Here is a 144,179-nt window from a genome sequence, read left to right as displayed (position 1 = left end):
ATAATATTTATCATATTTTATGTTCAAAAGGGCAAATTGATAGACAATATATATAAGAAAATTTTAGTTAAAATACTTGATTTATTAACATATAAATAATTATTTTACTATTTTATTATCATTTTTATTGATGTTGTATTATTAAAAAATCTATTATTATTATTATTATTATTATTATTATTATCCTTGGGTCTATCAAGTCAGACTCGATTAGCCAAATTATTAATCAAGATGGTTCTAAATTTATGTTTTTGTCCCGATTAATAATCAGTTTAGAATTGAAACAACCAGTCTCGACTTAGACCCAACCCCTTGACAGAACTACATGCATGAAATTATGTATTTTGTGAGGGGGGAATGAATTAATAGGATGATCACGATAGGTTTTTTTTTTTTGTATGGTATTTTAGTATGAAATATTTGTGTGTGTGTGTATATTTATATTTATATACTTATACTATTTATAAAAGTGCAAATGATGAGGTATTGGCTTTTGGAGATTTTCTTTACTGAAATACCTTTCATCTTAAACTTAGTTCATCTCCATTGAAAGGGTAGAAAATATAATTAAAAGAATACCATTAAGTACATTCAATTACCTCTCATTAAGCCTCACATTTAAGTCATTAAATAAATCACATTCTCTCTCATTGAATCCAACATTTATACTTTTGTTTATCATCATTAAATTTCACTAATAAATCCATACACAATAATTATTAATAGAAGGAAATTGTATATTTCTAAAATAAGCCTAGAAATGAAATCATATTTTCCATCTAGGTCGTGGATGAGTACTTCAACCATTTGGGCCAAATGGATAATTTCATGATGTCATAAATAAATAATACAAATTAAGAAATATAAAAAATTTTGAAAAAAATTGGACATGTTTCTATTATTATATATTTGTCATATTAAAAAATAACTATGATTAAATAGACAAAATTTTATTAATGATGGACATCAAATATACAACATAAAACTGATGGGAAATTAAACTATCTTCCTATCTAAGGGGTGGATTAGTGGTTCAACCTTTCAAGTCAAATAGGTTAACCCATGATGTATAATTAAAAATAATTTTTTTAAAATAGAATAGTACAAAAAATATGAAACAATTTTGGGCACATCTACAATATTATATATTAATAATATAAACAAAAATAAGTATGATAAATAGTAATTATTTTATCAATGATATAAATGAAATGCAAAATTTAAAACCACTTTGAAAATGAAACCATTTCCATATCTAGATGGTAGGTAAGTCAATGATCTAACATTTTAGATCCAATGGGTCAATCAATGATGTCATAACTAAGTTACGAATATTAGATACATACATACATACATATACATACATACATATATATAATTCTGTTGTTATATATTCACCATATTAAACAAAAATAAATGTGAAAATAAGAATTACTTTTATTGATGATGAAAATGGAATACATGATTTAAAATCAATCGAAAAAGCAAAATGGTTTTTTATTCCAAGTGGTGAGTTAGTGGTTAAACTATCCATGGCAAATGGATGTTATTGTTAAATAATAAAATACATAAAATTCTAGAAAAATTTAGAAATTTGTCGATAACTTTGGGCACATTCTAAAATATTATATATTCATCATATAAAAAAGTGTGATTAATGAGAATTATTTTCATTAATGATAGAAATGAGATAAAAGTTAGGATAAAAAATAAAGAACATTAATATCTAACACATGACCCGACTAATCATGTCAAATGGTTCAATAATTGAATTAGCTAGGTCTTTGTATGCAAGTGGTCTGGTAGAGATGCAAATAGATTAGATCATATTTAATTTAGGGTATATTCAAATCTGATTTGATACAAGGATTCGACCAGATCTCATAAATATTGCTTTAAATTCGAATCCGATCAAGATGTCAGATATTTGAATTTGATACGATATGGTTTAATTTTTTAAAAAGTAACAAGTTATTAAAAGAAAATGAAAAATATAACAATTGAAATAAAAAACAAAAAATATTAGTATTTTTCAACTATTTCCATCATATAAAAAGTTTACAAAAATGCAATATAAATAACATATTTATAAATAAATAATAAATAACATATATATTATATAAATAATATATATATACTATATATAAATAATTTATTTGACCACAATATTAAAAACCAATATTTAAACAATATTGGAATTGCATTTCCTCTTGGTAAATAAGTAATTTTTATTATCTCATAAATTAAATAATAAATAATACAAATATAGATTTTTTTATAAAATAAAAAAAATGGACATACATTAATATTATATATATTCCTCGTACTAAACAAAAAGATGTTTAATAATGAGAATTATTATTAGTAAAGATAGAAATGGCTAAAATGCCAAGAAAAAAATGAATTAATGTCTTAATCATAGTCCACTATCCTGGTTAAATAGGTTAACAGTTCAACCAATAAGGTCCTTTGGTTATTGATTATTATCATCATCACCATTTGATACTGTCACGTGCAAAAAATAAATGTGAAAATAAGATTTACTTTTATTAATGATGAAAATGTAATATATGATTTAAAATTAACCGTGAAAAGAAAAAATGGTTTCTCCATCCAAGTGATGGGTTAGTGGTTCAACTATCCATGTCTAATGGATCAACACATGCATGATATTATTATTAAATAATAAAATATATAAAATTTTAGAAAATGTAGAAATTTGTAGATAATTTTGGGTACATTCTATAATATTATATATTCATCATATAAAAAGTGTGATTAATGAGATTTATTTTCATTAATGATAGAAATGGAATAAAAATTAGGATAAAAAATAAAAGCATTAATGTCTAACACATGACCCCACTAACCATGTCAAATGGTTCAATGATTTAATTAACTAGGTCATTGTAGGCAAGTGGTTTGGTAGAGATGCAAACAAATCAAATCGGATTTGAAGCAGGGTATATTCGAAAGTGATTTGATCCGAAGATCTGGTCGGGTCTCATAAATATTGATTTGAACCTAAATCCGATCAAGATGTTGGATATCCAAATATGATACAATCCGATTTCATTTAAAAATAATAAATTATTAAAAGAAAAAGAAAATATAATTGATGTTGCACGATCTGGTCACCCCTAGCTGGCTGAAACCTAGCTCCTAGCTGTGACAGACAACACCTAAGATGGAGAGGAACGTGAAGGATTCCCAGGGAGCTCTCCCGATGGGAACACTCTGATGGCTAAGTTAGAATTCTGAGGAAAACTCAAGGAAAGCACAAAGAGAGTTAAGAGTGCTGAAAGTGCTAGCTTCAATACCTTTTCTTCACGTGGGTTGGGGTCCCTCTTATACTGGAGCTCAGTCACATCAGGTGTAATCGCCACTGCCCTAGCCGTTACTGCCAGGGCTGAGATAGTGGGTGCAGGTTGCTGCTGTAGGGTACGGACCCGTTAGGCGTGCCATGCTTTTTAGAGATGGTAGGCACAACGTCGCTTGGTGAGAGCCGTGGGCGCTGCCACCAGATCCAACAGGTATGGATGTCAAGTGGATCTTTCCTGCAGGTTGTTGAGCTACTTTGCACCAAACCACCTGGGGCTGAGTTACCTTGCATCGAGGTGCCGAGGTACCTTGAGGTGCTCACACTGGAGGCGAACTTTAAGCAAGTAAGAATAGGAGTTTCGACGGTGCTGTCCCGAGGTGTTTCTCCCTCGGGATACTTAGCCAAAAGTCGGGGCGCTCCCTTCTTAGGAAGGAAGAGCTTGGAACCTCTTAGGAGGAGCTCGGGGCACTCCAGGCTAGCTCGGGTCCCTTTGCATGGAAGGAGCTCAGGGCTCTCCACCCTTAGGGCTTGGGGTGAGCTGGGCCTTGCTTCTTGGCGAATTGTTACACCCGTTGAGTCGTTCGGCCAGGCTTCGGCAAGCTTGCTACGCCAAGTTGTGGCTAAGCTATCATGCTGAGTTGCCACTTATGCCAAGTCATGTCCACGTGTCCCCATGCTACAAGATCGAGCCAAATCACCCTACATCAATTGCCCCCCACTCCCCGTGCTGGGAGTTCTGACCCAGTGCGGGGAGTCTACAGTCTGTCGGGTGGATTTGGCTCGAGGTTTAGGCCTTCTTGTCTGCCAGCTCATCGGTTGGACCAATTTTTTGCTCAGCTTGACTAGTAGCCCGGGTCGCGTACGGTCTACGCGCGGATTTCACCCGACTTATGAACTTTGCGGATGCCAAAAAATGTGCCAAACCAATTTCGCCTCGGGGGTCGCACAACTGGTTTTCATGAGGACTGCCAAATCATTTAAATCTCAACCGTTGATGCCCGTGTACAACGGCTATAAATAGTAGGGGTCCTGGCCATTTTTCCTTCGCCACAAATCCTCAGCCTTAGTCTTGAGCTCGCGTCCAAAGCCTCCAGCTCGGGTCAGTTCTTCCCAGTTCAGCCATCTTCCTTTGGTGAGTCACCCTAGCTTCTTTTCCTTCAATTTCATTATGTCTAGTTTCGATAGCCAATTAGATGAGCCCAAGGTGGGTACCTCGGCTCAGGGTGATCCTGCTGGAGTCCAATCTCTTGAGGCACAGGAGGCCTCGGGTAACTTGGCGTCCACCTCTCATTGAGGTCGGGTGTCGGACAGGTTCGGACCCTCCACCATGACCCTGGAGAGGCTCTGCTACCTCATCCGGCAGTACAACTTGCCCAGGGAGTACACTTACAGTCTACTTGCGGGTAACTTCCCATGGGAACACGACCCTGACGAGGTCGTGATCTTACAGAGAAGCTCATAGTCGGGCTCTGTCTTCCTTTCCATCCACTTATTGTGGAGATGTTGAATTACTTCAACGTGACAATAGACCAACTCCACCCGAATTCGGTCTGTAACGTGGTCGGGACCATCTCCCTTTGCTACGAGTACGTCCTCCCCCTGAACCTAGACATATTCTGTTCCATTCTCATCATAAAGAAGAACGCTTCATGTGTTCTCCCCGAGCACAGGAGGGCCTATTACTTGTCCCCTCACCTAGGCTTCAAGTTGCTGCACAAGCTTCTGAGCAAGATCCCGGCTTGGAAGCAGGACTACTTCATAGTCCGGAACCCCGCGGCGTGGCCTTTCCCCACTCAATGGAGGGCAGGTATCCAAGACCCCAGCATCATCGTTGACAAGAAGACAAGGGAGACGCTCCAGTCATGGGCTGAGGTCGGGTTTAGTTACAAGGATTACATCTCCGAGAGCAAACTCATTCAGGCCGGCTTGAGCCCGAGTAGGTAGTCTTAGTACCTTAGTCACTTGGCTTGCACCTTCTCCATTTTCTTTTAGTCGAGCTCTGTTGCAGGTCCCATGGAAGCAGATAAGCTCTTCAACCCTATGAAGGTGAGGAAGAAGCGGGCTGCTAAGAGAGCTCGCGTTGAGTCACCGCCGGCCCCCACTCCCGAGTCCAAGCTTCCGCCGACTCCCTCTTCTGAGCCCGAACTCCCTGATGCTCCTCCAATCATTGACTTGGAGGAGTCCGTACCACCTCGGGAGCCTGAGACCTCAACTAAGCCTGCTACGAAGGCAGCAGTTGAGCCTAAGATCGTCACTAAGTCTGCCGATGTAGCAGCTGAGGCCTCTGTCGAGCCCATCCGTACAACCAAGATGGCGGTTTCCAGCTCGGGGAGCCCAAATAGAGCCCGAAGTATCTTGGTTCCCCAGTGCAGCCTTCGGAAGAGCAAGGGGGCTGTTTATGCCGAGGAAGTCTCGGCCTAGGCCGAGCTCACCCCTTCTCAGCTCGGAGCCTGAGCTGCTACCCACACCATGGTGGTAAATTTTCTCCCTTCTCTCTTTTTATATATATACATCTCTTCGGTGCTAACCAACTTTCTTTGTCAGGCGAACTCCGTCGTGCACACCCTGACTCTTCAGTCCGAGAGTAACCTGAAGCAGGATCTAAACACCGAGGAATCGTCCTGCGCAGCCCATGCCGATTTGTGGGCAGCTCGCGGCCAAATCCAATAGCTAGAGAGCGACACCGTGGCCCAGAAGAACGTCATCATGGCATTGATGGCGGGGAAGGACGTGTTGAGGGGTGGATGCCCTCAAAGCAGAGTTGGCACGTGAGAAGGGCATGCTGAGGGGCGAGCTGGATGCCCTCAGGGCAGAGGTAGAAAGCCTTAAGGAGAACAAAAGGCCCTTCTGCACGAGGTGGAGTTCCTCAAGGCTGGTGTCGAGGAGAAGACCGAGATCTTTACTCAAGCCATAGAGGAGACAAAGATCAAGGTTGTCGCGGAGTACATCCAATCGAACAAGTTCGATGTCATTTTGGGGGAGGCCTACTGTAAGAGGTTCAAGCTCAATAGGTGGTTGATAAGGCATACATACCCCGAGCTTGACATGAGCACCATCACCACCTCACGAATCACGGATGAGATAGCCCGTCAAGCCACAAAAGATCCGGATTCCGAGGAGGAGGACGGTGACGAAGAAGCAGACGTCACCGATCAGCCAGAAGCTTCTGAGGAGGTCCTGCACGGAGATGACGAGCCACCAAAGTAATTGTTTTTTGTACTCCGAGCCTATGAGCTCAGTTTTAGTTTTGTTTTCCTTTATCCCCCTTTTTTGTCAAGCTCATTGTATAGAACTTATTTGTTAATGAAATCAACTTTTTCTTTGCCAAGTGTTGTTACTTGCTGAAGAATCTATTTTGTCCGAGCTATCGTAGTAAAGTGTACAAAGTACGGTTTCCTAACCATTGCCGCCCCAAGCTCTCCTAGTACCTCGTGGGGGTGGATCTTGTGACATACACTGAGGTGATTGACATATAAGGAATATGCCCGAACTGTCTTCTGGTTGTACACCGAGGTGAGCTAAGCATCGCGGAATCTATCGGTCTGCTTACACCCTTGACACATTATGTATTGTGGTGCAGAGTTCTTTGGTCAGCTCGGTATTTTAACCCCTTGGCCGGGGGGGAGTGGCTTCAGCCACCCTCGGAGTTCGTTCGTGTCATGGAGGTGGCTAGGTTATTACGTCGGAGTATGTTTATTCGGAATTTTGGAGTTCGCCCATGGCATAGAAGAGACTAGGTCTTATCGCGCCGAGGTCTTTGTTAGTTCGGAATTTTGGCCCTTAGGCCTTGAGAGTGACACGTGGTCTACTTAGTTATCTATACGTAATACTGCCTTAGGTTGACAATATTCTATGCCCGAGGTATTTGTTTCCCTTCCAGGGTTTCGAACTCATATGTTCTTTCCTCGAATACTCATTTTACTCGGTAGGGTCCTAGTTCGGACCAAGCTGGTTGATCTTGATGCTCGATCTTCTGAATTTAATTCCATGAAGAGTACGATGCTCTAAATTATCATGAAGGAGAGAGGATAGAGCCTCAATGCACATTATAAATAAATATGGAGACAATGGACAACCTTGATGGAATCCTTTCGATGGCCTGAATGTTTGCCCCGAAGTGCCATTGACCAGCACTGCCAAGCTAGGAGTGGAGATGCAAGCTAAGATAAGAGAGCGGAAACTATCCCGGAAACCCAATGACTGCAAAGCCTTCAGGAGGAAGGATCATTCAATCCTATCATAGGCCTTAGAGAGGTCCACCTTTAGCATTTTTGCCCTTCTGTTTCTTCATTGTATGGACAACCTCATGTGTTATTATGGTATTATCAATTATTTTCCTCCTAGCAGTGAAAGCACTTTGAAAAGGAGATATGATCCGAGGCAGAATCTTTGGCTCCATTGGTCCATCACACGAGCTCCATTTTGATTTCAATTCGATGGAGTTCTGGGTTTCGAGGGAAGGTCTAGCTATTGTTCAGGTGCAGGGAGGAACTATCAGAGTCTTTGTTGATGAGGAAGGGATTCGTGATCGTGAAGTCTTCCTCCGAAGGTGCCTGGTTCTTCGATTTGCAGGTGGCAATCCTTCCTATGAAGAGGTCGAAAGTTAGCGTTTCTTCATTGGCGAAATCTGCAGAAACCAATGATAAGAAGACTAGAAGGGAATAAGTGGCTTCTAGTATTTGCATCAAAGGAAGAAGCGTGTGGAACACTTCACTCTCGCCTGTCCATCCTCAACGGCATTTCCTGTTCACTGTCGCGTTGGTCCTAGTTCGGTTGTTCGGAAAGACATAGGTCTGGTTATGATAAGTGGTGGATCAAGATCTTTGGCGTCCCACTTTCAACCTGGTGTCCCGCAGTGTTCGAGGAGGTGGAAATGCAATTGGAGGTTTCATCTCTACAATGGTTGGGACATGAACACGGGGACCCCTGTTTCGTGTCCACACCCACCATCTGGTTTCAACCCATCATCTTCCTTAGTAAAAGGAAGAGTAGAGGGGCTATTCCTGGTTGTGGTGGTGTTGATCTCCCTGGGCTTAGACAACCTTCTACTTGGATTTCAGTGAAACGTCGAAGAAGATGGAGGAAGAAGAAAAAACCAGGGCAGCCACCTGTACAGGTGGATGAAGGAGAGGCAGCTTGTCTCTCAAAGTCCCAGCTCTCTGTGGAGGAAGGGTTTCGGTGGGATGGTCTTCCAATGGTGGTGGGAATGGTGGCACACAGAGTACCGACGGGAGCCTCCGTCTCGGGGCTCTCGAGTACAACAGAAGCCCCTGTTTGCAGATCGATCAAATAAGCGGGAACTTCAAATTTCAAACCTATTTTTCCGCTAGGAGTCATTGGAATCTTTAGGCTCGGAGCTTGCTCGTTTCGGGTTTGGATCGTCTGTTGCGTCATGCGTGTAAATCCAATTACTTTCATTGTTATGAACTTATGAAGTCTAGTGCCATGGATCTCAATGGTGCCTTATGCTATGTTTAGTGAATAAGAGGTTTAGAAAAGAAGTATTTGTTGTACAAGTACTTTTTAGAAGAGTTTCTTTTAATAGGTTCTCAAGATTATTTGTTGATCCACTTGCCAATCATTTATTGTGTTTTTTAAGCACTTATTGGGGTGGGGATGTTTGGTGACATTTTTTCCTCACAAGTGTTTATATTGGTTTAAATGATACTTTTAATTTTCACTCCACACATACTTATAAATAATGTTTTCCATATCACTATTGATGTGCGATCCGGGAACTCCTAGTTGTGATTGACGGAACCTGAGACGAAGAGGAACGTGAAGAGTTCTCGGATAGCTCTTTTGGTGGGAACACTTTGATGCTTAAGTTAGAATTCTGAGAAAACTTGAGGAAATGTAGAGAAAAAACTAAGAGTGTTGATTGCGCTAGCTTCAATACCTTTGCTTCGCGAGGGTTGGGGTTCTCTTATACTGGAGTTCTGTTAAATCTGACTTAACCGCATCTGTCGTAGCCGTTACTGCCAGAGCCGATGTGGTGGATGTGGGCACCCGTTGCAGGGTACGGACCTGTCAAGCATGCCACATCTGGTAGAAGTGGCAGGAACGACGCCGCTTAACAAGAGACGTGGGCACGACCTCCGGATTTGGCAGGTACTATTGTTAGGCGAATCTTTTCTATAGGTTGCCAAGCTACTTTGCACCGAGCTGCCATGGTCCGAGCTACCCTACATCGGGGTGTCGCGGTAGCCGAGGTGCGAGTGCTCGAATTGAGCCTTAGGAAAATATGGGTAGGAGCATTGATGGGATTATCTTAAAGTGTCCCCACTTCAGGGTACTTCTTGTAGACTGGGGTGTTCCCTTTTCAGTTAGGAAGAGTTCGGGGCCCACCAGATGTAGTTCGGGTCTCGGGAGGAGCTCGGTAGTCCTCCTCCCTTAGGGAGAATTCTGAATGTACTAGATCTTTTTGCTCGGCGAGCTACTACGTCCACCGAGCTACGTTGATGGGCTCTGGCGAGTTCAATACACTGAGTTATGGCCAGGTTGCCATGCTGACTTGTCATTTATGCCAGGTTTTACCCACGTGTCCCCATGCTACGAGGTTGGGCCAAATCACCCTATCAATTATAATATACATTTCAATGAAAAATTGCCACATCACTATACCATGACACATGAGAACTCACATAGGCCCACACATGAAGTGCCACATGGATAATAATAAATGCCCAAATGAATTTTGGATTTCTCATATGAACACAAAAATCAAATAAGAGAAATAATCATCCAAAAAACCTAAAAAAAAAAAAAACAAACATGGAGGGGAGGAGTTTAGGTGAACTCACCTTCTAGTCACTGGTGGTTGGACGATGGGATATCACCATTGAAGTCGCCCAAACACAGATTTGCAACCAGAGAGAAAAAGAGAGTTTCAAACTTCAGAAAAACACAAAAGATAGCCTCAAATTGATGGAATATTATATAAAAATAAAGATAAGAGCAAACGATAGGTACGACAACCGTTTTTTGCTCATCGTCAAATGGAGAATGATAACCTCATGTAAGGGTAATTTTGTCATTACAAAAGTAGGGACAAATTCATCCCATTTGGATGAAGAAACACTTCTTCAAAAAGTGTTGAAAAAAAGAAGCCACATCCAGGTCATTTTTTAAGTACTTCTTGTTTTCCTAATTTTTCACCAAACACTTAAAAGTACTTAAAATCCACTTTTAATGTGTAATCCCATATCTTAAAAGAAGTACTTGTTGAAAGAAGAAGTATTTTTTAAAAGTGAAATCAAACAGGCCTCAATTTCCTTAATAATTTGGTAGAGGTTTGAGTATTTGACCAAATCAAAGGTACTTCATCTTGCCAAGGGAAGAGTCACGTATCACCTGCTCCTCCTCAAATGGCGGGTTCGTTGACAACCCGAGCATTGAGCTTCCTATCAAGAAACCAAGCTTGGCAACAAGCCAAGGCGAGCCCGGTCAGGATTTAGTTTTGGCGAGTGAGCTTCCTATCGAGAGGCCTGAAGAGGAAAGGAAAGTTCAGATGATCAGGTGGACAAAGCAATTCGATTTGGAAATTTGCTTGGGGTTTCCGGGTTAATTTTGGCTGTTGGGGCCCAATTTCTAGGCTGGGCACGTTTATGCTTTGGTTTTTAGTTAAAATAAATTATGATGTAATTATTAATTTATCCATTCTTGTGGTAATGTAACATTTCCAGAAATTCTCTCAACAGCACCAACAGCTAAAGTTTTTCCGGGGTTTCCTACCCGGCTGATCAGGATATGATCGTGCGCGAGTGGTTTAAAGCTAGGTGCTCCACTAAGGCAAGGAGTTGTTTTGGAACTTAGATACAGAGTCCGAATTTTGTTGGTCAGATCACTCTTACGATCCTTCGGCAGTTCCTGTTGGGAGCAGAAAGTCCAAGCGTTTAAAGGACTGCCACGATGTGAAGCTGGCTGATCCCCCTCCCCGATAGTATGTATTTCAGGTCTTTTTTAAGTCGCTTGTTTTTTGCTGTTTGGTAATGTTGGGTGAGAGCTGGTGGCACTCGCATTACCAGTGGGTGCGATGCTTTGTAGTGTGCGAGCTCAGTTTAGCGTTAATTCAGTTTCATCATTGGATTGGGTTAGGCAGGGTCGGTTTGGGGTTGACCTCAACTCGAACCACCCGGGCCAAAGTTGTACATCCAAATTGAGATAAATGTAAATCTCAAGCACAAAGGTAACTCATCAATCCACCATTGACAATTTGAAAAGAAGAATGTTGCGCTGATTTGTAACCATCAACGTTTATATTGCAAGGAAACTGCTTTTGGTATTCGACTCTGCTGGATACTGGTGCTGGGCTTTCGTTTTCTGAAAGAGCCTAGGACAACGTGTATATGCAACTCTTGGACTCCTCCCCCATACAGATACGGTGGGTTACCACTTACCAAACTACCAAAGAGTTGCATAAGTCGTTGCTTACCACCATTCCTCAAGGGCAAATCTTCTATAGTAAAAAACCGTTACTCGGCCCTGCAAAGTAAGCAAATGGGTAAAAGGAGTAGAAGCAAGGATGCATCTGACATTAATGGAAATGACAAGGTCATTTAATAAAACAAAATAGGATTGTAGAATAAATAGAAGCAGCAGCTCATGAATACAGCCCTGCAATCTGACAACAATCTGGAGCTTCTCCCCTCTCCTTCCCACCTTTCTCCCCTCCCTCCGAAATCTGAATACCAAAAACTCTCTCCAAATATATATATATATATATATATATATATATATATATATTATATATATATATTTAAGAAAAGTTCACGAGCCCCTCTCAGATTTTCTGAATATTAAAAAAAAAAAGTCGTCCACACCCCTAAAATATATTAAAAAAGGAAGGCACACCCAAACAAAAACATAAAAACAAATCTGAGAAATCAATTCAAGTTGTGGCTGAGATCCCACCTCCCAAAAACTCCTACACAGCGACAGCCAAACCAGACCGAAGCATAAAGGCAAAAGCTATGAATTCTCTCTCATTTCCTCTTCAGGCTTCCCAGTAATGACCCATCGGTAAGCCGACTAGTCTTCTAGTTCTCCATCAAGCTTAATTTAGTTGCACCGCATCCCATATATGTATATATATATATATATATATATATATATATATATATATATATATATATATATATATGTTAGTGTGATACAGTGGGTACGTTTTATTTCTCATATTAATTGCAAATCTGGAATGCTTGCCGTGTCACCTTTGAGAAGCTCCAACGATGAGAGACAAGGAGAGATGGAGAGTTTTCCGGTCGGGATCTATGACTTCTCGGACGCCTTTTCTGGTGTGGATTTGCTTGAAGGTATAGATTTCGATGATCTTTTCGTCGGCACCGAGGATGGAGACTTGTTGCCTGATTTGGAGATGGACCCAGAATTGCTGGCCGAGTTTTCGGTCAGTGGCAGTGGGGGTGAGGAATCATCGGAGATGAATGCATCAGTATCAGTTGGGAAAGTCGAGGAACAGAATAGTAGAAGTGAAGAAGCAAGAGACAAGAGTTCGACTTCGAGTTTGGTCTCGAGTTCAAGTCGAACAGAACAAAATCAAGAAACTGTAAGAAAGAGAGAGGAACCGGTTGCTGTGAATCCATCGCCAAAAGAAGCTGATAAAGGCCATAAACCACCGACGCAAGCTAAAGGCTCCCAAGGGAAGCGCAAAGTGAAGGTATAGTAATGGGCCTGTGTCAATAAGGTGGTAGGCTGTTGTTGCTTCACATGAACCAGCGATTAGGTGTAACCGTTACTATCAAGGACTTAAAGTTCATGTATACAGATTTACAGTTTCATTTAGGAAGACAATCTCTCTCTCTCTCTCTCTCTCTCTCTCTCTCTCTCTCTCTGTGAAACATTTATGAACTGTCCGTCACATGGTTCATGGGATGGAAAGAGATAATGGAAGTCATGGGTAGATCTGAGTCATCTCAAAGAGTGGAATGGCTCCTAGAGTTTGTGCAGCACAGCCCTCCGGGGCATGCTAGCTTTTAGTTGCAGAGTAGAGAAGAGTGGAGAAGAGAGGATTGAGATTCCTTTTCTGATTTTTATTACTACCATCGTGATTATTATTAGTATTGTTTTCTGAGTTTGTTTTGTTGAATTGGGTGTAGGTGGATTGGACTCCAGAGCTGCACAGGCGGTTCGTTCAAGCAGTGGAGCAGCTAGGAGTGGATAAGGCAGTCCCTTCCAGGATTTTAGAGCTTATGGGAATCGATTGTCTCACTCGCCACAACATTGCTAGTCACCTTCAAGTACATATCTCCCAAAGTTCTTGAAACAATGAAACTACTTCCCTTCTTTTCTTTTCTTATTTGAAAATAGAGGTGATTTGGATTTTGTGAGATTGTATCATTCTGTTTTTTCTTTTTCTTTTTATTCTTTTTTTTCTTGGGAGGGTGTGAGAAGAAAGGTGAATCTTGAAACTTAGTATATGACTGAAGCCACGCGTGAGGAGTATAGTATTTTTACTATGTAAAGAGATTCTAAATCTGGAATCTCTTCTTGAATTTTTTTTTCTTTTTTTTTTTTTTTTTTTTTTTTTGGGTACAATCTCTATCTACTTGAGCTTTATGATATGAAGCCGAAACTAATTAAGAACTGTGGAGTGGTTTGTGAAGTTAATGAGAAATATATTAAGGGATAGAATTGTGGGATTTTGCAGAAATATCGGTCACATCGGAAACACTTGCTAGCACGGGAGGCGGAGGCGGTAAGCTGGAACCAAAGACGGCAAATATATGGTGGTGCCGGAGGTGGAGCAAAGAGAGAGCTGAACCCTTGGCTTGCACCCACCATTGGCTTTCTTCCTCCTACTCCCATACAGCCTTTCCGGCCTTTGCATGTCTGGGGACATCCAACCGTTGATCAGTCCTTAATGCACATGTGGCCCAAACATCTCGTTCCTTCAGCCTCTCCGCCACCGCCTCCTTGGATGCAACCACCTCTTCCTCCACCGCCGGATCCTTATTGGCACCCCAACCACCAAAGGGTACTCTCTCTCACTCTCTCTCTCTAGATCTCTCTTCTCTTCTCTTCTCTTGGTTTCCTTTTTGTAGATTACTGATCTTTTCTTTTTCTTTTGATTTCCTCTAGGTTCCAACTGCTCTTGCACCAGGGACTCCTTGCTTCCCACATCCACTACCTACAACGGTAACTACTCGCTCGGTCGCTCCGCCCTTGCTTTATTAGAGTAACTGAGTTTTGGACTACGACTGTACAGTTTGTACAGTAGTCTGTTTTTTTAATTTTGTCAGATCGAATAATCTATCATGGGTATGTAAATTCATAAGCTTATTTAGTGAATGAAAATGAATGCAGAGGTTCCCAACTCCACCTGTCCGAAGCATCCCTCCCCAGGGAGGCATTGGCGTCGTCCCTAGTGGCCAATCAGAGTCCTATCCTCCATTTGATCACTTTCATCCGGTAAGAACAATATTGATCGATCCCCTCTTAATTTGATCAAGTAGTTGCAGAAAAGAGAACTGAATAATCCAGAGCCAGTTTCTCGTTTTATTCAGGGTTTGAAGGGTAGTTCAGTTACCACCTTTTAACATTCTTGTTAGGTCGCTTTTCTGTGAAATAAATTGGTTTTGATGGTTTTGGGGAGAGAGAGAAGCATGCATGCATGTATTAAGGGTTTCCATGAAAATGTAACATCTAAACAATTTGTCTTTGTGATGGTAATTATAGTCAAAGGAGAGCATAGATGCAGCTATTGGAGATGTTCTATCAAAACCATGGCAGCCGCTTCCTCTTGGGCTAAAGCCTCCATCTTTTGAGAGTGTGTTGGTGGAACTACAACGTCAAGGAGTTCCCAAAGTACCACCCAATTGTGCTTGATGATCTCATGGTGTTTTTGGCCCAAACCCAAATTCGACGACATGTCTTATTTGTAGATGTAGCTTCCTGATGAAATTAGAGCCTTTTTCTTTTTCATTCTCTATTCTTCACTAAATCTTGGAGCACCGTTTAATTTCCTTGTTCATGTCAATATTGTGCAAGAACTGATTTTCCATTAACATGATTGTGGATGCATGAACTGAATAAGCCAATATTTTTGTAATGGTTTTATATGATTTTATAATAACGGTGAGCTGATCTTTTGCCCTACAGATCACAAGGTGTAATCCATGGAATATACGCATGTTAATTTACTCTCTCTCTCTCTCTCCCTAGGCTTGTTGCAACTTAAAATGGAGAGCAAATTTTTGTCTGAAATATTTGAGCTACATATATCTTCACTCTTTGTATGATGAAAACTTTCAACTTAAAATAAAGCCTATTGCTACAGAAAGGGTGGAAAGAAAAGCTGAAATACTTTAGGCTTTGTTTGTTTTGTAGTACAATTACATTTGCACTAATACAAATGCTAAGAAAATTGCAAATTTTACTTCTTTTTTTTTTTTTATCTGGTTCGTGTTTCATTTTACTTCGCCTGCACTGCAACTAAACAAAACAAAGTAAAACACTAAAACCTATAAGAAATAAAACTAAAATCCGGACTTAACTAATTTGCATTCCCATACTTTTACGGTAATTGAAGTGAAAATACATTGCAAACAAACAAGGCCTTAGTCCAAAAGCTTTCACATTCATTTTAAGTAAAAAAAAAAAAAAAAGAAAAGGTTAAAAAACAGCTTATGTAAATAAATGTTTTACATGAAATGAAAAGTAGAGAAATAATAATTTCACATCTGTAACTATTCTATTTATGTTCAGTTCTAGCCAATTAGATCTTGGTGCTTATGTCTCTACAGTTCTATATATGATATCCTACTAGGATACATAGATTTTATGGATTTTTTAAACTTCAGGTATCTATTTGTTTATTATATAGGGCCTTTTTGCCACTTGTCACATAATCAGAGGATCAGGACAGTTATCCGATGGGTCCCACCACTGCTCCAATGTAGACGGTGAAAATGTGCGACTGCCCTCATGTTTCAAGCTGATTTTTAAGCCAACTAATCTAAGTATGATCCATTCAATGGTCGATCCATAGCCTCAAGATAAAGGAATGAGTCGAATCGAAGCTATAGATCTTTTATAAAATTTTGTTGCACATTCAAAGTATATATATGGCGGTTGATTATTTGATTAAATTAGCCTTGAATGCTTATATGACTACTTAATTAAAATTCAAAACTAGCTTCTAATGAATGCACCAAATTAAGAATACTCCGTTTGGTTGAATATAAAATGAAGTTCAACATTTTCAACAAAAAAAAAAAAAAAGTATTCTACTTTATGATGTTTGATTGCACCTAAAAGATATAATTCTGGAAAATGTTTTTTAAAAGTAAACAGTAGTTATGACAAAATTACACTCAATTATAGTTTATTTCCATAAACTATACAATTGGCTTTGTTTTGAGTATTTTTATTATAGTTTATTTTAAATAATGTTTTTTATTGAAATATGTTTAATTAATACTGTTAACTAATAAATACTATATTTATTAAAATACTGTTAATTATTAAAAATACCGTAGTTATGACAATCTCAAAAATATTGCTACTTTAATTTTTGTTATTTTCTTACCTAAAACAAATTTATGACAATTTTTGGTAATTAAATATAATTTTCTGATATTCATTGTTTAAATTATTAATGTTAAAATGTAATTACTGTTAAATATAAAATAACCATTATTTGAAAAAATAATCACGGTTAATTATATTATTTTTAATTAGATTACTGTTAATTATATTATTATTAATTAATTACTGTTAATTATAAAATAACCATTATTTTATAAAAATAATTACTGTTAATTAGATTATTATTAACTATTGTTACAGTTTAAAAAAGTAATTATTATTAGTTATAAAATAATCATTGTTTTATAATAATTAGTATATAAAAGAGAATGTACCATATCAGTATGTCTCTTTTATATTTTAATTTTATAATTGAATAAAATAATTCAAGTGATATTGATACTGTATTCGAACATATTTACTACAATGCCCATATTTCACGCCGGGCCGGACATAGTCTTTAAGGCGTTCATCTAGATCTAGCAAAGAAAACGGTCACGACATATTATGCTTTATGTCCAGTACGGCCACGGCTTCGGGCTTCCCAAGAAAGTCCCTCTACAAGTCTACAACTACAATATGTAATATATTATATATACGTGGGAATGGGATCCGTTTGGGTGGAGTGGAGACACGGAGAGATGGGACCGCTAAGTTCGCTGGAGCATGAGCATCTCTGAGTCTCTGACAGCGACGAAGACATTTGGCCGTGTACCGGTTGCTGCGAAAATTTGTTCCTCAGAGATGCTGCCTACAGGTCTGGCTACTGCGGTCGTGTACTGGACGCTACTGATTTTTTACAGGTGTACTACTACTGTCTGGAATTCACATTTCCTCTCCACAAATGCACCCCCAAAACATTCCACAGCATACCTCAACCGTGTATTGAGAATATCTCCCGATGACAAGCACGAGAGATGTTCTCAATGCACGCTGAGATGTATATGTGGAGCGTCTTTGAGGCGCATCAGTGGGGGCAGATGTGAACTCGTCCGTTTGATCATAATTTTCGTATTTTCTGAATAATTTTATTTTCTTAATTACTAAAACACCCTTCCCACTTTCCTATGTATGCTACTCTTAGCACCACTTGGGGTTGGAATTGGGCCCGTTGGGTTGGGGAGGCCTGTGAATGGGTCGGGTCGTTTCTCAACATATCGTGCATGTTTTTTGCAAATTGACAATTTTAGACATTTCGTCAAGCCATCATATTTACACCGTAAGAAAATACGTAGGATATTCCTTTTTTTCTGGTATTCTACGTAGGATATTCGGGGAGGGCTTCTTTTTGTCATGTACTAAATACTAACGTTTATATGTGAAAATTACCTAAATCTCCTCTCAACTATCTAAAAATTGAGAAATTGTCCATAATTCGCCATTAACTTTTAAAGTATTTCTCTTGAATTCACCATAACTTTTTAAAACGTTTAAGGAACCCCATTTGAGTAATTTAACGCTAAATAGGTTAACCGATGTTAATAGATTATTATTTTACCTTTTGTTTTGTTGTAAAAAAAAATAAAACAAAACTTTGATAAAAAAAAAAACAAAAATATATCTTAAATGCAACAAGAACGGAGAGCAAGAAAAGATCTATGATCAAGAAGAAGACATGTGGCTGTGTAAGACTCAATGTTCACTTCTATCAAATGTCATTTAGAACAAAGATGTATTAAATAAAAATTAGGCTGACATGTCATTCAAGGGCAATTTGATCATAAAAATCACATTTATGCTGATATGGACAACTTCTGTGAATGAATACTAAGTATACTCTAAGCGATGGTGAATTTTGGAAAACTAAGTCACTGACATGGGTTTCTTGGCCGTTTTAAAAAGTTATGGTAAGTTTAAAGAAATGATGAAAAGTTGATGAATTTTAGACGATTTCCCACTTGTTACTTATATTTTTTTATTCTTTTTTTAATATTTACTAAAATCTCTCCAATTAATTGACACGGCATTTGATGGTGTTTCGTATGGTTTCTATTTGGGGTTCATGTTTTTCGAGGATAAACGCGGATGCAATGTTAATAACGAAAAACATTTTCAAATCGTTTTTTTTTTTTACTATTTGGCATCGTTTATTCAAACGCTTGCCACCAATGCATAGACCTATTCATGGGTCGGGCCGGGCCGGGCTTTGTATATGTATCAACAAAATACACTTAGGCCCAAGCCCGAGCCCAACCCGACCATTGGGCCTAAGTCTTGAGTCTGAGCCTGACCCTCATATAAACCCTGAAGCCTGGGCCCAAGCCTGAGCCCGGCCAAATTTTTTTTTCTTTTTTTATTCAATAAAAACGTATTTTATTTATATTAAAAACTTTCAAAACTCAAAAATAATAAACATCTCACTATTACTTGAAAAAAAAAGAGAAGAATAAAGAAAAAATATTTTATATATATTATTAATTAAAATATATTTTTATTATTTAATATATGTCGGGCTAAAACCGAGCTTTTCTGAGAAAGCCCAAAAAAAAGTCAGGCCCAATGCTTTAGGCTTGAGCCCGAGCCCGTGGGCCTAAAATTATGACCAAACCCGACTTAATAACAAGCCAGGCTAGGCCAACCCGTTGGGCTACCCGGCCCATGAACATGTCTACCTGTGCATGCAAATAGTGTTTCCTCCAACACCGGCTGTTCGGCACCACTTTTTCGTTTAGGTTTTCAGATGTTGAAAGTTGAAATGGGTGTGTGACATATACTCATAAACTCCACTCACGTGATTGTCAATCGGATGGCCAAAATTGTTTTGATGCATTTTCCATACTAATTGATGAGGGGCATTTTGATCCTCCCACACAAATAGCGACACGTGGATGTTATCGACAACATAGCACCAAGTCAGCAGACCAGCTCAACGGGTCAGAGTCCTATCCTCACACAAATCAACCAGGAGGATAGCTGAGTTGGGGCGAGCATCAAGAGCCAACAAGGTGAGCTCGCTTAAACCGTTGCGTGTGCCCAACCTCGAAGGCGCCAATATCGCAGTTGTGAGAACAACTCGTCAAAATGTGCACCACAAGTTAAGCGAGCGACCTGTAATCACTACGCGAATCTAGTAACTGACACAGTAACATGCCCAAGGCACCTAAACCCCATATAAACTATAAAAGGACTCTGAATCCACCCAGAAAGGTATGCGCACTGATATACTCAAGCTCTCTCACACTCTTAAGTGATTTCCATACAACCCTTCTGACTAAAGCATCGGAGTGTTCTCCCTAGATAAAAGCTACCCAAGCACTCTCATCCTTCTTTCCCTACAATTTACTTTAGCTTGGACAACCAGACACCGGCCCGGCCATACAGCTTAGCACTGCCAGATTGGAACCTTGTTTGAGCTAAGTCATAGTACACGAGGGAGCGACTAGACTGCGCATCATCAATTGGTGTCGTTTGTGGGAACCACAACAAAGGCAAGACAGACCCAGTAGAGCATGCCAACGGTTTCCAAACTCTCATGCTACTTCATGGAGCAAGCGATGCAAGTATGTGTATTGCTTTTCCAACGACATTGAAAGAAGAAGCTTGGCTCTAGTACTCCAGACTGGCCCCCGGTGCCATTAAGAACCGGGACCAATTCGCTAGACTTTTCATCAACCAGTTCACCACAAGCAAGAGGCATTCCAAGTCGGCGACCTGTCTGCTAAATGTGATCCAGAAGCCAAATGAAACACTGAGGGACTACATCAAAAGGTTCGACATAAAACGACTCCAGATCCCAGACTTAGATCCTGTCATACAGCTTATTGCAGCAAAGAATGGGTACAACATCCTGAGCTAAAATGGGAAATTGAATTACACCCTTCGGCTACCATGGAAGAACTTCTCGACGTAGCACACCAATTTATCAAGGTTGAGGAAGCAGTAGGATCGAAGTCCGACCTGGTAGGAAAAAGGAATAGAGTTGAGGATGAAGCAAATAACAACAAGACTAAGCAATGGAGTAAATCCCCCAAACAGAGAAAATCACCGAAAGGCCGATGAAGTAGCTCGCCATGCAGAAAGAGTAAGTCACTGGCCAGAGGTTCAAACAAGCGGTCTGCAACACCACCAGCATACACCAGGACTTTCACTCTCTTGAACACCAAGAGAAAGGAGATTCTAATCCAGATCAAGTCCAACGACTATGTGAAATGGCCATCCAAGATGAGGGGGGACCCCAGCACTAGGAATCCAAATAAATATTGTCATTTCCACAAGGACATAGGACACGACATGGAGAATTGTTGGAACTTGAAAAGTGAGATTGAAGATCTCATCAAGAGAGGCTACCTGAGGCCAGCAGGGAGCTAGAGCTAGCTCCCCATAACCACCAACAGCAAGAAAGACAGGTCCGAGGGACCATTAACGTGATCACAGGAGGTTCAATCATTGCTGGTTGCACCACATCAGCAGGTAAGAATTCGGTAAGGGAGCTAGAACAAGACAACAACTTGTCCAAGCGCCCACAAAAAGAAGAAGTGGTCTACTTCACTGATGATGACATGCGTGGGATCCAGTAACCACACGACGATGCCTTGGTAGTTAAACTATTGATTAATGACTTAAGAGTGAAGAGAATTTTGTTCAACTCTGGCAACTCGACAGATATTCTATTTTTGGAGGCCTTAAACCAGATGAAGCTCGACAAGGCAGTTTTACAGCCAGTCGACATCCCGCTAGTAGGCTTCAACGGAGAAGTGGTCTACCCCATGGACAAGGTAAGAGTGCCGGCCGAGGCGGGCTCCCCTCCTCATACAATACATTTTGAACACGACTTCCTAGTAGTTGCCACCTCATCCCCCTATAATGTGATATTGGGACAACCTATCCTACACACTTTACAAGCTATTGTTTCAACATATCACCTATCATTGAAGTTTCCAATAGATACTAGCATAGGGGTGTTGTGTGGAGATCAGCTGGAATCCAAAAAGTGCTACATAGCAACTTTAAAGACAAAGGGCAAGATAACCACCGACATAGACCTAGAGCCACCACCAGAAAATATTGAAGAGCAAGCTCGTCTAACAAAAGAGACCATTATGGTCCCCATCTCTGAAGCAAAACCTGGGAAAACACTACAAATTAGAGCTCGCCTAACAGAACCTGTGCTCTCCGAGCTGGTAAGTTTTTTGTTAAATAACTTAGAAGTTTTCTCCTGATTGGCTGTAGAAATGCCCGGCATAGACCCTAGACTAATAACTCATAAACTCAACTTTGACCCTACAGTTAGACCCGTCTGGCAGAGGAAGAGAAACCTTGCCCCAAAAAGGTGGCACATAGTAGACGAAGAGGTGGGAAAGCTGCTAGTAGCGGACGTCGTGAAGAAAGTCCAATACCCGAGTTGGATAGCAAATCCAGTTCTGGTGAAGAAGGCAAATGGCAAATGGCATATGTGTGTAAACTATATAGACCTGAACCGAGCTTGCCCAAAAGACAACTTTCCCTTAGCCTGCATAGATCACCTGGTGGATGCAACCTCAAGGTTAGAGTTGCTCAGCTTCATGGACGTCTATTCAAGCTATAACTAGATCCTGATGGGCTCATAAGACCAAGAAAAGGTTGTCTTTATGATAAAAACGGGTTTGTACTGCTACAAGGCTATGCCCTTTGGTTTGAAAAATGTTGAAGTGACCTTCCACCACCTTGTAAATTCTGTTTTTTCTGATTTGATTAGAGACAAAGTAGAATGTCATGTTGATGACATGGTAGTGAAAACTCTTTTTTCAAAAGATTTGATTGCTAATTTGAATCTTGCCTTTAACATTTTATGAAAACATAATCTGAAATTAAACCAAAATAAGTGTGCTTTCGGTGTGACTTCGGGTAAGTTCTTGGGTTACATTGTCAGCCAGCATGGTATAGAGGCAAACCTTGAGAAAATCCAGGCTATCTTAGATATGAGACCACCTAGCTCGGTTAAGGAAACCCAAAGACAGACTAGACGGATTTATGTCCAAATCAGTTGGGAAGTGCCTTCCCTTCTTCAAGGCTATAAAGAAAAACCAAGCCTTTGAGTGGACTGAGGAGTCTCAGCTCATCTTCGATGAGCTAAAGCGATACCTTAGTTTGCCTCCCCTGCTGACCAGACCAGAGATTGGGGACAAAATCAAAATCTACCTCTCCGCAAGTGATGAGGTCGTTAGCTCAGTTATGATAAGAGAGGTTGACAAAATATAGTGAACAGTGTACTACATAAGCAAAGTCCTTCATGCTGCAGAAACAAGATACCCCGACATAGAGAAGCTCTCCTTTGCACTGGTGCTAGCCGCCCGAAAGCTAAGACCATATTTCCAAGCCCATACCATTATAGTTTTGACCAATTGACCCCTGAAGCAGGTCCTTCAGAAACCTGAGGTCTCGGGGAAATTAACAAAATGGGCAATAGAGCTCAACAAATACGATATCCAAAACAAGCCACGGCCAGCAATAAAAGCATAGGTCCTGGTAGACTTCATTGCCAAGTACACCTTCAGCTCACCACCCTTCGAAATGACAGAGCTAGAAATAGAAGCTTCATCCAGTGTGGCACCACCCTTAGCTCGCAAGATAGCAAGCTAGGACGAGGAGCCCTGTATACTAAATGTGGATCGCTCGTCTAACCAGAGCGAAAGCATAGCTGGGTTAATACTCTATGGACCTAGCAACGTAAAGCTGGAGTACGCGCTCCGGTTTCAATTTTGAGCTTTGAATAATGAGGTCGAATATGAGGCATTGTTGGTTGGCTTGACACTAGCAAAGTAGGAGCTAAGCACCTGGTAGTTTGCAGCGACTCACAGCTCATCGTAAATCAAGTGAACGGAGAATACGAGGCACGAAAACCCTCCATGGAAGCTACTTGGCCAAGGTAAGAGAACTCATACCTGATTTCAACTCCTGGTATCTCCAACAAATTTTGAGATCGAAAAATATAAATGTCGATGCCCTTTCTAGACTTGCGAGCACAATTGACTCGACAAAATGAACAGTCTACATAGAAGAACTACCTCGCCCATCAATAGAAAAAGGGGCAGAAGAGGTCGCCCATATAATTGACATAAAGCTAAGCTGGATAGACCCAATCTTTAACTACCTGAAACATGGAACATTACTAACATAAAGAAATGTAGCACGGTGGATAAAATGATAGTCAACTCACTACGTGATAGTGGGCGAGCTGCTCTATAGAAGATCCTTCATGCTACCCCTACCTACGGTGCCTACGGCGAGCGAAAGCAAACCAAGTCCTAGATGAGATTCACAAAGGCCTCTGTCGAAGACACATGGGGGGCAAGGCCCTCGCTCAAAAAGCTTTGCAGTAAGGGTACTACTGTCCCACCATAAAAGCATATGCAACCAAGCTGGTCCAACGGTGTGACAAATGCCAATGGTATGCCAACATCTTACACCAACCCGCTACTGATCTAAGGTACTTAACCAGCCTATGGTCGTTCATGCAATGGGGCATCTTGTTGGGCCCCTTCCCACCAACAAAACGACAAAAAAAATCCTGGTAGTGGCAATGGATTATTTCACCTAGTGGGTAGAAGCAGAGCCTCTAGTCACAATAACAGCTTGCAACGTCCAAAATTTCTTTTGGCAAAGCATTGTCTGTAGTTTGGTCTACCTAGAATATTGATTTCAGATAATGGGAAGCAGTTCAAGGATATTAAGTTCCTGAATTGGTGCACACAGATGGGAACAAGGCAGAATTTCACCTCGGTAGCACACCCCCAAGCTAACGAGCAAGCTAAAGTTACCAATAGGGCCATTCTACGCGGCATCAAATCTCGGCTCTCCCAAGCTAAAGGTTTGTTGGTGAACGAGCTACCCAATGTACTATGGGCCTACAAAACTACTATCAAGACAGCAATAGGCGAGACACCTTTCAACTTAACCTACGGCACCAAAGCAGTGATACCAACTGAAATGGAAATACCTACTTTGCGATCTAAAGCATTTACTGAAGAACCAAATGAAGAAGATTTGCGAGTGAACCTCAACCTGGTGGAAGAAGTCAAAGATCTAGCCTACATACGGACCGCAACATACCAATAGCGCGTAGCTTGGTACTATAATTCCTAGGTTAAGAAATGCCACTTCAGGGTTGGTGACCTGGTACTCAAGAAGGTTATGGTACCCAACCCTGGTGTGGGAAAGCCCGGCACGAATTGGGAAGGCCCCTATAGGGTTTCTAGGATCATAAGTGGAAACGCATATGAGCTTGAAACATTTGAGGGGAAGGCAGTGCCCCAGGCCTGGAATGCAAACAACCTGCATAGGTACTACTTTTGAAAATGAAGTGTTTCAAGCTACATCTGCAAGCTCGCTAGAGATCAACTAATATCTCGCTAGAGGTCAACTAATAGCTCAATCAAAAATTATGGAAAGCAAATCAACAAAGATAAAGAATACAGAAATACGTTCTACGATTGAACTAAGCTAATCAACATGAAAGCAACCAGGTAAACAAAAGATGGTATAAGAAACTGCAACTTTTATTAGTAGCAAAAAGGCCAAATGACTATATAAAGAGTAGGCCAAATGGCCGCAAAAAAAAAAAGACAAAAAATACAAAGAAAAGGAAATTGTTTGCAGATTCGGACATAACAGGGCACACAGGCCCCAGAAAGTTTACATGAGCATTCAAGCCCCCGGAACAATGGAGAAACCATCATCACCACCGTCATCCTGGGCCTTCTCGTCACCACCTCCCTTGACCCCTACTTTGCCATCATCCTCCTCCTCTTCTGGGGTCAAGAGCTCTTTATCCACCTGTGTGACAAGCTCGTCTAGAACCCTGCGTGCAGTGACTAAGCTGACATTGAGGTCGGGATACAAGGACTTTAGATAACAATGGTATAATTTGAAACCCTTCTTCATTGAGGGGATACCATCCACTGCCCTCTACTTCTCATACATAGGGGACTGCAGATAAGAAGTGACAGCCTCCTCCCTAGCTCGGTGTAAGTCTTGAGCACACTTCGACCGCCTCTCCTCTAACTTGGGACATACCTCGCTCAGTTCGCACTGTGATTGGGGTAAGTCCCAATTTCCAACCTCGCTCAGCTCACGACCGCCTCTCCTCCAGCTTGCGTTGCAGGTTCTGGTTCGCATGGTAGAGGCACTGGAGCTCCTGGCGCTTCCCCTCCAAATCGACTTAAAGTTTCTGCATCTCATCATTAAGAAAGCCGATGTTCGCCTGCATGTTGGCCCTCTCCTACTTCCCTGAGTGACTACGGTCCAGTAAAATCTAGCTATAGGTGTTCGCCTGCAAGAATCAAAACCAGAATGAGATATCTTGTAGAAAGGGATCAAGAAATTTAAAAAAGAACATACCTGGATGATACACTAGGTTATCTGAGCTCCTATCTCGATGAGGTCCAGCTCGTCGTACTACCGCATGTCCTCGAGAAGGAGTATTCTCGTGGCCAACCAGAGAGCCATGTGCATGTTGTTCAACCAATCGATCATCGACACATCATGTATGCTAAGGATAAAGGGGGGGATGTCAGACGCATAGGAGCTGGCCTCTTGTTTCTACTAGCCAACTTGAGGCTTAGGCGAGTGTTGCTTAGTACACATTGGATCCTCTTCGCCCACCAAGTCGACGATAGGAGGGGTGCCAAACGAAGTCCTTCCCCTAGAAGATCGACACTCAGCTTGGTGCTTTTTCCAAGAAGACCTTAGCTCCTCATTAGCCAACATCATCGAAGTTAAGCTCGCAATACCTGTAGATAAGAACAGAGTCATTAGTCAAGCCGATAAGAAAAGAAAATATGCAGATGCATGACCTGGTAATTGACCCAACTATACAACTCAGTCCTGCCTGAAAAAGCATGGGCTTGGCCAGAAACTCCTCTATCATAATCCATTCTTGGAGGAGCTGCTGAACTACAGCCTGTAGCTTGGCATCTCTACTCTCAGCAACCTTCTAGCAAGTGCTATACCAGGCAGTATCAACATCCCAACCTCTGTCCTTTTCAAGAAAGAAGAACCTCTTCTTCCACCCTCTAATCTTGTTGGGAAATTTGAATATTTTCCTCCCGCTGTGGAAGGGAAGGTAAAAGCAAAATGGGCCTGAAATCCTTTTCATCTAGAATAAGGTAGAGAAGGCCTCAAGGCTAAAGGGGAAGCCTTAGTGTGGCACAAACTAATCAGCCCAACCAAAGCCTGGACCCCATTTGGGGCGAGTTGACCTAGTGACACTCGGTAGCGCCTTAAGATAGTAGTAATAAATTGATGGAGAGGGAAACGAAGACCATCTGCTAGCGATTCCTTATAGACACACAACCCATCTCAGTCGTGGTCCCAAGGGTAGTGGGCGGCAATAGGCTTGATCCAACGGTATTCATTGGGAATTCCATATCTTTGACATATGTTGATTATTTCCTCCCCAGTTAGCTGGGTCAGCTCAAACATGTTCATTACAGTCTAAACCTCCTCTCTCTTGCCCACCAAAGCACCATCAAAATAAACCCTGTATGAGCCCTCCCCAGAGGAGCTCGATTCCTTGTCCGACCTATCGCCAGACAGCCTATCCTCAGGAGAGCAATGCGACATGCCGAAAAATCAGAAATACTCACTAGAAAGACAGAGAGAGACCAGAAATGACAGCAAAACAACTCAAGACAAAGAGAAAATAGAGCTCGCCTCGGTAGATCGGCTTTAGACACCAACTCGCAGACCACCAACCTTCTCCAGAAAATTCAAGAATCAACAGTGAATGAATGGGGACCTCTGTAGGGGCTCCAAACATATAGCCCACAGGCGGAAAAATCAACAGCATGGATGAAAGCTACAGTTGGTAGAGGTGTGTTAGCCATAGATCCGACGGCACAGGTGCGAGACAACCTGGCAACAGCAAAAAGGTAGTGCACAAGCTCAACACAGTGCACAAATTTGAGTTTTCAAATATGCGCATTGCTTAAATTTGAATTCGAACACATGCCCAAAATTGGAGCACCAGCCAAAAGTTTTCCCAAGTGCGCATGAAAATTTTCCCACCCCTTTTTTCAAAAAAATCAAAAGATTCCAAAAGGAATGGTCCAGATTGTGAGCCCAAACTGGGCGAGTTGAACCGTTGATGAAACAAGCGGACCAAAAATGCCCCAGAAGATCCTACTCTCTTCGCCAGTAGGACATCGAGTCGAGAGTGGGGGGTAATTGATAAGGGGCATTTTGATCCTCTCACACAAATAATGACATGTAGACGTTATCGACAACACAATGCCAAGTCAGCAGACCATCTCGATGGATCAGGCTAGAGCACCTCGCACAGACCAACCAAGAGGATAGCCGAGCTGGGGCCGAGCTTCAGTAGCCAGTGAGGTGGTAGGTTCTCGAGTTTCATACTCACCATTTACTTGGTTTACCACGAGTTGGGAGTCACTGCAAACCACAAGATGATTGTCATTCATCTTTGATGAACTGTTTCAGATAACCCTGTGTGATCAAGTCTTCTATCTCGCTTTTAAGGTTCCAGCAATTTTCAATGTCGTGGCCAACATCCGAGGTGGAGTAGCTTGTCTTTGAGTTGAGCTCCGAGGTGGCGATTTGCTTTTCTTCCCACAGTGAGCTGTTGCATCTGCTCCTTGGCTTGCTTTCTCTTCCCAATGTAGTTCGGGGTGGCATAAACCATTTTTGGTTGCTGTCAACTACACGGTGGGATCCAAATCTAGAATCTATAGACGTTCCACGTTGAATCTCCGTACATATTCCCATAGTGTCTCGTTTGGTTTCTGGACTACATCGAGCAGACAGGTTGCGGACTTTGAGTGCCTTCTGTTGCTTGCGAATTGGCTAGTAAACATGTTGGCGAACTTGTCCCAGTTTTTTATGGAACTTGGGGCCAACTTTGAGTACCAGAGCTAGGCTTCTTTTAATGTGCTCAGGAAGGCGATGCACATACTCGCGTCGTTGGCCCCATGAAGCAACATAAGGACTTGAAAATTGTCTACATGTTCATTCGGATATATGGTTCCCTTGTATGTTTCAAGGGGTGGTGCCCTAAAGCTTTTGGGTCTTAGCGCCTTAAGAATTTCTAGCGCCAAGGGGGATGCTCAAGTCAGTCGTGGTTGCTCGGGTAGCATGCTAGCCTGACTTACCGCTTTGTTGCATACCCTACTTTATTCCTTATTGTTTACTTTGCTTCCTAATGCCTCCTTGGTTGGAAAGGCTGGCTTTTCTTCCCAACATGGTGAGCACACCTTTCACACTTCTTCTTGGTCCCTACAGACGAGCTGGCGGCCTCGATCCCGATGGGAGCCGCAACTCGACTCTCCATCAGTAGCTGGTTGTTATTAAGGACCATGTTGTCAATGGGAGGCTGGTTGTTGGTGTTCCCTAGTACTCCGTTAGATCCTTGGATTTGGCTACAAACCCAGGATGGAGCCGGGTCAAATTTGTTTTCCCAGGATTTGAGTTGCTCGCTCATTCCCTGCATGCAACGTACTAGATTGTAGAACTAGCGCGTGTCTACTGCTACAAGAACCACCGAGGGCTCAACTGTAGAAGGAGGCACGTTCATATTCTCTATTACAGTAACGGGGTGCAGAGGAACATCAATTTGTCCAATAGTAATAGTGGGGATTCAACCATTATCATTGTTGTTGTTGTTGTTGTTACTGGAAAGCAGGTTGCTTTAGGAGGCCATTTCTTAACTTTCAAAGACAGTAATAGATAACTTAGCTTTTGTAGTGTATTCCAACAGACGACGCCAATTGATGATATGTGATCTGGCAGCTCCCCTGCTAGCTGATGACTCAGAAGCTGATTTGGATGGTTCCCTTGTCTGGTCGAGCTATAGGGGGCTGAGCTAGAGATGTCCGAGCTATATAATGGAGAGTTGTGTACTTTTCTTAGAGACCTACAGGGAAACAATATTAGTCGAGTTGTGTTGGGCCATGTTGGAGATGTCCGAGCTGTTTTGTTTTGGAAGAAAGACTGAGTCTTTACCCTGGGAGGGCACTTAGATGCTTAAGTTAGAGAGTGTTTTGAAAGTATTTTATAAAGTGAGGGAGCTTAAGAGCTTGTAAATCGCACATACCTTCTCTCAGGAAATAGGTGGCTTTTATAGGCCTCAGTACTCAGGGTCTCCTTGGAAATGGACATGAGCTCTTTGAGGAGTCATTTTCTTCTTTTCTAGTGTGTTAATGTGTCAGTTGTGAGATCCTCATAGGGGTTACAATCTGTCTAAGTAAAGGCTAGGCACATAACACGGTGAGTCATTCTAACGATCGTGTTGTCAGCACTCTTGGCGGCGAACTACAGGAGGTGGTTAGTGAGCTCTCCTTAGCAGGTCACCTTGAGTCCCTACAACTCGACCGATTCCTAGGACAACTCGTCGTAATCTTTCGGGGTCAGCTAGTTCGGTCTTGCCAAGGTGGAGGTCGGCTTGGGTGAGATGCTCCGAGCTAATTTTACTAAGCTAGCTCGCTAACTTTGCGCCGAGGTGTTGACTAGAGGCCACGTGTCGCTATTTGGTTGGGAGGACCAAATTACCCCTCATTAATTGCCCCCCACTCTCGAGCCAGCATCAGTTCGATGAAGAGAGTAGTTCTTAGTGGGGCTAATTGGTCTGGTCAGTTCGTAGGTCACTTGCTTTATTAGCTCGATCTAAGGTTGGTGCAAAATGTTGGCATGTCGTTGGCACTTATCACATCGTTGTACCATCTTTCATGGTGGGCCAGTAGTATCCTTGTCGTAAGGCTTTCTGAGCTAGGGCCTTGCCTCCCAGGTGTCCTCCACAAAGTCAGCAAGCTAGAGATTTTTTAAAGAGTTGAAAGCAAGAGAGATAGAAAGCTACGAGAGCTAAATTGCGCATAACTTGTGAGGTTGGAGGTAAGGCCCTTATATAGGCATTGTTTGGCATGGGCTTCATGCACCACGTCCGAGATCTCTGGGAAGACGTGCCTAACCGGTCCAAAGTCCTCGGAGGTAGTCATGCACGTAGACCAATCTTTGCGTCTTATTCAGTTTCCTTCAGAACATTCGGTGTGGGAGCTAACTTCCAAGAAACCCGGGAGTGACAGGATGCATGCATAATTGGTTAGTGAGCACGTCTTGCAAGTCGCCACCTAGACCTCAATTAGGTCGGCAAGCCCTCAAGGGAGATCACTCCTCACATCTATGTCACTTCAACCGATATTGACGAGGCACCATAGGTCGGCCCTAGACGAGGTCACTAGCTAGGTTACCACTAGGTTAGCAGAGGTAGGTCATCAGGTTGGCAGGGATAGGTCACTAGGTTAACGGAGGTAAGTCGCCAAGTCAATGGTGGCACATCGCCAGGTCGACAGCGGAGGCAGGTCTCCAACTGGGACTCCATCATTTTGGCAAAGGCAAGTCATCACCTAGGTGGTGTCGGGGTGTCATCCAGTTGTTTTGAGATGCCATATGTCATGATTTCAGTGGAGGGCCAAATCTGCCCTCATCAATTGCCCCCGCTCCCAAGTTGAGGTCAGCTCGACGAAGGGAGTAGCTTGTTGTAGGTCCTTTGGCCCGGAGTGACTAATTTGATGAGCTCATAAGCATCGGCCCAAGTGACTAAAGTAGTTATAATTTCAGCTGTCAAAATGATGTTGAGCTAGATAGATGGGGGCTGACCTACATAGTTTGGCTAACCTGTTACCAACACATTTCGAGGATGGCTTAGGGGGCCTTGATGTTGAAAGCGGTTTAGCTTCCCCTTGTGATACATATGTTGCCATTGGCATTTGAATAGCAGGTCGGTGCCACGGATGCACTGCGTCAGTCCTCAAAGGTGTTGGTCGTCTATTCCTACGATAAGACATAGGGAGCTCAACCTGCGGAGGCAGATCTCCTAACTACAGGTTGCCAACTCGCATAGGAACCTTGAAAGGCTCGACCCACAAGGGCGATTATAGTCCATTGGCTACCGACTCCCGCGGGAGTCACAAAGGCCTCAACCTGTAGGGGTGACCTCATGAACAGAGATGACGAGGCTCATCCAGAATTGATTACGTGTGTCGCAAGTTGGCTCGTTCAGGTTGCCAAAGTGAGTCTTCATCAGGTTGGCCTACAAACACCTCGTCACCTCAGCAGGGCTGACCTGCGAGGGCGGCTCCACAACCTACTAGCCATCAACTCCCATGTAGAGCATGGAGGGGTCAACCTATAGGGTGGCCTCACAATTGTTTGGCTATCCACTCCCACGGGAACCATAGAGGGCTCAACCTGTGGGGGTGGCCTCACATTCTGTTGGTCGTCAACTCTCGTAGAGAGCATGTAGGGCTCGACCTATGTGGGTGGCCTCATAGTTAAGGAGATTTTTTCCGGGCAAGACTATGAGAAATTGTCTTGGCTAATCATTTTGATTTTGCCCCCCAGGGGGATTCCTTTGATCCAAGCATTGTTGTTGTTGTTGCTTGAGGATACCATTATTTGAGACTTAGAGAATAGGTAAGAACTTAGCTTTTGTGTAGCGGTTCTCATAGATGGTACCAATTGTGATGCGGACGCCTAGTTGAACCATTCCTAGCTGAATAGTTCCTAGCTGGCAGGTGGCTCAGATGCCTAGTTGAATAGCTCCTAGCTAGAAGGTGGCTTGGATGCCTAGTTGAACAGTTCCTAGCTAGAAAGTGGCTTGGATGTCGAGCTTAACAATGACAAGTTGTATAGTTTACTAAAGCGACCTACAAGGAAACAATGTAAAAGTGTTGGGATTTTACCCGAGCTAGAGATTTTTGAGAGAGCTAAAAGTGATAGAGATAGAGAGCTGCATGAGCTAAATTTCACATACCTTCTGAGGTTGGAGGTAAAGCCCTTATATAGGCATTGTTTGGCATGGGCTTCACGCACTGCATTTGAGATCTCCGGGAAGACATGCCTAACTGGTCTGAAGTCCTCGTAGTTAGTCATGCACATAGGCCAGTCTTTGTACCTTATTTGGTTTCCTTCAAAACATTCGGCATGGGAGCCAACTTCCAAGAGACCCAGGAGTGATGGGGTGCATGCAAAATTGGTCGACAAACACGTCTCGCATGTCGTCACCTGGACCTCAATCAGGTCAGCAAGCCCTCGAGGGAGGTCGCTCCTTACATGGAGGTCACTTCGGCCGATACTGATGAGGTACCACAAGTCGGCCCTAGACAAGGTGTTGCTAGCCGCCCTGAGTTGTGGACAAGGTCGCCAGGTCGCTAGGTCAACGGAGGTAGGTTGGTAAGTTGGTGATGGAAGGTCACTAGGTTGGCAGCGGAGGCAGGTCTCTAGAGGTAGTCACCAGTTGGGACTCTATCATTTTGGCTAAGGCAAGTCATCGCCTAGGTGGTGTTTGGGTGTCATCCAACTATTTTGAGATGCCATGTGTCATGATGTTTGTGGAGGGCCAAATCTGCCCTCATCAGAAAGGATTACCCTATTGTAGAATAATTATTGTAGTTGCCTTGAAGAATGTGTAATATCTCTCAAACCTTCTAATAAATGGTTAGACTTCTGTGAATGAAGGTGGTTGTAGGAGCTCCTTCCCTATCATGCAAATTGCATACACAACCTTCCTTACATGTGTATTAATGGTCCATGAGAAATATTGAAATCGCTCATCCATCAAACGGTTCCTCTCATTGTGACCAATCGTAAGCAAGAAAAATTCAAGTGAATCCTCCAATGTGGTGTTTTTGGTGTTCTTCAATACTCCCCTTGCCCTAAGCAAGTCTGAAAAGTTTTTGAAAACATGTCGTTCCATCCTAAAAGAGATTTAACATCTATCTGCATGTTCTAGGTCATTGAGTACTTCAAAGAGAAAGTCATACAATGTTCTTTTCCTGTGCGAGGAGTATATATGTGTAATACCTAGGGTAGTATAATGTAGCTCATGACTGCCTCATCATTTATCTAGTCTACCCCGACGAAATCGACAAGGAACCATTGGATCACTAAAAAAATTAATTATACATTTTATATCAATGTCCATCTATGTTAGCTGTGTAAGAGAACAACATTAAGCAAATATCAATATCAAAGATAAGATTGCTAGCTAATAGTATATAAGAATAAATGGGAAGACAACATCACACGCTTAATAGATAGCTATGAAAATCATAATTCAACCAAAGTGTGGGTTCATTTGCAAAAAGATAAACAAGACTAGTAGAGGATAAACAAAAATCATAGTCCAAGTTTGTATGAAATTAACAAAAAGATAACAAATTATTGTAAGTTTAATAGTCATTAAAGCCAAATGCCTAAGCATGACCATATGAGATTGATTCAACAAATTATTGTAAGTTTAATAGTCATTAAAGTCAAATGCCTAAGCATGACTATATGAGATTGATTTAGCCTTCTGCAAATCATGGCTTATTCTATCCGTCAACCAATCCATGAAGCCAATAAACCCTGAGATCTGGAGGAATTACAAGGAAAGTAGTCCTCCATGCCTCATCAAGGAATAGTTGGGTAGCCTTGAAGTAGCATTTAGGAGATGGGGATTCGATTGAAAATATGTTGTTAAGGATTCTAAGACAAGTCTCCAATTCTTCTTTTGCTCATTCCCTTTCTATGGCCTTCTCTCTTTCCTTTTCCCGTTCTCTTTCATTGTCTTTTTCTTTTTCCATTTCTCTCACTTTTGCCTAGAGGTGCAAATCAGACAACACGATTGTATGGGTTGTGCTGGGATTGGGGTTTCAAGCTGGGCCAGAATGGCACAACCAAGCGAGTCATGCCGCCCACGACCCATATATACATACATACATATATATATATATATATATATATATATATATATATATATATATATATATATATATATATATATACACACGTATGTATGTATATAATAAGATATAGTATAGAATACATTAAAAAAATAAACAATTGTATACATAAAAATTCATATAAAATAGAAATTTTAAGATTTTTTCAATTTTTTAAATAAATAGCTTTGGCCCAATCCACAGCCCGGCCTGGCTAAGGCTCAGCTCATGGACCAGCCCAACCTATGGCACGACACAAGCCGTTTTATAGCTCTACTTTTGCCCTCTCAAGTTCTACCTCTCTTTCCTGCACAACAACACTCTCCTCTCTTTCCATATCCCTTCCCTTTGCATGGTCCCGTTCACTTTCCTTTTCCAAGAACTCCATCTTGTGTTTATTGGTCTCAAGCCATGAACCAATCATAACTTCTAGACCTAGAGGAAGGTAGTATTTCTTCCCTTTCTTCATGCCAGTTAGGGGATTGCCAACTCTCTTCCTACGTTCTGGGTTCTATACTAGTGAATCATCATTGAGGTCAAGAAGGTTGGGAGTGGGAAGTGATTCCCTAAAGGTTGGTGTGCCTTAATCATTTATGAAAACAATTGTTGGTGGGTTGTTTTTTCTACTGGTTAGGCTCCTCAAGACCCATTTCAAGTGAGAACTCCCTATCCCCGGTTGCTTGTGTTCCTCCAAAAATATATTCCCATTCATCCCAATGGCAAAAAAAACCTTTGTTCTAAATTTGCGTTTCCATCAATAAGTCTACACACAAAATGTAGTTGTGAATGGTGAGGTAAGGCTACGTATGGGGGTCTCCTTGAAAGATGAAGGAAAACTGAGGGCAAAGGATAGGCTCAAGGCTATGGTTGACAGTATGTCCTCCCTTGTTATGACTCAGTCCTCCTTTTATAGTGAAGATCTTGAGGTCCCAAAATGAATGAGATAAAAGCGTTTGATTCCCATTAGGGAAGGGAATCTTGGATTCAGTGTTATTTGTCAAGAAACACTACTAGGGCTTCACCATGTGTCTTATGAGATATCCCAAGGATGAACTTTCCTTTCGTCTGAGGATTCTCATAATACACATATGCTACATCCTCTTGCGAGTCTTCTAGACTGACGTGGCATGAATGAATTTGAGCTCATCGTAGACTCATGGTAATTCTGAATTCATTGCTGGTTTGTGACAACTTTGTGCTCATCGCGAGTTTGCGATGGATATGAGCACATTGCAACCTCGCGATGGCATTATGTTCATTGCAAATTGATGATGGCTCTAAGTTTGTTTTTGTTATTGCAGTTCCATGTTTGTTGTGGGCCTATGGTGATCTTAATCTCATTGCAGTCTCATTCTAGGCTTTGAGCTCGTCATAAATCTTTGCAAGTTTTGTGCTCATCGTGGATGTGATGGGTGTTCTTGTGGTATCGGTTTAGCACCTTCTATGCCACCACAGTTGTGGCGATCAACATATACCTATAGTAGTAATTAGGTAATACATTCTAAATCTAAACTAAAGAGAGGGTGTGATATACTGGCAAGCTTACTTTGCAAGGAAACTACCAAACGTCACCGTTGGTAGTGGGATTCTTTGTCAATGGATCAATTTCCACCCCATTGCGATTAGTGAGCGTTACATAATGATTCCTACATTGTCTTAGTGCATGAAATTTGTTCTTGAACTGAAGGTGTACATAATTCTTGTTATGTATCTGGTTAAATTTCTCTCGGATGTATTTCCACCCTTCATTATTGAAGGTGAATGTGGGCCTGTTGTTTGCTTTAACCTGATCCACCATTAATCTAATAAATGTTTCTTCTTCAACATTGGACCATTGTGCACAATCAGTTCCTACCTTGCCACCTTCCTCAATTTCTACTTCTGATGCCATCCTGCTAAGCAAACCCTACTAAGCTTATCTATGATTGTATTTCATGTCAACTAAAAAAAATATTACATTTATGTGGGGAAAAATGAACCATAATTTGCTTGGATCTGAATTTTCAGTGGCCATTTTATTTTTACAATTTCTAATAAGCTATATAGCCGATAATTGATATGTTCAGTTTGAAGTTGTTTATCTATTTCTTTTTTTTTTTTTTAGATTTGATAGGCCTAGTCTTAGGGTTAAAGAGTGTTTTGTTCAGTGTTAGTTTATGAGATCAAATTTTCATATAGTAACCATTACCAATCAAAGCTAGTCTTAGGGTTAAAGAGTGTTTTGTTCAGTGTTAGTTTATGAGATCAAATTTTCATATAGTAACCATTACCAATCAAAGTCAGAATAAGAAGAAGACACTTGTATGCAATATCATTTCAACCTTTAACTTAAAAGAATATGCATTAGAACTTCATTTAGTTGTTTAGAAATCCAAAGCATGAAGGTTTCTTTTGAAATGGGTCATACATAGACCAACCGATGCTAATGACCGAAAAAAAAAATACTAGATAGCACTGTGATCTGATGCCTATGATAGAAGAAATGGGAAGAACGAAGAAGATGAGAGGTTGGTCTTGCATTCCTGACGAGAATGGTATCGCGAACTAAGGAGAAAAAAGATGGAGACGCGATGGATATCACCTGCAATAGAGCAAAGGCTAGTGAGAAAAAAAAAAAAAGGCGAAAACCAATAGAGGAGAAAGGAGAAACAATGGAAGCCATACCGAACCTCGGAATGGCAGTGACGGTGACGAGAGAACCACCGAATGACAACGGTAGTAGGAATCGCAACGCCGATGATGAGAGATGGAGAAGCAGCAGTGTGTGGGAATGGCAACGGCAGTTCAAGGGAGGGGGAAGAAAGCCTAATGTTTGGGTTTTAGTGCAAGCCCCTGTCATACATCGCAAAGCACAATAATGTTTTTTGTGCAATGTCGGATCCACATCACTATGCCGTTGGAAGCAATGCATGAGTGTTGTGGGAAGAATTATTTTTTCAATTCCCATATCGGTGTGAGTAACGTAAATCGAGGCATTCCTGTTTACATACGTTTTTTGTGATAAACAATACCAAATAACTCCTGAGAAATAAATGCAAATACTTCACTGGCACCTATGTGACACCATTTTTCTGATAAATGGAAGCTATATCAAACATCACAATAGTCCATGGTGGTTCACAAGAATATGATAAAGAAATTTAGGTCTTTTTTTTTTTAATTAACACAACCTACTTAGGAGTTCCTAAAGCATCTTCTAAAATCAAGTAATTCAGCTCTTACTTGATTGGATAACTTGTCTCCACATAGTTGTTGTGTCCTTCATTTCTAATCTAATGACTATTGGATTTGTAGATGAGCTTCCCTTACTATTCTCCTTCTGTCCTCATGTATGCTTTGCACCTTTATTGTCACAATCCTGCTTAGCGTAACGTGAATTCCGTCTGCTTCAAGGGAGACGAACACCTCCAGGAGATAAAAATCTCATTTGTAAATGATAATTCTCATAATATTAATTAAGAGGGAATTACAACTTAAATAGACTCTTGGATAATAGCCAATTCCTAAAAACTTGGCTCCTAAAATTAAGCAACAACTCGACCACTTATCCCACCCTCAACTAGACCACTCTCCACATAACTTCCCAACCTGACCCAACAATCCTAGACTCAACCTATGACTTTTAGCAGGCCCCAAGTAAATATTTATCCACAAAAATGTCAACAACCAAACCTTATCCACCCCCAATGACTCCCTTTTGGCCCATGGGCCCATTAGTGGGTTTGTGACATTCCCACACCCTTAAAATTGACCTTGTCCTCAAGGTCATAGCTTCAATGAACTAAACATAGCCTTGTAATGCATGTAACTCCCCATGTTCTTCCCACTAACACATGGTTGAATCCAATCAGCTGTTTTTGTAAGTAACTTCAGGTGGAATCCTCAATCAATGCGTGTACATCTCCCATGTAGACAGGCAGCACCACCACTTGGATTGAGTTTCCCATAGACAATTTCTGTAATTAAATGCCCTCCAGCCTCAGTTGGGTATCCAACCCAAAGTATGCATGCAATCTGATGGCCCTAGGAAGTAGGAAGGCACTTGCTGTTCATGCATAAATCATGGAACCCCCAGCTCAAAATCTTTCATCATTCAGATTGGATCTGAACTCAGGAAGGAAGTTGAAGAAAACGATGTTAACTCCTATAACATTGGTATTTCTCATACGCTTCGGAGTTGGACCGGGAGCTATGACTTCAATAATTGGGACACTAGGAGGTTTTTCGCTGCAAGTAACGGCAGTAGCATTCATGACACTATGCCCACCACTAATGAAGGTGACGGTGGAAGCACCAACCAATTTTACATGAGTGTATGCCTCTGCAAAAGTAAATACTTGTTTCACACCCTCTGCGATGCCATCAAGTACAACATGAATGGTGTCAAGATTGAAACCAGTGTACAACTGAACAGAGATTGAACCGTTTCCCGTTGTCCAAGGTGGGTCCCAGGGAATGGTCCCTTCCTCCATCATCTTTCCTACGAAACACATGCAAGTTTCAATCTTGAAGGCCATTTTCTTTTCATCATTTGAAGCTTTTTCGATCTTCACGGCCTCCCCTGTTTTAGAGTTTCGCAACATGGCTTTGGAGATGATTGCGTCAAAATCTGTACATATGCTCATCTTCGTCTCCAACAATGAACCGGACATTCAGGAATCCGATAAGCTCTTGTTGAAAACCAACGTTTTGATTTCCCAAACAGTGCTTAGTGATGTCTAAATCAGTTGAAACACCATTAGTGTCAGTACCTTTGCAGGATTGATCTGTTGAGACCCAAGTAGTGTTCTCTAACTTGCGGAAATAACTGCTTCCAGGGTTATTGTTACCTCCATCTTTCTCTTTCTTCTCTGGTTCCGCCAAGGCTGCATGCACTTCTATTGTCACTTTTCAATCTTCCATTGGCTTTTCTGAGGAATCAACCACCACAATGGTTTCTTTCTTCTTTGCTGAAGACAGCTTCCAATTGATCAAAACGAACCATGAGGGAATCAAACATCTGTCTGTCTGTCTGAGATGTTTCATCATTTGCTCTTGTCCAACAACCAACAATCGAACCTTTGAATGTAGTTGAGAAAGCCTGCACTCAAAACCGGGTTCCATGCCAGGCTCTGATACAATGTTACCATTGTATACTTCCCTTGGAGTCTTTTCATGTGACAAGAGACAGTGAAGCAATTTTATTCCGTTCACCGTCTCAGACATCCCTGATGTGTTCTTGTTTTCATCGCTAATAATTAGAAAGTCACGAGAGGCAGAGACTAAGATGAACAAACTATTTGCAATGGATGAATCTTCATAAGTTTTATACTGGGATTTCAATGGAGATGTGGAGATCTTACCAATCTGTAACTGGTGCATAGATGTGACCACATAATTTACCGAGTAGGAATCCAAAAGTCTGAGTGAAGAGATGTTAAGAGACACGGGTGCCGAGTCCGATAGTGGGGACATGGATATTAGCCCAATCTTTTGGAAGGAAGAATTTCAGTTTTGACAGGGTGGTGATCGGGCATACAACTCAAGCAACACAGACGTATTTGGACTTTGTCGTTATGGCACTCGTAGCTGCTCCAGTGTGTGAGAAAACTTCACCCCTCGTGAAGTATCACCAAAGAGGGTCCAAGGAGGGGCATGGGCGACCGGATAATTGCCTTTTTTCCCAACGTACTCCTTAGTGAGCCACCTGGTGCGTTGAGGGTTAATGATATTAACATTCATGGAAGAACTCATTGCAGGAAGTGGATGAATAAGGGATGATGCAACCGAAGGACCACAATGTACTGCTTGACTAGCTTTGACAATGGCATGGACCACGCTATCTTCATCTAGGCTGCCAGAAGGCCAAGAATTGGTTGTCGGAACTTCAAGGACAGAACTAGAATAGGTGATGATTGCAGCTTTATCCTTCATTGCGTGTTCCTCACTGCCAACATCTTCGACGGCATGCTCTTTCTCATCATTGTAAGTGGCTTCTAGTCGATCGAAACGAGCCATGAAAGATTCGAACATTTGTGTAAGTCATTCCATCATCTGTTCCCTCAACTAGACCACTCTCCACATAACTTCCCAACGTGACCCAACAATCCTAGACTCAACCTATGACTTTTAACAGACCCCAAGTATATACTTATCCACAAAAATCTCAACAATCAAGCCTTATCCACCCCGATGACTCCCTTAAGTTTCTTTAATTATTTTGGCCCATGGGCCCATTAGTGGGTCCGTGACATTCATGTTATTGAGTTCTATCCTTTGAAAGCTTCAATAGTAGTCTTCGTATTACCTTTGATGATGACCTGAGATCCCCTGAATTCTTGCGCGAGCATATGGGCCTCCAGCCCAGCCCATGTTTCAGCAACAACTATAGAAGCTATACCAATGCTACCTAGTACCTACAAACATTTTTATAAACTCTCCTCATAACAGCATTTCTTAGTAGGTATCTAAAGGCACACTGCCCAATGTATTCTTCTTCTTCCACAGTCTCTTGTACTATAGCTCTTTTTTTTACTACTTTTGAAGGGCTACACAATGGGGCGTAGCCCATACCCAACCCAGGTATAGGCAAGATTCAATCCCAAGCCTCTATTACGTTTAGAATGAGACCTTACCAACCAGCTGGTTGGTACCTTGCATATCTATATGCCCTACAAGCGCCTCATATGCTCATCTCAACGTGCAATGGGAATATCTCATGGAGCTGTCATTGGTAAATGTTCCCAATACACGGTTGAGATGTGCTGTGGTGGACACGCTCTGTGGGGCACAGATGTGAATTCAGCTCAGGCAGCATCAACCGTCTTTTTCTATCATTCCATCACCCAAAAAAGAGCCCAAATACCATATTAGCTAATAGGGATGTCTTTCGTAAATATTTGAAAAAAGCTCTAATAATTATTAGAGAAGAATTTTAAGTAAATATATTCTCAACGCCAGCTGAATTCTATTACTAACTGAAAATGTAGATGAAAATGAGAATACAACCAGCCTTGTAAAGAGATGAGGCTGCTTAGCTCAAGGTTTCGTCAAGTTATGTCTAGGATTCAATTTGCATAATCCCCCAGTGGATCGATTGGATCTGATAGAGTTCCGTTTGACTCTATTATGGCTGGTCTAGGAGGTCCGATATGATCCAATAGACCCGTTTCATTTTAATCATTTTTAGGGGTTTTTACCGTTCAGTCCACCTCTGAAATTTTAGCGTAATGTTTCATACTAATGGATTCGGGTCCATAACCATGGGTTCCAATGCACGAGATCTTGTAGCACTTACCAATGAGGCCCTATCAATTAGTATTACACAGAAGAAATCCATTATAGACACTAATACAATTAGATCCGCTCTTCATAGACAAACTTGGGATTTGCGATCCCAGATAAGACCGGTTCAGGATCATGGGATCCTTTTCTATCAGATAGGAAGGGCTGTTGCACAAAATGTACTTCTAAGTAATTGCCCTATAGATCCTATATCTATCTATATGAAGAATAAATCATGTAAATGTACAGTTGGGGATAGATCAGCTCAGAATTGATGCTAATTCAGGGATATAGGTAGAGCTGTTCATAAATTTAAATTGTTGTAGGTCTGCAACTAAAATCTGAATTCTGAGGTGAAGTGCAGGTCAAAAATCCCTTTTCTATCATTTTTAATAGATTTGGTATAATTTAAGAAGCAAAATGCAAATTAATAAGTGAAACTTTCTAACCGGGTCAAGAAATTTTAATTATACATGTTTTACAGGTACGGGCATCAATCATGCAACTCGATCTTGTTTTATATAAAATTTGAACCAAGCGAAGCACACCAAGTGCCTAAAATCTTTAATATACAAAAAGCAAAAGGGATGTACATGGGGAATTGAGATCTGCTCTCACCCCGATCTCAAAGCACATCCCACAAAATAGAGAATACAGGAGATGTTCCCGACGTATAGTTGGATAACTTAATAGTATCCGCAAGCAACACTTCTTCGCAGGTGGGTCTAAGGGTATTCTGGCCTTTTGACCCTTCACGTATTTATTTCTCTCCCTCGTTTTAGAGGGTTGATGATAGTTGCATTTAGGAAGAGCTGATGAGCTGAATTAGGACATGGGCTTGACTGGAAATAAAATGCTTAACTTGGCTTCCCTTGGTTTGATCAGCCCCAATTTGCATCTCTTAAAACATTGTTGGACTTGGACCCATCAAAATTGTTCAGTATGGCTGGATGGGTGAGCCAGGCCTAGATTAGCCCAAGCTCATATCCAGTACGTTTATTGAACAGAACACGTTATAATTGGCCCTTGGGCCAACTGAATAATTAGAAGCTAGGCCCAGTCTACTACCTCGTTAGAACTTTGGGCCAAATGGTCCTCACATTTGGCTTGATCAGGTTGAAGGGGGCTCAAGTTGAATGTATATGATATTTGGTCCTACCTGTCTATCAATGAATGCTACCTAACCCTCCCATCACCCATCACCACTACATCTACTGATTTACATCGTCCTGGTGTCTCGACTCTCGAGACCATCCAACCTGTTCACCGCTACATTCCCTAACTTTTCCCTCCTTTCCTTATTTTTACCTTCGTACCAAACACAAGTGGCCTGAATTAGGCCTCAATTAGCATTGGTTCTAAGAGAGTATCCACTGTTGAATGACTCATTAAGAACAGACCGGATTGGATAAGGAAGAATTGCCGGTTGAACCACAATTTGGTTAAAAAAATTCAAGATTCATTTAGTTTGCAATTAGAATTTGAATCAAAATACTTTGGAATCAGAATCGGAATGGGACTGGGATTCTAATTTCATCCAACCAAACAGGGGGTCCAATTCCGATTCTAGACCCCCTATTCCCGTGAACCAAACGGGCCCTAAGGGTGTCAATATGCATACTAGGAACATCCCCAATTTACTCGTTCTCCTCGCACCAACTTCACATCATATTCAGCCATACACTGAGAATATCTTTGTACATATATTTTTATCATTCATGGGGAGATGCTTTCAATCCATGCTGTAATGTGATGTGAGTGAATGGTGTGAGGTGTTTTTTTATTTCTTTTCAAGGGCTGCACAACGGGGGTAGCCCATCCCCCAACCCATAACTCCCCAATTCAGGTCCAGGTGGGATTCAATCCCAAGTATCTATTACGATTTACGACTAGGAAGAGACATTACCAATCCATTGGTTGGCACCCTGCAAAAGGAAATGAAAGAAAGGAGCAAAAGAGGTAATTGTTTGATTGGCAACCGATATTTGATAGGGCTGCAATTTGGGCTGATTACGTTTGAATCTAGACATGGTGGTTCACAGTTTGGTTAACCGAATTGGTAGTACCGATTTTTGGAAAACCAGAAACTAAAACCGATCGATTAATCGCTGGTTTGGTTTGTCATTTTTTATTTTTTTTATTTTTATAAATATATTATAAATAAATATATAAATATATAATAAAAAATAGATATATATATATATAATATTATATAATAATTAACAAATAATATATTATATATTATAGATATATATTTATATTTATAATGCATATATTAATATATATTCATTTATAATATATAGATATAAAAATATATAATATACATAAACATATATAAATACATATATCGGTCGGTTCAATTAACCATTGGTCTTCTATATTCGTTAACTGAAATCGAACCAGTATATCTCCCATATTTTATATTGTTATTTATAGGACATGTTTCCAACGGTAATGGATGGGGCTACGAGGTTGGTTTTAGGTGCTCTCTCAGGATCAAATCCCGATTTTTATTTTCTTACTGTATTTATATATCATTATATAATCATTAATAAGAGATGATTTTAATGCACGGCTGAGATGTGCTGTGATGTGAGGCTCATTGAAGATTCAATTTGATTTGGTTTGAAGTTTGAACCAAGTTTTTACAGCATCATGTTTTTCCGACATCATATTCGAACCCAAAGTTAAAACAATCAATTATTAATACTCCGATTAGAATGACGGTTCAGTCTAGGTCCTAAAATAATGTTGAATAGGTGTCCGTTCGGAATTGATGCTAATTCACGAGCGGGCGTTGATGCATAAAATGTGGATTGTTGATATTTTTATTTTTATGATTCTGCGATGAAAATAAGAAATTTGCATTGGACCTGTCCGTATTTTTTCGAAAAAAATAATTATTGATACTCCGTATTTCGGTCCCTTTTAAACTTAATTTCGCCGGTTTCCGTTAGCGGAAAAAATGGCGGTTAACGTGATTTTGCTTCTACTGTCCGTCGCTGCAGCTCTGTCTGGAAGTACACCTCTGGCTTCTCAACTTGACTCTGAGACTGTTTGCGGAGATCAGAATAACGACTTGATCTGCGAACTGCAGCGGACAAAGCTCAAGATCTCACGATTAGGTGGTTATTTTATTCTTCTGAAGTTTCTAAAACGAGAATTCTTGACATTTGCTTCAGTTGTTTGATTGTATCGTTCGCATTGGGTCAATTCTTAGTTTTTGGTGCTTCTTACTGATTAGAACTTGCCTATTTACTTCAATTCTTCTGCATTTGTGCAATTATTTAATTTTTGGTGCTTCTTACTGATTAGAACTTGCCTATTTACTTTATTTCTTCTGCATTTCGCAATTTGGTTGAGACTGAATATTTTCTTGAATTCAATTTGTCTGTTGTTTGTTTCTTGAGCAATTAAGCTTAATTTGAATCAAAGAAGCTCTTCAGTTGTTCATAGAGAAAGCTTTACCCCTTTCTTACTGTCGCTTTCGGTTCTACAATATCATTATCTGGGATTATTGTATCCCTATAGTTCTTATCAAATTTTTCGTTTATTGGTTATCGTTATGTTAGGTCTTGGTTGGTTAGTAGGGTGGTTTTAACTTAAGATCAAATTTTCAATTAGCTATCCCAATAATTTGAATCCCAAGAACTGGCATGAAAGCTGGGTTCCAACTTGTTGTCAATGGATCAAAGTGCCGGAGGAGCATTTCTTATTTATGTATTATCGCTTATTATTTTTATGTGAACTTTGGTTCTTAATTACTTAATTGAACAATTTGTGTAGTGACCACAGTTCCAATACCCTACCCTTCTTCTAATCAAAAATTTGAGTTTTTTCACGTATGCAAATTTCAAGTTATCTACCAAGAAAAGCATTAATAACTTAGTCACAGTTACTTTTGGCTCCATATCATGGTATTTGGGAAGCGTGATTATTGATGGAGTATGAAGAACTTATTTTTCTTGTGTTTTCGCCTTTCCCCCAAATTTCTTTGTTGTCTTTTTCTTTATAACAATTAGAGGTCATTAAGTTATGACTCTTTCTAAATCTGTGTTCTAGAAGTGTCTTTTCTATGTTTTTCCCCTGCTTTGTAGATAGGTTTGATTAACGTTTGGACTTTTCTTCCTAATTCTAATGCATACTCTCTCAAATAAGGCATACATTTGCACTTATATACTTCACAAAAGAATCCTGATTTGCAGAATTTACAATAGCATCATCATCATCCTCATCCAAGCCTTATCCCAACTATATGAGGTTGGCTACATGAATCCTGTTTAGCGGTTCATTCTGTTTAATGCCATATCCATTGTTAAATTATTGGTGCTTAATTTATTTCTTACTACTTCTACCCATACCCTTGCCTTTCTATCTCCTTCAACTTGTAACAAATTACTGCTTCTTATGGGTGCTGTTGATGGTCTTCTATGCAAATTACTAAACCATCTTAGTCTACTTTCTCTCATTTTATCATCTATTGGACCCACTCCTAAGTTCTTACGAATGACTTCATTTCTGAATTTACACTTTTAAAGTGTTATCATATCTTTCTTTTAATTGATTTATCTAGGAGAATGATCCTAGTATTTTTTTTCTTTGTTCTTTTTGGTAAGAGAAAATTATTCAAATCATGGATAACCAATTTTGTTATCAATTTGCTATGTGTGTTTCTTACTACACCATGTAATTGCTGTACTTTCTTATAAGTGCTAGTGTGATTGCTTGAATTCAAGATAGAATCTGACCCCATTATATTATGCTGATAATTAATGAAACTAAATGCAGAATCCATCCTGGAGGAAAGTATCAAAATTTTGAATGCTAAAATCTTTCATCTTGAAGAACAGGAGAAGCTAATTGTGGAAATGTCCCATAAGATCATTCTTCTCCAGAGCTCACTGCTAAAAATTAAGGTCTGAATTTTTCACTTCAAGCTAGAATAGTCAGGGCTTCCCTGTCCCCATTCATATTGTATGATTTAGTCTTTAAAATACATTCGCATGCCTATGCACTTCTTTGTAAACATTTCCAGTCATATCAATGTTAGCATGTTCTTGACTCTTGTACAAAAGAGTGTAGTAGATGGATTTTTAAATAAGTAGAGAAATGCTAGAACAAATCCTGAGCTTGTCCTTGGATAAAGGAGTGGGACAATAAAAATAAAAATAAAAAAATAAAAAAAAGGAGTGGGACAATGCGTAACATACATATTGGCTAGAAACATGTGGGGTTGAGGGTTGGAATTTCAAAATTGGAATAGTCGATGCATGTTCTTTGTGAACAAATAGCAATTAGCAGTAAAGCCCAAAAGGAAATATCACCAAAAGCGATATTTGATTTACTGGCTTAAATTAGGTATTTTGCTTGGAAGCATAATTCATTTGACAATACATGAAAAATTGCTGCCTTACCAATTACTTGTTGTCAATTAAATAATGCTTACAAGACTGAGCATCTCCTCCATGTAATGATATAAGGCATCAGGAGGTGCACCTAGTGATGTGTGGTAATTTATAAAGCAATTGTAATTAGGAAAAATTTAGCCTGTGGACGTTTTATTTATTGTAACTTCCAATTTTACCCATTCTTTGTTTGAAAGAGAAGTTCTTTCTAAACATTTTGAACAAAAAGTTCTGAAGATAAAAGATAACAAGTATTAGAACATAGGAGGTGTCAGATATACATGAGTTGAGGGAAATCTCCTCTAACTTTGGAATTGTTAACATTATGCGAGAACTAGCCCAACTCACAGCCCATTTCCACTTCTTAGAAGAATAATTCTTAAGAATATTATTTTAATGTTCCATAACATTATGTAAGCTGATACAGTGCTTACCTTAAAAATGAAGTTTATAATTATTTTAGCACATTATAACATATCTGGATCCTTAAGTTTCATTTAGCTATGTTATGACAGTCTCTGAATTATTTTTATCAACTTCCTATCCATGTATAATTTTTTAACCCTTTTCTGGTCTCCCTCCTTCAGTAGGAAAATGAGGGTTAAGGCAGACAGTAACCTAAATTCAAGAAAATCGAAACCTATAAAATATATACCCATTTGCATTCATTATTCGTTTTCAAGGATAGCCTGATAGCCTCCAGATTCCGTGGAACTGTGTCAATAAACATGCACCCACCCATCACTCCTTTATATGGTTAAGGATGCAAGAATTTTTGGCTTCTCTATTAGTGTGTAAAAAGTTTATTTCTTGAAAAGAAACAAGAAAATATCAAAGATGGTGATTATGTTTAGAGCACTATGGGACTATGCCGAGTTAATAAAAGTTGAGGATACTAAAAGATGAGTCTTTTACTTTTGTTCTATGTAACCCTTTATATCTAACATGAAGACCATTCTCAATAGCTTCACTTTGTGATGTTGACCTGGCCATATTGGTTCAATTAAACACCATTAAATCAGAGCAGAATTTCATTTCAATTCCCTAGAAATCTGCAAACTTTCTATTTGATGGAGAACAGAGAACCTTGCATTTTATGTTTGCATCTCACAACCTTACCACTTTGTAATCCTCCCAGTATTTAGCTTCTGAAGAGGAGTAATTGCTCTGAAAAGTTTGTTTCAATATCCAACCTGAAAGTGATAAAAATTGCAGTAAATGATTTATACACTTCAGCAGCCACATATTCACTACCAAAATTTTGTGGTGATTCATTTCACAATCACCAGTGGTTGAGGAGTACCTTGATTTCACAAAAGTGATTCCATACATATGCCCATGCCTTTACCTTTACAACTTAGGTGATTGAAACAATCACTTCAAAACTTTGAGATCATATTCTATTTAAACTGAACAGTAGGCAAAGTTAGTTCCCAGTATCCTTGCAAACACCATTGTTTCTTTGCACTTCCTCATCACAGCCACGGGAACATCACTCCCAATAATCTTCTAACCACCTCTCCCTCTGATCCTTGTTTGTTCTCAATGACACTAGCATTCTTTCCCAAAATAGCCCAAAAGATAGCTGCAGGCATTACATTCCATACTACTTTACCTCTCCCACTCAAAGCCTTTAAGTGCCAACCTCTTAGAAAGTCGTCATGTTATCCAACATTTACTTGTTTATAATTGTGTGTCTTTGATATTTATGTGTCCCTAGCCTGCCTTGCTATTACTGACAGTGATATAAACCTTGCTTGGAAGTGGCAACGTCCATGTTTTCCTTTCTTTTTGTAAGTTGGGAGGCACCATATATTTATCCATAATAAGTAAGAAAAAAACATCTTTGTTTAGTTTGTGTCATTTTTCATTGTTTTTAACCAATCAACTACATCTTGCTAGACTGCTATTAGAATAATCTGCAAGGGAAAAAAGAGAAATGAGAGAGAAGGGGGAGGGGAGGGAAAAAGAGAAGAACAATAGATATGGTGGAGCAGGCAAGGTGCCAACCAACTGGTTGGTAAGGTCTCCTGCTGGTCGTAGTGGAGACTTGGGATCGAATCCTGCCCGCACCTGTGTTGGGGGGGTTATGGGTTGGGGGATGGGCTACCCCTGGTTGTGTAGTCCTTCAAAAGATATAAAAAAAATAGATATGGTGGAGCGAAAGGTTAGGTCCATCCATTACCAATATCCACTGTATTTATATTTTATGTTTATGGAAGATAGAAGGACAAAATTGCCCTCATGTTTGTATATTACCATATTGGTCAATTTCATTCCTATGATCATGTTTGAGAAGGCCTATGATCACGTCAACTGGCAGTTCTTAGACTACATCATAAGAAGAATGAGCTTTGGCTCCAAATGGTGAAACTGTGAAAGTGGATGAAAGTCGATGTGAATACTCCTTCCTTTTCAGTCTTGGTAAATGGAGTGCCTTGTGGTCGCTTCAGGAGTTCTAGGGGCTTAAGGCAAGGGGACCCTCTTTCCCCCTTCCTTTTTATTTGTGTAACTGAAGCTCTAAGTAGATTGGTGAAAAGGACCATGTCAGGGGGTTTTATAGAAGGTTTTCAGGTGGGAGCTGAAAGGGTGGAGGTTTCTTTGCCGTAGTTTGCAGATGACACTCATATTTTGTGATGCTTCAGCCAAACAACTTGGTTATGTAATGACAGTGCTGCAATGGTTTGAGGTTGTGTCAGGCCTCCATTTAAACCTGCACAAAAGTGAATTGGTCACGGTGGGAGAAGTGCCAGAGCTAGAGAGGTGGGCAGAAGAATGGGGGTGTAAAAGAGGTAAACTACCACTGAAATATCTGGGGATGCCTTTAGGTGCTAGATGCAACTCCAAATCGATTTGGGAACCTGTTATGGAGAGATTAGACAAGCCATTGGCTTCTTGGAAATCCAAGTACTTATCTTATGGAGGTAAACTAACTCTACTGAGAAGTGTGTTATCATCCCTTCCTTTGTATTTGCTCTCCTTGTATCCAATTCCTAGTGGGATGGCCAAGTTTTTAGAGAGGAATATGCGAGATTTTCTGTGGAGAGGCTGGAGGGAAGAGAAGAAAAAATTCATGCTGGTTAGCTGATCTAAGATTTGTAAATCCAAACCTCAAGGGAGCTTGGGTGTGAGAAGAATAAAGGACCTCAATTCTACTTTACTAGGAAGGTGGTTGTGGAGATTTGGTGAGAATCAAAGTGATCTGTGGAGGAGGGTGATAGCAGCTAAGTATGGGTATGGAAATTCTTGTTAGGTCCCGGGGGAGCTTGTTAGATAGTGTATGCCCCTAGCTCCAATCAGCATGATTATGTACATTATGACTTTTATTGTAAATGAATAAAGTACATATTCGATTCATGTTATTATGGTATGTTTCTATGTAATACCCTTAAACTGGACACATATGAGGCTCGTGTTAGTTTAGAATCTTCAGCCGTTGGATAGATCTGGGGAGATTTATCCTGCCAAGGCTGACATTGATGTACCGCCAAGTTGGTTGAGGTGGCTTGTCTCAGCTACTAGGGTGAGACCTGAGGTACATGCAGTGTGGATTTTCTTGAAACCCTGAACCGGACCAAAATTCCAGTATTGCCCTGGACCTTGGAGATAGATGGGCAAAACTAGAATGTTACACCTAACCCCTAGACTCGATTATGATATTGCACTAGGTGTCGGATTGCGCTGTCGTTGATGTGCCAATCACTAAGATCCTTATAGGGGGTCAAAACCTAGGTATGTTGGGACAGTCTAAGAATTCATCTGAGTGGGTGATTGTTGAGGGCCCGGGAATAGGATCTCGTCACGGGTCGGCCCACGGGGAAAACCTCTTGTTTTCCCTTGTTCCTTCCTGCTCGTGATGAACCTATCTTGGCACCTTCGGTGATTTGTCCAAGAGATCACCAACTCTCCTAACTCACTCTTGACTGAATAATTTGATATCTCATTCAATAATGGGGTCTCCTTAAATAGGAGATTACAAGAGTCCTAATCAAAGGGAGTCTCCTTGCTGAATAGGGAGACTTCCTGTTTTATCTTGCTAAGGATAAGATAAGCTAATCCTAATCTGATAAGCTACTAACAAGATAAGATAAGCTAAGCTAATCCTAATCTGATAAGCTATTAACAAGATAAGATAAGAGATAAGAACAATAAGATAAGAACAAGCAAAATGAGCTAATCTAATCTAGATAAGGCTGTTGTTGCCAAACTGGGTAGGATGAGCATCACTGAATCCTTGCTGCTGCTGGCGGTGGGCCAGGGGCCTGTTGCTGCCGGCGGCGATGGTACGTCTTCCCGAGGAAGGCATCCATAACATTACTCCCCTCCTGGACTACGAGCTTGTCCTCAAGCTCAAAAGCTGGATATGTGGCTTGGAACTCTGCCAATGGGATCCATGTGGCTTCTGTTGGTGGTAGATCACACCATTCCACCAAGACTTCAAGGATTCCACGATTAAAATGAGAGCGGGTGACAGTTTTAGGCTGGGGGACCAGTTTGCCATCTTTCAAGGGTGGCAGGGAGGGAACTTGGTTTGGGGGAACACCCGTAAATGGTTTCAGCAAGGAGATGTGGAAGACATCATGAATTCGGCTAGTCTCTGGCAATTCCAGCTGGTAGGCCACACTACCGGCAGCCCTCCTTGCGCCACAAGGCTGCCCCGAAGCTGGCCCCTAAGTACTATGGGCCCTACAAGGTTCTGCGACGAGGAAGGCGTCCATAACAGTGATCATAGTGACAGGATCAGCCCCTTTGTCGGGCAAAGTGAATGATGGAAAATGCACTCTCTCTGATGGAAACCTAAACTTCTAGCAATGGATTTCAAATGTGTTTGAAATTTGGTTTTGCAAAATATATTTATATAGAGATATACTTATATATATTATGGTTTCAAAATGTTTGCAAAAGGTTTTAATTCTCGGGATCCATGTGTGTAGAGAGTGCAGCACTGTACCTTGCAGCCGAGGGAGAGGTCCTCTCTTGTCGGGTAGTGTTTGATCGTTAAGGGCTGAGAGGTTAATTGTAAGACTATTGAGGGTTATACCTGATGGGCTAATCTTGCATCTGTCTACAGTCCTTGGGCTTTCATAAGATGGCTGGACCTAAGGACTATTTAGTGTAAATGTTGGGCCCATTAAGAGCCCATGGTGATGGACTTAGGGGTTTATTGTATTCAGCAATGAATACGGCCAGGCCTTGTAACAAAGGCTAGGTTGAACCCATGTGGCTGGTGTGTAGATCAATGTTAGGGTCCCACGCCATACAAAGAGAGCCAAGCTAGCCAACATTAAAAGGAAGTGAGCCTGAAAGCTTAATGGGCCTAAAAGCCCATTTCGAATTGGGTTAATTGGATTAATTAAATAGGGGCAGATCTGGGTTTGGATCAGTAGATAAGGATAAGAGGATAATTCTTATCCACTTAAAGAGTCCAGATCCAAATAAAGATTTGGATCAGGAAACTCTTAATTTGTTTAGGAATAAGTTGATTTTGAACCGCAGATAAGATAAGGGATTATCCTTATCACTTAAAGAGTCCAAATCCAAATAAGGATTTGGATCAGGAAACTCCTAATCAGATTAGGATGTTGTCTCTTTAAGGTTATAAATAGAGAGCAAGGCAGACCTGAAGAAAACCAGACAACACAGAGAGAAGACAACTCAGTTAGACTGATCTTGCCTTCAATTCTTTTTCTTCCTGCTCTTGCCGCCCTATCCTGTTCAATCTCCAGTTCTTGGATCTGATCGAGATTTGATCTTGATTGTGTTTCTTGCTAGAAAAAACAATTTTGAAGCTGTGCTCACTACCCCATTCGATTATTGTTGAAGAATCACAAGTTCTTGATGAAAAACTACCTGTTGATCCTGCCTCATCCTAAGTTGTGTCATCTTCAGTGGAGAGAGGATTCGGTACACTCTTTGGGCGTGAACACCTACGTTGGGAGGAGCTTTTTGCGTGGATTCCGTATCAGGTAAATCCCTCCCTAATCTTGGTTTCAGATTTGGTCCAATTTGGTTATAAGAATGAACTTTGAAAATGCAGTTTTCTAAATTGTGAATAGGATTCCTGGATGGGAATAAAGAAATTTTTGAAATTTCGCCAAACCTTCTTGCAGGTTTCGGCCATCCATATGATGGATCTCCCATCCCCTTCAGAGCTAAACCAATGCTATGGATGCTCTGTTTGGAAAGGAATTGGGAAAGTCCATGGTCTTTATTCAAACGGAATTCTCTTTAGGTTGGGAATGAGAGGCAAGTTCTTTTCTGGAAAAATTTATGGTGTGATAATAGACCCTTAATGGTTATTTATCCTACTCTCTTTGAAGTAGCTTCAGATAAAGATGCTCTTGTTCAATACTTTTTGCAGGTGCAGAATAGTAGCATTATTTGGGCACCTATCTTCAGGTGAAATTTGAATTATTGGGAAGTGGATTCTCTGGTGGAATTGCTGCACCAGCTGTATAGTACTCAAGTGGACCTAGGGAGAAAGGGCAGGAGAGTTTGGAAGTGGGAGAAGTTGGGGGCCTTCTCTGTTAGATCCTTTTACAACTACTTTTCCAGATCAGAGGACGAGCCAATCGCAGTTAATACTGTGTGGTGTAAGGGTGTGCCCACAAGGGTGCCGTTTTTTGTTTGGACAGCCTACTTGAACAGGATTTTAACTAGGGATAATCTGGAAAAGAAGGGCATGTTGCTGGACACAACTGTTTGTGTGCTTTGTCAGAATCATACCGAGTCAGTCAACCATCTGTTATTTCATTGCTGTTTTGCCTGTGAGGTTTGGAATAAGATCAGGAACTTGTATGAGGTGAACAGTTGCTGCCCTGAATCAGTAGCAGATTTTGTGAAGAGTTGGAGAGTCAAAGGCCTCGCAAAAGAGGGAAAGTTGGCTTGGAACCTGACTCCTGCTGCAGTTTTCTGGCACATCTGGCAGGAGAGGAATGCAAGGATCTTTAAGAACCAACACAGCTCTTCAGACACTGTTTCAGAAAGTTATGGGAAAAATGTTCTCTTGGTTAGCAGTAAATAATGCATTTAAGGACAGAAATTTTAGTTCCTTTTTTGCTGTTGGGAATCTTTTTGTAAATCAGGGTTTGGGGGTATAGTTCTGCTGGTGCAGCTTTTTGTAGATCTCTGTGTTGTTGTACATGTTTTTGTTTCTAATGAATATTACACATTACCTGTTTCAAAAAAATCCTGATTAACTACCCACTTGACAAATGTGTTTGCTGTCATCATGTTTTTTCTTTGCTGAAGTAATGTTGTGATTATGATATTAGGATAGTCGTATCAAAAAAATTTAAGATCATTCAAAAGGGGACACTTTTTAATGTGTAATGAAACAATTTATTTTAGAGTATTATGTTCTTTGTCTGAATTTTTTGGAATTAATGTAATTACTACCAGAAAGGTGGGGGTAGGGAACTATGCCCACCTAGTTGAACAATGCCAAGGTTGTGGATAATATAAACAGTCAAAAGAAAAGTTTTGTCAACTAGATGGTTGTCGTTTTTATTTTGCTAGATGAAAATTTGCTTATGATTTTGGTAAAATGAGCTGATAATGAGAGACTGAGTGTATACAAATGCATTGTAATGTTAGTTCAAATGATATTATGTAGCATTCAATGGGGGTATATATTGACTGGTATACTAAACCAGAGAAGCTAATGAATCCATATTTGGTAACTGAAGTTAACATTGATGCATTCATGTTTCCAATTAGATGGCTTATGATCTTTGCTTAAATTGCAGGAAGACTCATCATATGTTGAGGAAAGAGTTAATGCACTAGAAGAAGAGGTTTGTTTAGGTTTCATTTATTTTTCAGTTAAAACTTTGGGCTTTCTTGCCCATGTTACAGAATGGAAATTCTTCTCTTTTCTTTATTCATCTTGAACTAATCTGTGGAATGGGTTAGAGGTGATTAGGTACGGCTTCTTTGGGATGCATCAAGAAAGAACAATTTTAAGATCCACATATTGGAATATAAGGCACAAGATGAAGAGGAAAGATTAGAAGTGATTACTTCACAATATGAAAAGGTATCTGCATCAGGTATCTAGCTGCAAATAATGATTTTTGCTATTTTATTGTTATACTGATGATTCCAGTGTTCCTGGAATGAGACTATTTTTTGTGAGAAGATCAAGTATAAATATATTAAAACAAAAACTTTACAAGAGCAGAGAGCCCCATGTACACCAAGTACACTGGGATTCTGGGAATGTACAGTTTTGCACCTCTAGAATTCTTCTAACAAAATAAGAGTATTCTAATTCTCATATTTCTCAAATACATTCCAATTCTCCTATATCTAAAGCAATGTTTAAAAACATGGAGGTGTGAAGCGTGGCACTAGGACCATTAGATGCATGAGACATAAGCCTCAAGGAGTTGTGCTTAAGATTCATGGTTACTGACTGTTTTTAGGAAAAAATACCATCTATTAACATGAAGAGAAGTACAGAAATATGCATAAGAGGAGTATGTTTTATGTAGCAAAAGCATATGAACAAATAAATGAGGACATAAACAAAGGATTTGAGAATTTTAGGAGTTATTTGAAATAAAACCATCACATTCTTATCATTTTGTAATTGTTAAGAAGATCTAAATGTTGAACAATTCATCAAAAGGGATATAAATATGTTAATGCATAGAAACATGCACACATATTCCATATGCATATGTGTATATAAACATGCTAAGGTATCTCAAAGTGCAAGAAATGTGCTTTATATTTTCAGGAATGATAAGCTCTCTATGCTTTTTAAAACAATGATCTAAATCATGCATTCACAGCATGGTACCGGAACATTTGGAGATAGAATTGACACATGATTCAGCTCGTGTCACTCTCCCTTTCTAAAATGGGATATTCATTTCCAAATTGCAACATAAATCATGTTTAAGGTTTTCACTAGTTTTTTAATTTTTGACAAGTAACAAATTATACATGTACATGACAATGAATGAAGTGAATGCAATTTAACCGTGATAAGCATGGGAATCAATTAAATTATATTAGGGGAAGAAAAAGGAATATAAAAAATTAGAATAACTCGATTTCACTATCAACCTGGGTTCCACTTGCATTTACACCTATAATGCCCTGCCTTCCTAATTGCACTACCTGTAAGACCACCTTTCATACAATGTAACTCCAGGGCGCCAAAAAACGTAATCTCAAGTTAGCCTCAGTCAAGTTGAAATGGGGTATTCATCTGTATGAAATAGAAAAGTTCGACTGACTTTGCCTTTAGTTTTGCAAGTAGAATGATTGATGTACTAAAGATAACAGATGCTGACAATAAATGCCTAGTGTGGTTTGGGGAGCAAGTCCCAGAATTTGTGTAATATTTCAGTCTAGTATAGTTTTACTTCTAATTGCTGACCTCATATAGTTGAGATAAGGCTTGGATAATGATGATGATGATTTTACTTGTAATTGTTAGCTTACATTTTCAAATTTTTTGACACCATTGAATATATTAAGGAGAGATGGATGTCTAATTGAACACACTATGTGAGGTGCGTAGTTGGAATGAATTCCTTTTCTGTTTTATATACTTCTCAGCTGAACCAAGTCCATGCTCCCTTGCAGCCTGTAAATTCTTAAATGGTTGTTCTTTAGGAGATCTTTTAATTATGAATCTGGAATTCAATTATGGCTTCATTTTGTATGACATATGCATTATGTGACCCTTCTACAAGTAAGCTTAGGTCCTGCAAATTGAATGACACATTTGTCCCATGAAACATGCATTATGTGACCCTTCTTAATTAGTTCAGTTTATTTCATGATTAAATTGTTATCTTGCAGTATTATTATATGAGCAAAGTTCATGTGTGTCTTCTTATATTGAGAAGTAGCATTAGACATAGTTACCAATTGTTTCTTTTTTCTTCTGTATTACCAGATGGCAGACATTGTCACAGAGCAATGGATCCAGATTCAGCAACTTGAGCAGGCACTTCATATAGCAGAGGTATTATCTAATGGAAAAAAAAAAAAAAAAAACGAACCTTGGCTTTATCTTATGTAAGAAAGTAGATAAAATTATCCATGGTTTTTTTTTTTAATTTTGCTTACTTTTCCTTTATTAGAGGACTTTAACAGCTCAAAGGAAAGTGGGCTCCTATAGATGGAGAGTAACAAAGGTAAACTTAAAGCAGATTATCCAGACTTTTTACCATATGTCTTTGAAGAGAAATAACAACTTGCATGCTGGTTCTGTTGAAAGTTTTCTTGAATCAGATAAGTTTGTATATCAGAGAGGTCGTGAGGATTGTTTTAGAAAGATATTAAGGTGGAGGGTATGTGCACATATATATTTGCATTTTTGTATAATACCATTACAATATCTGCCAAAATGCATCTCTCCTTTTCAGTTGTCAATAATATTGGCCATTTCTTAAAATAAAAATTTCATAATTTTGCTACTATATTTTGTATATTTATCGATCTCATTGAAGATGCTTTGGGGCTTACAGTTCATCAAAGACTTCTGTGGGCATTATCTCCAAAAGATGATTAGGTTGTTGCATCAACATTTATTTGATCAAGATTCTGTTTTGGGTTCCTGCTTATCTGAAGCTTGGCATCAGCTAAAAAGAACAATCATTGCAGCTAAAAAATATCATCATGAGGTGTGTTCTATACTTTCTTCTTGTTGATCAGTATATACTTGCTTTTTATAAGAATACTTCTAAGTATTTTAATATTATATATACAACTCTATAAGTAACCTGAATAAACATTGTTGTCTACTTCTTTTATGTTTCTTAACTAATATGACACTGAATCATGCAAGGAGGGAAGTCACTGCTTTCATGTATTTTTTTTTTTAATAATAAGCATTTTTCCTGCCATTTTGTGAAACAAAGAAAAAAAAAATCCATTTTGGGTAATTGAAACTGCAATTAAGAGTGCACGTCGAGTACCCAATTGAAACTGCATTGGGTCTAGGCCTTGGGATTAGCCCCCTTCAAATTTAAATAAATGGTCAATGCAAGCCCACCCAAGTTGCACCTATAACTGCAATGTTTTACTGAACATAAACATATGTTGGGTTTAGTAATTTATTTCTCAAATTGATTCTTTGACTTGAGAGATTGTACTTTGATCAGTATTTCCCATTGTCAAGTGGGTTCTGGTTACCCGAGTTCAAATCTCTTTTTTGAGAGGTCAGGCATTCTCCTGTTGAATATGCTTACAGCCCTACAAATATATTGATAACATTTCTTCAAATTCTCGGAAATGCATGATGGATCTCAGTGGGAGGGCTAATTCCATAGAATAAGCTGTTAAATTGAGAACACAACCTTCCATGCAAAGTTTCTCTATATATCTTATTTCAATTCTTTGCAACACTATGCAGTTGTGACCCTGTAGGATCTAGTTATGAAGAATTTCCCCCAGCTTGAACATATAGCTTTTTAAATGGAAAAACGGTATTTGCTTATCCTCGGCTAGTTACATGCCTCAATCTCATATGGATAGGACATTAGATTGTGGGTGTCTAGTGACTCCTTAAAGTGTTGACTTCATATAATGGATAGATGGTCCTTGCTCATTACTCATAAACAAAGGGATTTTTGCAAATAAAAAGGATTATAAGAGTGTTGCATCTTGTTCTTTTGTGGTTCATACCTCCATGGCTCTCACATTTATGACGCAAGCGTTGGCCTTTGGCCAAACTTCCATGACATTCCCAACCTACCAAATTAAGTGCCCATTTGTGAGGGCTTTCATGCTATGGTTTTTGGCTTTGAAGGTGGGGTCCACCCCAAAAACCTATAAGCAATATTTGGTAAAAAATCTGAAGAGCAAAATCTTGGTCATCCTACAGCCATTTACACAACTCTTCAGACAGCCTCTTCCAATAGCTTCTTCAAAGGAGCTGAACCAAAGTTAAGCCCTCCCAAACAAGACCCAAGTCTTCTAGCAGATGAATAAATAAGTTTTTGTGCCTTATTTATGAAATAGTTCGTATGAAATCATAACCAAGCAGACGGCCACCAAATGTTAGACAATTATTTTTCTACTTTTGCAGCTACAAGTTTTTGTGAAACATGAAATGGAAAGAAACGAATTCACTGCAGCTATTGCCAATCAGGAAGTGGTATTTTTTGTGGTATGTCTTAGTATAACCTCTCACATCTTGTACCTTTGTATTATATGAACATTGTTATTCTACTCTGTAGAACAACAATTTGTAATTGGTTTATGCATTATGCATTTCAGGCTTCTGCTCTAATTACCTTCCCAGTAATGAGTACTTTGATTTGGCTCTTACCATGTTTTGGCTAAACAGCAAAGATCCCATGTCTGGTCGAAAGAGAAACAGTGGCATACCCAACAAAAGAAGCGAGTATACAGCTTCAATTCATCCATGTCAGAGCGCAGTTTCTTCCATTTCAGAGAAACCATATCGGCTTAATCAGATTAAACTTTTGTCTTTTTTCATCTGAAGTCAGAGTAAACCCTCGTTGGCCATCTCAGGAATCATAACAGCATTATTTTTTGCTTTGTGGGTCGATATCTGAATTCAGTTACAACTTACAATTTAACGAGACTAATCAAGGGTGATTAAGTTATATGGTGCACCTCCCTAGAGAAGAAGAAACCATCTAATTAGCAAATACCTAATTTTGGACAAACAAAAAAAAGTTATCACTATCACGATCATGTTCCTTCCCTTGTCTATAAAACGGATACCCACTTTTGTAAGAGACTTTTGCAAGAGACTTTCAATGCAAGCAGAAAAACACATTAATTGGACTTCTCTACATTATTAAATATTAATAGCACATACAGATGCAAATGCATTGCAGGTTTCTTCCAGTTTGTTTGTAATAAAGTGGATTGTGGATTCGCCAATTTCTAGAGCGTCCCCAGAGAATTTCACATGAAGCAAACCTCTATCTTTTTGTCTCCTGCAATATCATGATGGGTGTTTTTGGCTTTGAAACATGTACTTTTTTTATCACATTATTAACTTTTTTATCAAAAATTGGATGTGCTTAAATCATTCCTCAATATCAATTAATAGTGTTTTCAACCTATCATTGACCCCGCCGATCGAATCGTTCTAACCATCACCCAGTCAAGATTCTGGTTCAGTTCAGTCAAGACCCATTAGACAGTCAAAAATCGTTAATTTGGTCAAGAACCATTCAACTCGGACAGTTCAACCGTTGACCCATTTGAATCGGTCACCGAGTTGTTGGTTGCACACTCCATGTATGCAGACTTTCAGAGGTCATAACTTTGCACTCCGATGTTTAATTGGGTTTTTTTTTTTTTTGGGTAACTTTTTGAGATATATGCGTCCATAGGTGCCTTGCCCTATTGTTTTTGCGGAAAAAAACCTGTTTTGGCCTTAAATTGCAGTTTTTAATATTTTTTTATGAATAAATTAAATATAAAAATACATATAACATATTTATACATCATTTATTGATATGATCTGAACTATTTGACCCAGTCGGTCAAACTGGTGACCCGTGACCTGGAGGCAAACCTTCGAGTCGGTTTTTAAAACATTGCTTATTAGTGTTTCGAAAATAAGCCTCAAGTAAGGGCTTATTTTTCAATCCCAAATTCCCAGCTTTTTTCAAGTGCTCATACAATAAGCACTTATTCAATTTTTTTCTCCCATAATTGTCCCTAGTGAATTTTTTAGAATACCAATTATAACCCTATTATAAAAACAATTTTACAATGGCACTTTTATAGAAGTAATTTTATGAAAATTACTTTTAAGAAAATTAGTATTTTTACATGAAAACACTTTACGAAAGCACTTTTATAAAAGTACTTTTATGGAAACACTTTTGTAAAAATACTTCTATATGAAAGCACTTTTATGGAAGTACTTTTATGAAAGCACCTTTATAAAAATACTTTTATGGAAGTGTTTTTATAAAAGTACTTTTATAAAAGCATTTTTACATAAACACTTTTTATGGAAGTGATTTTATAAAAGCACTTCTTACAAAGACACTTTTATAAAAGTATTTTATGGATGTGCTTTTATCAAAGTGCTTTTATGGAAGCACTTTGTAAAAGTACTTTTATAAAAGCACTTCTATCAAAGTACTTTTGTTCATTCACTTTAGACTGAATATTTTGAAAATTTGAAAGAAAATGAAGGACAAAAGAATCACAATTGCTTATTAGAGAAAAAGCCCACCAAACACCCAATATAAATAAGTGCTTATTCGAATAAGCACTTATTTTTAACATAAGCACTCCCCAACATGGCCTTAATTTAATACGTACAAAAAGAAACAATAAAAAATATATTCACTAATAAGGGAAATGAGAAAAATAACAATTTTACAAAGAAATTTAAACCTGATTTGTCCTATTGGCTTTTCATTTTAATCTTATTATTTGGCCTATAATTACCAAAATGCTATTCTCATATATTTTTAGCCATAAAATACATGAATAAATTTTTTATACTAAATCACTTACTAATCATTGGTTATTAACATGGTTTTTAAAACCGACCCGGAGACCGAATTGGTCAGGGGTCCGATTACCAGGTCGAACGGTCCGATCGTTCGAACTGAACGGTCGGCCCGTTTTGACAAAAAAAATTAAAAATAAATAAAATAAAATAAATAAATAAATGAAAAACAGTCAAAACCATTTTAATAGTTCGAACGGTTCGAAAGGTGAACCTCCTAGGTCAGCGGTTTGTTGACCAAAATCAATGGTTTTTATGGAAAATTCAGTTTTGGGAAAAACCAGAACTGGTCACCTGATCGATTCCTGATTTTTTCGGTCCGATCCTCCAGTCCAATCCAGTTTTGAAAACCATGGTTATTAAGGCTTCCTCATTTCTATGCCTCAAGCTATGTACCCCCATTCTAACAAAGACCTAACCCTCATGCCTTAAATCAAAATCTGTATACTTCGCCTCAAGGCTTAAGCCTTTTTATACTATGCTCTACCTTGTATTAAGTTTTCCCCAAGTGATTAATTGCTAAAAATTTTACAGAGGTCTTCACTTTTTTCAACTTTATTCTTTCAACGCTAGAATTTTCTTTGGATACAATGGATGAATGACGGAAAACTAACCCATTACATTACATGATCAGGGCACAAAGGAAATTGAAACATGGGAGAGCATATTAATTAAAGTCTCTGCAATCACCAATAATGGTGCTGATTCACCAAGGGTACAAAGGTCTTCTTTTTTAAAAAGGGCCCTTGGATATAGATAGTAGTGACTGGTGGAAAAGAATATATTGGGGCTCTTCTGAGACCCCAAACCACATGGAAAGAAAGAGATAAATGATATGAAGGGGTTGTCCTCAACCCACATATCACTGAGGATGGATAATCACTGGTAAGGTTTGGTAAGGCTGATTATTGGCGGTGGAGAATACTTTGGCCACTGATATCAGATGACTTCCACCTCTTTCAATTGGGACCTGTCGATGGTGGGTCCAAATTCTTTCATCATGGGGCCCAGATCCATACACCTGTCTTGACTCTGCGTACCCCATGATGCCATGACCAAGAATGATGAATCCATGACCCAATTACTGTTGTACTTGCCCGTTGTTAATTTTCCATTTTAAGGGCAAAATTTTTAAACTATCCAGACAATTACTGTGACTGTTAAATCGTAAGAAAAGAAATGGAAATGTCTATTTTGCTTTTAAGTCATTCTCTCTCTCTTCCCCACCGCATCCAATTGAAATGATCCCGCACCGGGTGGACATCAGCCGCGTTGGCTTTACAGGTAACGCTCACCAAAGTTTGTTCACAAACCTTAACATCCAGACTCTATTCCTTAAAATGGTCACTTGAAGTGAACGGAGATATGAATTGGGGGGGGGGGGGGGGGGGGGGGGGGGGCGGGGCGCTACGAGAGAAGATCACCAAAGTTTCCCCCAAAACCTTCGACGAAGAGACGAGAAATCATGTTTTCTTCATCTTCAAGAGTGTTGGAAGCATGTCAAGCATTTTTCATCTGGTCTGCAAAAAACAACTCACCTCCGGTATCTCAGCTGCTTTGAAAACCCCATTTCTCCGACCACTGGACCTCTTTTGACGAGTTTGAATTCAAAAATGATTTTTTGATCACAAAAGTTATACAGCTTAAGCTGGATTGGATATTCCAAAATCCATAGAAAGGAAATAATAGATCTGCCACAAATTTAATAAAGCAATTTAAAAGCCATAACTTGAACCGACTCTTTTCCATGAATGAGGATGAAAACCACCTTGGGTATATGTGAGATAAACAAAAGTGGACTTAGATTGAGATAAACTTACAGAAGGCAAGAGCCAAAGATTTGGGTATGAAATCAATAATGATTTTGTTGGAAATGAGTGGGAAAATATAAACAGATGCTGATACGCATAAAATCATTAATCGAAGAAGAAAACCCTTGAACTTTGTCCCCAAGGTTTTTTGAGGCAAGCAATATATTTTTACTTTTTTTTCTCTTTATTTATTTGTGCATTCATTTCAAAATCTATTCTGCCATTATTATAGCAGAACCTAGCCATGAGCTCAAAACCCTCTGCTTCTCCAGGAAGATCATGGAATGACTCGTAGATTTATCAAATAATTTGTTTAATCTACCTGAGAATGATGAAATAATTTTCTATTAGTACCTAGGTGGACGAATGGGCACCTCTGATGATTTGCCGTGATTTCCCACCACTGCTGCAACTTGATGAAACAGGGAGAGAGAACGAAGGGGAAGGAGAGAGAGAGGCCGGAGGTGGAGGGGTTGTGTCGCTGGTGCCAGGGATGGATAGGTGATCATTGGCATGGTATTTCCATCACACCCTGGCCAATGTTTATTTTCTCGGTAGTTCTTTTTATTAATTTTAAGATTTTAACATCTTGATGTTGGGCTGCACTTACTTTTCCATCCCGTTTAGAATTATTACAACTTTTTGGTTTTGCATTTTGTCTCCTTAATACATTAAAAAAAAATGAATGCCACAGCTCAGAGAACTGGATCAGGAAATGACAATCAAGAACTTTCAGATTAGACAGAGTCAGAGATAGACAGAGAATTGGAGATGTGATGAGACAGAGATGGGGTTGGAGTTGGAGCCAAAGCAGGAGAGATGGAGATGAACAGGGAATCAAAGTCAGAGACGGAGACGATGATGCACGGAATATAAGTGTCATTGTGAATAAGTGTGTCGGTTTTTAAAAGGGTATTTTAGGGATTTTTAAAAATATATCACTCAGATGATGTCACGTATGAACTGAGTGTGACAGAAAATTAACACCAAAGCAAATTGTAGACAATCAAAATTTAGGGACAGTAAAGGTAATAGTTAGTCAATTAGCTAAAGTGTAAGGATAACTATGAAAAAAGAGTACCAAAAAATACTTAGCCTCATCTTCTTCCGACTTCACAAGTCTTCAGATTTTGGAGCTCTCTTCTTCTGATTTTCACAAACACGATGCGAGTATGAGATGATGATGATGATTAAACGATGGAGGAAGCAAGATGGGAGCAGAGAATCCAAGCCCTAACCCACGTTCTAACAAGCCCCACGATCAACCCATCTATCCATTCTCAGTTCTTCATCTCCACACAGGTCCCCTGCTACCTCAACTGGGACTACCCTCCTATTCTCTGCAACAAAGACCAGAGGAACCCCTTCCCTTCTCTGCATCTAAAATGGGGCCTCTCTCTCTTCTGGAAGAGGGTCTCTAGGTTTGGGTTTCCCGAGACATCCTGGCGGTCTAAGTGCCCCTTTCAGCAGCCCCAGCCACTGATCTTAGCCAAAGGCGTTGAAGTTTCTCCTTCCATGTGGGGTGAAGAACAGAGGAGAGAGTATTTCAGGAAGAGATTGATAAGAAAACGCCTGGGCAGTAATATTCACCCATTAATTCCTATTGTGATTCCAAATGTTTTGTTGTTTTCTCTTTTGCTTTGGAATCCCTTTCCCCTTGATGAATCCTGAACCACTCATCTTCATGTACGTTGAAGACTAATCCATGAAAAGGCATATTTTGCAATTGATTTAATTCTTGAGCTAGTTATTTTAGTGCGTATAAGATCAGTTGATCTCTGAGTTTATTCTTGGTATTGTTCGTCGTGATCTAGGCAGATAGTTCTAGAAATTAAGGGCGACGCTTTTCTTATCCTTCAGAATGAAAGAAATAATAACTACTACAATTCTAATTAATTAGAAAAGCAGTAGCCTTTTGTGAAGACAAAAGCATTTTTTGCCAATATGCATTGATCTAGTGCCGTATCTTTTGGCCAGTATGCATGAAGTCTTTAGTTCTCCAGAAAGACATGCCAGTGGCCTTGTTGTCTCAGACTTCAACCCCTGAATTCTCACCTTTGTCAGCCCATGACTTAACCATTGCACCCAGAAATGACCCCTTATGGTTTTCAGGAAAAAAAAAAAAAACATCACATGGGCTAAAGGTTTAGGTGTTTGTAAATGGAAACAGACAGGTACAAGTGTAAATCACGTATCTAATTCATTCACAAAGAATCATTCCCATATATCGCACCATCACTGAATGTGTACCAGGTACATTTCAATTGTAGATGGGACTCCAACCAACCCATTCAACCCATAAGTGTGTAGATGATATGGATATTTGTCCACTTGTTTCTTCTTGACATGAAGTTTTAATACTAATAGCTCTTAACATGCATATTGGCCAAATGGCCAGTAGCCCCCTAGATGGGTGGGTTTGGGACTTTGGGTCGAGTATAGAAACCCACTTGGTGTTGGAAAATGGCAACCCAATAGAAAGTTTGGCTTAGGATTGATGTCTTGGACAATCCAACCCAAACCATATATTACACTTGTTGTCATGTATTCTTATGTATAATATATGTATTGATTTTTATATACAAGGAGGAGATGATTGATTCATTGTAAAATATTACTGTAACAATAAGATTTGCATGTGTTATATGTGTGATCAATCCTATTTCATTGAGCTGCGTTAAGGTCAGGATTGAGGTTTTGACACAGGATTGGGCTTCAATCTCGCCTAAATTGCACCCCTAGTTGGGATAAATGCTTAGATGACGATGACAATGATGATGATGATGATGATGAATGCAGCACATCCCAACTTCCAACAGTGAACTGGCTTAGTGGTTTTGCCTATTTAGCATCTTGGATTTGTGTCAATTTGTTTTGGAGAGGGTGCGAGTAGAAAAATTTGGGGAGGCAGAGAAGGTTTGGAATTTATAAAGTTCTCTGAATATGCCCTATTGCCATCCTTAATTGGGTGTTGATACATGCTACACATTTGCATTCAGATATTTATCCCTATTATGACTATCAGCAGGCGAAACCCCTGAAGGGGTATTCAAAATTTGACCACTAGTTTAAGAGTTTACATTTCTGCCCTACAACGTCCCGCCCCACAGTATATCCCTGCCATGTATTAAAAACATCTTCCAATAATAGTATCATAATCAATGATGTCATCATCGAAAGATATTCCTAATATACAACGGGGATATACTGTGGGGCGTTGTGGGCAGAGATGTACTCTCTTAGTTTAGGGGGTAGACAGGCCTAAAACCGACCCTTGAAGCAATTTAAAAAAATAATAATAAAAGAAAAAGTTATTAGGTATCAAAACACCCTATGCAGGCATATTGAGAGTATCAATACTTCGAACCAAGGCTACTAGCTGTGCAAAATTTCTTTCGCTTTTGCATAGATACATACTATAATACATCATAGACCACGTATCTAGAGTACTATATGAGTGAATGGTCCCTGACCTGTATTATAGGATGCACTTGTTTGTACCGAGATTTGTACCGCTTGCTCAATCTCCCTCTAGTTTCTCTAAAACAAATGAGCTATTGAGCAATCATAGGCAAAACCTTGGTGGGCCTTCTAGCAACCGGCAAGAAAAGTAGGAAACCTATCCTTTTGTCTAGGCTTAAGGTCAAACCAGACAACACTTGCTAGACTTTTGGCCGTTAACACTTGACAACATCTCGCCGCTCATCACGCCACCAAACTACGTTGCATCAGAAGAGAAGATTGGAGAGAAAATGAAAAGAAGTGTCCAAGAATCAAACACCCACGACCCAACCCAAGTTTGACAAAATCATCACCTAAATTAATTGGGTATGTTGTTGACAAAGCAAAAAAGGCATAAACCATTCTTTACTAAAAAGTGGGCTCTCTCCTACTCTCCTACACTCCTACCCTGCCTTTTCAGACCTTAGCCTATGAAATATGGATTGCAGCTCAATGACAATAATGTGGAGTCTCTTAAATCTGATTGACCCGACCCGCCAATCAGACAATCAGTCCTTACTTTCGATTAGGTTTGGGCATATTTCCTATCCACGTCCTGAATCTGAACCCGTCACAATCTTTTCTTTTAATTTCTCTACCGAAGGTACAGATATTACATCAAACAGTTAATGATCCTGATCCAGAATCCAAGCAATTACAGCTCGGAGCATTGATGAAATAAATCCAGCATAGGAATCACCACCGGAGATGCCCAACCCATAATTCAATCATCTAACTGATGTACGTAATTGGACGATCTTAATGCACAAATTTCCAGTTGTGGCCAGTACAAATGGGTTGAGCCCCTGAGACCCAATCCATCCATCCATGGGTCAGTGGCCACATGGGCATATCTCCATCACATTTAAAGCCCTTCCATACCCATGAAAGGGAGATGGAATTAATCTACAACGGCAGGTAGTTGGATATTTGGATCGTGATAGAGAAGGCAACAACCCGACCCAGTACAGAGAGGAATGAAAACTGCCCTAGCTCCCAGGGTGCAACCAACCCAACTGCTAAATGGGTAGGATGGGACCTCCATTTCTTAATTAAAAAAGGTTGTCAATTGACTGGAGATGCATTTCGGTAGCAAAAGGGTTAGGTCTCTCTGATGCCCTTCAAATTGGACAAGCTTGAGAGAGAGCACATGCAGCGTGCACTAAATGCCATTATGTCCTTGCCCCACCTTCCACAATCCCCGCATAACAACCCGGCCGGTCCACCCAAACTTTCCAATATACCCTCCCATCTCCACTTTAGTGATTTTTCATGAAATACACACAATTTGTACTAATATCTATTGTGTTGAAAACTAAAACTCGGCCGAGTTGACTCTTGATATCATTTCACTAGGGGTTGCAGAGTTGTGATTATTCAACCAATTAGTGTATTATTTGTCTTGATTAGTGGATGGATGGATACTCGGTGATTTCATGATTTTGTTGGGCTACAACAAACTCATGAGTCAGATGTCCCACTCTTAATTAAGTAGAAAGATTGAGATCAAAGCAATAATAGAAAAATTAAATGGGTTTCTGCTAAAGTGCCCTTCTATAGCCACAAGGGACCACAATCACCACCCATTCTCGCCATCTGTTTCCTTCTTGTCTCAAAAGGAAAGAGAAAAATGAGACCATCTTCTCTCACTTTGGGTTCTATTTAAGGACATTGAATCATCAGAAGCTTCACAACACTTCCCACTAGACTTGGTGCCCACCAAAACCATCTTCTTCTCTCGTATACTTCCCACTCACTCATGGCTCCTGCAAAGCAATTTTTCTTGCTTTTCCTACTCTTCCTCATCTCCTCTGTTCAAATTCAGGCCAGGGAAATCAAATTCTTTAACCGGGTCTCCCATTACACCACCACCAACAACAACAACAACAGCAACAATGGAAAGGAGACTGAGCTCCCCAAGAAGGAAGAAACTCCAAGTAAAGAAGACGAGGAGCCGAGCTTCACCCCAGAGAGCGAAAACGGGTATGGCCTCTACGGTCATGGCTCAGGACAGCTCCCACCCACCACCGACAATGATGCATACTACACTACTGGCAACCTCCGAGCAGAGAAGACCACCACCAGTGAATACAATAATGGTGGAAACTACGAGTACAAGCAGTTCAACAAGCGCTACCCCAACAACTTCTACAGCACAAACAATGGCTATGAGACCAAGCAACAAGTAGGCTTAGAAGGAACAAGGTTCACAAGCACAGAATACCTCAACAACAACAATGGCTACGAGACCAAGCAGCAACAAACCATGGGCGGAGCAAGGTTGGCAGACACAAGCTACCTCAACAACAACAACAACAACAACTACCACTACAGCAATAACAATAACAAGTACAGAAACAATGGATATGCGACCGAGCAGCAGGGAATGAGCGACACACGGTTCCTGGAGGGCGGTAAGTACTTCTACGATATGAAAAAGGAGAGTTCTTATCCCAGTGGATACGGATGGCAGAAGGGAAGCAGTGAGGGTTTGGGCTCCTCCAGGAACACGTACAACTATGGAGGTTACAATGGCAACAACAATGAGAATGGGTTTGAGTACAACAACTCCATGGAAGGATACCAGAACCAGGAGGATCAGTACCAAGAGAGCCAGGAAGAGTATGAACCATGATTTCTACGTGGGTGGTTCAATCACATTTTATGATTTAGTATTTATCCTTGAAACATTAGGGTTATGTTTGTTGGTGATGTTTTGTAATGTCGTCTTGTGTTTGCTATTACATTTTCTGATTTGCAGACCAAAATACAGAGCTCTTCAATGCTCAACTTGTATTTGGGGGGGAGAGAAATATTCAATAAATGTATATTATTAGAGCTTACTTACCTCCCTTCTCGTTCAGATTTGGTATTACAGTTTATTTCATTAGAAAAGTTAAAAGTTACTTTTCTGTGATGAACCAAACGCCCCCTAAACTTACCTACCGAAAAAGGAAAATATCCTGAATCAGTAATAATAAAGAGTCAATGTTAGATGAACCCAACTTCCGTAATCCGTATGCTTCTTTTATCTACAAAAAATTAGAACAATAATAAATCTAGGTAGGTCCCAACTTGAAAATTTTGACGTCGGGCTGATCTCAAGAGTCAAGACCTGACCTCACCGTCTCCGTGAATGACGAGACGGGTAGAGTGAGTTACTGCAAATGGCCCTGAAGCGGTGAAGCCCCCACCAATATCAGATGGGTAGGTAGGTCGTAGGTCAGTCCTCATCGTTGTCAAACGTAACCCTTTATTCCTTCTGGTCCGGGTTTCAAAACATAAAGCAGCTGGAAGACATTAACACCAAAACTGGAATGTTAATGAAAAACGAGAGCGTGTAAATTAATCTTTGAGACAGTGTTATAAGACATAAGTAGATACGCCTTTTCATGAATCTCACTCTCATCTCATTTGTTGTACTTGTAGGATGAAGAAACCCAAGATTTTGCATCAATATGTTTACTAACAGAAATCAATTCTGGTAAGCTTAAAATTACATGCAGGAATAATTGAAAGAAAATTAATCCAGGTTAATTAATTCCAGCACCGCAAGAAGATTTCTGTTATGCGTCCCCGGCGGATTCTCTTTCTTTAGTAGTGTTTTTGGCATGGTTTTCAAAATCAGACCGGATTGGACGGTCGGATTGGAAAAACCGGGAACCGGTTCTGGTTTTCCCCAAAATCATATTTTCCATAAAAACCATTGATTTTGTTCAGCAAATTGCTGACCCAGGCAGTTAATCATTTGAATCGTTCAAATCGTTCAAATGGTTTTGACCGGTTTTCATTTTTTTATTTTTTTATTTTTTATTTTTATTTTTTTGTTAGAATGGACCGACCATTTGACCTGGTAACCAGATCCTTGACCGGTTCAGTCTCCAGGTCAATTTTAAAAACCATGATTTTTGGTAACTAAAACAATTAGGTTGCATTTGGATAATCTTCAGGGATTGTGCTTTTAAAGTTCAAATTTTAGGTTTTGTAATTTGGGGCTTAAAAAGTGCTTTGGCTTCACATAAATAATGTTTTTGAAAGTAACTCTTACTAAAATGCCCCAAAACACTTATTATCTATGTGTTTGTTTCTGTTTACATTTATTGAGTAAACGGTGCCACATAGGCGCCCCATCAACAAAAGCCTCATTAATTGTTTCCGTACATATCGATGTTTGCTTTTGCAAACATCGTTTTGTATGTGCCTCTCCCGTTTTAAGAAGATTCATTATGGAGCTTTCTGAAATGGATAGGTGTTTATTGGCACTTTGCTGATGTGGTTCCTAATAGCGCCCATGTGTCATAAAAGCCCACATTAATTAATAGCTTTTCTCAATTTTGCAGTCACACAAGTACAAAACGTTTTTTATTCAACAAACGTAAACAGAACCAAACACCCTCTATGTATCTCAATTTTGTTTTCCATAGCCCAAAGTTCAGAATAAAAAGCTTATCCATATGGACCCTTGGCTGATCAACGAACTTATGCAACTCTTCGATTCTTTCATGCATGCATGGTGGGATCCATGAGAAGGGGTGCAAGTCGGATTGGCTTGAACTAAGGGTCAGTTTGGTTCATAGTTGGAATCAGAATCGAAATGGTCTATTCCCATAATCTGTTTGATTTAGACAGGAATCCGAATGGGAATTGGAATCAACTGAAATGGGATTTCATTCCCAAAGAAGGGACGGGAATGGCCATTCCCTCAAATGGGAGAATGCCATTCCACCAAGAATGCGAAAGGCATTCTGATTCCACCCGTTCCAATTCCGATTCCAAACACCTATTCCCCCAAACTAAACAGGCCCTAACATTTTGCATTGCTTTGGACTCGGGCCTCTGGGCCAAACTAATCAAATTTTGACAAAAGAAAAAAACCAACCCGAGCTTACTCAAGTTGTACCCCTACCTAATACCCATAAAAGGGCATGGTGCAAGATAAATTGGACATGTTTATTCGAACCACTCTAATACAAGTCCATTACAAATTGACCTGGTCCAATTCAATCCGATGAACCCAAATCAGGTCCACTGGCACCTGTATTCTTATCTTTTATCAATAGATCAGATATTGGTTCAATCTGACTCAATCCAATATAAATCCATTACGGATGGACCATTAGGTCTGACTGGTCCAATTCAATATGTATTATTGGTCCATCCAATCCATCCAAGTTGATTTTGATTTGGACGGATCCAACTCAGAACCATCGGTCCATAGATGAGCCTAGGTCCACCTAGGGAGATAACACAAAGACTTATGATGTTGGACAAGATAAATTGATCTAAATCACACTACTATCTATATCCATATAAACATATTAAGCTGAAATGTGTACCTAAGAAGGTTTGAGGATGAGAGAAATGGAATCTAATAGTATTTTTTGTTTTTCCATAAAAATTACAAGAATGCCACTCTCTACCAATTCTCTCTCTCTTACTTTTTTTCTTTCAAATTACAAGAATGCCACTCTCTCCTACCAACTCTCAATCTCTCTCTTTCTTACAAATTACAAGAATGCCATCTCTCTCTATCCTTATAAATTACAAGAATGCCACTCTCTCCTACCAACTCTCTCTCTCTCGTTCTTACAAATTACAAAAATGCCATCTCTCTCTCTCCTTATAAATTATAAGAGTGCCACTCTCTCTCCAATTGAGGGAGACCTCAACTCGGCATCTCGGCTACTAGGGGACCTGTCAACTATCCGCAAGAGTACGGAGTCGTGCAAGTAATATAGTAGAGAGTTCAGAATCGTTCCCACGAGGAATGAATTATTTAGCCACCTATTAATTTCTTCTCAACTTGTTTAAAGCAATAATCAATTTGGTTTGCGATTTAGGAATTCAAACTAGCGCTACTGATCAAGGAAATTAAATGACAAAAACACGTACCTTGAACAAAGTCAATAACAAAGTTGCTAGGGAATAATCCTATTACAATCATCAAGATTCAACATCAATAAAATCTCACGAGGGTTGTTATATTCCAAGGTGTTTCCTAAAAGCACTAGTTGATCTTTCTCAAGAGTCGATTAGCTAAATCTATGTTCAATTAAATGGAATTGCGATAAATGAATTCTCATTCTTTTATTCGAAATCCACTTTGCATAAACACAAGCTATCAGAACACCTATACGGAAATCCTACCAACAATCGATATCTCTACCTAATTACTGGTTGAATAAGTGTTATTAGTTCCACTTCAATTATCATCTCTCAATGAATAATCTTGATCAAGGAACGATTCATTGGTGATCAGCCAATGACATGTAATAAACTCAAATAACACAATATAACAAGAACTGCATCGGCTTTATTAATGAATGAAATTTAATGCATGATCAAACATTAGTCCCTAACAATAAAAACCTAGCCCCTCATGATATAATCAAGAACAAGCAAACTACCCTAATTACTTTCTGATCAAACCACTCTTAATGATAAGAAGAGTCACTGCATTCAAGAATTAATAGAACTGATTCAGCAATCAAATCTTTAAGCTGTCCAACCAAAGTGAATTCGGTCTTGGGTTGGCAAAACCCTAATTTATGAGCAGCCTCTTTCGAGCGCAGCCACCCTATCTACGATGACAATTCCTATATCTCTATTAGAAATTGAATCACCATAGATGCATTAAGAACACAAAATTCGCAGGTCATCAATTCAGGTATGAATGATTGCCAACCGAACCATGCAACTTATCTCTAAGGTGCATTCAGTTCGTTTCTTGATTAGATGATCTAATTACCTAACTCTTTCTCAAACAGTTCAAGTAATCCAAGATGAAGAACAATTCGTCCAAGATTGTTCTATAAATCAAAACCCTAATCAAGAATCCCAAGAACAAATCACACTCAATCGAATCTGCTAAAACAAATCAGAATTAAAACTCATCATGGTTCGCATAAAAGAAAGAAATAAGAAAGATTCAATAGAGAAACCTTAAGAAACCCTAATCGAATCTAAGTTACCAATGCAGAACCAAAGAAGAAGACAACTTATGAATCTTAGCATCAAACTTTGATCTCCTTGCTGTGATCCTTCTTCAGTTCGCATTCAACAGCCTTCTCTTCCCTCTAGCAATCCTTCTTCTCTAATTTTCTTCCAGGGGTTCGAACCCTAATCCTCTCTTTTCCTTTTCTTTTTATACCTTTCCTCTTCAGCCTCCAAGAGAAGCCTATAAAATCTCCTAAAATTTCTCTAGATAACAGTTTCCAAGTCTGACTCATCAAGAAAGGGTTCAAAAACCAAGTTCTCATGTAAGTGGGAGAGTGGTGAATTCCCGAATGAAAACTTGCAGACTAAGGAATGGCTCTAGTACATCAACAGTGCAGTTGCAGATAATTTGGGCCTAGTTTTGACCTCGATGCAGTCCGTATCTATCAAAACTCAAAACATGAAAGTTATAAAAATTTTCCTTATATTTCCAACGCATCTTGAATCATCTAATCGGAGTCCGAATGATATAGTTATGCCCAAATTACGACGCAGTGCCGAAACTATCCAGAATTACCCGATTAGCCTTGTTTTTCACTTAATGCCTCTTTTCGTGTCCTAAATCAAAATATAAGAATAATGAGTCCATTTAGGCACTTAATAAGTATAAAAGACTAAATAGTAAGGGATAAAAATATAAGAATTTTCATTTTTATCAGGACCTGCAATCAAAGGTAGTCGAGTTTGAGCCGAGCTGAGCTCAAGCTTAAGTCTCTAATTCAAATCAAGCTCGAGCTAGATGACACCTCGACCACTAAGGGAGACCTCGGGTCAACACCTTGGTCACTGAGGGAGATCTCAGCTCAGCACCTTGACAACTAAGGGAGACCTTAGCTCGACACCTTATCAACTAAGGGAGACCTTAGCTCGAAACCTTGCCTGCTAGGGAAACCTCAACTCGACACTTCAGCAGCTGAGGAAGATCTCGATTTGGCACCTCGACAATTGAGCGAGACCTTGGCTGCTTGAGAAACTTGCAATCAAAGGTAACCGTGCTCAAACTTCTGAGCTTTTGACTCGAGCTGAGCTTGAATTCGAACTTAAGTCTCTAATTCGAATCGAGCTTGAGCCAGATAGTTTATGAGCGAGCCCCTGCAATGCAGGGCTCCCTTCACTAGATAAATCGGACATGATTATTCAATCCACTATAGTACAAGTCCATTGCAGATTGACCTGGTCCAATTCAATCTGATGAACCCAAATCTAGCCCACTGGCACCTGTACTCTTATCTTCTATCAATAGATCAGATATTGGTTCAATCTGACTCAATCCAATATAAATCCATTACGGATGGACCATTAGGTCTAGACTAGTCCAATTCGATATGCATTATTGGCCAATCCAATCCGTCCAAGCTGATTTTGATTTGGACGGATCTAATTCAAAACCACAGGTCCGTAAACAACCTTAGGTCCACCTAGGGAGATTACACAAAGACTTATGATGTTGGACTAGATAAATTGATCTAAACCACACTACTATCAATACAAATATATTAAGTTGAAATGTGTACGTAAGAAGGCCTAAGGATGAGGGAAATGGAATCTAATAGTATTTATTGTCTTTTTTCATAGAAATTATAAGAATATCACTCTACCAACTCTCTCTTGTTTTTTTTTTCTTTCAAATTACAAAAATACCACTCTCTCCTATCAAAACTCTCTCTCTCTCTCTCTTACAAATTACAAGAATGTCACTCTCTCTCCAACTGAGGGAAACCTCAGCTCAGCATCTCAGCTGCTAGGGGGCCTGCAATCAAAGATGGTCGAACTCAGCTTCTAAGCTCAAGCTCAAGTCTCTAATTAGAATCGAACTCGAGCTCGAGCCTAATAGTTTAAAAACAAATAAAAAAAGATAAATTGATGCAAATAACCCAAATCACACACTGCTGTGGAGGGGAAAGAAAAGGATGGAGGATGCATAAATAATTGCATAAGCACTTATGATGTTGGGCATAGAAGCGTGAAAATAAGAAGGGAGCAATATTATATAGATTATAGAGTAGAGCGGTTAATTATCACACCCACCATTGTCTGTAACATCCTTTGCCATGTGAAGTCACTGCCTGCAATTCTTTCTGGGTTCTTTATTCTCCCCAAAAATTTAGCATAGAAAGATCTACTGCTGCTCATACACAAGCAAAAACAGGTCCTTCCTTTTTATGTTAAGAGGAGGACACACACTCTCTCTCTCTCAAAAGGGAAAAGTAGTTCTACTGAGTACTGAGAGAGGGGAGCCCCAAATGTGGAGAGGGCCGTGGCCGTGGCCGTGGTGGTCGTACACACTACTCAGATGGATGGAGTGGAGCCCACCCCAAACGTGCAGGTGCAACCATCCTTTAAATATGAAGTCATCGACCACACCACTTCATGCACCCAACCCTTTCGGTCTTTCCTTCTTCCATGCGTACGTAGAAATAAGGTGCCTTCATCATCATCAGACCCACACGAGCTGCTCCCTGCTGCATCTCCACTTTATATCTGCCATCTGCACTTGAGTTGATGGCTGAGTTATACAGGGGGAGGGGGCAGCTACTCCCTTCAACATAGACAAAGTTTCGTTAAAATCCCCCTTCAACTAATCTTGTCATCTGTCGCCTGTCGGCAGAAGCTGTGTAATACTGTAATGTAATGCCCACACAAAGTGTGTTACTGTTATGTGTAGATTTTGACACCAACTGGCGCCCTCTCGGGAACATCTCTGACATCAGATTGGAATCTATTTAACACCATTTCCCAACTTAAAACTTACATAAAACCTCTGTTTTATTAAAGGGGCATTAATGATAGGGGTGCAATTAGATCGATTCAAAGTCCGGACTTGGATAACGGATAACCCCACCTCAAATCTTTGAATTATATCAGAATGGATAATAGGATCTGATAAAAAATTGGATCGAATTTAAATCACTCCCTATTCAATCCGAAAAAACCCAATCCAATATGTATGATATTTATTTATTTATATAAATGCATATAATATACATATATTTCTTTATTTAAATTGTTATATTTTAATTTTCTTTTAATAATTTATTAACTTAAAAAAATACATCAGATGGGATCAGATCCAAAAATTTGACTTCCTCATCGGATGTTTATCATATCTCAATTAACAGTCCACATCACCATGCCTCTCCTTTCTCCAAACCCCCTTCCTAATTTCCTATTTTTTTATTTTTTTATTATTTTAAATCCACATAATTACCCATTAAACCAATAAAGAAATAACACAGGTTTAACTATTTCTAACAACCACAGAGGGATTTGTTCTTCTAATGTTTAGCCAAATGCACCAATTTCCCCCATTTTCTCCTAAATTGTCTCTAATCCCTATTTATCTCTTAAACTATCTCTAATTTGGTAAAGAAGTTCTCTTTTAAACAATCTCTAATTCCTATTTATCATCTCCCCCCCCCCCTCCCCCTTTTATCTACATTTATCTAAAGAAAGTTTCAAAGAATAAATTTCAAATTTATTTAAATATTATAATGAAATTATATACTAACTTTAAAATATTTATTCAAAACAAAAAAATTAATTATGATAGATTTAATAATACTAATATTATTAATAGTTCTATATCTTTACAAAATTCATCATGAAATTATGTAGTAACAATATAAATTACAATTATATGAATTATTCAATTTAAATGTTATTCAAATATTCAAAAATAAAACAATATTTCAATATTTCAATAACTAAAAATCTTAAATAACAGAACATGAAAAATAGCTATATAATTATATAACAAAATATTTAATATTACATAATAACATTAAAATAAATAAAATTCAAATAATGAATTTTTAAATATTTAACAAATTATTGAAATAATAAAATATTGAACATGGCTAAATTTAAATAGTTAAAATAGAAAAAAAAATATGTAATAAATTTTAAAAAAATCTTAAATGTAGAAAAATAATTATAAAATATTTCATATTATGTATTAATAATAATGTAATATTTTACAAAATTAATAAAGAATTATGTAATAATAGTACTAAATATAATTTTATGAGTTATTAAATTCAATAAATAATTAATAATTTAAATATATTATTTAAATAACTAATTTTACTTATATCAATTAATAATTATAGAAAATAACTTTCAAAAAAAACTAATGTTTATTTGTAATAATTTCACAATAATAGTGTATTATAATATATATATATATATATATATATATATATATATATATATATATCTAAAATTAATATTTATTGTATTTTCAGGAATTACTTATTGTATCTTTTGATAAATATGTTTTCAATAATTATTTATACATCTATTTTTGTTATGTTACTTAACAAAAATTATCAATAATTATTGGAGACTAATGAACTATTATTTAACTTTTGAAATTTAATTTATTGTATTTTTATTATAAAATTGTTTTTAGTAACTATGTATTTATTATAATTTAATAATTAATTGATTAATTTTTATTAGAGATTAAACTATAATTTGAGATTACACTATTTATTGACTTATTTAATATATTTTTAGCATTTATTGTATTTTTGTAATTATTGTATTTTATTAGATATCTATTTTATTTTCATTGCAAATTTATTTTCAATAATTATTTATTTTTATATAAATTTTTAATAATTATTAGATATTAAACTATTGTTATTTATTAGAGATTAGACTATTAATTTAGTTGAAATTAGGAGTGTTCAAAGATTGGTTCAATTTGGTTGCAGGCTATCGCCAACAAAATCAGTTTGGTCAGGTTGGGAGTTTGTCACCCAAAAATTGACTAATCATTAGTGAAAACTTGCCAACTCGGGTTGTATCAGTTTGGGTCTATTTTCAGTTTGATCTGTTTTTTCAAAAGATTTATACTTAAAAAATAAATTTAAATTTAATAAATTACAATAGTGTCATTAAAAAATGAACTAAAAATATTAAATTTATGATATAAAATATTTTGGATTAAGAAATATGGGAAATTTCCCACTTTCCTATATTAAAAATTATATTTCAAATATAATATATATATATGGTCGGGCCGATTCAATTTTGGTCGGTTTACAAATGACCAAACCAAAACTAACCTAATTTGGCTGGGTTGAGAAATTGTTGAACCAAAGCTAATCGAAAATACTAAAACATCGACCAACTTAGGTCAAGTTTGATCCAATTGATTATTAAAAAGTTAAAATATAAAAAAATTATATACTCTTATGTATTTCTATTGTTTAACTTCCGCTTAACAAAACCCGTGCATCGCACAGGTCCCCGCTTGTATATACTAACGGGTTCAACTCTGATATGGAAAAGATATGATATCCGAAAAACTTCTGACCAATCAACTGGAATCATAAACGTGGTAGCCAATCAGGTGTTATTTATCAAAATTCATGGGTGGATTTTGATTGGTCAAAACTACTTCCCATACCATATTTTTTCCGCATCATAGATTTTCCCTATACTAAAACACAACAGTGAAGAAATTTTCACCTTTTTTGATTTTTTTTTATTCCATGCCATTTTTTAAACAACCAATGAAATACTCTCCTTCAAATTACCTAATCTCTCTCTCTCTCTCTCTCTCTCTCTCTCTCTCTCTCTCTCTATTGCTATATATATATATATATTGAAGAGAATTAGTTTTCAATTTTGAACTATTTGATAATAGCAGCTATATAAATTCATAATCTTCGTTACATAAATAATAACTTTATATACAATGTTGAACATTTTATACACAAAATAGTCTAATGAAAGCTATATTAAAAATAATAAAAGCAGTAGATAAAAAGGAAAAATAATTGTTATATAATGAAAGAAAATAAACATCATTTGCAGTATCCTATTTCTACTAACAAATGCATTTGTTAGTAGAAACCCAATCCAATTAATTAAAGTCAATTAGAACACTCATAGATTTTGAGTTCATTCATGTAATGGTAATTTGAATATTTTTTTATTCCATGTCTTTATCGACAAATATAGATTAATAATATATTAATAATTACAAAATCAGTAATAATAATAAGTATATTATTATTACTATTATTTAGTAATATTATATTCTTATTATCTGTGTATTGATTTTGAAACAAGTAATATTAAATTATTATTATTACTACTACTACTACTATTATTATTATTTATTTTAATTTGTATTTTTATTATGAAGTAATCAAATTGTTATAATTACGATATGTAGTTAATTCTCGAAATAGTATTTGCTTTTATAATTCTTTTAGTTTAACAATCATGAATAATTGAAAGTTTATAATTTAACTTTCACCAAATGAACTATTCATTGGAGAAAAATAATAGTATTAATTATAATTACTTATAATAATAATAATGTAAATAAGTAACACTAATTATATATTGATAAAATAAATAATATGAATTAATATAAATATAAAATGATTATATCCCAATTAATAATTAACATTATGAAAATACTTGTAAGTTATCATTAATTAATTAAAATTCCGAAGTAATAATTATTATTGTTATAATTAAGGAATTAATTATTAGTAAGTAATTATAATCAATAATTATTTTTTATCAAAAATCATTATTATTATTATTATTATTATTATTATTAATTAATAATAATTATTGATAATAATAACTTAATTATATTAATTAATCTAAGTATTAAATATAATTATTGATAATAATAATATAATTAATTATACAAATTAATGGAACAAAGGTTTGACAAAAGGTTATAAAAATTAATTACATTAATAAATATAAATTAATTGTATATTTATTGATGGAAATTAATAAATATAAATCAAATTAAATTGATGGAAATTAATGCCATTTTTTTTTGTGTTTTTCTATAATTTTGGTGATATTCTACAATTTTTACTTTCTAATTTTGTTTTCAAACTCTATAGTTTCTATAATTTGAAAATAATTTCTTATTTTGTGTGCAATTTCAATTATATTTGTTTAATTATAAGTAAATCATTTTTAAATGGTAAGTGGCTGTAATTATAATTACAGTATTTTAAAGTGTAATTACCAGCATTTTGATAACTACACTATTTTAATGCATTACTATAAATAATTGAAAAATAATGTAGTTATTAATAAACAGTAATATATTTATAAAAGAATAAATAAGTAACATATCTATTTGTGTTATATATTTATATAGATAAATAAATAAATAACACATATATCAGATCGAATCTTATCAAATCAGGTAGGGGCCGAGTGATCTGAATTTGATCGGATTTTTTATGGGATCCAATTCGAAGATTCTAAATGGGGCTATCTGAATCCAAGAATAAAGGATCAAACTTCATATCAAATCATGATCTAATCCATTTGCACCCTTACCCAAAACCAACTAACCATTAGTGAAATCCACCCAACTCGAATTGTATTAGTTTGAGTCAATTTTCGGTTTGGTTAATTGGTTCAAAAGATTTAAACTTAAAAAATAATTTTGAAAATTAAATTCATGATATAAAATATTTTAGACTTAGAAATATGGGAATTTTCTCACTTTCTCGTATTAAAAATATAAAATATAAATATATATCTATGGTCGGGTCATTCAATTTACAAATGAAGAAAGTAAAACTGATGTAACTTGGTCAGGTTGGGAAATTGGTCAACCAAAGCCGACTAGAAATACTAGAAACACTAGAAACACTAGAAAATTGACCAACTCGAGTCAAGTTGGTTGGTTTCGTCAATATAATGAACAACGCTAACTAAAATTAATAAATTTTCCAAATTTTTCATAAAACTACATTTCTGGAAATTAAAGACAATTTAGTGTACTTTTAGAAATTTACCATGTGGCTGATACTCAGTATATAATTTTGATAATTTTTGTCATCAAATTGAATATTGGGTTGATGGGGAATGGGTGCCTTGCCTTGTACCCACCCAACACTAGGGACAGGGCGAGGAAATTCGAGGATTCTCTATCCTTGATGAGGAGTGGGTGCCTTTCCTTGAACTCACCCGACATTGAGGACAAGGCGGGGAGATTCGAAGATTCCCCATCCCTAATGGGGAGTGGGTGCCTTGCCCTGAACCCACTTAACACTGGGGACGGAGCATGGATGGGGTAAAGTGTCTTGACTACGGAGTAGGGACAAGGATGGGGTGCCCTACCCTAAACCTACCCTATTGCCATTCTTAATTATTAGTGAAATTAATAAAAATGTTAGATTTTGTAATTATTTTTATTTATTTAAAGTCAATTAAAATTTCATTTAAAAGTAATAAAAATAATAACAGTTATTAAAATTACTATAAGTGATTAATAAAATTAAACTTATTAAAAAAATATTTGTTTGTATTAAATTAACAATAATTATTTTCTATAAATCAACATTAAATGAAAAATAAAATTATTAAAATTCTAAGTATTAATAATAACTTTGAATACTTTTAGTTAATTAGTATCAAATTTTGATTATTAATTTATTAATTAATTAATAGTAAATAAAATTATTCAATCTTTCAGATTTTCCTGCATAGGTCCTGCTAGTACTAGATATATAGCAATTATAACATAATTACAAAAGGGAATTGCAACATATTGTGGCTCGTTGAGAGTCAAGATGAGAGCAAGGGGCATTGGTATTAGATAAGACCATCTTAGCTTCTAACATGACAGAGTTCTGCTCCATGCATATTCTTGCACCCCCAACCAAAGGGGAAGAATGAGATTTGATCTTTTGATGCAGTAGAAACCCCTTTTGCAAACCTTTCAGGGTTGAATTCCATAGCATCTTCGCCCCATTATTCAGAATTGTGATGCACAAGGTGTAATGGCACAAAAAACTCCACCCCTGCTCGGAAGGTGAATTCTCCAATTGTTGTTCTTTTATTAGTGTATCTAACCAGTAAGGGTGTCAATGGACCAGCTTTGGGTTGGACCCCATCCAAATCAAAATCAATTTGGACCAATTAGATGGAGATATAAGATATATTGAATTGGATCAATCAGACTTAATGGTCCAAAGTATTTATTGAATTGGATTGGACCTGGTCCATCCATAATGGATTTATATTGGATTGGGTCAGATTGAACCAATATCCAGTAAATTGATTAGAAGATAAGAATGCAGGTGTCAATGGACCAAGTTTGGGTTGGAACCAGTCTAAATTAAAACCAATTTGAACAGATTAATTGGACATTCCAGACATTGTATTGGACTGGTCCAAACGGTGCAAAATACTCATTGGATTGGATTGGACCTGGTCCATCTGTAACAGACTCATATTGGGCCAAATCTGGCCCAGTCGACATCCCTAACTAGGGATGCAGGTGGGTATGACACTAATATAGACTGAGCACCTCATACAAAATCATGGTTACCTGCAATGTAGAAATTTAGGGTGTTCTGGAGTAATTGGGATGAATAAGGCCTTAATTTATAAATGAAGACTATCAAGTAAATGCTTACAGTCTTTTGGTGGCTTAAATCATCAATGTCCACGTTAGCAAATTCGATATGGACTCATGACCAGCAAAGTAGAATAACTTGCATTCTTCTATGACATCTTCAATTGTCCTTCCAATGTTCTCCGAGTTTCCATTCTCTCCGACTTCTTAAACTCAGAAAAATCAATCAGTGTCACTTCCCATTTTTATAGTCTTCTGTTGCTTTTCAATCGTTCCTCTCAACAAAGTCTCAACTTCTCTGTGAATTTCACCCATCCTGGAGTTCTCTATTGTTGGCAAAAACCTGTGACATGCAAAATATGATGATAGTTAATCTTCTTCAGTTATGAGTTATGACTATTGTTGCAGAAAACTCAACTGAAGTGCAAGAGGCCAATGTGGGTGGGATGGGGGATCTTCATCACCTATAACCCAATGGAGCATTTAGCTTTTTTTTATATAAAGCAATTGAGAGGTGTTGGCGTTTCAACATAGGGATGGATCAAGTATTAAATTTGGTTCATGTTTGATTAAATCTAGATTCTACTATTGGGCATATTTAGCAAATTACATTCACAGAAATAGGACCAGGAAATTATATGATTTGTTCGGCATATAATATTATTGAACATAATAAAACACAAAATGAATAAAAATAGCAGAAGTTACAAAAAAAACAAAGAAAATCATAAATTGCAAAAAAAGCAAAAATTTAAAAAAACACAGAAAATGAAGAAAAAATACAAAATAACAAAATTACATTTCCGACTCAGAAAAATAAGAAATAAGAACAGGTAGCTGACTCAAATAATATATATCCATCAAAGTTTGAGCTGAAGCAAATGTTAAACTTAGAAAATACTTATAGGGAGTTTATGGTGATGAGTATTACTGTTGAGATGCTAGGTTATTCTAAGGCTTCGTTCATTTTCTAAGAAGTGGGGGTGAGTAATGTCATGCTCCCAACCAAGGTTAGGTATGAGACAACGCCACATGCTTAATAGTATGTAAGGCTTTACTTGTTTACAATCAAATCCAAAATTCTAACAATAACTTTAAATCAAAACAAATCATAAACTAAATGTAAAATCACATAATCTCTAACATGTCTAAGGTTTTAGTGAAAACTTTTTGTCTACAAAAAAAAAAATACAAAATATATCTAAAATCTAACTAGTAAAGGCTACTACAAGTTCTAATAAAAAGAAAATTTATACTAGTGCTCTCTCTCTAGCAATCCCAAACAATAGCTATTATGCTTCAACATCTGAAAAGGAAGAGAAGTGAGTATAATGAGTATGGCCCTCAATATAATGAGTATAATCTGTCTTGGAGAAGGGAAACTCACATACTCAAAAAAGTATCAAACTTTCTAACAATTCACCAAATCATAAGAACAAGCTAGATGAAACTCATGTCATGGACTGATGTTGATATATTCAAATTCAAATTTAGAGTCACATAGCAATTTTCACAAGGGTAGATTACAACCACTTTCACCCCAGTGATAAGAGACCACATATATGCCCTATGATGAGGGCCCAAATTCAAAATGGATTAGTCCAAGATGCCACTGTATTCATTCCCAATGGCAAGGCCCAGAGCGTAATCATATATTAAACTACGACCACTTTAACACCAATGATAAGGGACCACACATATGCCCTGTGGCGAGGGCCCAAATTCAAAATGGACTAATTCAAGATGCCATTGTATTCATCCCCAATGGTAGGGTCCAAATATAGTCCTATATTATTAGAATATAACAAATACATCAATCCACACATGAGTCTCACAAAGGAATTTATCATAGGAATAACAACATAACTAAATAAAGAATAACAACTTAAAAAAAAAAGGTCGTTGTTTCTTTTAAAGAATAACAATGTGTCAAATATCGATGATTCACAAAGTCGACAAAAAAAAAACATCATCTAGATTTCGAATTCATAATATTCACATGATTAAATCCCAATTCAAATAAACAAAAACAAATATATAACCAAGAATTTATTTGTTAATTTACTTGATAGTTGACAAAAGAAAAAAAGAAAAAGTAAAATAAAATAAACATATATAACTGGAAGATGAAAAATCACTTATTCAATATGTTGAGTGCAAAGTACCAATGCAAGTGAGTCACGGTATATCCAAAAGCCTATAAATCAATGAAAAATTGTCACCACCAATTTCAAAACTTTTATTAATAAATTTGCCGTGTGAAAAATGTAAACTTATTGTATTAGTCTACCTAAATCTCTAATTTTAAGTTTAATACACAAGAAAACGAAAAACAAAAACCCAATGGAGAAAAAGACTTACCTAAAGAACAGTTTGATGCCAAGAATCATTAAGATAAAATCCCAATGATTTTCTTTGTTAAACATTCCTTTTTGCTAAGAAATCCCCCTTAAAAAGAAATTCCAAACAACCCACCTCCTTCAACACCCACTCTCCCACTATTAATCTTAGGGAGGTTTTTTTGGGGGATATTACAAGTAAATTGGTGGGTCCTATGGAAAAGAAATAAACTTGCATTTGTATTTTGGTATTAGTGCGTTCCACAAAAAAGAATGATTCCCAAATGGTTCATTTATCTAAGCAAGTAATATCCTCCTGAAACTTAGATAAATCACTTATATGTCCATGTCAAAAGTTGTTAATACATGATGGGACAATATTATCTTTCAATAATGTCACTTTTTTTGATAAAACAATCATTATACAAATTTACATGGGGAATAAAAGAAAATTTGTAAGTGTAGTTATCCAAATAATTGTTTTTCTAAGAAACACTTGCCCAAGATAGTGCATTTATCCAAGTAAATGAATTATAGAGACATAAACGAGGCCTAAGATTACACTCAAGGTAAGACCCAAGTCTTTGGTAAATCACATATTACACTCAAACAAATTGATTGGAAAAGCACTAATTAATTCTTCCAAAGCATAAGATATCATGGATAGGGAATACTTAGAGACATAGTTGTGCCCTCATGCTTCAATGGCTGGTCCAAAACCATTCAAGACAACTAACCATCAAAAGCAATCAGGAAAGAAATTTTTTAGGCAATGTTTGAGAAGAGTGCACATGCCAGCTTAGTGCATATTTGCACTCTGGTTCAATTTTTCTAGTATTTTGTGAGAATCTATTTGTCTTGAAAATAACAGCAAAACACAGATTTCAAGACATGTTTACATTTAAAATGAGTGTAAAGTTTGCATTCAAAAAATAGATGCAAACTTTGCACTCAAAGTTAATCAATGTTAAAAGTATATTTCAATATTGGGATTTGTGTATGTACCTATCATAAATTCATAACTAGCAATCATTTTGCAAGATAACAAAACTATCATTATAAAACTAAACCAACTTTGCATTTCCACGAAACATATAGATTTGCATTAGACTTGTTCATTAGGGGGCTCGAGCTTGGCTTTTTGCCAAAATTTGAATGGGTCTAGCCCATGGATAGGTCTAATTTGCATTTGTATTAATCATTTTGTATTCACACTCTTCCCAAATGGAACCTTAGTCACCATCTTCAATAGGGTTGTAATAGAGAAAGAGAGAGAAAGAGGACCGAACGAATAGGTTGGAGAATGAAAGGAAAAATGAGATTAAAAAAAAAAGGAAAACCTAATATGTTAATGGATAAGCAACGGATAACCCCTTATCCCATCCACCTAACCTGTTATATAAACATGGCATTAGTAGAGTTGGGATGTCTTGCCAACAAAATACATTCTATCACTAGAATGACAATGGGGAGGGTTTTGTAAATTCTAAGCCTTATGAAACTTTCCCTACACATGAAAATGCAAAACCCTCCTTATATTTAAGGGTATGGTAGGTTGGATTTATAACCCGTATCTAATTTCCTACTATTTCTTTATACTAGTAATGCAAAACCCACCCACCCAAAATCTGTACAGGTTGGATTTTGAGATTCCAAACCTTCCCTACACATGAAAATGCAAAACCCTCTTTGTATTTAAGGGTAGGGTAGGTTGGATTTATAACCCGTATCTAATTTCCTATTATTTCTTTTTATTAGTAAGTGTACACGTGCTTTGCACATGGTAATTCTAAATGATGATAATGATAGTAATAATGTATCCAAAATTTTTTTATAAACTTTATGCATTTTTTATTTTTCTGTTTTTATATATTTTTTGTTGTTTATTATTAATCTGATGCAGATTGAAATTTCAAATCTGATTACATAAACACCTCATCCAAATATGTGATAATTGGATCGAGTTGTGAAGTTTGCTTGGCTATATTCTTATTTTTTAATATTTAATCTTTTTAGTGTATTTTTTTTTGTTCATTTATCAAAAAATATAAGTTTTAAATAGAGGGAATTGAATGGTTAACATGTTTAACCCAAAATTTGAACTATTGATCTTTGCCAAACAGTAAAATAATTTAATTTTTGGTCAGTTCAGATTATGTATTTCATTTTCATTACCAATAAAAATAATTTGCGTATTACACTTATTTTTTTTAATTTGATTAATAAAAATATCATAAATGTGTAATTTTTCTACATTTTTTGTAAGTTTCTAGATTTATTTCTATTTTAAAAATTTTATTACCTAACTATGACTTCATAGGTTGATCAATTTGATTCAGACTGTTGAATTGCTTAGCCACTACTTGGATTCAAAATAGTTTTGTTTTTTAGTCAGTTTTAAAAATATATGGATTTTATTGTTAAAAATATTAACGCAAATCTAATTTAATAATAGAAAATGGGAGTTAATAATTTAAGTATAAGACTTAATGATAGGGGATTAAATGAGATGAGAGGTAATAATTGGTTACATTTTCAACCTTACCATTAGCAATGGATCGAATACACAATTATGGGCATTTTAGTAATCATTAAAGTTGACAATAAAATTGTAATAAAATTACTTTTATACCCTTTTCTCAAACAAAGAAGTATATGGTAATTTTACTCCAAAAAAAAGTTTCACATTTCATTCACACTTTTATGCCAAACAACAAAATAATTTTATTTTTGGTGAATTCTAAATTATGTATTTCATTTTTATTAATAATAAAAATAATTATTATTTATTATACTTATTTTTTTAATGTAATTAATAAAAATCTTACCCATTTATAAAAAAGAGAAATGGGTGATCCAAATACCCTGATTTTATATAGTTCAAATCTTATCCCTCCCTGATTTTTTAATTCCAATTCTATCTCCCTCCCCTCTTAAAATGACTGAAGTGAATGAATCGTCCATCGTCCAAATCCTACTCCTCCCTGATTTTTTAATTCCAACTCTATCCCCGCTCCCCTCTTAAAATGACTGAAGCGAACGAATTGTCCATCGTCCAAATACCCTGATTTTATAGTTCAAATCCTACCCTCCCTGATTTCTTATTTCCAATCCTATCCTCTATTGAAATGACTGAAGCAAAGGGGACAACTATATTTTAGGCGAACAACCTCATTTCTTCCATTCATATGTTTCTCCCCTTCTCACCCCTGCAACGATGTAAATACCAATTGTCCCATTAACACCCTCTAATTGGCGTTTGAAAACAGAAAGTTTCTCTTCTACATTCACGAATGATTTTGGTCCTAAAAAGCAAACAATAGAAAGATAGCAGAGTGTGTTTCGGCATTGACAATTGTCATGTATGGAACTCCAGGTGTTTATTTTCTTTGATTTCGAAGATAATCGAACTTATTGCGCTAAGGGGAAAATTATCATGAAAACTGAATTTTGAATTAAACTTGAGATTTTCTTAACTTAATTGAGTCCTGGTAATGTTATCTAATGTTGGCCATTCCTCAATTTCTTTTCTTTTCCCATTTAGATATATTATCTATTAGATTAAGCCTATACAAACATGGATTGAAAATAAATCCTATAGATAGAGCAGATATGTCAATCTATAGAGGGCACTTATAACTTTAATGATGAATCTCATTAGCAACCATTCCCTTTTTGCAATGTTGATATTAACCTTTAACTACTGAAAATTTTGGACTCATCTCTTTCGTGTTTTTGTCCCCATATGACAGTGGGTCATCTGGTTTCTGAACACAATTTATATGATTTAGGCTCTTTAGCTCTTTGCTCTAGAATGGTGGCAACACAAATTTTTCAATACAAATACATTGAAGTTTCTTTTTAATTCCATTCAACATTTTGTTTACTATTTTTGCTTTCCTTAATATAAAGGAAACATATCACACAATTGTCTTGTTTTTCATTTTCTTTCCTAGATACCAGGTTGAACATTCACATGGTTCATACAAGTTATTGTGGAGGGATTGCTCTTATTGGAATTACTTGCACGTGGTAGTTTCTTAACCTTTCATTAATTTATTTGCCTCCTTGTGCATATACAAGTTCAGTCACAAACTAAATACAGACGCATCAATTACGGTACCTGTTTACACTTTTTGCATACTATTATATATTCACATTTACATGGAATCATTAATCATGTTTTATGTTAATTCTATTTTCATAACCATATCAGTCCTGATCAATTAGGATCATGGTTTTTAAAACCAACCCGGAAAATCGGTCAGGGGTCCGGTTATCGGGTTTGAATGGTTAATCACCTAGTTCAGCGGTTCGTTGACCAAAATTAATAGTTTTGGGGGAAAATCCAGTTTTTGGGGAAAATGGAACCGGTCATCCTGATCATCCGGTCCGGTCCGGTTTTGAAAACCATGATTAGGATTAAAGAAATTGAAGTTTAATTTTATTTTGGGTCAAAGCTTCAATAATCAAACAAATTGATGTTAACATAGCCAATCAAGAATCAACCTAAGTGAACACACCCAACTTTAGTAAGTTCTATACCTGGTTATGATTAATCATTCACGGGTTTAAATTCCCCATGCATCGCATGGGCCATTCTACTAGTTTTCAAAAATATACACTTAAGTCCAAACTATTGTTGTAATGAGGATGATTATTATTAAAATGTTCGAATTCACATCTCCGCCCCACAGCACATCCCCGTTGTGTATTGGGAACATCTCCCGATGATGTCATCATCGGGAGATGATCCCAATACACGACGGGAATGTGTTGTAGGGCGTTGTGGGGCGGAGATGTGAACTCAAAATGTTCATGTTTAGATTCTCTTTTTTTATTGTTCCTCTTCTCTACCTACAAATGCAATCCAATGGTGGCATATAAGAAATGTCCATTCATATATTCAGTTTTGAAATGTGCCACACCTCCTCCCAACATTTTCGATTGCCTCATGGTGTGAACTGAATCACACTATATCATGGAACAGTCCAAACAATATCTTAGAATCTTGTCTATGGTTAAATCTCATGTAACTTTTCAACGATAATGAATAATTTCAAAATTGATGATTCCCTGCTTTGCACATGTAATGCATTTTATCCAAATTCAATAATTCCAAAATTGATGATTCTAAAATAGTGGACTTTTCATTTTAATAATTTCTACAACTTGTATAAAAATTATCATTTTTTATAAAATTATTTTATTTGACAAAAAATATTATTCTTGGCATTTTACTAATGCTAATATATTATTGATTTTTTTTATAATTTTTATTAATTTTTTTGTGATTTATTATTGATTTTTTTAACAAATAGTTTTCACTAATCATATTAAATATAAATGCATTAATTTGTATTTTGACAGTTAAATTGTATTATTTTATTTATAATGCATATTACTTAAAAATAGAATATTGTTTCATAGATCATCTCACACATTGTAGGTTAGATGCATGGAATCAAAACATAGTGTGGACTGAAGTACATCACACCTTGCAAAATGATTATGAGGGTTTGGTGTGGTTCAATCCATTCATTTTTGTCCACAATGTAGAACAACCATCATTTTGTGGCGTGGTGTGGTGTGGATGAGAATACACCACCTAATTTCTCAGCCACACTACAGACCACCCCCTTATGGTTCGTTTGGTTTGTGAGAAAGGAAAGAAAAGGAAAGAAGAAATATTGGTGGAGTATTCCACTTTTCCAATGTTTGTTACAATAGAATCCCAAGAAAATAAAGGGATGTAGGTTACCAAAAGTTAGAACACAAGGTCACACCAAAATGGTGAGACCTCATTGAGAAGAGAAAATTATATCTGTTATATGAGAAAACCTGTCAAGACTGTTAGGCCACCAACACCCTAGTATCATAAATGTGTCTAATTTTTTCTACATTTTTGTAAATTTCTATTTTAAAAATTTTATTACCTAATTCTGACTTCGTAGGTTGATCAATTTGATTCAAATGGTTGAATTGCTTAACTACCACTTTGATTCAAAATGGTTGAATTGCTTAACTACCACTTTGATTCAAAATGATTTTGTTTTTGAGTCAGTTTTAAAATATATGGGTTTATATTGTTAAAAATATTGATTCAAACTAATTTAATAAGAGAAAATGAGAGTTAATAATTTAAGTATAACATTGATGAGAGGGGATTAAATGAGGTGGGAAGTAATAATTGAAATTGCATTTTCAACCTTACCATTAGAGATGGAATAAATACACAATTATGGGCATCTTAGTAGCCATAAAAACTGTAATAAAATGACTTTTATACCCTTTCTAAAATAAAGTAAAGGGTAATTTTACTCCAAAAAAAATTTCACATTGCATTCACACTTTTATATATAGTATAGATATATAACTAAAATAGCATGAACAAACATCAAAATTTTCAATTATTTGATTAAGACATGTAAAAAAACACAAACTATCAATATATGGGTTGTGAGGGTCGGATTTAGCCTAATTTGTTACCTTACATGTACCCATATGGATTGTAGAATCCCTAAACCCGTTTCTGCCCCCAAAATCCATTCTTCAAGCAAAAACCCCGCCTTGATGGGATGGGTACCCACCGGGTAGTGTAAAAATTGTCATATTTATCTTGACACCCTACCAATGAGTAGACTTGGCAATTGGGTTGGGTTCAGGTTGGGTTAAGACACTTTAAGCTAATTTTGGGTCGGTTTGGCTCAGCAAATGCTAGACCCTAACTCATGTTCGGGTTAGGATTGACCCATGAGTCAATTCAGGTCATTCCTAAAAATAACTAGAGTTTACAAAATAAAGAAAAAATACATGAAAAATGCTAAAATTAAAGGAATTAACCTCCAAGCATAAAATAAAAAATGTTAAAATTTTAAAAAGTAAACGATTAATAATAAAAACTAAATAGAAAAGGTTAACCAATGAAAACTTCTGACAATACATAAAAAGTCTAAATTACACTCAATAATTGGGTTAGTGGGTTGACCCATGACCCAATCCGACCCAACACAGTTTTTTGGGGATTGGGTCGGGTTCGGCCATTCTGAAATTAAGGTGGTTAGATATGAGACCATAATCCTGGTTCTTTTATTGTATCGGGTCGCGTTCGCGAATTGGATCAACTGTTCGAAAGGTATACCCACGATGCATTAAGGGGTTGTTGAAACGTGTTTTATTAACAGAAGATCTCAACTCATTCGGCGAGCGGCGAGTCACATTTGAAAGGAAGAAAAAACGGGTCTATAGACTCACACCGGCAAATTGGAGTGTGAGGCCCGTTCGTCGATGGATCATTTTTTGAAGTTGGAACAGTGGTCGGATCTGACTCGCTCCATTACGTGCTATGGATTGGACGAAATCGGATTCAGTCAGTGCAAATCCGTTCAAGCAATCATCATTCCACAGAAGTATGGACATGTTCCCGATGCAAGGCTGTAGAGGCTATTCGAACGGGTCCTGCACTGACTGAAGCCGATGTCGGATTGGACACCTCCTTCAGCCTTCAGCCTTCAGCCCTTCTCTCTCTAGGGTTTAAGAAGGTTTAAACACTTCTGTCTTCCGCAACTGAACACCTTTCCTCCTCTTTGGGTTCTGCAGATTGTGCTCGAACTGGTTTAGAAACCTTTCGCTTCGAAAAATGAAGGTTAAAGTCATATCGCGCTCTGAAGATGAATTTACACGCGAACGCAGTCAAGATCTCCAGGTTTCTTCTTCTTCTTCTTTAGAAAATTTTATGTATGTGGAAGAATTCGTTCTCTTTTTCTCAATTGAGATTATTTATACTTCTCCTTTCATAATTGAATAGAGGGTTTTTCGAAACTTCGACCCTAGCCTTCGGACTCAAGAAAAGGCCACTGAATACGTTCGTGCTCTTAATGCCGCAAAGGTGGAGAAGGTGATAAATTTCACACCCTTTTTTGGTCTTTTCCTTTTGAATTTTTTATGTTGGAAAGCCTTGAAAATTTAAAATTGCCTGTTGCCAGATATTCGCAAGGCCTTTTATGGGTGCAATGGATGGGCATATTGATGCTGTCTCATGTATGGCGAAGAACCCGAATCACTTAAAAGGAATGTTTTCAGGTTCTATGGATGGAGGTACTTCACTTTCTTACTCCATTACTAATGCTTCTTCACTTCCTTTTCTTTTCCGATAAAAGTAAGTCCTGTTTCTCTTTTTTTACTCAAATAATTATGTAAACCAATCATATGGTCATTAGGTTATACGGTGTCGGTGATGAATTTTTATCATCAACTACAATTTTCCATGAAAATGCTCAGAAATCTGGATTTACTCTTTACTGTGATAATTGTGGTGGAAATTGAATGAAAGATGGCTAGTGGACTGAATGAAGTGAATACAAACCAAGTATTCACCATCATAGCATTACTGGGTGTTAAAGTTTAGAGTTGTTGATTCCTTGATGGCTCAGATTTTCCGGTTTGATCAGTTTAAAATCAGACTCAGACGTCCTTGGAGACTTAACGATGACTTCAAACTTCATTTTTCATAATTCAACTAATGAATAACTATTTTCAAGTGCCACCTGCAAGTATCTTTTAATTTAATGTCTGGTTCTCTTCCACCAGATGGGTGATCAAAACAGTTATCTTTTCAGCAAAGAAGGCATTTGATGATACCAAGTTTATTCTATTTAGATGTGCTGACTCTGACTAATTCATAATCAAATTGTAGCATGAATTGTAGCATTGGGAGTTATTCCTTTTTATTTTGCTTGTCATTTTGGTTTTTTTTCTTTTCTTTTCTTTTTCTAAGAGGGATTCCGCACTTTAATTCTTGGTGTTTCTAATACTATTTGGATGTTTTCCATTCCTTTGGCAGATATTCGTCTGTGGGACATAGCCTCCAGGTAATGTTTATCTCTGAATTGAATTATCATCTATGAAAGTAGAAATACATCTAGAGCTTATTCCTTCTTGTTTCTTCATTTAACATATATGGTGGAGATGCACTGTATGCTATGATGTAGAGCATGGTTCCTTTTCTCCCTGCTTTAGTTATAGGTGGTTTGATTGGATCATAATGGTGACTCGTTTTTATTCTTATTCCAAAATGTGAAAAAAATAAATAAAATAATAGACAAACAGTTTGTCAGTTTCCTGGCCACCAAGGCGCTGTACGAGGTTTAACAGCATCTACCGATGGGCGCATCTTGATATCATGCGGAACAGATTGCACGTAAGAATAGCTTCAGTCTAAATTATTACATGCCTTCAGAGAGGAAATTATATGAAGGATATTGGATACTTAGCAACAGTAATTTCTTCTTTGTTGTATTCAGTGTCAGGCTCTGGAATGTCCCTGTTGCAAATATAATGGAGTCAGATGATTTGTCAGATAATTCTGCCAAGGTCAGTACTCAATCTATCATAAAGTATTAGAACCCTTACATCCTCTATTTCTTCTCTACTTTGATGGTTTGCATATTTCATGCTTTCAGCCATTGGCAGTGTACGTTTGGAAGAATGCTTTCTGGTAAGTATTTCAAGGCTTTTGGTAAAACTGTTACTTAGAGGACTTTATTTCACAATACCATCTGGATATGGTATTGTATTGAATTAGGTTTAGTTTTTAGGTTTCTTTGTTCTTCTTTTTATTTTCTTTTCAGTTTATTATATCTACTTTGTATTTTTCCAGGGCTGTGGATCACCAATGGGATGGTGATCTCTTTGCTACAGCTGGTGCCCAAGTTGATATATGGGATCGCAACAGGTTTTAGTTTTAACTTAATTTACCCTGTTCTTGATTACAGAATTATCCATTTTGCATGTCATAACATACTTATTCTAACAGGTCAGCTCCAGTAAACAGCTTTGAATGGGGTCATGACACAGTTGTATCGGTCCGATTTAATCCTGGAGAACCAAATGTTTTAGCAACATCAGCTAGGTATTTATTCTTATGACTTCAAGGCTCAAGCAATAGTATTCTGAATTTTATACATATTTTGGAGAAAAAGGAAAGAGTTCAACTTTAAATATTCCTTCCCCCAAAGAGTTAATTTTACAAATTATGTTTTTTTTTTCAAAAATACATATACATGTTCTATAAATATAGATATTGAATAAACATAAATGGTGTCATAACTTAATGGTAACATGTTATTGTATGTAAATGAGAGGTCATGGGTTCAATTCTCTTCACCATTGTTTTGTGACTTGTGATAAGGCATGGTCTTGGGGTGTTCAAAAGTGTTAAAAACCAGTTTGGTGTAAAAACCTGGATGGTTTTCAACTGTTTGTCTGGGTTAATAGCAGGTCAAACAATTTTTTTTTTTGGAAAAAGAACAGAAAAAGTGGCATTGTAAAATTCAGAAGGCTCACTGGTTTCCCAAGTCTAGCAGTCCAACCATCCAGTCTGAGTCTGACATTTAGAAGTGGTGGCATATTGTAAATCCATCTTCCGATAGATGGAAAAATTAAATAGGCAATGGATGATTTTTCATTTCCTTTTGTGCATTGTACAAATAGGAGGTGAGAGGTGTGTAAGGTTCTTATCCCCTGCAATATACCAGAAAACTTTACTCTCTTGGTTGACTGCGTCCATGAGAATGCCTTGACATTTAGAAGGATTGGTGACCTCATATCTGTGAAAGAAATTACATGTGAAGTTGCCCATAGAATACAACCAAATACCTGAATTTGAAAGTCACACTAAGAAAAAGAAATATGATAAAAAATTTAAAAATAATATGAAACATATGTTTTGCACATGCAAAAATGGGAGAGTATATATTTTGCAATTGTTGCACGTGTATTGAATTATTGATCATATTGATTCTAATTTTCTGATAAAAACCTTGCTCCATTATGTATCTCATTGAACCCTTTTACTTTGCTGTGATTTAATTTATGTTGTGGCTCATACTTGGGTAGTTTTATAATCATCGTTATCTATTGTTTTGTAGTGACCGCAGCATAACACTATATGACCTACGCATGTCATCCCCAGCAAGGAAGCTTATCATGAAGGTATTACATCCAAATTATCACTAGAAATTTACATTTTAAGCTTGTACTGTTAGATATTTTTCAGGCATTGGCATTTTCATTTCTATTTAAGACTGTCAATGTTGCTAAATGTACTAGGGTAAGATAGATGTGGATAAGGGTTGTAAATATTTTAAAATATATGGTTACCTTACTAATATAAAGTTGTGCACATGAGCTAATTTCAGAGAATGCATGAATAGGAGTTATCTGGCTTCAGAAAAATGAGTAGGAATTATCAAAAAAGGGCCATTACCCAATGTTAGTCCCAGCTATCTAGGGTGTCAGCTCAAGATTTTATCACTACAAGCAATGGCCCCATGGGTAGGAGTTACCTGGATCCCTTATATCAAATGTTCTTAAAATAGTTTGTTTTATGGTGGAAAATTGGAAATAGGCTATATAATGAGCTTGCCATTGCTGTTTAAGTTTAACAGAGATTGTTTCCAGTATAGCTGTATGTTACTCATTTTCTTAATGGTTCTTTCTATAGCTCTTTTTATTTGATACTATTCTATTCAAGGTTCAAAATATCGATACACCCTGATACGGCAGAAGGGGTGTATCGGTACTTTGTACAATACTCTTTTTTCCCTTCAAAAATAGGGCAGAGGGATAGGTCTTAGGCCTGCATACACCCTGAAATAGGTCGAAATCCCAAAAGATGCATATTTGGTGTATTGGTAACCCAATGATACATTACGTACTGGCGATACGTCATGAAATTTTGGGTGTGGGGGTTTTTTGTCTCTCACTTTCTTTTGCCATTTAGACCTTGTAATTTCTGCTCTGTATTTTAGCTTGTTTCTATTAAAAGATTGATGTTATCGATAAAAAAAGATATGTCACAAAATTTTGAACCTTGATTCTATGGTTATTTTGAACCTTTCTCACACCTATTTGCTCTGTCGCAGACTAAAACTAATTCTATATCTTGGAACCCAATGGAGCCAATGAATTTCACAGCTGTGAGTACATCCACAAAAGCTTATATCATATTAAAATAGATAGTTTTTTGTTTTAGTTTTTCTCAAGAATTTTCTTTTGAGTTATAAGTTTAAACATACTGAAGATTTAGATAGATTTGAGTATTATATATTGAAAATTGTAAGAAGAATTAATTCGTTTGTGATCATATGGAGGCACACCTTGGGAAAGCTCTTGCATGTTATGACATCAAGCCTAAATGCCCCCCCACCCCCACACACAACATAAATGCTTAGTAGACTTAGTAGATGATTACATAAAGGTTTGAAGTAGATTTATAATATGTACTTGTAGTTAGTTCTAGACATTCATACAGGGACGAGATCTATCAGTGAACAATTCTTCCTTGAGATGAGATCCAGGAACCAGCCCAATCAAAACTTGAACTTCTTATCTTGACTTTTATAGTTATTACTCGGTAATACTATATGTATTATCCATTGCACCCCATATCTATATAATTATATCCTATGTAAAGCATTACTCCACATCCAATAAATTATGGACAGCAATCCAACTAGGGTGTGCTTGGTATTAGTAATAAGTTTAATTGGTACCGATGGTTATCATGCCAATACAGAGGGTTAGGGTGGTACACAGAGGCAGATGTGTTACATTGGATTTTGTCTATTTCTAAGGATGAGTTCTTACTATTAATATTGTAATGATGCAGGCAAACGAAGATTGCAACTGTTATAGCTATGATGCAAGAAAACTGGATGAAGCCAAGTGTGTCCATAGAGATCATGTTTCTGCAGTGTGAGTGGCAGTCTTGTCTTTTTTTCTATAATGCATTTAGGGAATGATCTCCATAAAATGCTTATAAAAAAAGAGATCTCCATAACCCTTGTTTCTTGTTTTTCCCCCTTTTCCCTCCAGGATGGATATTGATTTCTCTCCAACTGGTCGAGAATTTGTAACTGGATCATATGATAGGACAGTAAGTTCTCGTTCATGGCTGGTTATTGTCCTGTTTATTCTTTATTTTTACTTGGGTCTTATAATATGCCAGTAAGTTATTTGTTACTCATCCTCTGGTAACCGAACCTTAGAATATTGAATTTTAATTGTTCCAGGTAAGAATCTTCCAATATAATGGTGGCCACAGCAGAGAAGTTTATCACACTAAGAGGATGCAGAGGTATTGCTCAAATCTTAGATTATTTCATGAGGTTGAGTGTTTTTCTGCTTCTATCAAGTCTTTATGCATGGATATGTGATCTTTATCCTTACATTGTGTCTGTTAGTAGAAGACTGGGATCCAACTGTTATGATTTCTACACCATTAAATATTTCAATGTGAGTTTTCTACAAATTCCTTAGTTCTGATTGAGTTCTGGTCATCCATATAGGGTATTCTGTGTAAAGTTTAGTTGTGATGCCACTTATGTGATCTCGGGGAGTGATGACACCAATCTTCGGCTATGGAAAGCTAAAGCATCAGAACAGTTGGGAGTTGTAAGTATCTATTTGCTTCTGCATTCTTTGTAGGCACTTGGATAATTATAGATGTTCTGTTGCCTTTGGCATTGTTCCATCATTGAAAATGCTATGTATGGAAAAAGTCTGTTAATTAGTCTCTGTTTGTAAATTTGCACTGGTATAAATGCATAGGAGTGCAAATCCTTTGTTTTTGTTTCACAATTGACTTTGCTTTGTTTGTATTAAGAAGTAAAATAGAAAGCAAGATGATGTGGTCCCCACTTTATATGAAAGAGAATGGAGGCTGGCAGAAGGCTATTTGTTAGAGTAAACGGGCTCTTTGGAATGTGTAGAAGATCCAAACACTTCCCTTGATGGATCTTCCCTTGGGACTTTTGGGTCAAGATGAACCCAATCCATGTGCATAGGCCTATTTCAGACCCTAGTTTTGTTTAGAAAGAAATAATAGATCACATGGTTTTACCACCAGATGAAAAGCTTTTTAGTTTGAGAGAGCTTATAGGTGGATCCAAGGTACCAAGCATGTCTCTCATGTTTTCTGGTACCTTGTAGAATCTATCTTTGACATGCATTTTTTCTTCATTCGTTCTGAAGGAATGATATATTGGTAGGTTCCAATTCATGGCTAATCAACCTTTGGCAGTTCATCACCTTATATTTGATTAGATCCTCATTTGAATTGCTCATCTTTTATCCTGTAGCTTCTTCCAAGAGAACGCAAAAAGCAAGAGTATCTTGAAGCTGTCAAGAATCGTTACAAGCATCTCCCTGAGGTCAAGCGCATTGTAAGGTAATGAGAAAACTTCCTACTGAAGTTGGATTTGACCATTTGTATTTTTTTTTCTGTTCTCCAAGGAAAGGCTATGTGAATGGTTTCTATGGTACACTTTACATTTGTACAATCATATTCGACAATTTTTCTCCAGCCCACCCTATTCTTGTGCCATTTGTCGTTTAAATTCCATCTAAGTTGCAGATTCAGAGCTATTCAACAAGTTTTTTTTTTTTTTTTTTCAAGTATTTATACTTGGTTATCGCACTGAGTTAAATATGTAAACTGTAAAGTACTTAACTATTATTCCATCTAAGTTTTTTTTTCTCCAACAAGTTTTTCAAGTATCATCTGTACTTGTCATTGCAGGCATAGACACTTGCCCAAACCAATATACAAGGCGACAGCACTAAGACGTACAATGACTGAAGCTGAGAGAAGGAAAGAGGAAAGGAAGAAAGCTCACAGTGCTCCAGGAAGCATGCCCACAGAACCATTGAGGAAAAGAAGAATCATCAAGGAGGTTGAGTGAATGCTTTTATCTATGTGTTCTAAGATTGAACCGGATGATTCTTCTATCTTGATGGCAGTACACATCTAAGAATTCAGGCAGTGTCCTTGAGGAATATGCTATTTCTCAGATCATTACATCAGATTGCTCAGAGAAATGGCTTCTCAGATCTTAACATGATTCAGAAATTCACAGCAACCATGAAGCAAACGCTTCCTCTATGCAACAATTTTGGTAGTTCAGTTAATATCTATTGGTGTTTTGTAAAAAAAATTTATCATTTTTTTTTCTGGGAGAAAAAAAGATTCCTATTTCATGGACCAGTAAATCAGTGTTTAAACGGTATAATCTTATTGTATACGAAAGCACATAGAGTTGGGTCTGGACCCATTTTGGACCATGGGTCCACTGAAACGTAATGATCTACCTACTTAACAGTCCAAAAGATTGTCAAGTGAAAACCCTTTTTTTCTTCAATACCTTGGTCCTAGGCTCCTATCCTAACATGCTTATATTTCACTTATATATCCGCCACTATCATGCCCCATTTTCAGATTTTTATAGTAAAGTTGCAAAGAGGCGTTTTGCAACTCAACCATCTGACCCTTCGACATTGAATCTTGGTGATTTTTTTTTTATTTTTGCAAGGAAAAACTGGAATTCATTTTACAGATAGTTAAGGGAACATTTAGATCCCTTTACATGGTTTCTCAAAAAGATTGGTGAGATTTATCGAGCTGGCATAGCAATTTACAAGAGTTCGTATGCCTAGCTCTCCTTGCCATCTCATGGGCTGGCAAATCCCCGTTTACATACATGAGTTTAATATTATAAAAAAGAGAGAGAAGTTTCAAAATATGGTTAGAGAGAGCTTGTTGGTCCCATTGTATCCGGTTGTCTGTCGCTTTGAGCTTCGCTAACACTGCTTTAGCATTTAAAAACAATAAACCTGTATTTACACCCATACAAAAAAACTTCCTTAATCCTCTAATCACTGCCCAGAGTTCAACTGTTGCTGGAGATCTTGCCAAATATGGTTCTTATTCTACAAGGATAAGATGGACTTGTGAATGAACATATACAAACCAGTAGATGCAGTTTGTGTGAATGGGTCCCATGAGCCATCAACAAGAAAGATTGGAAATTCCAAGGATAAAACTTGTTGTAAATCCTTTTCTGATTGAGGAATTTAAGTCCCGATTCTTTGTAACTATAATAAGTTTCAGCCTTTCTCAATATTTGAATGGGGTTTGGGTTCATTTTGTTAAATAATTGATCATTTCTTGCATCTCATGCTTCTGAATATATCTTCGCAATATAGTTATACTTTTATCATTTTATTTTTTAAATGGGAATTGTTTTGCCACCACCATTGGATTAGGTTCACTTGGCCAGAATTCAAAAAGATTTTGAAGTACCAAATCAACCTGAGCCTGCATCTAGATTGCCCTAGAGAGAGGGCATTGCAGGAAAATGTGCTCTTGGGTAAGTGCACCCAGTTTCTTCTCTTCTCCTACAATTCCATATATCTATCTTATTTCGAACAGTTCTATGGAGAATCTTCCATATGAAGATTTGACATCTATGAGAGCATGGACTTTTCCAAATTCTGGACCAGCTTAAAGGATTTATTTGTATTTGAAATGGAATTTCTAAGAGAGTGATAAGCTGAATTTACTATAAATTCTCCCTTGCTTGTATTCTTTTAAGAATCTTGGTGTTAGATTCGCTCCACTCAATGGCAATGGAGTGGCATCTGATTTCTGAAGTCAAAATATTGGGGCGTCACGTTAATCATTGTACTTCATGTGGAACAATGCTGATGCACTTGGCCTATAGCATTGACATGACTTCTACAATAATCCCCTTCACTCCTTATCCATCGTAAAGTGCTCTTAATACAAAGCACTTGTACTTTTGGTATTCCTTCGAAGCTTACCGCATCAAACAAAATGAATGGAAAACAGGATTCATGTAACCGGGCCCATTTAATCGGGAACTTGGGATAAGGTTTAAATAATGATTCGATGATTCCTTCGAGGGATATTGTAAATCTTTGATATTGGTTCAATTCTCATGATGCTTGTATTTTACACAAACGTATTACGGTATTAGTAACCCACAACAATAGCATAGAAATTCTGAACTTCAATTCTATCCTCAACAAAGGGATGCCCTCAATTCCTAGACAATCTACGTGTATACGCTTATAGCGGAAAAAAAAAAAAAAAAGAAATCTACGTGTTATACTTACACCCTATCTAGGTCATGAGGGACTAGTCAGATCACGGTTGTAAGTGCCACCATGTGTCATGTGGCTTTTATTAGAAAACCCTTATATCATCAATAAACTGCAAATGATTCAAAGGAAAGCTCTGTATTTGAAAGTAAAACCGTGAAAGCCATGTCAAGTAACAAACATGCTAATCAGGATAAATAAAAATTCTCTTTGCATTTGAGTCCTTTGGGTGTAAAAAGTAATAACAAACAGATCAGATGTGAAGATATCTACTGCTTCAAAGAATCAAAGCTATTGCAAGATAAAATTGTTCAGTCCTATCTTCACATTACTGGATGGGCAACAATGCTTTGATAAATGTAGGTTCTTGCTTCATAAATTTTAACCCTCACAGGTAGATTTCATCAAAGATCGACCAATGTTTCATGGTTGTTGACCAATAAGGCAGTGTCAACACTACAACAGTGAAGTTAAGGCCTTCTCTTTCGGTCATCTTCATCCTCATCATCAGAATCCCCACTCTCCCGAAAACGTGGGTTCTTTTCCTGCACATCAGAACAAATTTTGGATCGAGATCTAGAAGGTTTTAATGTTCCTATGTACACAAACAAATCTATTGATTGCATAGACATTACCGGCCTGGACTCATGATCAGAGGCTCGCCGGGATTCATGATCAGAACTTCTTTTTGAGACATCTGATGCATGGCGATCATCTTCCCGGTAGCGCTTGCGATGGTAATCTGTTTATCAACGGTTCAATATGCATCACATACATGGGAAAAAATCAGCAATTTTTAAACACCAGTAGCATCAAGCCATCAGATAAAGAGCGGCTATAGCAGTATGGAAAACTAAAAAATATGTCAACAAGCAAGAGAGCTTTCTAAGAACGCATACCTCTACCATGTCTATGGGAACCCCCATGCCCCTGACCACCATGTCTAGCATCTGCGGGAATCACAAGCCAAAACTCACTGAATAAGCTTTGCATGCATCAAATAAAAAATAAGCCATCAACCAATCCATATAGAGCCAAAACATATATCGTAATTGTAGAACAGACACAAGGACCCTACAAAATATACAACCGAGCTAAAATAAAATAATACACTATGAATAAACTATGATAATTGATACTTGTACATGCCTAGAACACCAGTGTTGAACATGATAAGTATCTGTTATGAAACCAGATACTGCATGGATACTTTACATTGTAGCATTAGTGATTTTAAAATTTTTAGAATAGTATAATCTATCATATATTATAAAATAATGTATATAAAAAAGTTAAAGGATTTTTCTTTTCTGTTCTTGACATTTTCCTATAGTTACAACCAACCACACTTGGACCTTCCACATGTTCAAGGTCCAGTCTTTATTATGGTAACATTAGCTCATTCACAATAAAAACTAACCCAAGTCTATTCCAGGCGACAAGACCGAATATGAAAGTAAAAATTTTGTAGGATGCTATCACTCCCACATTATCCTTCTAAAGAAAGCCCATCCTACAACTCTACAATCATTCTTACCATCCATCAATCCTAGAGATTATCCTTGCCACCCAGGGTATTTACTCTCTATGGATTAATGCAACTTACCAATTGCTTTTCAGAATAGCAATTTACAGCTATGATCTTTGAAGGAAATCTCATTCATCACCTCATTCATATTTCCCAAGCACCGTAATAATCTTTGTAAAGATTCCTAAAGCCTAGCACAAGGAAAAATAGAACCAGCTAAATTACATATTTATAGTTATATTTGACCATCTTCCTTGCAATTTCAAGGAAATCTCACCAGGAACCACCCTAGGAAACATGAAAAGAACAATACTATGGAAAATAATGGACAAGAATGAGATAAGGACTTAACCAAAAAAAAAAGAATGAGATGAAGAAGAAAACTATAGGATAATTTAATGAGAATTATTTATTTTTATGTTCCAGAGAACACTAAGAAGGGGTCCCAAAGGAACCTATGTAGCTCTTGATGGGAAGAGAAAAGTAGGAGCTAAAGATATTACATTGCAACAAACTAGCAACAGAATATTCTTTTTATTATTATTATTATTCATCAAAAAAAATATTCTTTTTATTATTTTTATCAGAAAACACTTTTCTATAATGCAAATTTAATACAATTATCAAACTTTAACTTTTATTGTATTTCCCATAAACAAAATGTAAGTGAACATGACATGTTAAGCCAATAGAAGCCTCAAAACATTCAAAAGAAGAAATTAAAATAATAACAGCAAATTGCTTCAAAGCATTTGTTTCTAATACTTTTACCATGAGATATTTTTCTTTTGAAAAATGGTAATTTTCAATGAGATAATTTACACACATTTTGTTTTAAAACTCTCAAGATCTTCTCTCCAAAGACAACTTTGGTGTGGAAGGCTGTGCAAAAGAAAGTTTTGTGATAACTTGAGAGAGGGAGAGAAAGGTTTTCAAAATTTACACAAAGTGTACATGATGAGCAACAGGAATTGAAAAAAAAAAGCGTAAATTACTTGTCCACTGCACCATGTGTTCTAACATCTGAAATCTTCTTAAAGCTTATTTGGCATGCATGGGTCTTATAACCAATATCTATGACCTTGATAGAAGTTGGCCAAGATCCAAGGGTAAGAAGGAAAAATACACTTTCAAAAAGCACCTTCTTGAAAGAAACAACAGAATCTTTAATAAGTACAACTCTGTCAAACAATTGTTTGAATGTCAACTAAGATCTCCCTTACCCTTTTTTGTTGATGGATAGCTGTATAGTTTATTAGATGAAAAAATGAATCAATATGTACAATGAAGCGGCATCCCCGGTGAAGGTAACAAGATTTCCCACCCTTGTCAATTTAATTTCATTTAGTGCCCATGCTTTTACATTAAGAATTTCATTTAGCCCAGGCTATTCAGCCAGTCCATTTGCTGAGTTATAAACCCATTCCACTTCAACAACCCTTTTCCCCATTAATACTTTTATTTCCTCCATTACATTTCTGTATGCCCTCACCTTTACTCATTGAGGAAATTTAATCCAACGAAATACTCAACAGTTGGACTAGGGCAGAAAGCTCTTACCTTGGCTAAGTGGTCTAAAGAAGATTTTTCAGTTGGATGAGTATCTGAAGTCGCACACAATTGCAAAACCACATCTCAACTGCGCCAACAGGTTCAGACAATGATTGACACCCTCCTCATAAGTCTGGCTAATTATGATAACAGGAATAATCGTCATGTGGCCTATTGATAAAAGCAGAAGGTTATTTAGTCCTTAGTTCCCCTCCCCCTTCCTACTGTGCTTCTCATTTGCCTTTCTGTACCTTTTGTATGGTGTAGACTTCCATTCAGAATGGAAGGCTATGACACCTTAGAGTATCTGCCTTGTGGAGCATTTGAAGTGAAAGAAATGGAAAGGTCTTTGGCAATACAGTGCAACAGGTGGATGATGTAATAGAAATATAGAATTGATTAAAGGGTGGCTAACTGGATCAGGAATTCAAAGGAGTTCCAATTGACTCAATATTGAGAGGATGGTTTATTATTGCAAACTTTGCTCATCAGAGACAACAAACAATCCAATCTTGGACAGCTCCAGAAATATGAAGAGTTAAAATGAATTTTGATGAATGTTGTTACATTAACTCAGCACAATCACGAATTGTAGGTTATTCCAATTGATGAAAATTGGAACTATATTATTAAGCATCTCAGGTCCAATTGGAGTTGGTAATTGAGTTACTGCGATGCCTTCTCTCCTTCAAGCCTCAGGGTGGAACTCTTCCAACTACATAAACCTGATTGTAGAAAGTGGCTACCAAGTAGTTGTTTCCTTGCTCCCTTCTACAGAAACTGGCCAATGGATTCTTGAACATCCTAATTAGACGACTATGGTATCCAACATGAATTGCTCGTTCAAATGGATCCCTAGATCCACAAATAGCCTTGCTGACTCTTAGGCAAGAGCTGACAGCAGGGGCAACAAGACTAGAGTCGAATTGGGGGGCCCAACCTTAGCGGTCAAATTTGTAACAGAAGTGTGAAATTTACAGCATCATTTTTGTTAGCAAAGGCAAAGTATATTTACATTAATCAACAGGTCCTTTGTACAATGAGAAGCTGTGCAAAAACAAACCAGAAGGACCTCAAAAAAAGGCAATCCTCAAAAACAAATCAGAAGCTGTGCAAAAACAAATCAGATGTATCATCTTTAAAATCAGTATGTATAGACAACCAACTTCTAACAAAACCTATAGCTATATTGATGACCTCAGCTTCAGAGGAAGCCTTGTGATAAAAAACTCTGCTATTCCTTTCAAGCCATGCAGCCCAGAGAATTGCCAAAGGAATGGAGGACCAGCAAACCTTTCCTTTCTTTGTCATCCCTTGTATATGCCAAGCCTCCAAGCAGGCTTTAGCTGAGGCACGCATACACCAACTTCAGAATTTTTATAAAGTAGTTCCAAATCTCTGAGACAAATTTGCAAAGTAAAAACAGACTATTTACTATTTATCAAAAAAAATGTAGATGATTAACTGATTCTGTTTCCACACTACAAAGGTTACACCATAGGTCCATTGCAGCTAAAGGCTCTCCTCACCAGCATCTCCTTGCAAAGGCACTTCTCTAAAACTGGCACCCATAAAAAAAGCTTGACTTTTGAGGGTGCCACTGTCCCCCAGATGGCCCGGCTACGAAAAGGGACTTCATTTCCTCCCACTATAGAACTGTAAAAAGATTTTAATGAAAACTCTCCAGATCTGTTCCATTTCCACACTCTTATATCCTGAGATTGCAAATTTAAAATCTCAGATTGAAGCAGAGCTAGGAGATTTCCTACCAATCATTAAAGCCCCTTCTAAAGGATGGAGTCCAGCAGATGCTATTATCCCTCGGAACAAAAGAGTCAGCTACCCACACCTCTTTATCATCCGCCAAATTGAACAAGGTGGGAAACAGCTCCTTAAGAGAATTCTCCCCAGTCCAGGGATCCAGCCAGAACCTGATCCTTCTTCCATCACCTACTTGAAATATGATGCCACTTCTGAAAAGGTTGGAAGCTCTGCAGATTCCTTTCTACAAACTGCACCCATATGTCAGCAGGGGTGAACCACTATCACCTAGTCCATATTTCTTGGCTATTACATTCCTCCATAGGTTGTCTGGCTCAGCAGCAAACCTCCAAAGTCAACTTCCTAATAAGGCTAAGTTAAAAGACATTATATTCCTTATCCCCAGGCCCCCTTGTAATAGGGGTTTGCACATCTGACCCCAGTTTACAAGATGGTACTTGTGAGAGTCGTTCCAGCCCACCCAAAGAAAGTCTCTCATCTTTTTTTCTAAAACCTCCACCTCCAAGGGGATTGGAAAGAGACCCATAAAATAAGTTGGCAAACTTGCTAAAACACTCTTGATAAGAGTTACCTTCCCACCTTTGGAGATATGCCTTGCTTTCCAAGTGGTCAATTTTTGACCCATCCTTTCTAAGATTGGGTTCCAGATGGCTTTAGAAGTGTGTTTGGCACCAAGTGGCAACCCCAAATAGTTAGAAGGTAAAAGACCGACTTTGCAGCCCAACAAAACTATCAAACTCTGAATGTTAGAGACCTCACTGTTGCTATCATTTCACTTTTAGCTAAGTTCACCTTTAGGCCTGATACAATCTCAAACCAGAAGAGGAGATGTTTTAGATTAAGTATTTGATCCTCTGATGCATTACAGAAGAAGAGGGTATCATCTGCATATTGCAGGATAGGAATCACAGTCCCATTCAGCTTCACTTCGAAACCCTCCTTCTCCACAGCCTTGTCTACCATTTTACTTAGACCTTCCATGACTATTAAAAAGAGTAGAGGAGACAAGAGATCCCATAGGAATAGCAGTCCCATTCAATTTCACTTAGAAACCCTCCAACAGCTCCTTCTCCACAGCCTTGTCTACCATTTTACTTAGACCATCCATGACTATTAAAAAGAGTAGAAGAGACAAAGGATCCCCTTGCCTTAACCCTCTTCAACTGCTGAAATTTCCTCTAGCTGCACCATTAACAAGCACAGGGAATCTTGGAGTGGAAATGCATACTTTCATCCAGCTCCTCCACCTTGAGCCAAAATGTATTCTATCCAACAAATAGTCTAGAAAAGACCAATTGACATGGTCGTAAGCCTTCTCTATTTTATAGATTAACCCACTCTAGTCCTCCCACATCATGAATATGCTTGTTGTGAACAAATGCTCCTTGATACTTGGAGATCAGGGAGTCCATTACCTTTCTTAGCCTAGTGGCCAGAATTTTGGCTAAGATCTTATATACGCTTCCAACCAAGCTGATTGGTCTGAAGCAATGTTTTAAAACGCAGAGGCGTGACATGAGGTGTAGTTCAGATTTCAGAAGGTAAGAGGTGTAAGCCTCCCAAACAGTTGTACCTCCTCAATAGGAGGGGGCAATGAGGAGGATGGAAGAAGAAGAGGAAAGAGGATCTCATTTTTTTATTTTTAATAAAAATCTTTTCTTCCTTTCCCTTTCCTTCTCTTTTCTTTCTTTGTCTCTTTTTTTCCCTTTCCTTCTCTTTTCTTTCTTTGTCTCTTTTTTTCCCTTTCTTTTCCTTTCCTTTCCTTTTTTTCTTTTTTACCTTCTTTTTTCTTTTTTTTCCCCGTCTTTTTACAGGAGGTGTGCATGAGGTGCATGAGGCATACGCCTCTAGCACACCTCATAAAAAAGTGTATGAGGCGTACACCTCAGAGGTGTCAACGCCTCTGGCATATGCCTTAGGGCATTTTGGGGGCACCTCGCCTGGAGCCACACAATTTCCAGCCCTATTATGGAATTGATCCTTCTTGCATTGGCAACCTTGTGGAAGAAAGCAGTACTGTTATCACCTGCTTTCAGCCACATAGCTCTTGATCTTTGCCTCCATTTGACTTCATCTTGGTACATCAGTGTATCAAACAGCTTCTTAGCTGTGAACCTTTGCCTTCTTTTCTCCTCTTCCAAAGACCCACCTTCCTCCACAATGTCAGCTATGATTTTCAAGCACTCTTCCTTTTTCCCCTCAACATTTTTCAATTTTTCCTCTTGCCAAGACTTAATTTTTCCTTTCAAACATTTGAGTTTTTTAAATAAAATACGGCTGGATGAACCTTCAAAAGAAAATTCAGACCACCACCTTTTTACATTTTCCACCAAACCCTCTGTCTAGCCAGCAATGCTCCAATCTGAATAGATGGGGGTTCTTTTTCGAACCTCCAGTATTTAGCATTAGAGGTATATGATCAGACACTGCCCTTGGCAATGCTTCCTGACTAGTACTGGGAAATTTTTCTTCTCATTCAGAGGAAATTAGGAATCTGTCCAGCCTGATTAGGGATGGCACTTCCTGATTGTTGGTCCAAGAATATTTTGCTCCTGAAAGCGACAAGCTTATCAGATCTTACCTCTGAATGAAACCCATAAAAGTTTTCACACTTCTATTAATTCTTTGTTTTTTTTTTGATCAATAACACTTTCATTAATTCATTAGTAGAAAAATTACAAGTGGAAGACAAACATGCTTATCTTCCAAGAGTCACAAAGAACTTCAAGAAATGAAAAAAGAAAATACAAAGATACAGAGACACTAACGTTACAGCTTAGCCCAAAACAAAGAATCCCTTTCTGCCCCTTGTTTTGCTAAACCGTCAGCTAGGGAATTAGCTGATCTTTTAATCCAACATGTCTTAACTTCTATCTCCCGCACCAGCCATTTGAATTTCCTCTTCTCATTATTATACTTCCATAAATCATTTTGATCTTTAGTCAGCCACCCTATCACCACCTCTGAATCCCCTTCAATTATAAGTTTCTTGATGTTCAATTCCTTAGCTTTCCGGGCTCCTTCCATAACTGCACATATCTCAGCTCTAAGGGAGTCACCCACTCCAATTGGGCCTGAGAACATAGCAGAGATGACCCCATTTTCATCTCTAAAAACACCTCCGATCCCTTATTGTCCCGGGTTTCCCCTACTGCATCCATCAATGTTTAATTTCAAGAATCCACTAGGTGGGGGGGGTCCAAGCCACACTCATTACTGACTTGGTCTGATGCAATTTGCAATTTCACCCCACTTCCTCAACATGTCATCCACAGTGTAATCTGTGAATATTTCCAAAGATTTCAGCCACTACCGCCCTAAAATGTATGATAGCCCTCAGATCTGCTGTTCCTCTCTGAGTTTCTGAGAATATCCTGGAGTTTCTTTCTTCCCACAGTGTCAAACATACTGCAGCCCTTAGTCCTCTCTGTAACAGCCTTTCTTGTCTGATGGACTAACTATGGCATTGATATTGCCACCTAACACCCAAAGTCCTCCCCACCTTTCTCTGACATAGCCTAGCTCTTCCCAGAAATCATCCTTTTTTTTATCAGTAACGAAAAACTTTATTAATGATGTGAAGCTATCTGAAACTTTAAGTACAAAAGGAGGTAAAATGTCTTAACTCCCCACCAACAGAATACATTGGAAGAAAGTTAAAAATTAGCCCAAATTATAGATTCCCAGAAATCACCCTTTAAGTTATTTGCCTCCCAAAGAAACTTAAAAGAAATAGAAAAAGCCCCCACATGTTTATCTAGCAGCCTGAAGGAGCTGCTATTCCAAATAAGAGCTACTCCACCCATGGTATTCAAAGCTGGAATTTCGAGCCAGTCACAAGGATCAAAACCCACACACACATCTCACTGCTCTTAAGGATAATTTTTGCAATTTTGTCTCCTGTAGTAATAGAAAATCCACCTTTTTTTCCTTTAGAAAACCCCCAATTACCATTCTTCTTCTTCCTGAGCCTAGGCCCTGGACGTTCCAAGATAATTTCAGGCTTTCCATTAAAAAATTCTTAAAGAGTTAATACTTCTTCTCGCACATCCCATGCTATCGTTTAAACCCCACGCAAGCCTCAATAATCCTTTTGAGTGCCTTCTATTTTTCTTTCCCTTTTCAACTAAAAATCTGCTTTCAATGGCCACAAAGAGGGCTTTTTCTTCCTCTTCCAATCCCTTAAAAGAAATACCCAAAAACGAGAAATTTAGACATAACCCAATTGGACATTTCATTGTCTTCTACGTACCTTAAATTCACCTGGTGTGGTCGCATCTGCTGGGCCTCGTTGGCTGGAAGGATTACCGCTAACAATTCTGGTGCCGGCTGCGTCTGGGTTCTGCTAAGGAGGGGAAGCCTTCCAAACCATTGTTGACTTCTTATACTACTACAGACAGCATCAAATCCTCCTGACTCTCTGAGAGGGGGGAAGAGAGAGCTGTTGAAGCTTCTGTGTGGCTTCTCTCCGAGATATACCCTGCTCCGGAGCTTCTTTCCTGGATGAGGATGATGCCATTTCTTATGCCTTCGAATCCCCTCCTACTAGACTTGCGCTTGGACTTGGAGGAACACACCTTCCATCTGCGAGAAGGGTCTCTTTCCCTGAGTGAGACTCCAATTCCTTTTCGCTTTCTCGCTGCCCATCTTCACTCTAGAAGTCAGGGAAACTTGACCCTTCCCCAACTTCCAAGCCCTCAAAATATGACAAGGATGATGAAGAATTGAAGATGCTTCCTGATGGGCTTTACCTTTCCCTTTACCCTCCACATAACAATACTTTGGCCCAACACCCCAATTCTTATCCAGGCTTTTAAACCGTAATGGACCAGGTTCCTTTTGTGCTTTTTAATGGGCCTTGCTACAAGTCTTAAGGCCTTTGGGTGTCTTGGCCTGCCTTGGGATGTTGCTTTGTAGTCCTCATAACCCTAACCATGGGATTGATGTTTTAATTACATATTCTAATAAATAAATAAATCACCTTTGAGTATTGCTACGCAATCAATTTAAGCATCCCGTGTTTTACACTTAACCAATTGGATTTCACATATTTTGTATTAAATTAAATTTCTCCACATTTTTATTATACCAGACTTGTGGTCTAGCATTTGATACCCTCTGAAACCTTTGTCAATCGGAATTATGTCATATGGAGAATATAAGTGTTGTGGGACTTCTTGTCAATGAATCACCAATTCATCTATAACTAAAAGCCATTCAGAGCATATGATCTCGCCAAATATTAAAGTCAACTGATCCATCTATCGGTTTAACAGCGAGCTCACATCCAAAGCCACTATACTAAATTTTCATTTCTGGCTTAAGATACTAAAAATGTAACAGAAACAGGAAACTCTATTCTTCATATAACTATCACAAAACGAGAACAAAGTTGTCCTTGTTTGAAGCATGGGAGTTAATTGTTGAAGAACTGCACCATATGGACACAAAACAACTGAGAAAGTAGAAATTCTACTACTCTATAATGGCCTGACAATCAACTTACCAAATATAAATGGAACTAGTACGCATTTTTTTCATCAATAGCAGGAATTCTCTAAGGGAAAGAATATACAAAGTTACATACCCCTAGTAATAAATTTAATCTCAAGCCTTAATGCACAAGGTTCCAAGTCAAACCTTGTAAAATTTACATTAGGTACACAAGACATAAAGAGTTGTGTAGCCTTAGATAAAACCTGATTTAACCAGCCAATCTATGAATCCTGATCCAACAGATATTGTCAGTCACATGAATATTGTTCCAGCATATTAAGCAAAATAAAATCCTAAATATCAACGTAGAAAAATGAAAATGAAGGCCATGCTAGAAATCCAAGCCTACTGTTTGAATAAAAGCATCGTTCAACATGCATGTAGTTAAAATATGATTACTTGCAAAAATAAGTTTGCAATTAAAACAATAGCATCTAGAAAAAGGGTTGTTTTTGGAACTTGGTCACTTACAATGAGATGGCATAACAGGTGGGAAAGCACCCAAAGAACCTGCACCATAATCTACTAGCTGCCTCTGTGCTTCCAGTTCTCTCTGGACCAATTTTCCATAACCACCTCTACGTGTAGTTTGTCAAGGAAAAGAGCAATAATTTTTTCATGAACTTAATTTTTTGCTTGACTATCAAATTAAAATTCCTCAGATATATCTTTATATTGAAACAATTCCAAGGAAGGCAAAAATAAATTATCAAAAAAAAGGTAAAAATGTAACAAAGAATAAAAAAAAATAACAGATGTAAACCAATAACCTTCCATGATAGAAAGGACGAAAATAAAGCTTCAGATCAAGATTATATTTCCACCATAAACAGAAAGCTTTGTTGATAAGCAGTTGCAACTCTACAAGAACTTCCTTCTACTCTTAGATATTAATCATGGCATACCATGATGCATGGACACAGTGTTGGACATGGAATATACACTAAAGATTCAAGTGTCCAATCTCAGAGTCATAACAGAGAAAAAGGAAACTCCATTTTCTCATTAACATAACTTAAACATTCTGTTTAGGAAGAACCCCTTTGCAATGGTATCTATGCATTGTGCAATTGATTCAAAGAACACTCAAACCTTGTAATGAAGCTCTAAAGAAAAGATTGACTATAAGCATTTTGTAAATTCCATCAAAGAGATGCAGCCTGTAATGAAGCTAGTGATGCTTAGTGCCAACTGACTTTTAATGTCAATCCAACTTAGGTCTTTTTTTTTATCAATAACCACAGAATTCATTAATAATGGAAAAAAGTTACAGGGAAGAGGAGCTAAAAATTCTTAACTCCCCAGAAAAGAAATACATCTGACTTAAACAAACAGAAACTTACAACTGAGCCCAGAACCCAGAATTCCTAAAAACTCCTTGCCTAGCTAATCCATCAGCAAAAGAATTAGCATTTCTTTTAACCCAAGTACATTGGACTTCCATATCCTTAATCAGCCATTTGAATTTTCTTTTCTCATTGCTGTAGCTCCACATCTTGGAAGTGTCTTCTTTTAACCAATCCACAACAACCGCGGAATCTCCTTCTATAATCAGTTTCTTAGCATTAATTTCTTTGGCCCTTTGCACCCCTTCCAATGCTGCTAACACCTCAGCCCTCAACGAGTCTCCCACTCCAGTTGGGCTAGAGAACAAAGCTATTACATGACCGCTCTCATCTCTTAGAACCCCCCCCCCTAATACCCAAAGGCCCTGGATTCCCCATGCTACTGCCATCAAAATTTAGTTTGATAAAACCAGGAGGTGGAGAGTTCCAATTGAGATTCAGAGCCTTCTTCCTTGAGACTGAGCTAGCAACTTCTTTCCACTTTCTTAGCAAATCATTTGTTAAAAAATATGTGAACTCATTCATTGTTTTCAGCCAATGTATTACCCTTATATGAATCAACCACACCATATTTTCCAAGCCTCTCTCCTTTTCCGAGAAGATCCTTGCATTTCTTTCCTCCCATAATGTCCAACAAACAACAGCTCTCATGCATCTCCACATAATTCTTGATCTTTTTGTTGAGCATTCAATAGAGGAAGAGGAAAATAAGCTTTGCAGACTAGTTGGAGATGTCCACCTGCACCCAAATAAAGAAGCAAACCAATCCCAAATATTTTTTGCCAAAACACAAGATATTAATAAGTGGTACCCAGACTCACCAGCAGCTTTGCATAAAACACACCAATGTGGAGATAAACAGCTATTGGGCCTTTTTCTTTGAAGTAGATCACATGTGTTAATTCTTTCAAGGAAAACTTACCAACAAAAACTCCCAACCCTCAGAGGTATAGGTTTACACCACACTTCCTTGACAGGGAATGACAATCCAATAAGAATTTATGGTTGTATCAGGGCTTTAAAGAAGGAGGCACAAGTAAAGGATCTAGAGGGAGACAGAGTCCAAATCCTACTATCTGTCCTTGTAGGCTCCAAAAAAATCTCATCAAAAATGGATAAAAGAGTTAATATTATCCAGTTCTGTGTCCCTGAGTGCTCTTCTCAAACCCAAGTTCCATGCAAACCCGGAATTAAAATTTGAGGAAACGAAGAAATTGGTAATTGGTTCATTTTTTAGGGTGGAGATTGCAAACAAAGCCGAAAATTGGTCTTTCAAAGGGGTCTCCCCAACCCAAACATGTTCCCAGGACTTTATGAGATTATCCGAGTGCAAATCATACCTGATCCAAGGAGAAAAAAGAGGCAAAATATCTTGGATGGATTTCCATGGTGATGCTCTTGTATCCATAGCTAGAATCCCAGAGTCCCAACCATTCTCTACAAGCCCGTGAATACTACAAATTATCTTAGTCCATAGTTTCTCCCTCTCCAATGAAAACCTCCACAGCCATTTCCCTAGCAAAGCCAAATTCCTCTTCCTTATATTCCCAATGCCTAGCCCTCCATCCCACTTACTCCTACACACTATCTCCAATCTAACCCTATGATCCTTTTTTTCCTCCCCTGGCTCCCACAGGAAGTCCCTCATTAATTTTTCCAACTTGCTAGCCACCCTTGCAGGCACCTTAAAGGCTGAAAGGTAATAAATGGGTAGATTAACTAGGGTAGACCTGATTAAGGTGATTCTTCCTCCAAGAGATATGTAGTTTTTCTTCCAAGAAGCAAGTCTCTTTTCAAACCTCTCCACTACTGAAATCCAAAAACTTCCTTTTTGAGGATTATCTCCTAGAGGAAGACCAAGATAAATCAAAGGCCAACTCGATACTCCACACCCCAGAATATTTGCACACTCAAGGATCTCACTTTCCCCCATATTCACACCTACAACACAACTTTTATCAAAAATAACTTTCAGGTTCGACATTTGCTCAAATAGTTGTAATGTAAGTTTCACATTCCTAATCCAATTCATGTCCCCCCCCCACCCCAACTGCAAGTGTGTGAGTGGTATACTCTCCCTGCCAACTCTCCATCCCTTGATTAGCCCTCTAGAATCTACCTTAGAGATTAGTCTCCCTAATACTTCAGCAACCAAGGTGAACAAACAAGGAGAAAGGGGGTCTCCTTGTCTTATTCCCCTCAATGTTAGAAGGAAGTCTACCACTGTTCCATTCACCAAAATAGAGTAGTGGCAAGACCGAATACACCCCAACACCCAGCTGCACCATTTGTCTCCAAACCCAAAAGTAGTCGTCACCTCCAGCAAAAAGGACCAGTCTACCAAGTCATAAGCTTTTTCCAAATCTAGCTTACAGACCACACCCTTCTTCCTAGATCTCTTAAAGTCCTCCACGCTCTCATTTTCTATAAGAATTTGATCAGTTATTTGCTTGCCCCTCACAAAAGCTCCTTGATTATTTGAGATAATGGTATTGAGCACCTGTCTAATCCTAATGGACAAAACCTTCGCAACGATCTTATATAAATTGTTCACTAGATTGATAGGTCTATAATCCCTTGGATGTGTTGCTTCTCTCTTCTAGGGAACCAAAGCAATAAATGTGGAATTCAACCCCGAGTTAATCACTCCTTTTTTGTGGAACTCTTCAAAGACCATCATTAACTCTTCTCTCAAAACCTCCCAACAATCCTGGTATGCCATCGTAAAACCATATGAGCCTGGAGCCTTTGATCTATCCATGAAGAATAATGCCTCCTTTACCTCCTCCACCTCAAATTTTCTCTCCAACCACTCCCTATCTTCTGATCTTAATCTTGCCCATTCCATCCCCCCAAATCCATACCCTATTACTTAAGGGTTTTCCATATGTTGACCTAAAGTGGTTTGCAAACTCCCTAGCAATCTCCCCCTGATTAGATAAGGTTATCCCCTCCATTTCCAAACTTAAGATAAAATTTTTCCTTCTTCTCCCACTTGCCAAACGATGAAAAAATTTTGTATTCCTATCCCTATCTTCTAATCTTAATCTTGGCCATTCCACCCCCCTCAATCCATACCCTATTACTTAAGGGTTTTCTATATATTGACCTAAAGTGGTTTGCAAACTCCCTAGCAATCTCCCCCAGATTTGATAAGGTTATCCCCTCCATTTCCAAACTTGAGATAAAATTTTTTCTTCTCCCACTTGCCAAACAATGAAAGAATTTTGTATTCCTATCCCCCTCCTTCAACCACTTACACCTTGACTTATGTTTCCAACCGATTTCCTCCTTAAACAATTCATCATCCAGTTGTTTCCGCAATTCCCACCTTTGTTCTTTATCCTCCTGTGTAATATCTCCCCTCCCCTCCTTCACATCCAACTCTTCCAATTGAACAATCACAGTTTGCTTTCTTTCTCCCAACCTCCCAAATTCTAAATTGTTCCATTCCTTGATTTTACCCTTCAAGAATTGTAATTTCTTATGGAACCTCATTCCCTTCCATTCCACTGAAGGGTCACTCTCTAACCACCAATCCTTGATTTTATTAATAAAACTCGAGTGAAGTAGCTACATGTTCTCGAATCTGAACGGGGCAGGCCTTGTGTTTCCCATCTCTTCCTCACCAATCATGTTAGGCCAATGGTCTCAAGTTACTCTTGGAAGTGCTCTAGAGGTCAAGCTACCCCAATGTTCCTCCCAATCCACCGAAAAGAGAAACCTGTCCAACTTAGAGCAAATGGGATTCACTTGTAAATTGGACCAAGTATAGCTACTGCGGGCCGACGAAATCTCTTTGAGTTCAAAGCCTTCCACAAATTGATTAAACTTCCTCATGCTCGTGGTCACTCTCTGTCTAGGACTGTTTGTTTCTTCCGAAAACCTAATTACATTGAAATCGCCTCCTAAACACCAAGGTCCTCTCCGCAATCCCCTTATATCCCCCAATTCTTCCCATAGGTTCTTCCTCTCTCTATAATCATTAGGTCCATAAACATTTGTTAACACCCATTCAAAGCCATCCTCTACCTGCTTAAATTTCAACGAAACTGAAAATTGGCCTATTAATTCCTCCATTGCTATGCACACCTCATTCTTCCATAGAGTTATTAATCCCCCTCCAGACCCCCACAAAGGTGTGGTAGCCCAACTAACCCCCCTAGCTCTCCAAATACTCCTAGCCCACCTAGCATCAAAGCCTGCTCTCTTGGACTCCTGAAGCATAATTATGTTCGGGTTTACCTTTTTAATTGCCTCTTTAATTACTACCCTCTTCCTAGCACTACCCAACCCTCTAACATTCCAGCTGACAATTTTCATTTTGCTGTCTTATTCATTTCCCCCTCAAGCCTAGAGACTCATTACTTCACCCCCTTCCTCCTATCCCCCTTGATACTGGCATTCTTATCCCCTCCAATGTCCCTCATCAATCTTTCAACCTCATTCAGTTTTCTCTTCTTCACCTTACCCCCTTTCTTCTTTTGCAGAAAAAAATTGAGATCATTTGGATCTTTCAAATTGCACCCCAATTTCCCCACAAAGGCTGCCACAATATCCTCACTACTCACATCCCTAATCTCTTGCTCTTCAGAGCCTCCTTCCTCATTTATTCCTTCACCTCCTCCTACACCCGTAATATCATTTCCTATAATTAAATCACCTGCCCTCTCCTTTTGTATATTATTTTCCCCAAGCTCATCCACTAATCTCCTAAAAGTTTCCCAAATCCTTGCATTTCTTTCTTTACCTTCCTCTTCCCCTTTACCTTTTCCCCTACCCTCACCCATTTCTATTCCTCTCCTTTGCTTCCTCTTCTCCACCATAGGCTTCATTCTCTGGAATGGGAGTGGGATCTAGCACAGCAGACAAGAGACAATCATTAGTAACACAAAACAAATGGACATAGATACCTGACTTTTGCTGAAGCCGAGGGTTACAGGGTCTGAAAGAGGAATCTGACACTCCCTGTATTGACTTGTGAGTGTGTCCTGTTTCCTCGAGTTGGAACTAAGCTGGTAAGTTTCCTTTTAGTTGTAAAACACAAGGACTACTCTCTATACCCATATGTTTACTCCTTGCTGAAGTGTTCCTGTTTTTCCACTGAGAAGCCTCAAGTCCTTCCTTACCAACCTCCTACCTAGCAAACTGGTTCGGCAAAGGAGCTTCTGTCTGTGAGAGCAGATTTCCTTCCCAATGGATTTGTTTGTACTCTGCTAAATTGACCTCCTCTCCTCCATCATATCAGACCTTCTCACCAATGATGACTTCGTTTCCTGCCTCTTCCGTAAAGAGACGCTATAGGTTTAGTGTGTCTTCCACTTCTTCTAGCTGCCAGATCTCTTCCCTTACACTGTCTAGACTGGTAGAGCCATTAGAATCATCTTCTTCGTCAACCCCCTCCACACTGCAAGCCACCCAATCAACTCCCGCTTTCTTCCCAGCAACCGCACTAGTTTGTGCATTCCTTAGGACTCGCCGGCCTGGAAAGGATTGCACCGCACAGTGCGACTCCTCATTTGAGCGCACAGCCTACTGCAGCTATCGTTTGAAGCCATACTTCGAAGCCTGATCAACACCAGCCCTAACAGGCTTCAATGGAGAAGAAACTAGACAAATTTTCCTGTCTATTGTCGCACGAGACTTACCCCTACCCACGTGATCACTTAACAATCACGTGGGCCAGATTTTACCCCCAACAGTGAACCAGGTCTAATCTGGTTTGGTTCAGAACCACCCGTTCGCCCCTTGATACTGACCGACCCACCTCCTCTTTTGGCCGCGTCAGTGTAGGAAGCCCGGGCCACATTCGCACTTGTTAATTTGAAATTTTTTGAAAATTTTTCCTTAAATAGATTACTTAATGCTTGGCTTTCCTCTGCTAACTCTTCAGTTCCCCAGAGGGACTTCTCTGCGCGCCCCTGTTGCTCACCACCGGATGTGTGCCACGTGTGTACCAGCCCGCCACGTCAGCATCTTCAACCTTGGAACCTCTACTCTAAAGAGACACTTCTACTTCCAAAACTAGCAAGACACGATACCAGCAACCTTCTGAAAGCACTTCAACAGATCTGGGTATTATTTCTGGTTTCACTCCTGCAATCTTGACCTCAGCAGCGACAAGATCTTGAAGATTAAGCTCCACCATAGCTCCTCCCAGCATCGTGACCAGTTTCTCCAAGTTCGGCTCGTTCCACAGGTGAAACGGAAGGCCAAATAGTTTAAGTGAGAAACTTCCAGAAATCTGTTCCAATTCGTTACAGAGCGGCTTCCATTTCTGGAGCTGAAGCAAACCCAGTTCAGACTCGAAGGTGGTGAAGTCCCACTCATCTTCACCAGCATTGATTATAGCTTTCCTATCAGAGAACGGTTTCAAAGCCATATTAGCCGATGTGCCTAAGTTACAGGCCACTGTATCCAGCAACTTTCTCCAGTTCCTCACCTCTTTAGTAGCTGTTAATACCAATCTCCTCTCCCAAATAGTTTTCTCGCCTCAATTAGTAATCTCTTAACCTCCATCGAGCTACCAAATATTTCTCCACCAGAAGACGATCTCTGTTTTGTAGCTTCTTGTACTTCAACACTTCTGTCCACTGCTATCTGAGTCATGGGCTTGTGTTCACGAGAAACCTCCATGTAATTGTTGTAAATTTAGTCATGCAACAAATAAGACATCACAAAAAACCAAAACCTAGATCTGATAAAATTATGTATTTTCTGATGGACAAAATAGACCAGAACCTACTAAATAAATAGCTTCCAAGGCACCAAGGCGAGCCTAGGCGACCATGGGGTGCCCAGGCGCCTATCACTTGCCTAGGCGGTGGAATTTAAAAATAGGAAGCGTATAGATTTCTGCCCCTTCTGAACTAGTTTTTTGGTTTTATGTATTAACCTTCAAAACTCTGAACTTACTTTTGTGCTTGTGTTTCTTGCAGTCTTGCTTCAAGTAGGCAAAACAGAATATTAGAGTTACACGTTAGAACTTAAAAGAACTGAAGGGGGTGTAGCCCCTGTTTCAGACCAAGAGAAGACAAGAACCTAAGAAGGGGGCGGAGCCCCTATTTTAGACCAAAAACCTAGGGAACAATAGGGAACAAATACTAAAATAAAAGAAGAAAATGAAGTAGAAAAGAAGAGGGTGGAGACCCTGTTCTAGACCAACAAAAGGGGCAGAGCCCCTGTTTCAGATACCAATGATGGGAAAAAAACTGAAAATGCAAGAAATTTAAGAACAAAAGAAGGGGGTGGGGCCCCCGTTTCAGTCCAATAAAATGATTTTGATCCGTTTTCCCTATAGGTCGCAGGTCACCCTAAAACAGTTTGGATTTGGGGCACCCTAAAACAGTTTTTTAAAAAGAGACATGGAGGCTAGGCTGATCCGTTTTCCATATAGGTCGCAGGTCAACCCATGAGTCATGACAGATTTTGACTAATTCTTGGGTTTGGGTTTAGGGTTAACCCAGACTGGATTTGATCATTTGACACCAAGTGATAGTTCAAACAATTCAATTCAACTGCTTGGAGCAAGGATGGTTTGAAAACTAAGAGTATAGAGTTCAGGCTAGTTAAAATGGATCTTATCCATATCAAATGCAGCTTTAAGTAAAAGTTTTTCTCCACTATCTATATATCTGCATCAAGAACGCATTTGAGGGTGATTGTTGGTCCGGTTCATCATTTACTGCTCAGCCCGGAACATCTTGGTTTCTCATGTCACCTGTGTCACACACACACACACAGAGAACCCACCACTCACATGAGTTTGAAATTTTCAGATTAGATTTGAAAATTTGAGAGGAAATAAGGGATGAAAGAGTCGCAAGGTATCTTTAAGTCTTTCTGAATAACAAAGGAAGACTTTACATTTCTCCCCATGTCTGTATCCTTTGTCTCAGTAATGGTGAATCGGCAGATCATCTCCTCTTACATTGCTCAGTAACGAGGAAAATATGCCTTTACTTAAATAACCTAGTAGGGTACAGCTGGGTTTTCCCAGAACACATGGAAGATTTCTTAAGACAATGGCAAGGAAGTGGACTAGATAAACGAGGGAGAATATACCGGCATATGGTAGCTCAAGCAGTAATGTGGGGTGTTTGGGAAGAAAGAAAAGGTCACATTTTCGATAATAAAGGTAGATCACTTGGAGACTTAATCTCTCATATAATATACTTGTGCAATCAGTGGGTGCAGAATTCGGAGAGCTTCAAAGGAATATCTCTGAACATGCTTCAGCAGAATGTAGTGGAAGCGTTGTTCTCCTCTACCAGTCCTTCAGGAGGGAAGAGCATCTCCCATCAAAGAGAGAAGGAAGTGACTTTATATTTTGATGTAAGTGCTACTGGAAATCCGGCAATAGCAGGAATTGGTGGAATGCTTAAGAGAAGGGGCGGTCACTGTTATGGACACATTCGTTGGCAAGACTTACCACCGCCGCTGGCAGCAGCACTGAGGAGGGGCCCACGCAACAGCTCACCAGGGGTCCACACTTATCTCTGGCCAATTCGCCACCAGCTTACCTTATCCCTTATCCCTTATCCCATCTACTGTTCTTAGTAGGAGTTTTGTTACCATTAGAAGTAGGTAGTTTATTTCCCATAAGAAGTAGGAATTTGAGTTTGATTAGAGATAAATTATCCTAGCCTAGCCGAATACAACAAGGAACCCCCTCTTGTAATCTCCTATTTAAGGAGCTAGGAATTGAAATAAAGGTATTCAGTTTTCAATCAAGAAAGAGCTTAGGAGAGTTAGGTTGATCTCTTGAACAAATCACCCCTAGTTCGCCACCATAGGGTCTGCACGCAAAGGGAGGGGCAAGGGAAAGCTAGGAGTTTTTCCCGTGGGCCGACCCGTGACGAGATCCTACGCCCGGGCCCATAACATTTTGGTATCAGAGCCAAACGTCATGGGCGACATGGAGCAGCTATCATCCAGGGTCCACGAATTAGAGCACCAACTCGTGGAGAACCACGCGGAAGTAAGAGAAGTCAAGGAAGATGTCAAGGAGCTTCGGCGCCTACTCAAGTTGTACTTCTCCACCAGGGAGAGAAGCTCTGAAGGGGCGACCACCAACAACAGTCGCCGGCCAGAACTGGCGGAGGGCTCCAGCGAACGACAGAACGCCGCCCCAACAGCGGTCATACCCAAGTATAGTCAACTAGAGTTTCCCTCATACAGCGGCGGAGGCAACCCACTGGGATGGTTGTACCGTTGCGAGCAATTCTTTCGTAATCAGCGCATGGATAAGGATAAAGTCAGCCTAGCCGCATTCCATCTGACAGACGAAGCACAGCTCTGGTTCTACCGAGTGGAGCAGGAAGAACCAGAACTTAGTTGGGATCAGTTCAAGTCATACTACCTCCTTCGGTTCGGACCCCCATTAACAAGCAACCCATTGGGGGAATTAATTAACCTCAAGCAGACCGGGACCGTAGCCGAGTACCAACGGCAATTTCAGACCCTTCTTGCTAGAGCCTCTTCAGTACGCCCAGATCAGCAGGTGGATATGTTCACCGCTGGACTAGCCGAACCTCTGAGAGTCGATGTAGAGATGTAGAGCCCTCCCAACCTGGTCACTGCAATGAACTTAGCCCGAGCTTTCGAGCGCAAGCTACAGAACAGCTGAGGGTCGTTCAGCATGGGGAGTTCAGCAACTTATTGGGCAAACCCGAAATCAACTGGAGGAGGGTCTTTGTTGGCAGCCAGCAGAGAACAACGGCTTCACACAGGTAACACTTCCAAACCTGCAACCAGCATAGGAAGCAGCATAACGGCACCTCCCATCAAATGCTTATCTAGAGCTGAGATGGTGGAACGCCGAGCAAAAGGTCAATGTTTCAACTGCGACGAGTTGTACTCAGCCGGGCACCGTTGCAAGCGGTTATTCTGCCTCCTGGTAGGTGAACTGGAGGAAGAAGAGGAGGAGCATACAACACTGGAACCTGAGATCTCCCCCCACACCATCACCGGAATACAGAACTCCCAAACCATGCAGCTGCAGGCATAGGTGGCAGGGAAACCCGTGCGTATTCTGGTGGACTCAGGAAGCACACATAATTTTGTCAACAAGCAAGCAGCCTTCCAACTGAAACTGTCGGTGGAAGGAAGACCGCAACTTCAAGTGGCCGTAGCAAATGGGGAGAGAGTTCACAGCCCTGGGATCTGCCAGAATATCCAAATACAAGTTGAATCTGAACCGTTCTTCACGGATTTATTTGTACTGCCCCTGGACGAGTTCGATATAGTTCTTGGAATCAAGTGGCTCATCACTCTCGGCCCTATCCTATGGGACTTCAATGCTTTGACTATGACTTTCAACCTGCATGGGAAACAAGTCACATGGAAAGGAACCAAGGTGAGGGCGAAAAGACCACAGGTGCATACTCTCCATGGCGACACCATGCACATCGCAGAGATGGAGAGACTTCTCGCTGACTTCCCGGATGTGTTTTCAAACCCCATGGGACTCCCACCTGTCAGATCATGTGACCACCAAATCCCTTTAATTCCAAGATCAGAACCCGTTGTCGTCCAACCATACCGCTACCCACACCTGCAAAAAGATGAGATAGAGAGCCAGTGTGTGGATATGTTGAAGCAAGGAATTATCCGCCCCAGCCGCTCCCCCTTCTCCTAGCCAGTCCTACTGGTACCGAAACAAGACAACACCTAGAGGTTTTGTGTGGACCACAGGGAACTTAACAACAGAACCGTCAAGGACAAATTTCCGGTTCCCGTGGTAGACGAACTGCTAGATGAACTCCATGGGTCTCAATACTTCTCTAAATTGGATCTCAGATCAGGGTACTTGCAGGTCCGGATGGCCCCCGAGGATGTGGAAAAGACAGCCTTCCAGACACATCACGGCCACTTTGAATTTCTGGTCATGCCATTTGGTCTCACCAACGTTCATCCACATTTCAGTCTTTGATGAACGAGGTTTTTCGACCCCACCTCCGCAGATTCGTCCTAGTATTTTTCGACGACATCCTGGTTTACAATACATCATGGGTGGAGCACGTTCATCACATACGAACGATTCTGGAACTGCAGTGCCAACATAATCTCTTCCTGAAGCGGGCTAAATGTTCCTTCGGGGAGCGACTGGTCCTTTATTTGGGGCACATAATCAGCGGGAAAGGTGTCTCGCTAAACGGTTCCAAGATTCAAGCAATTCAAGAGTGGCCCAAACCTAAATCCACTAGAGCTCTCTGCGGGTTCTTAGGACTCACCGGATACTACCGCAAGTTTGTAAAGGATTACGGACTCTTGGCTGCCCCATTAACTAAGACGCTGAAGAACGCATTTCAGTGGGATGAAGCAGCGGACGCCGCCTTCACAAACTTAAGAGATGCGCTCTCCACCCCCGTGCTGCAACTACCCAACTTTGACCTGGAATTTACGGTGGAGTGTGATGCTTCTGGTATAGGCATTGGAGCAGTACTGCAACAGCAAGAGCACCCCATAGCCTTCTTTAGCCGAAAATTAGCTGACCGGAACCTAAAGCTACCAGCCTACGAGCGCGAGCTAATTGGGCTTGCCAAAGCCGTCCAACACTGGAGGCCATACTTGTGGGGGAGACCTTTCGTCATCAAGACACCACTACAGCCTCAAGTACCTACTAGAGCAGTGGCTTACCACTCCACCCCAACAGCATTGGGCACGTAAACTGCTCAGGTTTGACTTCCAAGTAGACCACAAGGTAGGGGCTTCAAATCGAGCTGCGGATGCACTGTCTAGGCATGACAAAGATGCTATACACCTTTATGCAATCTCCCGGCCCCGTGTCACCCTATTGGAAAGCATTAAGGACGTGCTGCCCCAGTCACCAACATGGAGGGACCTGGTTCAAGAGATACAGTCTGGAGAACCCAAACCGAACTGGTCCATTCACGACGGCCTAGTACTATATAAGGGACGGGTATATCTTCCAATCGATTGTCCATTAATTCCCACCGTCATCTCCAGCATTCATAACGCCACACATGAAGGGGTTCAGAAGACGTTGCACCGCGTCCACACCGATTTTCATTGGCACAGTATGCTGGCCTCGATTCGGGATTTCATCCAGAATTGCTCCATATGTCAACAACAAAAATGGGAGAATTTACACCCGGCCGGCCTCCTCCAGCCTCTTTCACTTCCAACACAGACCTGGGCTGATATCTCCATGGACTTCATTGAGGGCCTGCCCAAGGTCGGCGGAAAATCAATCTTATACGTGGTAGTAGATCGTTTCTCCAAGTATGCTCATTTTATCCCCTTAGCTCACCCATATAGCACAGTTTCGGTGGCCCACGTCTTCTTCACACATGTTTTCCGCTTGCATGTGCTACCCGAGTCCATCATCAGTGACAGGGACCCGATCTTTACCAGCACCTTCTGGAAGGAGCTCTTTCGATTGCAGGGAACAACTCTGTCTTTTTCATCCACCTACCATCCGCAGACGTCTTCTTCACACATGTTTTCCGCTTGCATGGGCTACCCGAGTCCATCATCAGTGACAGGGACCCGGTCTTTACCAGCACCTTCTGGAAGGAGCTCTTTCGATTGCAGGGAACAACTCTGTCTTTTTCATCCACCTACCATCCGCAGACGGACGGGCAAACGGAGGTCGTGAACCGTAACATAGAGATGTACCTCCGTTGTTTCGTGGGTGACCATCCACGGCGTTGGGTGGACTGCCTCCCGTGGGCCGAATACTGCTACAACATGTCCTATCACTCATCTCTTGGCATGACTCCATTCCGGGTTGTCTATGGCCGGGAACCCCCTCGCCTACTGTCCTACGAACCCGGTTCGACAAGGCTGGAAGAAGTCTATCGTAGTCTACAAGATCGTGACGCCCTCCTGGCGGAAGTCACTTCCCGCCTACAGTAGGCTCAGACATGTATGAAGAGTGTCTATGATCAGCACCGCTGAGAAGTAACCTTCAAGCCCGGACAGTTCATGTGGTTGAAGCTCCAACCCTATCGGCAACACTCTCTCAAAGGCAGATTTCCCCCTAAACAGGCCCCCAAGTTTTACGGGCCCTTCAAGGTACTACGGCGAATCGGGAAAGTTGCATATCAGCTCGAGCTACTAGAGAACAACAGGCTCCACGATACCTTCCATGTGTCCCTACTCAAGCCTTTTACAGGGAGTCCTCTTGATCAAGTACCTCCCCTACCCCCCTTCAAGGTACTACGGCGAATCGGGAAAGTTGCATATCAGCTCGAGCTACTAGAGAACAACAGGCTCCACGATACCTTCCATGTGTCCCTACTCAAGCCTTTTACAGGGAGTCCTCTTGATCAAGTACCTCCCCTACCCCCCTTGAAGGACAGCAGACCCATTTTACAACCTCGGACCCTTGTCTGGTCACGCGTCAATCGGGGTGCCTTCAAAGTCCTTGTGGAATGGGACAGACTGCCATCAGCTGAGGCCACCTGGATTCCCTGGTCTAATATTCACAATGCCTATCCAGATCTCGAGCTTGAGGACAAGCTTGTTGTCCAGGAGGGGTGTGATGTTATGGACACATTCGTTGGCAAGACTTACCGCCGCCCCCGGCAGCAGCACTAAGGAGGGGCTCACGTGACAACTCACTAGGGGCCCACACTTATCTCTGGCCAACTCGCCACCAGCTTACCTTATCCCTTATCCCATCTATCCTTATCTTATCTCTTGTTCTTAGTGGGAGTTTTGTTACCATTAGAAGTAGGTAGTTTATTTCCCATAAGAAGTAGGAATTTGAGTTTGATTAGAGATAGATTATCCTAGCCTAGCCAAATACAATAAGGAACCCCATCTTGTAATCTCCTATTTAAGGAGCTAGGAATTGAAATAAAGGTATTCAATTTTCAATCAAGAAAGAGCTTAGGAGAGTTAGGGTGATCTCTTGAACAAATCACCCCTAGTTCGCCACCATAGGGTCTGCACGCAAAGGGAGGGGCAAGGGAAAGCTAGGAGTTTTTCCCGTGGACCAACCCGTGACGAGATCCTAGCCCGGGCCCATAACAGTCACCCTATGTGGGTCTTTAGTGGACCAATTGGGGTTGCAGATTCCACAATGGCAGAAATTTTAGCTGCTTTAACGGGGCTCCATATCACAAGAGACCTAGGCTTCGCTGATCTAACAATCAAAGGAGACTCCAGCAACACGATAAAGTGGTTAGGGGAGAGGGAAGGAGGTCCTTGGAGACTGGCCCACTATTTAAATGAGACTAGATATCTGTTAAATTCCTTATCTCTAAACCTTTGCTGGATTCCTAGGGAATTAAACTCTGTAGATGATAGTTTGGCTAAATCTGGTAAACAGAGGGATTTTTTGTACAGTGATAGAAATATGCCTTTGTAAGCTGTGTGTAGCCTGATTGTACATCATCTCATGTACTCTCTGTTCTCTCAATCAAGTTAATCTCTTTTCTCAAAAGGGTATGTTTAAATCAATTTAAGAAAACTCAAGGTATATTTAAGTCTTCTACCCTATTATTTATTTGTTTTATTTAATAAAGTATTATTTATTATATAATTGTTTCTAGGTGCCTGCCTAGTCGCCTAACCATGAACATAACGCTATTTTTTTCCTGGCATTTGGCTGAGGTGCTCTTTGAAAAGCATCTACTCACCTAAGCATCACCTTGACAACTATGGCTTCAGGGCATAAGTTTTAAACACTGAAATAGAAAATGAGGCTCAGTAATGTATAGAGAAATCAATAAAATGGGCAACATTCTATGATTCAATACCTATGTAAGTGTCACAGAGAAATGAGTTGGATATTAAAAAGCATAGCATAAAAGATTGGTAGATTTACATTCTGACATGCAGATTTAACAGACAGCATAGTCCATTCTCCAAATCAAAAAGCAATTCATGATTGTACTAACCATTTAAACTGCATCTATAATGTACATGGGGGTACCTTGCAACTTCTCCCAATCACGTTACAAAGAAACTGCATAACATACTGGTAATAAGCGAATTCAAATATAAAATTGTAATTTCCACCATGAAAATATGATAACTGCAGACAAGGCCAACAACTCCAGAAGACAAAGAACCTTTCAGAAGTTAATATGAACAACTTGAAATAAGAACATATATTCATAAATTTCCAAAAGGATATCAGGATCATAATCAGTACGATATTCATCTCGCACCTGTACAAAAGATAAAATCCATATAAGAAAAAGTAGACACTCAATAAATACAGCCAAGAAAAAAGCAGCTAACCTAACCTGTCCACCACTTCGACCACGACCCCATTGCCTTCCTTCTTGGAATCCCCAGTCAAAATCAACACGAATTGGACGATCATCAAGAATTGTCCCGCTTACGTATTTAACAGTATCCTCAGCATCACCCCTAGAGTAGTATCTGAATAACATGCTAAATAATTAGACAAAATAAAATTTTTAAGGCTCGCAGGCTGCTGTTTGAAAATGGAATAATAAGAAGTCACACCAGGTGATCCATCTCCAAGAGGCCAAAAACCAGGTTAGAGTAATTAGAAATATATTATCAAAAGACAGCATTGATTATGCTCACACCCAAGCACTAAACAATATAAACTGCTCATCTCTCATCATTTCAAGACTAGAATCATGGAAATATAAAACCTAAGAATAGATATAAATATAATGATGCATGCTTCTTATATACCAGAAATGGAAATTCCAAGGTTAATAACATACAAGTGCAGCAAATAAAAGACATAGTGGAAACCCCAGGACTAATGACATGCAAGTAGAGCATCCAAAAGATGTAATCAGCAGCAGAAGTAGAAAAATTAGCCCTATCCCAACAATATGCACTGAACTTGGAAGATACAAAACATAAAATGAATTAGAAAAATCAAAATGCAGCACTAAACAACTTCTTTCAAAGATAGCATGCAAAATGGTAAAACTAAATCAGAACATGGTCTTTATCTGACTTAACAAAAAAAGGTCTTTATCTGAATGATTCATAACATTGAGAGGTTAAAGTTCACAATTCAAACCAAATTTAGAGACTAACTCATAGATATAACACTTCTTTCTTTTTCCCTTTTTGGTCTGGCAAGGCACCATAGTGGATCTCCTTGAGCTAGGGCAAGCAAGAGTGTTTGATTGCATTCATGTAGTAAAGAAGCTACAGGAACAGGCCCAAGAGAAGGGTGCGACAGGGGGCCAAGACATTGGATTCATGCACAACCATACAAGAAGAAGACAAACATTCCTTTCATAAATCCATCTTAAACTCAAGCCCTTGCAGGAAAAAACCAATACCAAAGGCAAGTATTTTCTCCTTCAAGAAAAGAGAATTCAAAGATGAATCAAATAAATGATTGTTCTAGGATGAATATTCCTCACCTATGCAACCCCCATCTATGCTAGTGCATCCATTAAGTAAGAAATGGGAATTCAGAACCATGCAAGTCAAAGACCAGTTGGACAAAATAGAAACTTTAAAATCATTTTTTCTTCATTTTAGCCCCTGCCAAAGAATTGTTCTCCTATGAAAAGCATTTAAATCTGTATCTGAATGTTGTTAATTAAGAAATAGCATTTGGTCAGTTAGTGCATTGTCATTTCTACAGTGAGATTTGAGAATATTACACTGGTCATATATCCCTAACCAATGAGATTGTCCAAGCCATACAACTTCATATGTTCCCACAAGATGGTATTGATTTTTTTTTTTTTTGTTTTGTTGATAACCTGTAGAATGAATTACCCTCCAATAACAAGTTACCTAATATATTTTGTTTAAGATTTTTTTCTTTTTGAAAGGAGAGCGGAACAGCAACAATCAAAAGATTTGTATAATTCATAGAAATAGAAAATTAAAATGTACAAGATAGGCATCAGGCAAAAATAAGGCAAGCAAAATTCATGTAAAGTTGTACAAGCATGTAGTTATATATACAAGCTTTCAATGCAGAGAGGACCTGTTATGTGTACTTCAAATTTATTACCTCATACCCTGGTAAAGTGTTAGCAATATAGCATTAAATCCACAAGAGTTCATTTTAAGAAGGGCCAATAAGAACCAAAAAGATACCTAATCTCAATAAGCAAATAGAGAAGCCTCCAAGGGCCTATTCTAGAGCCTTTGCTCCATCCAATAGCATTTTCTCGATCACCTTCAATCTAGAGATATGACCACCTCTAGGAGGTGAGAACCTAAATGCCAAGAAAAAAAATCCATTTCCTCAGCCTCAGTAACCCCCACTAATAGGCTCATAGAAAATCCAAATAGTGTTACTTCTCTAGCTGTCAAAAAAAAATAAAAGCTCAACTCCTGAGGGTCTAAAATTTGCCCCATGAGCTGCCACCAATTGTCAAGCAAAGCTCCTCTCCAAATGAGTCACCCTGAACTGCAATGGATGAAGCAGGGGAGGGCAAAAACTATGGTCCCTTTTGGCGCATCTTTCCGCGCGGGCTGTCGGCTGTTTAAAAGCCCGGCAGCATGCGTTTTCATCTTTTCCTGTTTGGTTGGGGGAAGATCTAGCCACCAAAAGACTGCACCCCAAAAAGACGTGAGAAGCTCAATTTGAGCTTATTTCAGGAAGCTGGAAATGGAGCTTCTCGCCTTTTTACGTCTCATCTTCGCACGGAAAGACACACGGAAAGATGCGCCTCCAACCGAACAGTCTGTGGGCTGCCAAGATTTTTATGTAAAAGCCCACTACGTATTTTGGCTGTCAGATCTTCCAGAAGATCTTTCAAAAAAGACTTGCCAAACACCTACATGATTGCTAAGAGGTTGTGGTGGCTATCATCAATGCTAAAAGCCATTACCCAATGTTGTTCACAGATATCTGGGGTCCTGGAAGGGATAAACTGGATACAGTACTAACCTTCCAAATTCCTTCTAGATTGAAGCACAAGAAGCAACTGGGAAGTGGGAATAACAGTATTTCATGGAAAACACAGAAAAGAGGTCTAATCAATTCCCAACTGTCCAAAGAACCTTTTCCTATCTCCCACATTTGGTTGGATGCAAATTTTTTAGTAATTCTGCTACATTTTAATGCATTTTATGTGCCAAACCAAATATACCAGACGATTTTAGCAGATTCAAAATATCCAGCAGAGCTAATAAATCTCTTATAGAATTAGACTATCAATATGCAAATGTAGCTGAAAAAATGTTAGTTTCAAAGTCATTTAGAGATGCATTCCAAGTAGAAAACCAATTAGTATCTTCCAAATGATTTGCAGGCTGCTAGTAAGTTTTATGGAGAAAAAGTCATACATGACAAAGCAAAAACCACATGGGGTTTTGGTGTTCTTATCCAAACCCATGATTATTTTTTTTATCTCTCCAGCTCGAGAAAATAATTCATAAACTTGCTCTTCCGTTGTGTAGAAGGACATATTCCCAACATAAACAGTTGTAGAAGTCTGTAGCGCATGTTCAAATTCTTCTTGTGAACCAGGAAATCTTCTATCCCGATATGCTGAAAGCTTGCTGGGATCCTAGAATTAACACTAAAGGAGTTAATAAAAGGTGGCAACAGAAACCAAATACAAAATAGTTGAGCAATCATCTTTAAGCCAAATTTTGCATCAGGCAAAGCAAAACTGCACACTACAATGGTCAAGTAAATCAGAAAATATACTAATAAAAAAAATTAAGCATACACATGCATGCATAATACATGCATACATATACAAAGCCCTAAAATGGTTCCAGGACATGGTAACTCAAGATTTCCACCATCTACAGCACCTGTTAGAAAAAGTGATATGTTACGAGTTGAATGAGCCAGAAGAGCTAGGAGCAAACTGGAAAAGGGCTTGGGTGGAAGTAATAAGAAATGACTTAAGCACCCATATTTAATGATGGATATTGCACTGAATAGAATGGTTTTTTTTATGTGATAAAGCACTGAATATAAAGTCAGTGCCTTCCATTGAGAAATGTTTCATGGCTCCATTAACACTTGTGATTTGCTTCAGAAAAAAAAGACCAAATTGGTGCTTGTCCCCAAATTGGTCTTCCTTATGAAGATAGACGGTGAGACTGCCTTCCACCTTTTAATTACCTGTCCTTTTTCTAACTACATTTGGGAATGGTTTTCCTCTCTGTTTGGCTGCAGCTCGACTCCTATTAATCTGAAAGGATTATTTAATTCTCATACATTCAAGTGCTCTAAAAGTAGAAGAAGAATTATGGGAAGGTGCACTAGAGCAGCAGTGGTTTGAACAATTTGGGAAGAAAGAAATTTAAGGTTTTTTTATGACAAAGGAAAGAAGCAAAGAAACTTTGATCAAAGCAATATCTCTAAGGGTGGCACATTGGGTGAAAACATTAAAGTTGTTTGCTGACTTTAAGACATAAACTTCTTCAGATCTTGGGGAACAATTGCTAATACTGCTTCTAGAAAATCCAGAACAAATGAGGTCTGGTCCCCCTCCAGTGGCTGGTTGGAGGAAATTAAACCTTGATGGTAGCTGTATGGGAAATCCTGGACCATCAGGTAATGGTGGGGTGATAAGGGAAGAGAATGGGAATATTTTAGCCATATACACAGGTCCTATTCAGCATGGTGATGTGGTGAGATCAGAACTGATGGCAGCAGTGTATGGTGTTGAAAAAGCCAAAGAAATGGGGATTAACAGGCTGATTATTGAAGGGGGATTCAAAGATTGTTGTAAACTGGCTGAAAAGGGGAAGGAGTAATATGGAAGCTGAGAAATGAACTCAGGTGCTTCAAGCAGATATCTAAAGACATGTTGATCCAAGTTAGATGGGTCAAGAGATCAGCTAACAGTATGGCTGATGGGCTAGCTAAACAAGGCATTCAAAGACAATCTATGTTCTGGGCTGGTTTGTAATTAGTGGTTTTTCTTCTCTTGGGCCCACAACTTCTTGTTGCATATGCTTTTTTAATCTTATCAATAAATAAAGTCTGCGTTGCTGATAAAAAAAACACTGAATAGAACGGAATGGTGAAACCGGATACAGGCACACAGCCAACTGCATATAGTTGGGATAAGGCTTAGATGATGATGATGCTAGTAGCTTAACTTAAACCCCATGTGATTAGAAACTTTTATTAACTTGATTACACTTGAGATTATCCCAACTGTTTAAAAGGCCCAAAAAACATAGAGAGAAAAACCAAGTGAAACCTACAAAACTTGGAACTAAAGTCCAAACTGATAAACCCAAGCTGCTACATTGTTCTCCTTTCAAGTTTTCTTACATTCCCTTCTCTCTCAGAAAACAGAAATCTAGAACAACCCTAGAAAATGACAACCATTTCTTAACTTTCCATCCCATTCCCTTGTTCTCCCTATCTGTCACCTTTCCTGTCCCTACTGATATCAGCACATAACGCACTGGCAATTACACCCCCAACCTGCAACAAAATCTCCATTCCATCACCGTTGCCCCATAGTTCAATGGTCATGTTGGTAAAGTAGTTTTACCTAGAGATTGAATGATTGTTTATTTTGAATCTTATATTGCCTAATAAAATTGTAAACATAAATGAAACCATGAGTACAGTGCAATGATTGAGAGTGGAGCATGGGTTGTAAGTTGTAACCATGTCTTGCAATGGACCTGATTCAGTTTGTGCCTCCACCCAATACATCATCCCAAATTATCTCTCTATCATGGGTAGAAACCATGAGTAGAGTGCTAAATGCTATAAAGCAAAATGGTGCAATAAATAACAAAGCAGATTTGTTTTATTTTTTAAATGATGGAACTTATTTGGATTTCCCAACATCACCACCTTTAATTTAAATGGTCTGTTTACATATTGCATCAAAAAAGAATAATATAATTTAAAACATAAGTTCAATCTTTGGTGAGAAACAAGAGACGGAAAAAGAAAAAAAAAAAAACTGTTAATGAAGAGAAATAACCATGATGCGAGAACTCTTTTAGGATGCAAGGGTGTATAAATTACATAGTTAATGCATTTAACACCTCCTACAAACATGAATACGAGCCCCATACCTGCCAAATGCTAAATGAGATGCCTGAGGATCACAGGTTCACCGGGGAAGAAAAAAGTGAATATCACCAATCCTGACCACTGTCTCAGCAGTCAGCACCTAATTTTTGGAGGGTTCAGATGTAACAGTGATTTATGAGTTGCAGAGCAACGCATACAGAATGTGAGAGTTCATTGTAGATTAGGGATGATGGTTCATGTTGCTCTTGGTTGCCACTAATCATCATGTGTGACACATTGGTTTTGTAGAAATAGTTTTACAAGTACCATGTAGTATTTGAAATGTGCAGAAAAAGCAATATTTAATCAGGTTGGGGCTTTTCTTTTGATGGTTGGATAAATTTGAGGGCATTTTACTCACAAAACAAACTCTAACCATGCTTAGTGCAAGAAGAGGACCTGATAGGTAGAAAATTCCATCCCTGAAAAACTGGCACAAATACTTTCATATACCCACCTTCGCTATCGGCTTAATTTTGAATCTATCACTATCAATATATTTCCCCTATGTTTTATTATATGATGTTACTGTTCATTTGTTCAAACATAAAATATCTGAGACTTTTTTGGTAGGGGAGATAAAAGAGGAAGGTCCCTTGTTATTTCTTTTTTCAATTTATATGCTTGCAAGTTGGTATATAGAATTAGGGAATTAACCTAGGATTTACATTTTCCTTTGTTAAAATCAATCACCCAAGGGACACCAAGGCACCCAAGCAATCTAATTTTTCCCAAAAAAAAAATGATAAATAATTTTGCCAAAAAATTGTCTAAAAATTTGCCTATACACCTTGACAACTATGGGTATAAGATAAAAGTTAGTTACATGCAGATATATAATTCCTCATGTGAAGCATCATAATGAGCAAATAAACCCCACATTTGAATTCAAAATTTGTATAAGTTTCCTTTCCCCATTTTTTTATCAGTAATCTGTAATCAATTCCTTAAAACATGCTGAAAAACATTACAATGTGTTTCTGATACAAAGGAAAAAATTAAATACTTTTCAAGCTTAACAGCCCCTATTACAGATCTGCCCAAAGCAGTTGATCTCTATACACCCCTTGTTTTTCCAAACAGTCGCCATCCCATTTGCCATTCTCTTTACCCATCTGAAATTTGCCTCTAATTCCTTTGCTATGCTCTTGATTTCTCTTAATATATGCCTGAACATCCACATACTTGGACTGCTGTCATTCATCCAAGAGATTACCAATTTTGGGTCACCCTCAATCTCCATATTTTTAAAACCACATTGCTTTGCTAGTTTAAATCCTTGATGTAATGATAAGCCTAGTAAGGCGAAGAGTCCCGAGCCCAGTAAGGAGGTTCCAGGCGAGGCTCTTCAAGCCCATCAGGCCCAACCGAGAACCCAGAACCTCACGAGAGCATAGAGTAGAGCCAAGCACGCTCAGAGTTTGTTATGGATTGTTATGAGTTGTACGGCCATGCATTATAAAGGCCAATCCACGTATTGCACAAAAGGCATGAATGAATTAGCCCTCTCTCTCTCTCTCTCTCTCTCTCCCTCTCTCCCTAGCTACGATGCCCACCACCAGGTCCTCGTCAGCAGAGGAACACATTAACAGCATAGAAGGGGAAGTCCGCCAGACCACCAGTGAGTTAAGGGAAATAAAGGAGACCCTCTCAGCTCTGGTGGGCCAAGTTTGAGAGAATCTCTTCAAGGCCCCGAACCTTGGAGGCGGAAGGATCGAGTAGCAGCGGCATACGGCGAGGAGGAGTCTACCCCATCAAGGCTGCTAAAATCGACTTCCCATTGTATTCAGGTGATGATCCTATCCCCTGGATTTGCTGGGCTGAGCGTTATTTTGAATTTCATAAAACCCCCACTGAACAGAGGGTCTCCATCGCCGCCATACACATGGATGGAGAAGCCATCATGTGGTACCAATGATACCGGAAAACCCACCCTCAGACCACCTGGCTAGACCTTACCAAAGCACTACATGTGAGGTTCGAGCCTTCAGGGTACGAGAACTTTAATGGGTCACTCTCCCGAGTAAGCAGACTGGAACATTGAGGGAGTACCAGAAGAACATTGGGTTGTTTTATAGGCAGCTTAAGAGAGAGAGAGAGAGGGAGAGAGCGAGAGAGAATAATGGCTAATTCATTCATGCCTTCTACGCAATACGTGATTGGCCTTTATAATGCACAGTCGTACAACTCATAACAATCCATAACAAACTCTAAGCATGTCTGGCTCTACTCTATACGTGGGCAATGCATGTACACAAAGGTAAGTGGGGGAGTGACGCTCGTGAGGTTCTGGGTTCTCGGTTGGGCCTGATGGGCCTAGAGAGACTCGCCTGGAACCTCCTTCTTACTGGGCTTGGGACTCTCTGCCTTACTGGGCTTATCATGTAAGGCCAATAATTCTGCTCTTGCAGAGCCCCCTACACCAATCAGCCCAGAAAACAAAGTCATCACTTCCCTGTAGCATCCCTAAACAGACCTCCTATTGCTAACACGCCTGGATTTCCTAGTAATCTTCCATCAAAATTTAATTTTATTCTATTAACCTGAGAGGGCTGCCTTCCCCCATATTTGAGGATACTTAAAATGCTTTCACTTTCAGACAAGTAGAAAACATCATGTTTTCCTTTTCCCATTTACACCATAAAACTACGTTCAACCATATCAACATCTGATAATGCTGAAAATTGATGACAAGTGTATTCGTTTGCCTAAGAAAAAGCTTATGACTGATTACTATTAGTTTTATATGGCGTCTAACATTCTATACTAGCTAGATTTGTTAAAATTGGAGACAGAATGGGCAAAGAATAAGATAAGCCCACCAACATCCAGAATTGATTTCTCAGCATCTCCCCAGACATTTGAGTTGGAGATACACTCCCTGGTGTGCACATTTACATGACAACTTCCCTCTCATTCCCATACATGGAATTGCTCTTTCCCCCTTTTCAGATATTTAATTTGAAAATGCAAAGAATTCCTCAAAGAATTAAATTTCTAAGCCCCCATGTGTTAACTGCAATTTTGTTCCTTTGTCATGGACCAAATCCCAAGCAAGCTTCCTCATTGATCCAACTAAAACCAGCTAGTTAATAGGCCATCCCACCAAACCCTTTAACTTGCACACTAAGTGCTCGTTTCTGAACACCTCTGCTAGCTACTAGCATAGACACCTTTGGCCCTGAAGGCTGAAGCCATAGAAGAATAAACATATGTTTCCAAATACCAAGTTCAAAACGAAAAGCAACCAGAGATGGTTTAAAACTGCAGGGTGTCCATATATCATGTTTAAATATCAGGCGCAAACCCCAAAGGAGCACCTATTAAATCAACAAATGGACTACACTAGAATATTTCCAAAAAATAAAATGTCTAAAAAAATTGTGTGGAAGAAAGTGGATCTGTGGAAGAACTGGTAAAGATATGATCAGACATGAATTTATTGGAAGTATCCAGGGAGTAGCTCCAATAGGTGATAAAAATGAGAGGCAGACTAAGATGGTTTGGCCACAGGCAGAGAAAACCATCTACAGTACCAAGCACCAATAAGAAGAAGTGATCTATTACAAATTGAAGGGAAAGAGGTAGACTCGTAGAGGAGCTAGGAGCAGGCCAAAAAAAAAACCATGGGTTGAAGTAATGAGAAATTGGCAGAACAAGGACTGATGCAGCAGACCCCATATGGTCAGGACAAGTGATGATATATTTTCACTTGCACAGGAAACCCTAAGTGGTCAGAACAAGGATTGATGCAGCCAAATATTCAGGAACTGGCTGATGTGTTAGGAACTTAGGATGTAAAGTGGGAAGATTTCCTTCCAAATATCTGGGACTCCCTCTGGGGCCTAAGTGCATCTCCAAATCTCTGTGGGATCCAGTCCTTGAAAGGTTAGATTCGAAACTGGCTTCAAAGAAGGCTCATTACCTGTCAAAAGGAGGTAAGGTGACCTTAATCAAAAGTATCTTGGATAGCCTACCTGCCTAGTTCTTATCCATTTTAAAAGTGCCCTCGAGTGTGGCTGACAAAATCGAGGAAAAATGAGGAACTTCCTTCGGGCTGGCTGGAATGATTCAAAAAAGTACCACCTTGTCAATTGGGAGCAGGTGTGCAAACCTTTGAGAGAAGGAGGTTTAGGAACAAGGAAGGTTAAATTGTTCAATGCTGCTTTGTTGGGAAGATGGTTCTGGAGATTTTCTGCCGAACCAGATAGTTTGTGGAGAAAGGTTATTGAGGAAAAATATGGTTTGAGAAGTATAACAAAATGATCTTTGGAAGTATAACAATGAGAAGAGGAAATTCAAATAGCTGGTGCGGGAGATGGAAGTTAAGACATGTTGGATTAAGAGATCAGCTAATTCCCTAGCTGACGGTTTAGCAAAACAAGGGGCAGAAAGGGATTCCTTGTTTTAGGCTAAGTTGTAATGTTAGTGTCCTTGTATCTTTGTATTTTCTTCTTTCCTTTCTTGAAGTTCTTTGTGACTCTTGGAAGATAAGTGTGTTTGTCTTCCACTTGTAAATTTTCTACTGATGAATTAATGAAAGTGTTATTGATCAAAAATATATATATATATATGGTTTGAGAAGCAATGGGTGGGATGCTTTGGATCCTAACCAGTCTTACGAGCGTGCAATGTGGAAGGGTATCTGCAAAGCTTATGATCAGTTTTCTAAAGGCCTAAAATTCAAAGTGGGGGATGGTACAAAATTGCGGTTTTGGTTGGACCCTTGGTGTGGGGATAATGCTCTAAAAGATGATTTCCCAGCTCTATTTTCAGTGACTTGGTCACCAGCCTTTAGGAGAGACTTCAATGACTGGGAGTTGGAGATGGTAGCACATTTGCTCGAAGTCCTTCAAAATCAGCAGCTGAATCTGCAAGCCCAAGATACAAGATGCTGGAAGCGGACAAGGCCTGGAGAATTCTCTGTCAAATCCTTCTTTGTGGGACTTGCAGGAAAAGCAAGGGATGTGTTCCCCAGTAAATCCATTTGGAGAATATTGGCCCCTTCTAAAGTAAAATTTTTCCTCTGTGTAGCTGTGCTGGACAAATGTTTGACAAAGACCATGCTAGAGAAGAAGGGCTTCAATGCCCCTGATGTGTTGTGTGTCTTCTGTAGCAGAGAGCTGGAGACATTCAGTCACTTGTTCTTGCACTGCAATTTCAGTGTTTCAATATGGAACTTTTTCCTTGCTACTCTAAATCTGAGTTGGTGTGCTCCGGGGTCAGTGAAAGACCTGCTAAAAGGATGGCAGGTCCAGGGTATGTCAAGGAAAGGGAAGCTGTGTTGGTCATCTATCCCGGCTGCAATGACCATCTGGCTGGAAAAAAAATAGCAGAATTTTTTAGCAGAAACTAGGTTCAGAAGCAGTGGTGATTAATGTCGCAGTAGGGTTCTTAAAGAGTTGGTTGTCTGTTCATAATGTATTTAGAAATGATACTTTTTCTTCTTCCTTTTTGAAGGTGGGTTTTTCTGGGGGTCCATAGTGGGCAGTCTTGTACAGTTTCTCGTTGTACAAAGGACCTTGATCAGGTTTTATTTCAATATACTATACTTTGCCTTTCTCAAAAAAATAAAAAAACAATAATGTTAAGAAAGACGGCATTTTGCACGATTGGAACCGAGTTAGCAGATTAACACGCATAAAACTAGCAAATAAATAAGGGAGAGCACCATAGATCTTACCTTAAATAACAATGCCATTGAGAAATTCCGTCAAAAATAAACCCAAGTCAAGAAATTAGCATGTCCAGTGTGCTCTATCTTCTGCAACAAAGACTTCCATTACTCCTCCAGAACTACACTCTCGAGTACGAAATCAAGCTGACTCGCGTAAAATTGAAAATAAGAATCGATTTCAAATCGAATATGCATAACCGAAGCTCATGAAGAAGCCCCTGTATTTGCAAAGACGTTTAGATACAGACTACTTAACCTCAGTTTCCCGCTTTTCTTCTTTACTTCTTTCTTCTGTTTTGGGCCGCCGGAGAGCGGAGAAGAAGACCACCCTTTGCGTTTTCAAGCTCCCGCCTCCCGTTGAAGAGCTTTGGAAACCCTCCCTCCAACCAGAATCAGAACCGATCAAGGAGAGGAAAGAAAATCTATCGACAGCCTTTAACTCAATTTGGGCTGGGCTTGTATCTGGGCTCCGGAATTTGGAGGCACGAGCCGTTGTGAGTCAGGGAAACATTTTCCTCATCCTACGAACTTACGAAGGACGCTTGCGTCCATGGTTTCCAAAACCGGACCGGAAAAACCGAAAACCAGTCAAATGACCGGTTCCGTTTTTCCCAAAAACCGTTGATTTTGATCAGCAAACCACTGACTCAGGTGGTTAGCCGTTTGAACCGCTTGAACGGTTTTGATTATTTTTTATTTTTTTTATTTTTTCTAATTTTTTTATTTTTTGTCAAAATGGGCCAACTGTTCGATTCGAACCGTCAGACCATTCGACCCAGTAACCAGACCCCTGATCAGTTTAGTCTCTGGGTTGGTTTTAAAAACCATGCTTGTGTCCACCCAATCACCTTTTAAGGATAAAATACAAAAACCTCTCTGAAATTTCTGACAATAATAAAAACCTCCCTTATAATTTTATTTCAAAAACTACCTCCCTTAAACTTAAACTTTTGAGAATTTTGACAAAAACCTCCTTCTTTCACCTTCCTACACAAAAAAACTTAAACTGATAGACCAAATACCCATTCTACCCTTTTATAAATTATTTTACATATAAAATTTCTAAAACAATCATGTTTTAATTTGACAAAAACCTCCTTTAACAGTCATCTTCTAAACATTTTTGTTAAGTTAAAATAGGGTTATTTCAATAATTTTCTATGTACAATAATCTATAAAAAGGTAGAATGGGTATTTGAAAAAAAACCGGTGCACCAGTCTAATGTTTTCCATTTGGGAAGATAAGAAAGGGAAGTTTTTGTTGAGTTTCTCAAAATTTCAAGGGAGGTATTTATTAAAATGAAATTATGAATTAGGTTTTATGATTATTAGAAACTTCAGGGGAGATTTTTGTATTTTACTTATAAATTAAATAGCCCCAGGATTTTTTTATTTCATAGTAAAGGTAAAAATTACTAAGATGTCCATTTAAAGTTAAATGAAAAGAAGAAAATGTCAAAATAACGAAAACAGTCATGTTAAAGCATGGTATCTTTTTAGGGAGAAGTACCAATCAGCCCATATCAGAATTTACTAGGCCCAAAGTACAGGGGGAATGTATCCTGACCGCTAATTGATGCTAAATTCATGGGCAGGATGTAGTTTATAGGGGGAGAGGGCTAGTTTGGGGGGGTGCTGGAATTCAGATTTCTGCATCGTGTGTTTTCGTACATTTCACATCTTTTTATTATATTTTTAGTTTTCTTTTTACAATACTTTGTGTTTGTTGTACTTTCCTATTTTTCTATATTTTTTTCTTTGTTGTATTTTCTGCAGCTTTTCATTTTTACGTATTTTGTTGTATTTTCCACTTCTTCATTTTTTGTTGTATTTCCTCTATTTTTTATAATTTCTTACTTTTCCCTTGTTTTTTGTTTTTTTTTTAATATTTTATTAATTTTCTGTAAAATGATTTCACAAAAAATGATATAAGGGCAAATTTTTAAACATACACATTACAGTCCTATGAACATCTTTTGTGAGTCAAGAGTAAGGTATTGGAATCAAAACGTTTATACAAGCAGGGACTAAAGTACTATAACCCCCTAATTTATAGGATGGTAGTCTATAGTTTACTTTTTTCCAAGCTGATTTAAAACTTGATTATGTGTATGTAAATCTTCCTTCATGGATTAAGCGAAGATAAACTCGATGAGATTGGGAAATCTCAAGCCAATTAATTCGTATCATGTTGATAAACTCCATGGTTTTCAAAACAGGATTGGACGGTCAGATTGGAAAAATCAAGAACCGATCAGGTGGTTGATTCCATTTTTTCCTAAAACTGGATTTTTGCTAAAAAAATGTTGATTTGGTCAATAAACCGCTGACCCGGGTAGTTGAACCGTTCAATGGTTTTGACCGTTTTTATTTTTTTAATTTTTTTGTCAGAACTGACCAATCGTTCGATTCAAACGATTGGACTATTTGACCCAGGAACTGGACCCCTAACCGATTCATTGTCTGAATTGGTTTTAAAAACCTTGATGAAATCAATTATATTATATTCAGTTGCACGTGCATATGATAGAGAAAAAAACATAGTGGAAGATAAAAATAAATGGACCAAAATAATCGTGGTTTGGATGTGAGATCAGGTATGTTTTGGATAGTAAAGTATTTTAATATTAATAAATTTTATATTTAAATTATTTTCATTAGAGGAAATAATTATAAGATGAATTTATCAATGATCTACTAAACTCATTGTTTGACAATAATTTTTAATAGATTAAAAGTATCAATGTGTATCGCATTGTATCATGTACATTATATCAGTACCAGAGACTCCTTGATACAATAAATGTTGAGAGTTTTTACATTTTAGTGGTTTCAAATGTTACTACCCATCCTTTGTTGCTCATCTATCAATTATCATGTTAGAAAAAAAGCAAAAGTATAACTTGTTTGAAATGAATGACATGTAATTTGTGTATCATGATTCGTGTACAATCATTGTATGACATCTATATGTTTTATTGTAATGAATCTCTTTATATAAATTATTAAAGTTTCCTAAGTGTTTATGCATTATTCATAGTCACTTCAACCATAGATTTAGCAATATTAATGTACTTGTGGGATTTATAAGAGTTTCTTTATTGTATCCGAAGTGTATATCCATATTCAAATTTATTCATGAAATATGCAACACTAATATTTTGAATTTGTGTTAGAA

At 38.5% G+C, this 144,179-nt stretch overlaps 6 protein-coding genes and 1 long non-coding RNA gene across 9 annotated transcripts; 6 read left to right on the top strand and 1 right to left on the bottom strand.

The window, feature by feature from the left end:
* Positions 1 to 11,938: 11,938 nt before the first annotated feature.
* LOC148875983 (transcription activator GLK1-like) lies at positions 11,939 to 15,438 on the top strand. 2 transcript variants are annotated; one of them, XM_088966992.1, is made up of 7 exons: positions 11,939 to 12,343; positions 12,545 to 12,998; positions 13,438 to 13,578; positions 13,989 to 14,315; positions 14,420 to 14,476; positions 14,645 to 14,749; positions 15,017 to 15,438. In XM_088966992.1, exons 1-7 carry the CDS (start codon positions 12,333 to 12,335, stop codon positions 15,164 to 15,166), a joined length of 1,245 nt encoding a protein of 414 aa, XP_088823118.1. In that variant the 5' UTR covers positions 11,939 to 12,332; the 3' UTR covers positions 15,167 to 15,438. The 2 variants fall into 2 exon arrangements, with proteins under 2 accessions (XP_088823118.1, XP_088823117.1); XM_088966991.1 differs by lacking the exon at positions 11,939 to 12,343 and having other exon boundaries at positions 12,418 to 12,998.
* Positions 15,439 to 44,537: 29,099 nt separating this feature from the next.
* Positions 44,538 to 59,821, top strand: LOC148875981 (myosin heavy chain-like protein). Of its 2 annotated transcripts, none has more exons than XM_088966500.1 (9): positions 44,538 to 44,945; positions 46,609 to 46,736; positions 54,974 to 55,021; positions 55,150 to 55,263; positions 57,142 to 57,210; positions 57,329 to 57,382; positions 57,716 to 57,871; positions 59,278 to 59,358; positions 59,539 to 59,821. In XM_088966500.1, the coding sequence occupies exons 1-9, from the start codon at positions 44,786 to 44,788 to the stop codon at positions 59,662 to 59,664; spliced, it is 936 nt and encodes a 311-aa protein (XP_088822626.1). In that variant the 5' UTR covers positions 44,538 to 44,785; the 3' UTR covers positions 59,665 to 59,821. The 2 variants fall into 2 exon arrangements, with proteins under 2 accessions (XP_088822626.1, XP_088822627.1); XM_088966501.1 differs by having other exon boundaries at positions 59,469 to 59,821.
* On the top strand, positions 53,000 to 54,440 carry LOC148875982 (uncharacterized). Its single transcript, XR_016105752.1, has 2 exons — positions 53,000 to 53,191; positions 53,587 to 54,440. It is a non-coding gene; the product is annotated as an uncharacterized LOC148875982 (long non-coding RNA).
* A 3,302-nt stretch (positions 59,822 to 63,123) lies between the features above and the next one.
* On the top strand, positions 63,124 to 65,247 carry LOC148875980 (uncharacterized). Its single transcript, XM_088976511.1, has one exon. The coding sequence runs from the start codon at positions 64,710 to 64,712 to the stop codon at positions 65,181 to 65,183; it is 474 nt and encodes a 157-aa protein (XP_088832637.1). The 5' UTR covers positions 63,124 to 64,709; the 3' UTR covers positions 65,184 to 65,247.
* A 3,345-nt stretch (positions 65,248 to 68,592) lies between these two features.
* LOC148875979 (GATA zinc finger protein) lies at positions 68,593 to 69,860 on the top strand. The gene has a single exon (XM_088965848.1). The coding sequence runs from the start codon at positions 68,773 to 68,775 to the stop codon at positions 69,646 to 69,648; it is 876 nt and encodes a 291-aa protein (XP_088821974.1). The 5' UTR covers positions 68,593 to 68,772; the 3' UTR covers positions 69,649 to 69,860.
* A 23,060-nt stretch (positions 69,861 to 92,920) lies between these two features.
* LOC148875978 (WD repeat and SOF domain-containing protein 1) lies at positions 92,921 to 100,849 on the top strand. The gene is made up of 17 exons (XM_088965847.1): positions 92,921 to 93,417; positions 93,520 to 93,609; positions 93,698 to 93,809; positions 94,555 to 94,582; positions 94,813 to 94,911; positions 95,015 to 95,084; positions 95,174 to 95,208; positions 95,371 to 95,445; positions 95,527 to 95,622; positions 96,641 to 96,704; positions 97,637 to 97,690; positions 98,383 to 98,468; positions 98,589 to 98,649; positions 98,786 to 98,850; positions 99,062 to 99,167; positions 99,854 to 99,942; positions 100,294 to 100,849. The coding sequence occupies exons 1-17, from the start codon at positions 93,352 to 93,354 to the stop codon at positions 100,454 to 100,456; spliced, it is 1,359 nt and encodes a 452-aa protein (XP_088821973.1). The 5' UTR covers positions 92,921 to 93,351; the 3' UTR covers positions 100,457 to 100,849.
* A 2,019-nt stretch (positions 100,850 to 102,868) lies between these two features.
* On the bottom strand, positions 102,869 to 141,534 carry CBP20 (CAP-binding protein 20). Its single transcript, XM_088965850.1, has 9 exons — positions 141,258 to 141,534; positions 141,008 to 141,088; positions 132,606 to 132,829; positions 129,602 to 129,740; positions 129,490 to 129,523; positions 113,503 to 113,613; positions 103,574 to 103,624; positions 103,310 to 103,416; positions 102,869 to 103,219 (listed from the first exon to the last, which is right to left on the bottom strand). Exons 2-9 carry the CDS (start codon positions 141,023 to 141,025, stop codon positions 103,145 to 103,147), a joined length of 759 nt encoding a protein of 252 aa, XP_088821976.1. The 5' UTR covers positions 141,026 to 141,088; positions 141,258 to 141,534; the 3' UTR covers positions 102,869 to 103,144.
* Between the last annotated feature and the right edge of the window lie 2,645 nt (positions 141,535 to 144,179).

This window comes from Nelumbo lutea, chromosome 1 (assembly GCF_056320005.1).
Source record: "Nelumbo lutea isolate HS-2025 chromosome 1, American lotus-T2T, whole genome shotgun sequence".
Taxonomy (NCBI): Eukaryota; Viridiplantae; Streptophyta; class Magnoliopsida; order Proteales; family Nelumbonaceae; genus Nelumbo; species Nelumbo lutea.
The sequence above is the reverse complement of the archived record's forward strand: the minus strand, read 5'-3'. Positions and strand labels throughout refer to the sequence as shown.

Bases quoted from the DNA above. Each gene is read 5' to 3' on its own strand.
- LOC148875983 (XM_088966991.1), top strand. From the start codon at position 12,519: ATGCTTGCCGTGTCACCTTTGAGAAGCTCCAACGATGAGAGACAAGGA. The intron at 12,999-13,437 runs GTATAGTAATGG...AATTGGGTGTAG, and splicing joins AAGGGAAGCGCAAAGTGAAG to GTGGATTGGACTCCAGAGCT. The intron at 13,579-13,988 runs GTACATATCTCC...GGGATTTTGCAG, and splicing joins ACATTGCTAGTCACCTTCAA to AAATATCGGTCACATCGGAA.
- LOC148875981 (XM_088966500.1), top strand. From the start codon at position 44,786: ATGGCGGTTAACGTGATTTTGCTTCTACTGTCCGTCGCTGCAGCTCTG. The intron at 55,264-57,141 runs GTATCTGCATCA...CTGTATTACCAG, and splicing joins TTACTTCACAATATGAAAAG to ATGGCAGACATTGTCACAGA. The intron at 57,383-57,715 runs GTAAACTTAAAG...TGGGGCTTACAG, and splicing joins ATAGATGGAGAGTAACAAAG to TTCATCAAAGACTTCTGTGG.
- LOC148875980 (XM_088976511.1), top strand. From the start codon at position 64,710: ATGGAGGAAGCAAGATGGGAGCAGAGAATCCAAGCCCTAACCCACGTT.
- LOC148875979 (XM_088965848.1), top strand. From the start codon at position 68,773: ATGGCTCCTGCAAAGCAATTTTTCTTGCTTTTCCTACTCTTCCTCATC.
- LOC148875978 (XM_088965847.1), top strand. From the start codon at position 93,352: ATGAAGGTTAAAGTCATATCGCGCTCTGAAGATGAATTTACACGCGAA. The intron at 95,446-95,526 runs GTTTTAGTTTTA...TTATTCTAACAG, and splicing joins GATATATGGGATCGCAACAG to GTCAGCTCCAGTAAACAGCT. The intron at 99,168-99,853 runs GTAAGTATCTAT...TTTATCCTGTAG, and splicing joins CATCAGAACAGTTGGGAGTT to CTTCTTCCAAGAGAACGCAA.
- CBP20 (XM_088965850.1), bottom strand. The intron at 103,417-103,573 runs GTATGCGTTCTT...GTTGATAAACAG, and splicing joins TTCCCATAGACATGGTAGAG to ATTACCATCGCAAGCGCTAC. The intron at 103,220-103,309 runs GTAATGTCTATG...TCTGATGTGCAG, and splicing joins CTGATCATGAGTCCAGGCCG to GAAAAGAACCCACGTTTTCG.